Consider the following 144,179-nt stretch of genomic DNA (forward strand, 5'->3'; position numbering starts at 1 on the left):
TGGGTGTCTTCTTAGAGTGGAGTTGTGTAAGTTCTTTGTATATTTTGGAGATTAAACCTTTGTCTGAGGTATCATTGGCAAATATGTTTTCCCATACAGTTGGTTGTCTTGCTAATTTAATACTGTTTTCTTTAGCCATGCAGAAGCTTTTTATTTTGATGAGATCCCATTTGTTTATTCTTTCCTTTATATTCCTTGCTCTAGGGGACATATCAGTAAAAAAGTTGCTGCATGAAATATCTGAGATTTTCTTGCCAATGTTCTCCTCTAGGACTTTAATGGTGTCACAGCTTATATTTAAGTTTTTCATCCATCTTGAATTAATTTTGGTGTATGGTGTAAGTTAGTGCTTAAGTTTCATTTTTTTGCACGTAGCTGTCCAGTTCTCCCAGCACCATTTGTTGAAGAGGCTATCTTTACTCCATTTTATGTTACTGCCCCCTTTGTCAAAAATTAATTGACCGTAGAGAGTTGGGTTGATTTCTGGGCTCTCTGTTCTGTTCCATTGGTCCATGTGCTTGTTTTTATGCCAGTACCAGGCTGTTTTGATTACAGTGGCTTTGTAATACAGTTTGATATCAGGTATTGTGATCCCTCCTACTTTGTTCTTCTTTCTCAAAAGAGCAGCTGCTATTCGGGTTGTTTATGGTTCCATATAAATTTTTGAAGTGTTTGTTTTATGTCTGTGAAATATGCCATTGGTACTTTAATAGGTATTGCATTGAATGTGTATATTGCTTTGGGTAGTATGGACATTTTGATGGTGTTAATTCTTCCAATCCATGAACAAGGTATATGTTTCCATTTGTGTCTTCCCTGATTTCTTTCCTCAGGGCTGTGTAGTTTTCTACATACATGCCTTTTACCTCCTTAGTTAGGTTTATTCCCAGAAATTTATTTTTCTTTTTGCTATATCGAATGGGATTTTTTTCTTGATTCCTGCTTCTGCTGATTCACTGTTGGTATACAAAAATGCCTTTGATTTCTGGATCTTGACTTTGTAGCCAGCTGTTTTGCCAAATTCATTAATTAGTTCGAGCAGTTTTGGGGTAGAGTCTATAGGATTTTCCATGTACACTATCATGTCATCTGCAAACAGTGACAGTTTTGTTTCCTCCTTTCCTATTTGGATGCCTTTTATTTCCTTTTCTTGCCTAATCACTGTGGCTAAAACTTCCAATACTATATTGAATAGAAGTGGTGAAAGTGGACATCCTTGTCTTGTTCCTGATCTTAGTGGAAAAACTTTTAGTTTTTTCCCATTGAGTATGATATTGGCTGTAGGTCTCTCATATATAGCCTTTATTATATTGAGGAATGCTCCCTGTATTCCCACTTTGCTGAGTGTTTTTGTCATAAATGGGTGTTGTACCTTATCAAAAGCTTTTTCCGTGTCTATTGATATGATCATGTGGTTTTGTCTTTGCTTTTGTTTATGTGATGTATTACATTTACTGATTTGTGAATATTGAACCGTCTTGCATACCTGGGATGAATCCCACTTGGTCTTGGTGTATGATCTTTTTGATACATTGTTGGATGCGATTTGCCAATATTTTGTTGAGGATTTTAGCATCTATGTTCATCAGTGATATTGGCCTGAAGTTTTCTTTCTTTGTTGTGTCTCTATCTGGTTTTGGAATTAAGATGATGCTGGCTTCATAAAAAGAATTTGGGAGTTTTCCATCCTTCTGGATTGTTTGGAATAGTCTGTGGAAAATGGGGGTTAGCTCTTCCTTAAATGCTTTATAGAATTCTCCTGTGAAACCATCTGATCCAGGGCTTTTGTGTAATGGGAGTTTTTTGATTACTGCTTCAATTTCTTTTGCTGTTATTGGTGTATTTAGATTTTCTGCTTCTTTTTCACTGAGTTTTGGAAGATTGTATTTTTCTAGAAATGTGTCCATTTCCCCTAGGTTTTCAAATTTCTCGGCATACAGTTCTTCATAGTAATTTCTTAAAATCCCTTCTATTTCTGTGGTATCAGTTGTAATCTCTCTTTCATTTCTGATTGTGTTTATTTGTGTCCTCTCTCTTCTTTTCTTGATGAGCTATGGGTCTCCTTTTGACCAGCAAAGCAATGTACTGTATGAGGTATCTCTTGGCTTTTTTGTATTGTCCTATAGTGAAAAAAAGACATTTGTCCTGCATTCTCACCTTTTTCACATCAAGTCTGACGTAGAATAAATCACAGAAATGAGTAGGTTTAGACCATAATTAGTATCTTCTACAAGGTCCAAAAATATACTCTAACAAAGATGATTTAGATTTAATCTGACCAAAATTATCTTTGTAGATTGAATAATTTCATATTTTATTGTCAGAGCTTGTGTATAACCTTGAAGTAAGTATTCCATGGTATTTACCTCTCATTTCTTGAGCACTATTTGCTAGTCAATGGGCTAGACTGTGGGGAAAGCAAACAGAAGTCTCAAACACAAATCTTACTTTCCAAAAGTTTGTTCTAATGGAAATAGAAAGATGTTTGTACTATGATATGTTATAATATTATGACATGTCCTCTGATGAGGGTATGTCCAAATTGTTTTTAAAGCATGTAGCACAAAGTGATTATTCTCTGTGTTTGAAGACCAGGAGGGCTTCCCAGTAGTGGTGACAATTTAATAAAATGTGAAATATGAACATAAGTTCACCATTTGTAGAAGTGAGGTGGGGTAGCATGTGAGAAAGCATATGCAAAGTTGTGAAACAATAAGTCATGATTGGTGAATGAAAACTACTCTGCATGATGATGGCATATATTAAGAAACAAAAGACAAAAGAGTTTGAGTGACTTTTAAACATTATTGATGATTTGAAACTGGATTCTTTAGAGAATTTGAAACCTTTGGAAGTTTTAAGTAGAATTTTTACATTTAATTTTTAGAGAGATAAATTGTGGAGCAATGTAAAACAAGTATTATTCATTGCAAACTCTTAAATAAATGACATTAAATGGCTTCATGGAAAAAAATAAAGGCTACATATTTTCATAGACATGTTCAAATACTATCATGACCATTATCACCTTTAGTTTCCAACCTTTAGAAGAATATTTTATCTCTTTTGTAAAATGGTAACAATATATCTAACTTGCATGATTGCTGGACAAAATTCTCACAGCATCAAGTACATGGTATGTGTTCAATAAATATTTTACTACCAATTGTTTTTATTCAAAGGATTGTTGTGACAATAAAGAATAATTGATACTTTTTAAGTTCCTAGCAAAAACCCTGGCATATATGAAGCACATTGTTTCATTTACCTTTCTTTTTTTTTTAATTGAACTAAGTGGTTTTTTGAAGGTTATTTTCATAAGAAAAGGCAAAAATTAAGAAGTTACTTTGAAGATGCCATAAGAAAATCTTGGGAATTAAGCAGTGTGATTTTTTTAAATAGTGACAATAATTAAGTTATATGCATCAACATAAAAATAATAGTGTTCAATAAAACATTGATATATATATATATATATATATATATATAACTACAATGTATATTGATTTCAGGGGGAGAGAAACGCTCATATAATGTCATCACATATAAATGTCACCACAGAAAGCTGCACATGATGTGTACAAAACAAGTTAGAAAACAACATCTGTAGGCTGATCACATTTTAGAAAAAAGTATGCCATTGTATAAATAGAATACTATTTAAGATATACGCCAAACTGTTAAGGTCATTTCTGTGATGATGTGTTACTTTCAATTTTACTTTATATTGTTATATTGTCTGCATTCTTTGCATTTTTTCACAAGCATGTATTACATTTTTATTATAAATACAAACTTGGTTATTCAGACACACCCCTGAACAAGCTATTTATTCATTCTACACTAAGATAGCACACCAAAGACAGCATAAAGAACAAAACACCAATCCTTTTAAACCAGGACTCAGCTCACAAAAACATGAAGGGGAATGGCCGCTTTACCATAATGAAGATAAAGCTGATGTTGAGGGAAGCCAGGGGCGGTGATTGGAGAGACTTGCAGAGGTTTGCCTCCACTCATCTGTGGTGGCTACCAGCACGGCTGTCGTGCCCACGCAGCAGAGGCGATCTGTGAGGTTACAATTAAGTAAATAAAGATAAATCTTCCTCTTGATTTGATATAGAATTAGAAGCAAAGGGGGTCAGGGACCAAAGTGATAAATAGCACAAATAATAGTGACTTCAGCACATGGTACCTACAGCCACACTGGATGTGTTTTCAGAGATTCTAGCTAGAGGTAAGAAAGTGTGTGCCATTTTCAAATGGTAAGCTGAAGATATAATATTATGAAATGGACTAATATAGAGTCAAAAAGATTCTTATTCTGAGTTACACAAAAATGTTGGTAATGTTAAGGGGAAATGCTATTTTTCATGTCGATGGGAACTCATATTTTCTCTTTTAAACACTTTATGAACATTTTGCATTTGTGCACATTATGTTTTATACTTAAATCATCCCAAGGCTGAGGGGAGACATTTGGAAAATTACAAACTAAAATTACCTGCTAATCATATATATCATGTTTAATCTCTTTTTACCTCAATTGAATCTTGTCTAAGATCAACCCTAACACATTCTACCTGCCAAATCCTGCAGCCCCTATTGTTGCCTGTATCAAATATGGGTATGTGCTTACACTACAGAGTAATACAATTTAGTAAAGAGTGGCAAGAATAATTTAAATCACCTTAGTGCATCGTCTTATGGATATAAATGTGACTGTTTCGGTTTTGTGCAAAGAGAGGAGAGCGAGACCTCACAAGCACAAGTGTCTTTCGTGTAACATCAGCGATGTAACATTTTAATAGTAGTAAAATATCTCTGAGTTGGTACTATATATTATATCATTCTAAAGCTGAATATTTAAGTTTCTTCAGTATATAAATATTATAAAATTCTTATGATAAATGCATTTGCATGCTTTTTTATCTCTGTATATATAACTGTTTCTTTAGGTTTGATGATTAAGCCTTCTGGGCCCTGCTCTCAAGAATCAACAGTAATTTGTATAATAAGTAGGTCCCTGACACTGGTCACCCTGGCCTAAACTTGAGTTGCCTGTGAGTGCAGGTCAACTCTAAATCTACACCTCTTCATTGGAAGTGCCTGCCTATCTGAATATATTGTTGGTTTCATACATGGCATCACCATTTGTTGTCTCATACCAAAGAATCTTTTATTTTCAGTTTTATTTGAAGTATAATTTAAAAATAAAATTGTGATAGAGCCTTATGCCTTATTGTGTTCTATTACTCACTGACCTTCATGGAGGGGTCTCAGTGTATCTTACTTGCAGCCCAGGGGTGCCTAGTGAAAACAGTCACTAGAGGCTAGGTTATGGTGATAACATGGATATCCTAGCAGTTTGCAAGATAACAGCTCTATTTCTTTCTCCCCACTTATTCACTGTTAGAGGAGAGGGTATGAAAAAGGCTGTCTTCACAACTAAACAGACCTGTGTTCAAATTTTATCTCCTCTTGGAAGCCAGAGCAGGAGACATGTGTCCCTGTTGTACTATGTGAAGAAACCAGAACACAGGAGGCCAGAAAACAACCTAACTAGTCCAGTGCCACTTGGGTTTTCATGTTCTTGATGGACTTCAATTCATACAAGTTGATTTTGAAGGCAATTTGTCAATATGTGTGAAGAGCTTCAGAAATAATCATCTCAATAATCCAGTGACACTTTTTTCTAGGGCTTCAAGTAAGTAGAGGGTTTGACCTGTTTAACTGGTTAGTCTGTTTCAATAAAATAGCTGGAGCCATTTTTAAAAATTTTATTTAGTTATTTTTCAAGTACAGTTTTTTGTCTATTTTTCCCATCCCAGCCTCCCCCTGGAGCCATTTTTTTTAATTTTAAATAATATCATTTAAATTTTGTTATATGAACTGCTCAAGATTTATTTAGGGGGCCTGGAGAACTCTTAAAGCAACAGACAATTATTGTGGTAGGATATGTTATTATTCACGAATGTCCCCTCCCACTCCCTGGGGAAGGATTGCACTGTGCATCACATAGACTCTGGCTTAGCCACATGGCACACTGTCTGCCATGGGCAGCAGCTCTAAGTCCCTTCTGCAGTGATGGCTGGTTGTGGTCTAGACTGAGGCATTTCCATCCAGCCCAGTAAGCAAAGAGTCCTACTTGAAGAATAAGCACAAACTCCTAATCATGGACTGGAAAGTTCTGCCTATGTGATCTGGCTCCTGTCTACCTCTAAACTTCATCTTCCCCCACTCTCCAGCCTCTCCTCCAGACACTCAGGCCTGCCCATTGCTCTCGTTCTTCCAGCAAACGCCACTTCATGTCCTTTACTCCCCCTTCCCTGCCCAAGGGGCACAGCTTTTCCTTCCACATATTTCCTGTCTCCACCCAAATATGATCTTCTTGAAGAGAGAGGTCTTCCCTGACTGTAGATGTAATACTTTAGGCTCTCGTGATTTATTACCCTACTCTCTTTCCACTTCTAAAACCATTGTTTTTATATTTTTAAGATATGAAATTTGCTTACCTGTTTACTGCCTGTATCACTCTCAGTGTGTCCTCAATTCTTAGAAAAGTACCTGGCAGAGAATGTCTGTTCAATAAATATTTGCCAGTTAAATTAACTTAAAAATGTTGTAACTTAGAAGAGGGCTGAGTTTCACATTATTAAATAGGTGGTTTGTTTTCTTGCTGTAAAGAATTTCCATAATTATCAATAAGCAAATATTTTATAAATATCAATATTAATAAATATCAATAAGCAAAAAGAAAATAAATTAATTCCTTAAAATATATACTTAAACACCAGGAAGGCAGAACATACAAATACAACAATAACACTAGTATTTATGTTAAAATATATATTTTAATTATTTCATCCTGATATTGTAAAGGAATGAGAATAAAGTGTATGTTATGGTCCAGCAAGATGAAAATCTGTGGTAAAGAGCACAGATTGGATGCAATCACATAAGAGCTATTATGTCTAGTTTCTAATGTTTTGTTAACTTGAATGTAAAATGAAACATGCAGATTATTATACAGATTAAGTTAGAAGTCTATATTTATTTCTTAATATTTTGTCTGTCATAAAGGAGGCACTCAAATATTAGCTGTTTTAAATTGCCTTTAATAATTATGCTTTAAATTTTAGGTATATAACACATCATTATTTGGAAGTAGATTACCCAGTTAATCATAAATATTTTCCAAATGAAATGTCTATTTAGTAGTGAAAAAGTAAGCATTACATTAGATACGTATTTTAAGAATTTGGTCATTAAAAATAAAACTTTTTTGTCGTTGGTACTATACATAGAATGTGGAAGACAAGCATGAAATTAGAACCCCAGTGTAAATTGAGAAGTCCAATGCCTTCTGGAGTCTCTCAAGAGTTTACTGAGCTTTTTTGGTTCATCTTTCCTTAATCTTCCAATATTGTTATAGTTGTAAATCCTGCCAATTTGAGTATCAGTTTTTTTTATTTATAAACACTTCCACCATTGTGATACTAATAATTTAACTGTTTAGATTTACATTTCTTTTATCTTCCCTTTTCTTTGTTCAATTTTTCCGAGTTCCTAATCTTTTAAATCCTCTCCCTTCTCCCTCCTTACATTGCCAAGGATGACACTATTAGTAGATTCGGAGTGGTCTGTGAATTTATTATCAAGAGAATAATGTAAGTTTTCAAATGTGAAGAACCCCAGCAATTTTTAGAGATGAAATTATAAAGGTTTCTTTTGCTAGCGCAAGATTAGTAAATGTTTTATCGTCATAAGTTTTTAATTATACTTGAAGATGATCTAATAACAATAGATAATGCTTATTCACTGCTCTCTATTTGCCAGGCTCTGTTTTATCTCATTTTAATCATCAATATGATGTTACATAGGGAGGTTCTGTCACTACGTTTATTTTAGAGAAAAGGACGTATTCAAATAAGTTGTAATAAAAACACACCGAGGGGAATATTTTCGGTATTAATTTTGTTTGATCCATTTGTTCTAGTTTGTCTGATGAACACTTAATTATTTCCAGAAAATAGGAAAAGGAGAGCAACTCATTTAAACAAAAAATGCTGCCATCATCCGGGCAGGATATGAGCAAGAAGCTATTCAGAGGTCAAACTGCTTGCCAAGCAGGCCTTGCCCAAAGAGGCATCACCTAAAGGAGTCTGGTGTCCTCACCTTCAAATAAAAATGGCTCAGATATAAGTTGCTTGCAATGCTAAGTACTGGGGACTTGAAGGTTAGTGGGTAAGGGGCTAATTTAGCAAGGAAGGTTTCTTTATCTTTTATGGGGAAGGGTGATATAGCTATTGGTGAAGAAAAACAATAGGCTTGTGAGATAGAAATAGTAAGAACCACAAAGAAACACATAGTGGTAAATATTCAAAGAGGCCCTGAAGGGGTTAATGGCTGGGAATTTATTCTAAAGCAAAAAAAAAGTAGTAATACTCCTTCTCTCGATTGTACATTCAAGGGTGTTTTATGAAAGAGGAAAACATCTACAAAGGAAATTATAATCTGTTATATAAGGCCACTGCAGTCCCAGAAAAAGAAACTTGATTATTTGTGTTTATTTTTTGCATTATACTATTTGGAATCATAGACTCTAACATCTGCAAAGACCTGCTATTAATTGCATCAATTTACAGAGAAGAAAAGAGAAGCGAAAAGTGTAATGACTTACCCAAGGTTACACAGCTAGAGATAAAGCCAGTCCTAGGAACAAAACCTCCTCCTTCTTAAATTAAAAGCCTTGGTTGCATTATTATCTTCAAACTGAGATCACAAACATAAAGTACGTAATACCTAAATTTAGTCAAAACCTCAAAAGAGCTGCAGTGTTTTAAAAGAATTAAAACAAAAAACTTAAAACACTATTCAAGCAAAAGTGAGGTCCAGTGTACTTCACAGTGTAAAGGGATGTGGACAATTGGCAAAACTGTGACTGTAAGTAAAAATCTAGCAAACTCCGTCATAAAGATTGAGCCAAGGTGGATGTCATTTGGCTTCTTTCCCTAGTTCAGTTTGTGATCTGACCCCATCCTGGACTGGGAAGAAGTCTTCCCAGTCAGAAGGACAATCTAGGAGATTAAAATTTTGGCAGAAGTGGAACTGAAATGTGGAAGAAGCAAGAGCACAGCTAATAAGTAGTACCATAAACCAGAATGGTGAGTGCAGGGCTGTCCCTCTCACCTCTAGGGAAATGAACCTGCCAGGGCTAACCAATTCAGAAATTTGCAAGAGTTCCTGATCTGGACAGGCAATTTCAGTTTTTTAAAGCAGCTTTAGCAGATTGGCTTTGCTGGCAGATTAAAATTGCTTTTAATTCTTCAGATATGCAACCTGGGAGCAGATGAGTTTGAAACTCTAGCTCTGTGTTTCTGAAATGCAAGTTTACACATTGGGATTACAGGCTTATTAAATGGTACTTGTAATTCCCAAAATTATGTGTCAGTCACCTTAATTGAGCAGCCTGAATCTTCATATTCTATTTCTGTGCACCTTAGATTATTATAGCATTCTAAGGACGTCCGCATAGCTGAAAATATAACAAAAGCCCACGTTAGTCCAGTGAACCTATCTGGAAATTGTGCAATCTCTCTCCTTCATGTAATTGTCCTGATAGTGGAAGGGGTAGGGTTGGCAAACATGGTCTCCTGATCAATTAACGTTTTATCACATCAACAAAGAGATACCATTGTAGCTGCCTGGAAGACCAGGGACTTGTTTTTGTTTTATTGTTTATTAATGTTTATTTTTCCTTTGTTGCTTGCCTTGATAACTTTGTTAAGTTATTCCGTCTTCTTGAAATGGTTTTGCCTACCACTTCCACTGGTTTCCAAATTCTACTTAAGTTTTGAGTTTGACCGTAGGTGGAGCCTCCATTTCGGTCTTTATCCCAAACAGCTGGGTCCCTCTTTCCTGTTCAGTCCTGCTGGCCCTGCAGTCTAGAAGGACAACACCACTCTGGACCTCTTCCATCTGTTTTCAGATGGATATCCTTAAAGAACTTAACTTTCCCTGTGGCAACAGGATCTTGACAATGCAATGAACTGAGCCTACCCCTTAGAACTTGAAAAACTGTCATATGTAAAACCCCTGGGACATGGTTCACACTGTTGGTCCCTCTTCCTTGCTGCTTCAGCTTCCACATCAATTGTTACCTACTGTGCTCCCAACCGCAGGGGAGCAGGTGTTTACCATTGAACACAGATTCTGATATTTTTGCTTTCGTTTCCATGATGTGGAACTTAGAAGACTTTGCATACAAATGCCTCTTATAACCTTGAGTTTATTTTATTTTTTGTATTTTATTTAATCTTTATTGTATTTTTTCCCATTGCCCTTTAGTCCTCTCTACCTCCAGCCCCCCAGCAGTCTCACCAGCAGTGGTTTGGATCACTCTAATTTCTACTCAAATTAAGTACTTAACAGCACCATGTGATATTAAGAGAATCTATACTTTCACGGTTTTGTTGTTGCTCTTTGCAAGGTTAAGTATTTGGATAGTAAATCTTTTATTTATCAATATAAAAGACAATCCCATAGGTGTGGGTTTATCTGTTAAGATCAGATTCAGTTACAATTAACAGAAAAGCTCAAAATAATAATTTCATTTTTCTTTTCTATAAAGCAACCTGGTGGTAGAAGTCCAGAGTTGGCATGGTAAATTCAGGAAATCATCAGGGACTTTGTCTTCTGTTGTATTGCTGCATTATTCTCAGCACTCAGCTTAATTTATATTCAAAATGACTGCTTATAGGGTAAATGGAGGCTGTTTAGCTTACTCACCCAAGTGTCTGGGCAAGTAAGGGAAGCAGTTTCCTGTAGCCTTGGAGGGGTCTGGTAAGTACTGTTCTCATAGCCTTGAGACTGGGTCGGATAAACTGTTCCCACAGCCTCGAGTGGGCCACATGAGTAGTATGATGCTCTGCTGACTTTGTCTGTGTTCCAGTACTGAAGCAGGTAGGGAGTCCCTGCTAGGTGCCATGACATGTGCCACACAAGGGGACAGGTGACATACAGTGTACCATGCAGAGACATGCAGAGGCATCTCACTAGAGAAATGAGCAGCTTGCAGCGTGCGTGGCTCACCCACCCATGAATAAAAGCATGTCAAGCACCTCCACGGCTCGGCACATTTTCTTCCATCTCCCCAAATCTAGAGTGGGTCTTCCAGGCCTTGACCAGTTGCAACACACTGCTCAAAGCTGCATCAACAAGTTCACGTTCCAGGCAGCAGGAGAGGGGAAGAGAGGAAGAATAGGCACCCACACTCTAAGAACACTCCCCAGAAGTTCCTGGGCCATAACTAGTCAATCCTAACTGAAAGAGTAGCTAGGCTATAAGCCATCTTAGCCTCTATGTGTCCAGCTAAATACTGGGGATTCTCTTCCTGAGGGATAAGTGGAGAACGGATTTGGATGAACACTAACAACTTCTGTAATAGAGGGGATTTACTTTTATAAAGAAAACTTTTAAACCTCCTTTTTTTCTTCTTCCCAACTACAGTACTCTTCAGCAGGGATTTGTTTCAAGATCCCCTAAAACTGCAATAGGAGAGAACCCCTTATATACAGTACTGTTTTTTCCCTAAACATGCATACCTATGATAAAGTTTAATGCCTTTTTCATTTTAACTAAGCACTTGTCAATGCCCTGTGGCTGCGACTTCTGCAGGCCACACATGCTTCTGTGGCCATTGAGGTGTGACAAGAAAACTAGCACAGATTTCTTTTTTCTCCTTCACAATTTTACAGACAGAATTCCATTCTTACCATAAATCTTACCAAACTAAATACAACATCTTTTCTTTCCTTATCAAATCAAGAGATTTCACTTTTTCTCTTGAAGGGAGAACTTTACAGTTTCTCTGTAGCATATCTTAATTACCAGCATCACTACACCTGTGTTTGAAGCCATTATTAAGTAAAATAAGCGTCACTGAATAGTAGCACTTACAACACCACGACAGTCGGTCTAATAATCGAGACGGCTCCTCAGTGACTAATTCGTCGGTGAGCACACAGGACAGACGTACTGGAGGAAAGGGTGAGTCACGTCCTGGGTGGGATGGAGCAGGATGGGGCGAGATTCCATCATGCTATTCAGAACAGTTCAAAGTTTAAAACTTATAAATCATTGATTTCTGGAATTTTCGCTGAACATTTTCAGACCTCCGTTGACTGTGGGTAGCTGAAACCACAGAAAGTGAAACTGCGAATGAAGAGGATTACTGTATTCAGATTGGCTCATACTTTTTCAGAGAATACCTAGCATACAGCTCTCTCTTATGTAGTAGGCTGAGATGGGAAGTAACAAGATAATATTGTTACAATACTTAGAGGAAGTACTGATATACTTTTTAGTATCTTATTTAAATGACAGGTTCGTGCTGCATAAAGGAACATTTAGGTATTTGTAAGGAGTTCAAATAAGTGTATCCAAAATCTAGAGTAAGAATGGGAATATTCGCCAATGAAATTCTCCTATATTTATTTTCCATAGTTTTCATCTGATTATGGTCCTGAAATTTTACTTTTTAATACACAGTGGGGCAAAAGTAGGTCTACAGTTGTTCATGTGGAAATAATAACTAATAAATAACAATACAAGAATAAAATCTGTGTTTCCTCACAACTGTAAACCTACTTTTGCCTCACATTGTACAAATGATTGTTACTGAGAAAAAATAGAAGATAATAAATAACGCTTTAGATCTTTTTGCTGACTTCTGGGGGCACTGAAACATCTACGGAAGACATTTTCCAAATTCCTTCAGGGTTTTTTCTTCTTCTTTCCTATTTTTTAAAATTTTATAATCTTTGTCTTTTTTCCCTTTGGTTCTCTCATGAACTTTCCATCACTGAAAATTTCAGATAATGGGATATTGTGAAGGTTAGTATGATGTAAAAAAAAATACATGCTATTTTGTACTTTTTTCTTTTAGCTTTAGATAGTAAATAGTATCACCTTTACATTTTGGTGTTATAATTTGGCTTTTATATTAATAATATGCTTTGAGAGGTCAAGCAGATGGTATACATATGTCAAGAAAAATATGACTCAGCTCCTCCTAAATGTCCAAACTTTATTCAAATTGAGTATAAAGGAATAATTCATGTAAAAAAGAAAATTGATCTGGAAAAATTTGCCAAATGAAAAGGTTGCTGGGAGATGTTTTTGTAGAGAAGAAAAGTTACTATACGTTATAAAAAAAAAAAAAGAATCGCTAACTATGTTGTACTACTACCTCCCATTCAGAAAATCAATATGCAAGTCAAATTTTCCAGGACTGCATTTAGCAAAACTCTCATGCTAAATGTACAAATATCGCCTCCATAATTTTAAGTCCAGTAAATTAAAAAAATATGCCATATTATACTCCCTCATAGAGTTTCAAAATATATGTGAACATCCAAGGTCTTTGACAAGTCTTCCTTCAGCAAAGTGACCTGTGTAATGCATCTCAGCACTTCTAAAACTTATTCAAGCCCCCCCCCCATATTTTGTTCTCAGCACAACTTTAAAGAATCCATCAGAATTCTGTTCTACAAGAGACGAGTTTGGGTAAAGCTTTCCTAAGTCATTAAAGAAATATTTCCTATTTTAAGAAATATCCATAGTATTCTTTGAGTTTTCTTCTTCATTTATATATTGTGTAGCATTCAGAATTATGATGTTCTGCCTGGTACCCAAACCATCTAACTCAAATATCAAGCTTATTTTTCCCCAAATTCTTGTTCTCATAACCAGAAGGACTTGAGAATCTTCTCTCCTAATGGCTCTGAACAACCAAAGAAAGGTATTAAATCACAAGTGCAATTTCTTGTCTCTACCTTAAAGATCTTTAGTCACTTTTCATATCAAATGAAAATTTGACTAAATCAAATTTAGTCACAATTTCATATCAAACTTCAAGTTACTAAATTATTCATTATTTTTCTTTTATAGGATATGAAGTCTTTGTTTTTTAAAGTATAGTCATATATTCTAAAATATCACTGCATTTGCCCTGGCTGGTGTGACTCAGTGGATTGAGTGCCAGCCTATCAACCAAAGGATTGCAGGTTCAATTCCCACTCAGGGCACATGCTTGGGTTGCGAGCCAGGTCCCCAACAGGGAGCATGGGAGGGGCACAACCACACATTGATGTTTTTCTCCCTCTCTCCCTCACTTTTCCCTGAAAATAAATAAATACAATCTAAAAAAAGAAGAAACTACTGGATAGTGTCTTTATAAAGTTTTAAAAACACATGAAAAATAATAATTTGAAAATCTATCTGCCTTTTCTCCACTTCATTTCACTGTAACAAGTTGACTTCTCTCAGTTAAGAAAAGTCATCAAATGAAAACCTTTTGCTAATTGAGTAACAACATTGTGAAACTCCTCAATGCACAGCAGATGACATACTTTCACATAAGTAGTGAGTGGACTATTGTTGACTCAGAATTTTTTGCAATAATTGATATGAGTTTTTCCCCTCACTGTTATGACATCAATAGTTCACTCGAGACACACAGGAAATGTTCACCAACATAATCAAAATCATATTAGCACACAGTAAACACTTGTATCCATTAACAAACTAAAATTTTTTAATTTGTTATTTTAATAATAAATTTTCCATTTTTATTTTTAATAACCATATTTATAAATATAAATGTATAATCTCTTTAAGTCAATACTTTCTTTTCTAGCATGATTTAGTGCATGAAATACAATAAACCACTCAAAATAGTCCCACTTACTTCAAATCTAAATAATACAATTAAACACAAAACTTTTGTTGTTTTTCAAGTATATTTTATCAATTATGCTATTATAGTTTTCCCAAATTTTTCTCCCCTTTTTGCTCCTTCTGCCTCGTACCCCCCAACCCTCCAGCATTCCCCTTCCCTTAGTTCATGTAGATGGGTTGTACATATAAGTTCTTCGCTTCTCTGTTGTACATATAAGTTTTTAACATCTCCCTGTCTATTTTATGCCTACCACTTATGCTTCTTATTCCCAATACCTTCCCCTCTGTTCTTCCCCTCCCCTTCCTCACTGAAGATCCTCCATGTGATTTCCATTTCCCTAGTTCTGTTCCTGCTCTAGTTGTTTGCTTAGTTTTTGTTTTTGTTTATTAGGTTCAGTTGTTGACCGTTGTAAGTTTGTTGTTGTTTTACTGTCCATAGTTTTTGATCTTCTATTTCTTAGATAAGTTGCTTTAACATTTCATGTAATAATGGCTTGAAGATAATGAGCTCCTTTAACATGACCTTATCTGGAAAGCACTTTATCTGCCCTTCCATTCTGAATGAAAGCTTTGCTGGATAGAGTAATCTTGGATGTAGGTCCTTGCCTTTCATGACTTGGAATACTTCTTTCCAGCCTCTTCTTGCCTGTAAGGTTTCTTTGAAGAAATCAGCTGATAGTCTTATGGGCACTCCTTTGTAGGTAACCCTCTCCTTTCCTCTTGCTGGTTTTAAGATTCTCTCTTTTCTTTAATCTTGGGCAACTTGATGATGATGTGCCTTGTTGAGTTCCTCCTTGGGTCCAACTTCTTTGGGACTCTCTGGGCTTCCTGGACTTCCTGAAAGTCTATTTCCTTTGCCAGATTGGGGAAGTTTTCCTTTATTTGTTCAAATAAGTTTTCAACTTCTTGTTATTGTTCTTCTCCTTCTGGCACTCCTATATTCAGATATTAGAGTGTTTAAAGTTGTCTCAGAGGTTCCTAAGCTTCTCCTCACTTTTTTGAATTCTTTTTTCTTCATTCTGTTCTGGTTGCATGTTTATTTCTTCCTTTTGTTTCATATTGTTGATTTGAGTCCCAGTTTCCTTACCTTCACTCTTGGTTTCCTGTATATTTTGCTTTATTTCACTTTGGGTAGCCTTCATTTCTTCCTTCATTTTGTGACGAAGCTCAATCAGTTCTGTGAACATCCTGATTACCAGTGTTTTGAAGTCTGCATCAGATAGGTTGTCTATCTCCTTGTTGCTTAGCTCTTTTTCTAGGATTTTGATCTGTTCTATCATTTGGGCCCTATGTCTTTGTCTCTGCACCCCTGTTTCATTGTAAGGGGCAGGGCCTTAAGGTATTCACCAGGGTGGGTCAACCCCCTTTGCTATCTTTGGGGGAGGGATCAGACAGGGAGCAGTGCCACTCCCATGCTCTGCTCTAGCCCATGCACTTTCCAATAAACTCTCCCGTGAGGCTGGGAGTTTCCCCTGCCATGGCAACCCCACCCTTGCTCCAGTATTTTAGAGCTAGCTTTGAGTATTTAGTGTCCTGCTCAGCCAGCCCTGCCTTACCCACAAGGTCCTCTGCCTTGCCACATGTCCTCTCTGCTTGGCTGCCTGTCTCCCATCTCTGCCTCTCCTACCAACCTGGGTGACTATTTCTGTAACTCCTTGGTTGTTAAGGAGTTCCATGCAGTTCAATTTTCTGGCACCTCTGGTTGTTTGTTTTAAATTGGTTGTTATCCTTCTTTTGGTTTTTTTGAGGAAGCAAAGTGTTTCTACCTATGCCTCCATCTTGGCCAGAACCTCCTCCCCAAACTCTGAAATTCTTGAACTTCAGTAAGTTGTGTAATTTCCACAAAAATTACAAATCTCTGGGTTACACTAATGAACCTTCAAAAAAGATGGTAGATTGTTGAATAATTACAAAATACATAAGTTATCATTGTATGAAGCACTGTGCAAAATAAAGAATATATAAGTATTAAAGGCAGACACTGCTGATGTCTCCAAGAACCTCAAACAGGATAGAGGTAGACTGAGAAAGAAATACAAAGCAAAAGAAAACAAAATTGATCTCGTGTAGTCACAGACAGATAATTATCACAAGGGAACAGCAAATCCAGCAGTAGGCAGAGGAAGGGATGATTTGTAGATAAGGATGTTGAAATTGGATTCACAGGGGAAACCACATGGCATTTGGAGGTTTTGAGGAGTTAACAAAAAGCTTGATGTTCACAGGGACTGTTTGAATGCAAGCATGACATTTAGATGTAAAGCAATGCTCCAAACCAAAATAAAAGTGATGAATGTCAAGGAGTATTTGGAAGAGATGAAGTCCAAAGTCAGTTGGGAGTTAGATAATATGTTAGATTGATAGCTTTTGTTTTGTTTGATGTTGTTCACTTTTTAAAGGCACATGTAAACTATAATTTCACACTTCTTTTGAATTACGTAAAGTGAAAGTGTCTTTTTTGTTCAGGTGTGATTTAGACAATAAGATATTCTTCGTAGTTCTGTAAACTTTGCACAATTACTACAAATATTATTTTTATCTTAAATGTACTTTTAAATTTCAGCTTTCCTAAACAACATATGCAATGGAGATATTTGTAAATGTAAGGTAAAAGAAAAAAATAGACTGTTAGAACAAGACTTCTAATCCAAATTTTACACAAAATTTGGTGAAATTATGTAGATTGTATAGACTAAGTTTGGCACCCATATAGGAAAATAATGACAGAATAACAATGAAAATCCTGGAGTAAAACACTGAGAAAATGCAAACCAAGGTAATAATATTCAGGATACTGACAAATGGTGACTAATTAAAGCATTATAACTTGTAGGCATAAATAAATAAGCTATATTAAGAAACTAACAAAAATATTGCCCCAGTTTTATTCATCAGATCCCAGATATTTACACTGTTCTCTCTCTTCACTGAAAACCCTGTTCAAACATTTTCTTTTAAAGACGATTTCTTGGACTATTGTATTTAAAATAGCAGAATATAGGTTTAGAATGGAATGTAGTTCTCAGAAAAAAAGAGAAAAGGTAAAATTCAGAAAAACCTAAATTTTGTATGTATTTTGAAATATGAGTATGTGTATTTGAAATACTTTAATACTAAATACTAACACCAGAAATTAATAAGTGTGTATATTCTTCTTGAATTAAAATCATTCAGAAGATCAGATATTTTATCATAGACACTAGAATTAGATACATTAACCATCACTCGAGATAAATATTTATGCCAGAAAAGTTACAGCAATCCTTTTGGGAAAGAGGCAGTGTTGTATAACTTGATAGTATAACTTAATGAACTGTGTTGCAGAGCCCTTTTTGGTTTGACCAATTGATAATTAGTTCTTTCAATCTTGCTCCCTATTGGAGTTAAATGAGCCCACTTGGTTCATATTTGAGTTTAATGCATATTTTGAACATACACTTTAAATTAATTAATTGAACTATTTATAATTACCTTTGTAATATATAGTGATACAGTGAAGAAATTTAGGTGATCATTCATGACAATATTTTGTATAAATTAGCAAATTACATCATAATGTCATCTAGCAAATATGAATGACTAAATAATTATATTTCACAGTGGGAAAAATTGAAGTGCAAAGAGATTAATGGTTAACTAAAGACCACTGGATATCACCATGGATAGCTATTAAAATAAAATAACAACTTTTGTCTTTGTTCTAAAAATAGGTTATATAGCCTTTCTTGCAACAAATTATGTTATTTCTGTCAATAAAATCACTGCTGTTGTTTTCTGCATTAAGCCCTAGAGCAGATTCAGATACGTCCATGTATATAATTTTAATAAAGAAGAAGAACATTTTGGTAAAATATTTTATTAATAATAATAATATGATCATGGCTATAAAAATAATAACTTTATTAACTACATTAACTTCATATACATGTCATAACCACAGTGTTCCCTTGTTGGGTAAGCATCCTGCTATACTACTGAGTAGGCAGCTTATCAATTTCCCATCACACACAACACAAACAGTCATAACATCCACAGTATTCTATTTTCAGTTTTCTACAGACAGAAACTTTCTGTGCAAATGGAAATGAATCTACTTAAAATTACACTGTCAAGATTTATAAGTGCCAGATAATTGAAACTTTTTTGATTAGTAAATTCTTAGTTCAGAATTTAGTTGGACATTGAAAGATAATTTATTTTTGGACTTACTTGTGAAAAGTAATTTATTCACACAAAGACTATGTCTTTTTTTTGCAAATTAATTTTATTTTTCAAATGAGTTTGTGTATAAATATGGGATGTAAATAATTGTTTTTAAGTTGTCAATTTTTAAAACTCAGTTAAGTGAATTTTCAGTTTTTCAGTATGAAAGTTTATTAAAATTATTTACATCATGATCTCTATATTACAAAACTAGTATTTCCTTTAAAAAATGTTTCAAAATAACAAGCAAATCGCCTGAAAGGAATTTTTCACTTCTTGACAGTGTTATTTTTCAAGAGAGTGTTGTGGCTATAACATTCACTTTGTACAGTACCATTGGTACCAACAGGAAATATTCACAGGAATAAGTGGAATAGAATTCTGCTATTACATACCATTATTATTATTTTTCTTGCCTTCCAGTGTCTCACATTTCCCATAGTTTGAAACACTTAGATAGCAAGCAAGAGCCTGTTAATACTAGTGATTGATTCAATATAAACCATTTTACTGAGGACCTGCCCACAGCAAATAGGTAAAAGTCATTACATATTTTACAATACAAATAAAGAAGTATACAAAAGGATTATCATCCCTTCTGCACAGCAGAGGAGTTATGGCAAATATTTTAATTTTACATTACTATTCCTGGTAGACATAAGAAAATGTCCATAATTAATATAACATGTAACCATTATTCCAAAACAAAAATAGCATTGAAAACTTCTAATTTAAGACTGTTTTGTCCATGACTGAAAATAAAATGGAGTTTTGGATAAATTGGATATTCCATTTTTTGTAGTTTATCAACAAAAGAATGCCCAGGCAATAGTATCATTCACCAGAAGAAAAGACGTGATTATACCATACCCTGTACTACCACCTAAAATAATAATGATGTCATTCATCTTGCCTTCATTATCAGTTCTACCCATCTTCCTCTATTACAAAGGAAAATTCCCTAACAAAGAACTACTTTGTGCACCATGTCTGGTGGTTTATTGGTGGTGGTGTTTTTACCCCTTAATAAAATCCCTAGCCTTAATAAGGATCATTTAAGAGAAACCAGTTGGAGGAGTGGGAATACTCGATTTGAGTCATTTAAATAATTATTTTTAAAGAGATTTCATACAGGAAGATTTTGTAAGAATTCAGAACCTATCCTATTACTCCTTATCTCACTTTTTGACAAATACATGATCTTTAGCTAATTACAACAAATAAAGCAATGTGATCGTTTCATTATTATCATACAGAATACAAAATTTGAATAATATTTCCCATCTCTATAGAGTGAAGTAAGATAAAAATGAAGGTATCTTGATGAACTACCTCATCAGCAGATTCAACTCTACTTCTTAAAGAGTAAATGAATGCAGAGTTTAGACACCATTTTCTTTCTTTCCTTTTACATTTTTTTTTACTTGAGTAAAGTTTTATTAGGCTAAAATACTTTCAAGTAAAAAAAGTATTCTAATTTTTTCTTTAATATATACTTTAATACATAATTTGAGAAAGGGCTATTTGCAAATCTTTGGAGACACAGAAATTTTCCTTTGAAATAATTTTTAAAAATTAAAGAGGGTTAGCTAAAAGCCAATCACAACAAGTCTTACGAGTTAATTTAAATATATTTTAAACACTAAAATACTTTTAAACTTCAATTACAATAGTTGTCTCAAAACTTTAAAAATACTTTAGGAAAATAAATTTTTTAATGTTTTGCATTAAAACAGTGGCCTTAAATTGGGAGGAAAGAAATGATACTAAAACACATATTACTTTCTTCCCTTTAAGAATTAGAAAATACATAAAAGAACTAGGAAGATCAATATATGTATTGAATAATGACCTAGATTAGGTGTTATTTAACTCTGTGGGTCAAAGTCATTTAACTCTGAACACACCTTAAATGCCCACCAGTAGAGGTCATCTACAGATTATATACTAGGTAGAGTTAGTCATTTCTATCTTATACCTTTCCTTAAAATTTCTACCAGTCTTTAGAAATTTCTACTTTTTTCCCTTAAGAAAAAACTACAATTATACACTCCCAGAATATTTAAGGGTTACATTAGCTACACCACAATTCGAACTCTAGTGCATGCACATCTGCACCTGGGCATGTGTGTATGGATACATGTTCTTACAACAAGTGTGTGTATCAGTAATACAGGATACACAGTAAGGAGAAACGAATGAAATAATGTATGGCATATAAAAGGTAATATAATTTAATATTGAGTTACAATTTAGACAAACAAGGTGTAAATTGTTCTTGTGAGGTTAAAATAATGTTGAACTTATGGTTTATTCATTATTAAGAAACTAACATTGGAAAGCAGCATAGAGAGATTAATTGATTTTTCCATTAAATCTTTTATCATCCAACGATTATACTTTTGCATTTTTTTATTCCATTCAAGTATCTTCAGGAGATATGTTACTACACTTGCATGTACCTTAATTCACTTCAACATTTACAAAATAACACTGACATACAAAACAACAGAAACACCCATAAATATTAATGAGTATCTTAACAAACATGACACTCAAGTAGTTGTCTTAGGACTGTTTTAAGTGACATTTTAATTCCATGTTCTCTGAATCTTCATTTGAAAAGGAGTTGTACTGATGGGAGCTCCAGACACAGTTACATCAGCTACAACTGTGGTACCTTATACGTTAATATAATTTTATGTATCCATTTTGCATAATATGCTACTCGGATGAAAATTCCAGGACGATTTGCAATGGCACACCCACGACCGGGAACAATGACACCAAGGACCATTCTCATTTTATGCTGCTCACAGACAAGTGGGCCACCATAATCCCCCTAGGAAGAAGAAGACAGTAACAATAACAACAAAGTATTATATTTGAAAATAAAAGTGAATAGTTCATTAACATTTTCTATATATATTTATATCTCGAAGGTACATATAAACAAAAAAGAGAATAACTGTGACTAATAAAATTGATATCTAGACCTAGTTGGTGTAGCTCAGTGGATTGAGCATGGGCCTGTGAGCCAAAGAGTCGCTGGTTTGAATCCCCAGTTAGAACACATGCTTGGGTTGAAACTCAAGTTGTGCCCCCAGTGGGGGAGGGGTGTGAGAGGCAACCACACATTGATGTTTCTCTCCCTTTTTCTCCTTCCCTTCCCCCTCTCTTTAAAAAATAAACAAAATATTTTTTAAAATACGTAGTTGAAAAAAATGATCGTATTCACTCTTTAGAAACTGCTTGTTGAGGTATAAAAAAAGAAGTATTTTTGTACTTATTGTTGGTATTAGTAGTTAATACAGTTATATTTACTTTTTATACCTCTGTTGTAGAAGACAGCCCATGATTTTATGGCATTTTTTGTGCAGTAATCCTATTACATCATCAGATATGCATATAGATGATAGGTGGATGAATAGATTGTTTTGTGTGTACATTTTTATAAACATATACACAGTTGTTCATATGACAAATAACACAATAATTAACAGATAATACAAGAATAAACTGTTTTGTGTCCTCACAATTGTACACCTACCCTATAGACACACATATTGTTGTATAAAATCATTAATGTGTTACATAGTTTTTGTGCACCATGTGGCCTCCTCAGATTGTGGTGACTGTTCTGGGTATTCTGGTAGCAAAGAAGAGTGTTTGGGATGATCTGAATTCCCCTGCTCCAAGAGTGATGTGATAAAATAGAAAAGTAAACTACTGCAAATTTAGTTCTATAACACAGGTGGAGAGAGGAGAGCTACCAACAGCCTATGATGGGGAAAATCAAGGCAGGGTTCAGCAGAACATAAAACAGTAAGGAAAAATAATGTGTTCTAGAGACTACTTAAATTATCCAGCATGAATTGATAAATTTGATATTTGAATAAAAGCACCAGTAATTACTGATATAATCTCTTCAGAGCAATTCACTTTGGGAAACTTTTTCTAAGTGTGGTGCTACTGCTATTATATAAACATTTAGGAGATTTATTTTTCAAGAGTTTAGATTTCAGTGGTATAAGTGATTTTACTGCCTGTTTCAAAAATAACTGATGCAAAAAAAAACATTCTGGAAGATAACTGCATTTTTGTGAAGTGGTAGAATCAACTTCAAGTCAAGTCTTGTCCATATGAATAAAAATAACAACTATGTGATAATGTGATAAATACTTCAATGCTAAAGTTAGGAATCTAAGACTGTATAGATAATAAACCAGACTCAGGCTATTCCTGAAGAGTAGTTGGCAAAGCATTTTTAGTAATGGCACTAAGGCTGGAATAAGTGCGTAGCTTCCTAAATGGTCACAAACACTGGGTATAGCTCAAGCTTCATGCTTACAGGGCTCTCAAGGGAAGGAAGAGGGAAGGAAAGGAGGGGAAAAGTGAGAGAAGGAAGAAAGAAAATTACTTTTAGCGGATTTTCACTTTTTATAATGAATATGGTACTACTGACTTACTGAAAACACCAACAAATTTTAAAATGGTTATAAATATGCAATCTGTTTCTAACCACATCATTTTAAGCAGTTCTAAGAATGCTTTAAATTAGTAAATGTTTTATTTTCAGGAATAAATCTCAGAGCAATATATATAACACATCATTTCTAATATATTAATGCTCCATGCTTAGGATATTTCCTACATGTCAAAAGACATTTTACTATTATTGAACCCATTCTATGCGTTACTACACATAATAGCCTACAATTCCACAGTTCCCAGGCTTGAGAAGCATGTTTCTTACATTCAAAATTCATCTAAAATAACAGTTTAACAGCTTGTCTATGTAAAACTGGGTTAGGAACATGGCCAAGCTGGGAGAACATTGCCTAACAAATTCCACTGTCCAAGCTCTTAAAGTCACGGACTTTGACCTTTTGAGTTTTTAAAATAGACTTTGTTAAAACACATAGATAGGCACACACACACAGCAGCTTAACAAAAAGCCCATTTTAAAGTTTAAAACTAGGAAGGTACTTCTTAATATTATCAATATAGTTCATTTAGGAATAATCTGAAAGGATCAGGAAAATTTAGAAAAAGATTAGAACAACTAAAGCTGTTATATCAAACTCCTATAAGATAGTTCTCATTAGAACAACATCCTTTAACTCTTGCTCTATTATTTTGCAGAGGTTTTGGGTGTTTTTTTTGAGACAAATGTCATCATAGTTTACTGCTAATGAAACATGGATTGTCTCAGTGTTTAGTTAAAAGAAATGTAGGAGGGTAATACAGGGTTATCTTTCCCAATTCCTCACTCTTGGAACATGTTGGCATACAATGGTTTTTACTTGAGAAAAATAAGACAAAAACTGAACATGAAAAACTCTGCTGTTCTTCACATATGCCCTTTTTACCTCACATGGTCCTGTTGCAATATTTTCAACTCCAGCACATATTTCGGATTCATTCAGAGTCACTTTCCCTTGATGGTATTGGCTGCATTTCTCATTCCCCATAATATAGAGATGTGCCACTCGTAGTAGACCATCAGAGTTGATCACTGAAATAGTGCAAAAACGTACCGTTAATGAGCTCAGGGTAAGTTGAAAAAAATAAAATAAATAAATACTATTTTATTTAATATCATGAATAAGATTTTTGCCTTATCTTTTTAAAAGTTGCTTACATCCAGTGTAGCCCCAGCCATAAACACTGCAAGTGGTTTTTTCAGGAATTGTGCATCCATAATTAGGTAAATCAATTGTACTAACAAAATCATCCAGGACAGCAGGTCTAGAAAGAGAAAATATAACAGTAGTACTCTTGATTGGATTCAATGCAAAATTAACATACTGAAATGTAGTGTTAATATTTAATGTGACATTTTGAGAGAAGAAAGTCATGTTTCTTAAAGAAGAAAAAGGGAATGTTTAACATATAATGTAGAAATCTGCAGTAAGTGACAGAAAATGAGTTATTTGCTAATATATAAGAATAAATGGGCACTGCTATTTTTATTTTTAAATCAATATTTTACCTGTTAAAATGAAAAATGATCAATTGCTGGACTTCCAGACAAGATGGAGGTGGCAACTGTAAAGCAAGGTGTCCACAAGGTGGCTGGCTGACTGGGCGGCAGCCTCACATTCATGCATAGATAAACCAGGCAAAACTGGGGAGCGAGACAGACCACCCAACCCAGGGTCCCAGTGCCAAGAAATAAAGCCTCGAAACACCAATTGAAAACACCTCTGGGGGTTGAGGTGCCAGGAGAGACTCCCAGCCTCAGAGGAGAGTTCACTGGAGAAACTCACAGGGTCTTAGAACATATACAAACCCACCTACACAGGAATCAGCACCGGAAGGGCCCAGTTTGCTTGGGGTAAGTGGTGGAAGGGGCAGAAATCCTAGAGAGAGCAGAGCAAGCGCCACTGTTTCCTCTCTGACCCCGCCCACACATACAGCATCACAACCCAGCAACTGGGTTGCCTTGCCCAGTGAACACCTAAAGCTCCACTCCTCAGATGTAACAGGCACAACAAGATAAAAAGAAACATCCCAAATGGAAGAACAGATCAAAGCTCCACAGAAAATACATCTAAGTGACAAAAAGATAGCCAGCCTATCAGATGCACAGTTTAAAGTACTGGTGATAAGGATGCTTACAGAATTTGTTGAATTTGGTCACAAATTAGATGAAAAAATGTAGGCTATGCTAAGTGAAATGAAGGGAATTGCACAGGGAACCAATAGTGATGGGAAGAAAACTGGGACTGAAATCAATGGAGTGGACCAGAAAGAAGAAAGAACAGAACAGAGAAGAATGAAGAAACAAGAATTTAAAAAAAATGAGGAAATGCTTAGGAACCTCCAGGACATCTTTAAATGTTCCAACATTGACTTGCAGGGGTACCAGAAGGGGAAGTAGAAGAGCAACAAGTGGAAAAATTACTTGAATAAATAATAAAGGAGAACTTCCCCAATCTGGCAAAGGAAATAGACTTCCAGGAAGTTCAGGAAGCTCAGAGAGTCCCAAAGAAGCTGAACCCAAGGAGGAACACACCAAGGCACATCAGAATTACATTACCCAAGATTAAAACAAAGGAGAGAATCCTAGAAGCAGCAAGAGATAAGGAGAAAGTTACCTACAAAGGAGTTCCCATGAGACTGTCAGCGGATTTCTCAAAAGAGACCTTACAGGCAAGAAGGGGCTGGAAAGAAGTATTCCAAGTCATGATATCCAAAGACCTACATTGAAGATTGCTCTATCCAGCAAAACTTTCATTTAGAATGGAAGGACAGATAAAGTGCTCTCAGATAAGGTCAAGTTAAAGGAATTCCTCATCACCCAGCCCTTATTATATGAAAGGTTGAAGGGACTTATCTAAGAAAAAGAAGATAAAAAACATGTATAGTAAAATGACAGCAAACTCATAATCATTAACAACCACACATAAAATAAAAACAAACTAAGCAAACAACTGGAACAAGAACAGAACCACAGAAATGGAGATCACATGGAGGGATAGCAAGCAACAGGGGAGTGGGAGGAGGAGAGAGAGGGAGAAGGTACAGAGAATAAGTTCATAGAAGGTAGGTAGAAAATAGACGGGGGGAGGGAGGGCAAGAACAGCATGGGAAATGTAGAAGCTAAAGAACTTAAGGCACAGGGACATGAACTAAAGGGGGGGAATGTGAGTGGGAGGGGGTGTGCAGGGTGGAGGGGAATGAAGGAGAGAACGGGACAACTGTAATAGCACAATCAATAAAATATATTAAAAAATAATAATTGCTCACTAAGCTTTGATTTTAGAGTAGGTGGGTCAGATTGTTGGCCCAATTTCATTTATTCACTTATGAAAATACAAAATAGTTCTTTGTGTATGTGCATATATATGATAAGTATACACACATGTGTATGTGTATATAATTACATGTATATTTCTGTGTATATATGTATATGTGCATACATATACACACATGGTGTACTCCTCTATGTGTATATGCCTGTATATATATGTATATGCATGCATGTATGTTTACATACATATATAAAAACACGACACATGTTTTTATAATAAATCTATATGAAGGAAAAGAAATAGCCATTGTTGAAAGAGCTTCAACAATTGCAGTCTAGGTTAAAGATACAAAGCCTTCTACAGGAACTAACCTAGCAAGCTTCAGTAACACCAGATCTGATCCTTCAGGCCCATACACCACCTGGGAAACATTTAGAACCTGTTTGTGTTTCTCATCTCCTCTTCCATGGACATCATGAATTCCAAGCCAAACTTCATAGTCTTTCAAGTCTTTGTTTCTAAGTAGAAAAACCAAAACATAAAACATAATTTTAAACTGTGTAATATTATTCATATATATTGTTATTTTAGCTTCTAAGGGCAGAAAATCACCTAAATTTAAATTTTGATTCTGTGTATAATAAAGAGCAAGACTTTTGTTGTGCAAAATTCTGAAAGCTACAAGCACGTATAAGCTGGAGGAACCCCAAAATTGCTGAAAATCTAAAGGGCTGTTAGGAAAAAATTTGATTATGTTTGCTAGGGAGAAAATTTTTTTCAGGCAAAGCATATTACATGAATTATAATTTTACTACAGAGTTTCCTTTTTATGTCAGCTGTGTATATGTTTCATTTCTTAATGAGGGTTGACGATTTGTACTAACAAAGACAGAGTGACCTTGAGGAGGATCAGGAAGTTAGCTTACAAATGCTGCCTTTGTATCTTTTCCTTGGCTAATTTTCATTGAAAATTATTCCCAGGATGATTCTAAGCCTGGCTCTACATAAGAAAGTAGAAGTGTAATTGAGAGAAAGTTTTCAATAATTAAAAATAAATAACTTCTATCTAGAAATATAGAGTGCAAGAGGTTGGAGTAAAATTACTGACATATTTCCAGCAAACTTTTCCCCTGGGTGAATAGAAATAGTACTCAGTTAGTAAATATCCATTAAGTCAAAGAAAGTTTTGTTAGCTAAATCTATAAAAAATTAGTTTGTTCACCCCATGCTGGTGAATCAGTTAAATAAATACACATACTAAACTTAAAAGCTAAGTGGAAGCCATACATATTTTCAAATACTCAAAACAAATAATTGGTTTCAGAAACACTTTACCGAGAAGGGAAACACTGTCTTGCAGTAAGAATCCAACTTTCCTTTATCAATGATCCTCCGCAGATATGTTTATTTCTATGAGAAAGAAGGAAGAGAAACAAGTAACATCTGTGCAGGAAGGTTGGCTGCCAATTAATGCAAAACCTATAGCCACATTTGTTCAGAAAAATGCATTTCAGAGAATAATGTTGAAATTAACTCTACTAGAACAAAATGAGTAATCCTTTATCAGAAAGATATTTGGTGATTGTAGCATTAGCATTTTCTTCATCATGGGGTTACCTTCTATGAAACCAACCTTGTTTTTATGGAAAGAACCCAATCACTACATACCAAGATCCATTCTTTGTAAGAGAAAGTCTGTGCTACAAATATGATAATTAGAATGAACAAAAATATGAACAACAAAAACAGTGTAAACCTATTCAGTGTTCAATTATGAAAAATGTAAATTTGAGTTTTTATTTAAATTCATGTGGTAGTAGCAATATATAAAATTTGTACACTGTTTTCTTGTTTCATTGCCCTTATTTAGTTCTGGTATACTAACTAAAATATAACTGAGTACATTTGTTGGTTCAGCTTAAGGCCAGCAATATATTATTACATTTATAAAATTAAATAGACAGTTTTTCAAGGCATACTATCTATTAAATTATAAGATATTTGTGGAACATAATAGACACTAGTACACTTATTTGGTGATATCAAAACTCTGTAACTCCATTATTTTTGGCAGAGAATAAAAAATGACGACTTTTCACAATTTACATTTCCAAAGTGTACAGATGTTCAGCGCTTGAGAGAGTAATAGAAAAAGATTCCCAGACTAAGACCATGGTTATTTATGGCCTATACCACACAGGAAGATAAGAGTGTATGTCGTTTTAATTTCTATTCTTCTCAGTATGTGTTTTGGAATAATAACTAAACAGCTGTTGTTACTAAAAACTTGGATTTAAAAGAAAAATATTTTTTCCTAAACGTTTATAGTACACTGATCTAATGAAAAGCAGTGTCACCTGCTTCTCCACTGAAACTTCCAAAGGAGTATCCTTGTAGTCCATTGGTCTAAATTCAGAAGTGCATACTTGTTCTTGGGGGGAGTTATGAAATTTTCAAAGAATCACTAATCAATTTAAGGATATGGATTCTTGAAACATTTTTATAATAAATAGAATGAGACACTCCCCCCAAATTTTACAGCCTTCATTAGATCTTCATATTGCACAATTAGCTTTAATATTCTGATGAGTGTCAAAATTCTATTTAAGTACTACATAGCTAGGACAGCTACACTATAATTATCAACATACATATTTATAAAAACACGATCATTTACTCCTCGAAAGAAAGACATATGAAAAGAGAACTTTAGGCCACCTTCTCTATGGTATATATCAAAGGACTCTGTTTCCTAAGAACTGTCTTATTCATAAACAAACTTCAGTTTCAAGTTGTCTCGATCTACTTCAATATCACTATCATTCAACTACAGTAAGAGATATGCTTTCTTCCTGTAGTCTAGGAGGCTATACTTAAAGGAACACAGAAGGTTTCCCAAAGAGGAGATGACTGAGTTGGTAATTGGAGGATGAGAAGGATTCGCTAAGTCTAACAGATGGAGGAAGAAAGCTATAACATGCAGTGGGAAGAATAGCATGAAATGAAACTTGGAAGGGAAACATAAGGTGTCTTGAAAACAAGGGAAAATGTGGTTAGAATTCAGCTGTATTTTGGGGTTTGTTGCATGATGAGGTTCCAGTAGAGACACACATCGACAAAAATATTTTAACATTCTTATTACCATATGGTATAATATATGTAGTATGTAGAAAGTTTTTTTAAAAGTTTTTTATAAACTTAAGTTTTTAAGTTTTTTAAGGTCAGCTTTTAAGTTAGCTCTCATTTTCAATATTAAACTCTTACAACAGAATTACTAAGATTAATTTTGTTACAACAGTATACTTTGTAAAGTGATTTTACATAAAACAATCCATTCATTCTTAAGTCACTGAGAAACAGATATGCCAAGAGTTTTTTATCTACACTAAGTATTATAACAGCCAGAACTATTCCACCATCACTATTGTTTGTTAATATTTTTCTTAATGGTAAAATGTTGTAGAATTTAAAATATTGCCATTCTCATTGGCATGACAATAGAAATATTAAACAAATAAAGTTTCTGATATAATTATGCACAGGCATGTTAAAAATAAAGTCAAAATATCTTATATTGGGAAATTAATAACATACGAATTATAACTAGTTTGGCAATATCAAGGTATCAGTAAGTTCTCTGTGTAGTTGTCTTTTGCTTAATCAGAACTGAAGTGCCACTTGTAATTACAGATAATGTCAACACATATGGGACCTTTGTGAACATGTACAGGTACTGTCTCTGGGGGCACAAATTGCAAAATCTAGGGCTGCTTGGCACACAGAATGTCATCCATCTCCTCTCGTGCCCCCCTCATGTGGTGCCCATTTGGATGACACAACCTGTATGCCCACATCTGGCCATACCGCTGGGAGTATACCTTTTGCAAATAAGCCAAACACATATGATTTGTGTCTATTAATAATTACCTGTGTTTCAAACTAACCATCCATCCTACATTTGTTCGTGTTGGAATTCCATTTACAACTCGCAATTGTTTTGTTTTGGCACAAGATATTACAGGATCTAAAAAGAGGACCAAACATAACATTTTGACAAAACATTTTTAAATACTCTGCCTCTTAGCTTCTTAAATGCCATGGTAACTAGACAAATGTAACTATTGTAATTGGGTCAGAAGAACATTTTGGGGGAAAATATTATGACTCAAGTGCCAAATCAGGCCCAAAATGTTTGTTTTTCTCATCTTAGTTACACTAGTAGCACAGAAAAACTGATGACCTCAAGGTTGACAGCATGGCCATGACAGTGACAGAGGCCTTCCTCACCCAGCACTAAGTCCAAGTTCTTCGGGCCTTTTAGTAATTGCATTTTCCTCACTAACCTCAACATAAATGAAACAATGTCATTTATAGTGGCTATTTCTAAATGTCAATGGAAATCAATGGCTTGAGTGAAGCAAAAATTAAAAAGTATATATTGGGTTTATTACTTGAAATTGTACAGTGAGAATGCACAGCCATTTTGAAACAGATTACCAGCATTCTATTTATTATTATTACAATCACTTTCTAGTCATTATTTCTGAATGACATAATTGAGAATTCTTTAAAGTACATGTTTTCCTGCCCCTCTTCTGTTTTCTCTGCCTAATCCTTTCCAGCGCTGTCCACAGTCTAAAACTGATCTTCAGCCTGGGACAAAACAGGTGGCCTGCCTCTTAATCAAAACACAAGTGACTTCCTTCAGCTCAAAAGATATGCAAAAATTGAAAACCAGCAATTGTCAAGCAGATTTTCTTAAATAAGAATTACCCAAACCTCTCAGTCTGTGTCCTCTTTCGCCTAGTTGAGCAGGCAAAGAGCTTTAGATAGAGTGGGACAGAGACAGTACCCAAGTTTCCAGCTTCCTGGTTTCATCCCTTCTGAGTTTTGCATCTCTATTTAATTTAAAAGGACAGTAAAGGTCCCTATGTACATTTTGCCCAGAACTAAAAGCAATATAAATGCTTGTTTAAAATAAACATAATATCTTAGAGAACTGAATTTAGATATTTACTATGCAGTTACCTTTGTAACCCCATTACATATGCACATCAAAAATTAAGCGAAAATAGATTAACTTATATTTTTATGATGGAAGTTGATATACTGATAAGATATTTTACGTGAATAAGATAAGGACATCATTTCTGACACACAGAGACTCAAATATACCAAATTATTACTTACGGTCTAAATTGACTATTGTAGGTGTGGTATCTCCTTCACCTGTAAAAATAAGTACATACATATATACATAATTCATACATACATATTTCTCTTATACAGAACCAATGCTATATATTGAAATTGAAATATCCATGAACTGGATAATTTACTAAAATTATTTATTAATTATATTTTACTGATTATGCTATTACAGTTATCCCAATTTTTCTCCTTTTGTCCCCTCTACCCAGCACCCCCCCACTCCCTCAGGCAATCCCCACACCATTGTTCATGTACATGGGTCATGCACAGAAGTTCTTTGGCTACTCCATTTGCCATACTGTATTGTATATCCCCAGGGCTATTCTGTAACTACCAATTTGTACTTCTTAATCCCCTTACCTGTTCACCCATTCTCCCACACTCTCTTCCCATCTGACAACCATCAACACCTTCTCTGTATCCATGATTGTATCTCTGTTCTTCTTGTTTGCTTAGTTTGTTTTTTAGATTTAATTGTTGATAGATATGTGTTTATTGCCATTTTTGTTTATATTTTAGATCTTCTTTTCCTTAAATAAGTCCCTTTAACATTTCATATAATAATGGTTTGATGATGATGGACTTGTTTAGTTTTTTTCTTGTCTTGGAAGCTCTTTATCTGTCCTTTGATTCTAAATGATAGCTTTGCTGGGTAGAGCATGTCGACTACAGGTCCCTGCTTTTCCTGACTTTGAATATTTCTTGCCAGTCTTTCCTAGCCTACAAAGTTTCTTTTGAGAAATTAGCTGATAGTCTCATGGGAACTCCTCTGTAAGTAACTGTTTTCCTCTTGTTGGTTTTAAGATTCTCTCTTTGTCTTTAACCTTTGGTATTTTATTTATGATGTGTCTGTTTGGGACTCTCTGTGCTTCCTGGACTTGCGTGTCTATTTCCTTCACCAAATCAGGTCAAGTTTTCTTTCATTATTTTTTCAAATAAATTTCTAATTTCTCACTCTTTCTCTACTCCTTGTGACAGGCATCCCTATGAAAATGAATGTTGGTGCACTTGAAGTTGTCCAAACAACAACTTTACTGAAATTCTAGACATTCTATTCAAAGATAAAATGCAGTTGTTTTCTTTTGAGGACGTATGTGTCATTTTACTGGAATATTGAAGGTATGTGCCTGCTAGTAGTGCATGATGTGAGAAAAGCCTATTTTATAACAGGGAAGGCGCCCTACTGGCATCAAGAAGCTGCCTCATTCTAAACACTGTACAAAAAACATTTTATTGAGTAGCACTAATGCTTATCATCGCTTGCTTGGGACATTCATATAGCTAAACTGTTTTTACTGTAATTTGGCCCATTTATATTTATTTTGAAAATTATATATTAAAAAATATGGTTGAGGATAATTGAAACTTTGCATGCTTCAGAAAAATTTAAGAATTCTAGTAGATAACAACATCATCATCAGTGGACAAAAAGGGATAACAGAATATAATTTTGTTTTGTTAGAATATTTCAAAGATTTGTTTTTCCAGATGTCAGTAAAAATGTGGAAAGAAGAGAATACTAGAAACTGGAAATTAATTCTAACGAAAACTTCATAGCTTACTTCTTTTTCATAACCTCCCTCCTGGGGCTTAACTGCTACAAAGAAAAAAGGCTTAGAAGGTGCCAGGATTTGAGAATACTTATGCAGTAATGAATGAGGCACAAGACATTTCCTGTAGTTTAATGTCATACTGTTCAGAATTGATGGCATAGAGTTTAGTCAGGCACTGTTTGGACCCAGCTGGCTGTTAATCTCTGGAAATACCCTGAACTCAAATAAACTGTCAACAAAGGAATAATGGCTTCTGGATTTCTTTTTAATACATGCAAATTTGATTGCTATTTGTCAAGAATCTCAAGAAAATTAATACATGCTAAAGAGTTTTTACTTAAGTTCATTTACCAGATCTAAGTATTTTAAATGAATAAGGGGAAAGCAAACATATAAATTTCATAATTTTCCTTTCCCTTTAGTTATCTTGGGGGAGGGTTTTATCTTAGAGTAGGCTGAGGACAAGGTTTTAGTTTATAGTAAAAATAAGGACTGAGGCTGACTGTGGGTCATTAAAAAATCAAGGATATTGGTTTTTCCACTCAAGTCAATTACTTAAAAATTATAAAATATTAGATATGTATTTCTTAAGTTGCCTTGAAAAGAAAGACTAAAATTGTTATGAAATTTCCTATTTCTAAGCATCAAGTTAATAAGTAAATATAGTATTTAGTTTATTACTGAACCTTACTAAAATATTTAAACTTAAAAAATTTATAGACGTAGTAAATTATGGGTTTTAATCATTAATAATTATTCATTAATATATTATTGATGCTAGCATTATTAATTAATAATTGAGAATATATATATATATACATACATCATTTCCTCCATGCCAATATTTCTCACACTTTAGAATAAGCTGAAATACCACCTAAGGTCAGGCTTCCAGAGATTCTAGATTGAAGCCTAGATTATTAATTTTTAAAAGCATTGCAGGTACTTCTGTTGCATACTTTGAGCAAAATTTTGAAAAACTGCTCCCTAGGTCTTTTCCATTTTATCATCACATACTATTTTTTATTTCCCTCTTTTACTTCTTTCCCACTATCTCTACCACAGTACACAAATATAAAAAAAAAATATGACACAAGTCTGACTTTGTACTGATTCAACTTACACTTGAAGAACAGAAATGTGATGATAAAAGTTGTATCTGCAGAAGAGTAGGAAGAGTGCACAAATGCATGTTTATGTGGTCTCAGGATCAAGTATATACTGGTGCTAAAAACAAATCTTTCAATAATTCTTAATTTTTTTACTCAAGTTCAATACTTTATGAATACCACCTATTTCTCTAGGTATGTCTCTAGACACCTATGTCTCTATCCTCATTATATATTTTAATATTAACACATATTTATTAAATGATTATATTTATAGTTTTTTTACACAAATGTCTCCTTTTTTACACTGAAAACTATTTAAAAGTAAGAAATATTGTTTATGTTGTTGTGTCCTGAGTATGGTACATAAGGCCTTGCACACAATAGTAACTCAATTTTAAATTGTTAATAAATGAGTAAATGAATAAAAATTAGGATGTAAGTAACTTGCTCAAGGCACTGATAGTGACAGAGCTGGAATTCTTACCCAAGAAGTCAGAGTTAAAGTTCTTAACCACGACACATTCAGTTGGTAAAACCAAAGATTTTTTCTAAGTTATATTGAATCTGTATGTGTATAGACAAATGTATTAACATTTCTAGTTTTTTCAAATCTTACATCCTTAAAATATATGTTAAATATTATTTTTCAGTTTTTTAAAAGTCATAAAAACCTCTACATGTTTTTAATATTACAAATATATAGTGTGAAAATGATTTATATAATCTCTTCAGTTAAATAAACAAGACCTCAAATGTTCTAAAGATAAATTTTATTAGCCTTTCACCAGTGGTAAAACATAAATAAATCCTGGCTGTAAATATTAGTTCAAAAAATGACAGTGTAAAAATATTTTTAAAAAAGTAATGTGCAAAATACATTGAAATAAAAATGCGATACCTGCAATAGCATTTAATCAAATATTAGCAACACCGTGAATCTTTCAATAGCACATTACAACTTTTAGTTTTAAAATGTTAGTTGAAAATATGTTTTCAAAGCTTTAAATTATTAGGGTCCTGGGTCAGTTAGGTTTATAATCTAAAGTTCCCAGAGATCCTACAAGGGCATCCTATGTCCTATAATTAAGCTAATGTGACTTTTACAATTCTGTAGGGGAAGCATTCACACCTGTTTTAACAGCCAGATCTTTGACTATTTTTTTCATCTTCCTAGATCATTGGATAGTCTACTAGCCTGATTAACACAGAAACTTCAAAAAAAAGTTTCATGAGGTAAAACTAACATTTAGAAAGAATAATTCTCTAACTATTTTTAAAATATCATGTGCCAAAGTAGTAGGTTTGTTTGCTTGTTTGTTTTAGTGTTAAAACTTGAAAGATATCTTCTGTAGAACATTTTCAGAACGTATGCAAACCCTAATATGGGAAAAATAGAACACCAAGGAAACACTAACCAATTTGAAAGGCAATGATTATACCTGATGAAATAAAATGTAATAATATCATAGTATTTATTTGCAAATATAAAATATGTTTTATTGTTATAAAGAATTTTTTATTAAAAATAAATTAGTAAGATCCAAGTTTTAATTATAGATATATTTGATTAACATTATATTCGTTGAGCCATTTTATGCTAAAATTTCATGTAACATGACTAATGTTCTCACTTAAGGTTAAAAATTACATTTTTAATTGTACATTTATTATGGAAAAAACAAAATTGTGTTTATATTTCATGTTTTAAAGCAAACATCATTTCTTCAATCTAATGTCTTACAGCAAGTGCTTTTGCTGTTATTTTAAAGGCTCTTATCACTGGCTTGTCTCACAAGAAATACGATCTTAAAACAGACTCTTCCTAAACTTATAAAAACATGTCCTTTTTAAATAAGAAGGTAGTTTAACAGTGTTTAAAGATGTTTGCCATAAACACGGAGCTGTGAGATAATGTAGTATAGTACAATGGCCTGTTGCTACTATATTGTTTTAAAATAAGGCTTTTCCACTCAATGACAGGTTGAGGATATATTTCTATCTCAATACATCTTACTCTCCATCAGTGGTTCTCAGTGGGGGTACCCTGCCCCTCTCCGAGGGAACATCAGAGATGTTTGGAAGACAATGTCTGGAAATGTTTTTGATTGTCATGGCTTCAGGGATTAATGGGACTATTGACATCTAGTGGACTGAGGCTGAGGACACTACTAAGCATCTCATTATGCATAAAACAGCCTCCCACAAGGTTTACCCAGCGCAAAGTGCTGCTGTTATCAAGGCTGAAAACCCAAGCCCTCACAAATACTGGCCATTAACAGTCATTTTCTAATTTGCCAACCTGATAGGTGGAAATTATATATTATGCTTTTATAATTTAATTTTCCTTATGATTAAGTTTTAACGTCTTTGTTTATTCATTATATTTATTCTCAAGGATTCATCCTCTTCGTCTTTCTGCTATCTCATCTTCTTTATTGCTATATAGAGGCTCTTTCCTATGAAGTGCATCAGGCATGTATGTTTTGCATACATCTTACTTTACCCATTAATACTCTTAACAACTGTCCTTGGCTCACAGAAGTGGATAGAATGCTCGAGGCTTCTCAGCCTTGGGCTAAAGAACTAAGAAGAAGACAGAAGCACCACCATCTCAGGTCTGCTGAGGAGATGGTGAGTAGGTTGGGGTGTTTGCTGAGAGCTGTGCTATGCTGAGCAGCTGAACAGGTGGTACTGGTGATGGTGATGGGGAGGTCTTTCTAGGGCAGTTATACTAGAACCAAGGCCAATTATTGCTTCTGGATTACAAATGAGAATCTTCTGAGAAAGGAAAGTCTTTAAAAGGTCAGGAGAATGTCTTCTTGTCTAGATGACAGATGAATACACTTGTATGAGAGAGAGAGAGAGAGTGTGTGTGTGTGTGTGTGTGTGTGTGTGTGTTGCTGTCTGGAGTACATTCTCATTTGTTGATCAGACGCAGGCCTCCCATGTTAGTTTCACATCTCATTAAGGTATCAGTTTAAAGAAGAAGCAGCATATTTAAAACATTTAACCTGAAAAAGATCATTAAATGTACTTACAACGAGAAATAGGGCAATAATCCCAGGGAATGAGAGGATTCCCCGTGTAACACCAGGGACCGTGGGCATCATCGTCAGGATTCCGGCAGTAATTCTTATTCAGCTTACTAGCATCTGGTTCCCAGAAGATATGCCTGCACAAACAAACTCTGAACATCACAAGATGCTCATTTTGTCCAAGAAAAACAAAATGTCACCAAGAAGACATAATCCTAGTACACAACTTTCATTCTAGTTACAGCACAAGCTTCAACTGGTATGAATTTTGGTTATTTCGTTTGAGATTTATTTTGTTATTCTTACAACTTGGAAGCATGTTCTCTAACTCAGGAATACAGAATAGGGTTGTATAATTAGCATAGATAAAGCAATGAAAGTTTTTGTGACTTTACTTCTCTTTAATAATTACAGTAGCAAATTAATGCCACACCTGTGCACAGAAATGGAGAAACACTGCCAGAAAATGAGCAGATGACAAAGAAAATCAACAAACATATGAAGCGTCACTACCAAAATCACCACGCCAAAGTATAAGAAGAAACATAGAAAAATGAATAACAATGTGCTGATGAAATAGTTAAATTCTAAAAATATCACTGGTCATAGAGTTATAAAACATGACTGTTTTGACAGATAACTGAGTAACATTTTGGCCTTTCATATTTTACATCTTTACTAAATTTATTACAAAGGAAAAGCAAAATTATTGTATATTATTTTATAAGACCACACCTGCGCATATAACATCAATATTTATATTTACTCGAATAACATTAATTATTCGAGGTCAAATTCCAAGTGGCCGTCCTAACCAAGTCATAAAAACTATGCATCTAACTTGATTCGTTTTGGATTATTAATCATTACCCTGTTAGAATGTAATTTATATGTCATTTTAAAAAATTGGGAAGAGCTGGGGCGTGGAGATTCAGATTATCTTTTCAAACTCAGGTTCATCTTCTGGGGCAGTAACATCAGCAAGCACATACAATATTTACTACATACTGGATTCTGGGATTTACGTATATAACTTAAATGGTACTATGCAACTTAACCAGCCATCAATTTCCTACAAATTATTTGCAAGTGATTTATATATATATATCCAAAAGTAAACCTAAACACAATGAATTAATAGTTATCACCACTGCAATACCTAAATGTGCATGTCACATATTTCCAGTGGTATGCTGTCAAATGTTTCAAAACTGACAGTCTGAGGTGTGTCTAAGGAGAGTCTTTACATGTTGTCCCTGCTGGTTTCTGTGGAGTAAATACTTGTACCATAATAATGTCAACCTCCTGATGAGACCTTAGTGAAGGCAGAGCTGGTGCAACTGTCTCTCACAAGTCTGTCCATAAGAAGCAGATCCACCCCACTGTATTTCTAAAAATGATTTTAACAATAGCAATGCTGAAATCAGCATTTAATTTTAATCATCCAATTCTTGATTAAAATTCTTTAATGAATCTTTGAATGCTTGGGATAAAATCCAAACTTGTGAACACAGCTTACAGGCCTCTTTATGGTCTTGCCAGAGAATTCCTTGTCTGTGGACAGTGGCCAAATTACGTTGTTTCAACCCTACCAGAATTATTTCTGATTTTCAAACATTCGGTCTTTAGTCTTTTGCACAAGCTATTCATTCTGTCTGAGGGATTCTTCTTCTTATATTCCCTTTTACCAGTCCCTATTTATCACCTATGTCTCAGCTTGTGTCCCTTCCTCCAGGAAGTCTTCCTGACCATCAGAGGCTTTGATGGCTCTTCCTTGCATTCCCACAGCATAAAATATGCTATTTTCACAATTTTTATACTATGGTATTGGCATTTGCTGTTTTTCAGGCATCACATACTAGAATGTGAAATGTGTGAGGGCAGAATTCTGCTTCCACCTCAAGTCCTACAGCTGCTGTGTTCAATAGAGCTGCCTCTGAGTACACGTGGTGACTAAGAAACTGGTATGTGCCCAGTCCAACCTGAACAGTGCTGTAATTGTAAATAGACACAGGATTTTGAAACTTTGACATAAAAATGTAAAAGACCTCATTCATAATTTTATGTTGAATGCATGTTAAAATAAAAAAGTTTAGATATAATTGTTAATAAAAACAAACTTACCTGTTTATTTTTACTTCATTACATGTAGCTATTATAAAACTTAAAAGCACATGCGCAGCTTAGAGATGTGAATTGCATATTTACATTAGACAGCACTACTTTAAAATGATCACTACTTGTATAGTAAATTATCCACTAGTGAGTACATTTTGGAAGAGAATAAAGGCCGTAAAGTTAAAGCGGGACTGGAGGCAAAATGACTCAATTTCTCTGAGTTCTAAATTTCTTATTCCCATATACAGACATATCTTCTACAAAGGATTAGAATGGCCAGGAACAATGACAACTCATACAGAGCAACCAGGTACTTGATTGAACGACACTGAACTTTTACCTTTTATTCTAGTACTTATATTTGAGATAGTTGTTAAAAGTTGATTTTATGTCACAACTATGTCTTATACTTAGTATGTAATTTTAAACACACTAGCACTATTGCTTGGGTTAAACTGCAGATAACTGATTTTTCTGAGACTATGTCCAATGTCAAAATATCAACTTCTATAAAATATATAAATTTCTTCCAATTCTGTATATATTCCTTGAATTACAGAAAATTTTATATGTCAAAGCAAGGCTAACACAAGGAAAATGGTCTAAGCTTTGAGTAATCAGTTGAATATTAAGGGATGTATTTACATGAAAATGATAATGAACTGAGTTTTGTGAATATTAACAATTAATTATGAGAACATAATAATAAAATGTACCCCATGAAACATGAGATTCATCACTTAATTATATATTATCTTATCTAGTTATATAACAATTTTCTCAATATGACCATATACTCCTTAAAAATGGAGTTAAAACATATGCTCACTCTTGGTTAATGTTCTCTACGGCACCTATCAGAGCAGAACAGACAGTAAGTGCCAAATGAATATAGGCTGGCTTGAATTTCTTATTTAAAAGTTTGCTACATGCACAGTCAATCTAATGTTTTTGTTAGCTTATGATCATATATATATGAAATATATGAAAAGAAATACCAAAGGACTTACCTGAGTACACCTATTTACTACGATCATTACATAATATCTATTGACAGAAAGAAACTGACATACCGGTGCAAATCCTCCATGTTCTTCTCCCACATAGAACATGTTAGTCCGGATCGTGTCTTAGATAAGTTGCCCATATAATTTTTGCCATTCCCACGATAACAATCTAAACATAAATATATTAAAAAAGATTGTAAAACCAGGGTGTATAGTACAAAACATTTTTTACAAAAATGTAAATTCATAAAAATCAACATAAAATTAAATCACTCTAAAATCTGTACAAATTAAATTACTTTATTTTCAACCAAATTTCTTTTGCATTTAAAATGAGATCTTTATAAATTACAAAGATCTTTATAAAGTATGTCATAAATTACATGCTTTTTAAAAATCAACAAAATTTAAATAGGTGGCTTTTAAGGACACTTAAAATGAAAAATTTTAGAATGACATATATATTTCCCAACATTTTCTTCTGAAAAATTTCACTCCACAGAAAATGACATAATGAATACTCATATACTCATCACATATGTTATGCTTTGATTTTAACTTTCATGAAATTGATATTTGAGTCTCCCAAGTCAACCGTTTTGCAAATGTGCTTTAATTTCATCTTTTTACTTTTTCATGAATAAAATCAAGTTAAAGACAGGAATATTGCATAAGTGATATTTTGTCCTTTTCAGAGCTTTATGTATGTCACATGATGTCAGTTTTTTTTATTGGTGGTGGTGAGTTCGGTTACTTGGTTAAGTGGTATAAAGGAAAAACTTCTCTTTTTATACAACAACAAAAATTGTTGGGGCCTTTAAACTGAGTAAATATCGATTGCCAAACAATAGTTACAAAATGGCTTGGGCATACTTAGTTTAATTTTGCATGGATCAGTACTATGCTGGTTTTAAACTGGTTATTTTTTCCATTTGTTAGTTGTCATTCTTCTTATGAATGAGTTTTTTCTTCCTCCCTTACTTCTTCCATTTAGGTGTTATTATTAGCACTAGACAAACCATACCCTTCACCTGCTCCTTTTCAGGGAGCTGACATGCTCCATGCTGGGCAGACGGTGCAGAGCTGCGGGGAGGAGGGGGTGCACCTCTGTGGGTGGGATGAGGAGCCTGGGGGCTTGGCTGATAACAGCATCTCAACTGCAACTGTCCAGCTCAGAGGCAGTGGGAACCCTGCTGGCCACCACAGTGCAGGGTGGCACCTCCCCCAGTGAGAGCAGTGGTTGGGCCGGGCTGCAGTGGAGTGTTAGCCTCGTGCCACCACAGCCACTCTGGCCCCAAGACCCCAGGGCAGGGAAGCTAGGCAGCCCAAGACTGGTGGGGTGAGGGGAAGGTTCTTACACTGAGCCTGTTGAAAGCTAGAAATATGAGTGCACAGGGCCCAAGCACCCACTGGAAAGCTGGAATGATGAATGGATGGGAATCCAGCAGGCTAAGGGACAAAGGGATGAATGGATAGGATCTCCTCCCCACCAGTATGCCAAAAGCTAGAAAGGTAATTGGATAAAGGGACAAGCTCTTGCCCCAGTCCTTCTGGTACCAGATTAAGAGTGGGGCTACAGGAAGGCAGGTATATGTACCCCAGAATTCAGAATGGTGGCAGGGGAGGCAGCCTGACAGTCTTGCCTGGGGAAAGAAGGTATTGGTTGGGAGGTGGACTCACCCAAAACACAGAAGGTTTAGGAAGTTAATTGGTCTTTCTGAGAAAGTATCTGGCCTGTCCCACACCCAAAATGGATATAGCCTCAGGGGAACGAAGAATCTCTCTTGCTCCTTGTTGGCTACTTGGGACAGTGCACTGGCCTATCCTCTCCGTGGGCCAGTGACCTAGCAGTCACATGGCCATGGCAGCACTGGCTCTACACACAGTCTCCAGAAGGAGGCCTGAAGCCAGTCAGCAGCTGGGAACAAGCTAAGCTACCTGGTTGACCGCTTACCTTGCTACCTTGGGCTCTGAAGGATCATTCTTTAAAATAGAGAAACTCTGGGCACTGCCTTTTGTTCTGGTCTTGATGAGGACAGCTGGATTTTGAGGAGATGGGCGAGCCTCAGGTCAGGGAGTCTGCCATTCTCCAAAATGGCTCAGCATCCAGATAAACCTTTTTCCTTTTGCATCAGCACCCACCTCGCAAGGTTGGCTTTTGTGGTGACAGGCAGCTGAAACCTGGGTTTTTTGTGTGTCAGTTTTGGTTCAGTAACATTGCTATTACCAGTTAGTAGTACTAGTGGCAGGGTAGTGGTGGTACTAATGCTAGTCGCAGATGGAATTCATTAATTCTCTTTTTATTCACTGAGATATGTAATCTACTCCTCTTGTTCATTTTGATGCTCAAATTTTTCCAAAATTAGGCAATGGAAACCACTTTAAACTGGCTCCTAGGTCTTTCATCATATCCCAATGTTTCTTTACATTTTTATTAAATTTACTGGGACGCATTGGTTCATAGGATCACACAGGTTTCAAGTGTACACTTCTGTGATACAAGATCTTTATATTGCACTGTGTGCCCCCCACCCAAGTCAAACCAAGTGTTTTATTTTTTACTTTTCTTTCAATTGAGCAATTGGTGTTTATTAAACATTGGTATGTGTTCATACTTTTAATTTTTTAAATCATAAAAAAATCAAGTTGTAAATATGTTTCACTACCACATTTCAGAAGAAATACTATTCTATATTTTGAAATAATACCTCATAGTTTAAAAAGTACTATTCTGAAACAGTCCTAAGTTTTGTATGAATAAGAACTGTGAATTTTACTATTAAGTTTTGTAAACCATACTAGATTATCATTGGTTTTAATTCTGCTCTATAATTATAATAAATAAAAGATACAAATCTTAATAAAATTTATCAATCAATAATTTAATAATTTGATCAGGAATCAGTTAACATACTGAAAATGTAGACATGTATATAGGTAACATACTCACATATAAACATACTATGAATATAGAAGTTATTTGTGTATATTCTACATATGTATTATAATGTCTATTTTAGTAGTAGTAAGACCCTTTATTTATGAATAAAAGATTGCCAAATATATATTTTAGTCTCACTTAATTTTAAATTAACAATATAAGTGAAAATTACTGCATATTAGCTCATGCAGAGTTTTATCATAGCTTTTGCAATCTCATGTTTTATTGTGTTTGTTATCTGTTCTTCTAAGAGCATGTTATAATCACTTGGTTTGGTATTTTAAAAAAAGACTTGTTGATCTATTATTAATATCAAATTTATAAATTAGCCTAGGCATAATTTATGTATTTATGACATTGGGTTCTTATATTAAGGGCAAGGGATGTTTTCCTACATGTTAAAGTATACTTTAGTAGCTTTCAGGAGTGCCTTAAAATTTTTATTACATATATTTTGTACAGTTCTAAATATATTCCTAAGTTTCCATCAATTTTGTTGCTAGTATAAATGTAGTTTTCTACTGAATTAGATCATTAAGCCACATGGATATCAATATAATGCAATTGAGATCTGTATATCAATTGTATATCTCACTACCTTAGTAATTTTTTTAATTATTTAAATTTAGTTTTCCAGGTATATTATTTTTATATAATTTGCCTAAACAGAGATCTTTTGCTTTTTATTCAATCAATATGCTTTCTTATCTAATTGTATAGTATCTCCAATATAGTGTCACAGAAAAATACAATAACATATTTACAATGCTAAATAGTAAAGGAGATAGCAGACATTCTTTTTTTATTTTATTTTTTAACCTTATTAAGAGTGCCTTAATGTTTCCCCACTAATTAAGTGGTGGCTTCTGTATTGGACTGTTTACTCAAATTTTACTTAGGATCTACATGTTAATATTAAAAAATGATGATGAAACCATATCTGTGATATCTTTATTATGTTTAAGCATCAGTATTTTAGTTCCATTATAGAAATAATATGGAAGTTTTACTGTATTTGTAAGCTACAGGGCAAATCATGCAGCACTGAGATGATCTCATCTGTGAATTTACCTAGGCATGGTCTATTTTTGCTGAAGTAGTTCAGTAATAAATTTTCATATTTTTCTACAGGAATAAGTCTATATAAAGTTTTTTCTCTACCAGGAGCAATTCAAATAACTTGAATTTCCCTAGCAAATTACCCACTTTATTTTTATTTTCAAAGTTTTTTTTTACATGAGTTTGTATAAAACAATCACTTATGTTTTCTAATTTTCCTGTGTTAATGGTTATCTCCTTTGATAATTGTATTTTGTAATTATGCAATATGACACATATATTATATATTATGTAATATATAACACATATCTTACATATTTTAAATAATTATATTTTATTATTAAAATATATAATCATGTAATATAGTGCATATATTACATATTTGAAATAATATGTCATCTATAACTATGTAATATATAATACATATATTATACATTTGAAGTAATTGTATTTTATAATTTAAAAAATAAATATACTTTATATATTTATTTCTTGAGACAGTTGGTGGTATTTATTTTATTAATTTTATTAATTTTTTTCAAAGAACCACCATTTATTCCTTAGTTCCCCTTTGCTTTATTTGCCCTTTCTGTCTTTTTTATAATGCTTTTGGTTTACTTTTCTCCCCAGTTCTCCTTTTTAAAGATTTTATCTATTTCTCTTCAGAGAGTGGTGAAATCAGCTGTCTCTCACACACCTCACAACTCAAAGCATATGCCCGGACTGGGAATCCAACCGGCAACATTGTGGTTCGAAGTCTGGCCCTCAATCCACTGAGCCAACCAGGCCTCTTCCTAAGTCTTTGAGCTGAACATTTCACTGACTTTTCTTCATTATTCATGACATTGATATAAATACTTAAAGCTGTGAATTTGTTCTGTTTACTATAAGTGTACCTCATATAATATAATACATTGTGTGTCATCAGCATTTTTAAAGGAATTCTGCAACTTCAGCTTTTATTTTTTAAGTTATTTAATAGGCAATTAGAAGAGTATTTGTACCTATGCTAATTGATTTGAGAAAAAGTTTGTAACTCATCAATCAGTGTGTGTTATATTTTCTCTTACACAAAGAGGATGTGAGCAACATCCTTTTGTTTGTGTGTGTGTGTGTCCACGTGCATGCATACATATATCTCCTATATAATAATGCACACCATTAGCTTGGCAATATCACAAAATAGCATAACAGTGTTAAAATATTACAGCTGTATGTTGAATTGGCTAACTGTGCCTCTTAGGTAAGATTTCTGCATTTTTAAATTGCCCCATAGAGCCTGCACTTTATTGCAATGTATGAGGCACATTATTAAAGAAAATTAAGCCCTGGCTGGTGTAGCTCAGTGGATTGAGCGCGGGCCTGGGAACAAAGCAACCGCGGTTCGATTCCCAGTTAGGGCACATGCCTGGGTTGCAGGCCAGTTCTCTCCCTCTCTCCTTCCTTTCCCCTCTAAAAATAAATAAATAAAATCTTTAAAAAAAAAAAGAAGAAAATTAATGTAACATATTGTTAAAGTATTAATAAAAGACAAGAAAGATGAAGTAATAGAAAGATCATCTTAAGTAGAGTTATACTCAGTCCCAGCTGTGCTAATTTAAGTACTTAAGCAAGCTATTTAAATTTCATAAAACTAATTTCTTCATCTATTATTGTGTGCACTTAACGGATAAGCAGTAACATCTACTTAACTTCTAAAATCCAAAACACTCATTTTATATTACTTGGTCCTTTAGTAAATAATATACATGTACTGTACATAAAAGTATCTCAATCTATGCCAGAATCTTATAAAGCAATTGTTCTCATTTGCCTCTATTATCATAAATCAGCAGTAACAGTTTAAATGAACAGGATAGGAACAAAACATCCAATTGGTAATAAAACTCCCTTAATCATTGGTTTTAACTGCCTTTCCAAATTATCTTTAAAATCTGCCAAAGAACAAAAAATTGACTGAAAAGGGACTCATCCTTCTTTCTCTAGAACTCTTTTCAGAGTTACTCATGAAAAATGTCACTAAGAAAGAAGTAAAAAAATAGATGAGTATGAATAAGGCAATCAATCTATGAAGTGAAGCTTTAAATTTGACTTGGATTTTTTAGGATGACTTAGGACTGACCATGACCATCATAATTAAATTTATGTGAACAAACATTATTATTTGAAAATTATAAGTCAATTTATTGTATACCAATAAATGCCCAGAGCCCAGTATTATTATTAATCTTTGACAAGTGATTTCTTTTTTAAACCTATTTTGATCTGTCTTTTCTCTACTACTGGTCCCTGAAAGAGTTGTCTTCAATGGCATCTGTGTTTCCAACTACAACGGCGATCTATCTGAAACCCGGCCACAACATAACATCTCTACTGCTAACTCCCAGGTCCACATCACTCTCATCTTGTGCCTAAGTTACTAGAAAACTCCCTCAATTGATTCCCTTGTTTTGGCTCTTGTCAGAAGTTCTGGCTGTTTTCCATAAAGCAGCCAGAATCATCCAGTTAAAATTTAAGTCAGACAGGTCATTTAATTTCTCTTCTTAGAACCCTACAACAGAGTTTCTTTTTTTTCCCAGAATATAAATGTAAATCCTTCCAATTCCTACAAGGCCTATGCAGTTTTAGCCTGATTGCTCTGAAGCCTCATCTCCTGCTACTATCTTGCTCATTCTGTAACAGCCAAAACGATGTGCTGTTTCTCTCCTTTAAAGTTGTCAAGCTCTCTTCCACCTTGTGCCATTTTCAACTTGCAGACTTTCTCTACCTAAAATGCTCTTTATAAATAAATGCACACGGCACATGCTGCTCCCTCACTTCTTTCAGGGACCCTTTTTAAATGTTCCTTAATATGTACTATCTTTCCGAACAAAACACAAAGTAGCAAAATGCCTCTCTTCTAACTGGGGCACTTTCCTCTCTAGCATTTATTAATTTACTATCCCCGCCTCTTCTTTCTTCGTCTTTTCTGTTTACTAGAAATCTGTTCCATGACATCAGAGAACGTTGTTTTGTTTCCTGGTTTATCTCCAGTGCCTAGAACTGCATCTGGCACTGGTAAGCATGCAGATAAATAAATAAGTGCTGAGCAAATAAATATAAAAAAGAAACCCAAGTTCAGATTTGTCGACTTTATTTGCTCTTCAGCAACTGCACTACAAGGAGAAGTCGGTCTTCTGCCGTAAAATGTGAACTCCCTTTGGACATTCCCCCCAAATTTAACCATGCCCACATTGCAAAATGTCAACTGTTACCTTGTCTACTTGACACATCACATTTTGGAATTTGGGAGCAGTAGCCAACTCGGATGTTTGGATCAGTGGTAAAACACCAGGGTGACTCAGCCCCATCTGGATTTCGGCAATAATTTTGTCTTAGGTCCCTATTGAGAAAAAAAGCACATTAATGTAAATTGCCCAATTCTTACCCAGATGGGATCAGCTCTATTACATCTCTAGAACCCCAGAAGGTGTGCCTGTGTATAGCTACAGTTCTAAGTTTTAGTTTTAGGATAATTTTAAGGATTTAGAATTCAGTATATACAACTAACACTACCTCCATTACTAAAATAATGTTGTTGTTTTTTTCTTTCACACTATTCCTTCATGAGAGAGAAAACTAGTACCACTTCATTGCTCACACTTATTCTCAAGAACTGGACTCTCAACAGTTTCAAGTTTTAAAAATTGACCTGTCATTTATTGCATTTTATAGCTCATATATAATGTACAAACAACATGTATCATTCTGCAGAAGAAAGGCTGTTATTAATAGTCTCATTAACTACTCTCATTTAAAATCAAAGTTTCATCTATTTAAACATTTCCCACAAAAATCATGTAGGTATTTCTTCTTGGATTCTATTTCCTTGATTTATTTAATTTGCCATATCTATGTATTTATTTAACCTCAAAGTAGTTATTTCTTGATTTAGAGAAGTTACCAAAATCTTTATATTTTTCATAAAATGAAGGCATAATAGAAACCTAACTATAGAGCTGCCTATATAGTGTGTGTACATCCTTTATTTTACCAGTGGTTTATTAAGTATTAAGAGTTCTCAATAAGGAAAAAGTCTATACAAATATTTCCAGTATATAAAAGGATTTTAATGTGAACCTTAATATAAGGTTAATTTTAAATAAAATACTGAATTTATTATTTTCTTTGCTAGAAAATGCTCTCTAATTGGAAGCAAGCTTATACTTTTTCTTAGATCTGTGGCTAATAATTTCATAAAAATTAATATTCAATCTATTAGAGATCATATTATTTATATATACTTAGATCCAATTAGAAATACTATAATTTTGTTAACACCCAAATTGACCATTAGAAACTGAGAATTTTTTTTAAAGAAAGAAGCTTGGGTTTTGTTATAAAATCAAAAAATGACAGTTTATCTAGTTAAAAATAGGTCCTGACACAAATTTTGTTGTTTAAGGTTGTAAGAACAGTGACTGCCAATAATTAAGGCCACAACATAGCAAGTTCAAAGTTATAACCCATATTCAAACTCTTAGCCTTCTTATAAAATGATGAAATTAACTGGAAAGATAAAGAAAATCTTTTATTCCTTTCAAACTGCTTTATGCTTATGTTTCAAAAATTTATATCAGTACAAAATATGTGCATGTACATTTACATAAAGTTTACACAAATTTGTAAGTTTAGATAAAGAGTAGCTTAGTTAAATTATTTTATATTCTTATTTTAAGGCAAGATAATTAAACAGAGATCTAAGACTAACAAAATCTTGGGTTAGGTCCACTTTCAAAATCCATCTAGAAGCACCTCATTAATCTAGATTAAGCAAAACTGAGAGTCCAGGTATGCCCAAATATTATCCCTAAAATCCTTCCCTTCACTATATGAAAGAACTGTTTATAATTGCTAAAACAAATAAATCATTGTATAATTTATGTAGATTCATCGCAGGCACTGTAGTTGAGTTACAGTTTAAAAAACTGTCATTTGTAAGGAGTCAGTATTGACGCAAAGTGTCTAATACAGAGACAACTGATTAGCACACTGTTCTCTTCTAGATCACAAATATTAAATGCATCAATATCCTGGGGAAAACACTGAGTCAGATTTTATCCATGTTATAACACAACTGACTTTCTTCTTTTTGGTTTGTAAGTTTGGTTATCTTGACCAAACAACTAAATTAAGGAAGGACGGCTTAAATTCTGGTAACAAATAACTAAACTTTGGATAATTTTTGTGAAATGTATGAATTAAATTTTTATAATTATTTTCCTTTTCTTACAGTTGAAGCTCATTGGGTATTTACACATACAAGACCTCATCCTTCAGCATTTCCAGTCATTAGAAGTTAACAATGTGTGAATGGCACTTCCACTCTCCTTTGTCTCTCTTAACCAACCTTCATATTCTTTGCTTTCCCTATTGGTGTTTATTCCCAAGATGTGAAATACACAGTTCAGAAATACTGTACTGCTGTGAAGAAAATGGTGGGAGATAAACCCAGAATGACAACTATAAATTTGTTTTTATAAAATAATGAAAATCTCATAACAGATGAATATTTACTATCTAAGTAAATACATTAAATTAACTTTAAAAAACCCATAAAATATCTCCCCTCTCTAGTGGATGGGCCAACTAGTGCTCATAATTCTCCATCTTGAAATGTTAAGCTCTGTTATTAAAATCCAATTACATAAAGCCAATATATGTTATTTATAGGTGCTATTTCAGCAAAACCACTATGAATGACACGTGTGTTATAAATTTTAAAAGCAATCAGTTTATGTTTCCCATAACAAGGTGGACAATTTAAAAACACATGGCACTGTGGCTGGGTCTGTCCAACAAAAGTCAACTGGTGAAAAAAAGCAGCCACGGAGAAGGCACATGTGACTACATAACCGATATTCAAAGGAAGTTTCTTTGGCTGGATTCACTGAGACAATTGCTTTACCACCTCATTTTTTTAAAGCAAATGTAGTAACAAAAGAAAAATATTCATTTAAATATTAAAAATAATTTTGTTTCAAGGCTGAAAATGCATAAGTTTACCATGTCAGCTGAAATCAAGGTTTTCCTCTCCTTGCAGGAGAAAAAATATGTAATCCCTCCTAAATTTGATATAAAAATTTAAAAAGGAAGCCCTGGCTGGCGTAGCTCAGTGGATTGAACCCAGGCCTGTGCAACCAGAGGAGTGCGGTTGGATTCCCAGTCAGGGCACATGCCTGGGTTGCAGGCCACCAGTTCCCAGGAAGGGACGCACAAGAGGCAACCATATATTTCTCCCCCTCTCTCTTTCCCTAACCCTCTAAAGATAAATAAATACAATCCTTTTAAAAAATTTAAAAAGGTTTATTAAATAGACCTGCAAGAGCAAAGCTGGTATAAGAAACCTGTGTATGTGCTTCCCAAAGCAAGGTATATCAATCATCTGATTTGGAATCACCTAGAGTCACCTAGAGGCTTATTAAAATGTGTATTTGAAGTCCAAATATCAAAATCTCTGAGTGGATTAATATGCCTTTTAACTCCTGATAATTCCTAGGCACACTAAAGTTTAAGGATCAGAAATTAGTAAAAAATAACCACCCTGCCTCATTTCCCCAGGGCTTACTGGAAATTTACAATATTTGCCTAATTTACTCACTTGCACTTGAAATTCTCAGGAGTTATATCATGTTGGTGAGGATACTGGGAATCCCATCGCTGACATGGAATTCCATTCCAAATGGTATTGACGGTGCCCCGGTAACCTTCTCCTTGACCTTGAATGCATTCAGTTGTTTCCATATGGACGTCCGTGTCATTCATAGTACTATGATCTATTGGTAAAAAGAAATATGAACTACATAAAATCTTTCAACCTGTCATTTTCTCCTGGGTGTTCATTTGCATTTGTATTATCAGGGTTTTTGTCACATAAGTTTTTATAGTAATCAAGTAGTATAAAAAATTATATTTTTCATTATTACTACCACACTCAACCTAAAACATTTGTCCTTTGGGTTTTACTTTGGAAACTGAAAAACTTCCATGAGTAATATAGTAACCACGCAGGAAAATTAAAAAACACTATGCTCTGTTTGGCCATTGAAAAATTAAGAAAAGGAAAATTAATGTTGGTCTAGAGAACAGAGTTATACAAAATTTAATTGATCATTATTGCTATCTCCCTTCTAATTTTCCTTTCAAACACCAAATTAGGTTGTTCTTGAAATGTTCTTTAAAGGAATTTCCTTTCATATGTAACTTATATAGGCCATAAAACTTAACTCACTATAACTTATATAGGCTAAATATATCATATTTCTAAAATAACTATAAAATTACTACTAAAATTAACTTGCTTAAATACATATAAAGTTTATAATGGTATTAACCATGGTTTTTTCTCTAATATTATAAATATATTCTAAGCCAATATGCCTTTTTTCCTTTTTAATCAACTTGTTGGCATTATAAAAGCAAATTTCTTGTTCCTAGGCAATATTACTTCTTGCTCTTTTCTTAGTCCAACTGCAATTCTTACCATACTTTGTAAAGATCATGAAAATTTCCGTTCCAAAGTAAAAAAAAAAATTAAAATTTTACCACGAGTTGGACATTCTTTTTGTCTTTAATGTTTCTCACTTAAACAGAATAAAACTCAAAATGTTCTGGAACAACAAAAATTCATATGACTTCTCAAAACATACATAAAAACGTTTATGGTTCATAAGAGTAAAGTCAGTGTAAACTCTTCAGTTACCTTTACAATTTCAATGTCTAGTCAAGATACTGGTGGATAAAACTCAAGTTGATACCCTACAAGACAGTTTAAACTTTGAATAAATGTCTTTGATTCATCCAATCTGGAACTAGATGTATCATTTTTCCAAAGGAGAGGTCAAAATTAGACATGACTTCAGAGGCTGGAGATGTCTATAAAAGTGTCCTTATTTAATAATGTAAATCCTTTTAAATGGCTCTTTAATTTTTTAAATTTATATCTTTCTCACAAATAATTACTACCTTATATTGCCAAATGCTTCACTTTATTAAATTCCACGGAAATTACATAGAGCCTAAGTTTGGAGTTATTCTAGAAGCTTTGTGAAAAAAAGAAGAGAGTTCTTTAATGACAATTCCAACCACTGGAATATGTTGTATACGCACAGTTCTACAAATTGCCCTTTTTTTGTATGTACCTGCTTTAAAAAAATAATAATGTGGCTCAGAATTATCCTAAATTAAAAGGAAATTCTAATGATTCAGATGGAGATAAGACTGACCCAGGAAGTGGTCTTTGAGAATTGATAAGATAGATAGATTAGATAGATAGATATAAAATACATATTGATCCAGAATAACAAAAATTAGACTTGGAAAAATGACTTATATAGAAGAAGTTGGTTCTAATTAACCAAGTCCTATATCAATTTAATATTACCTATTAAATTTCTTTCAAGAAATGGAAGATAAGATGTATCTCATAGGTCCTGAGAAACTGTATATATGTCATTAAAACAAATGCCACAAAGCTACTACATTTCTGGTGATTTGAGACTCCTGTTAAGTTATTCAAGGAGATTGTGAGTGGATGTCTTTAAAAGGTGGTAACTCTAAAACAGATAAAACCTCAAGCTTGTGCTGATGTATTTCATATCTAGAACTATGAGGTAAAAGACAAAAAGAAAAAATCCCAGGAATCCATCAATTCATTAGCTTAATATTTTAAGGTGAAAAGTACTGGTTCCTTCACTTCTTGGTCCCAAGATCCTTGGGCAGCAAACTTGTGACCTTGGTCAGGACTCAGAATCCTGACAATGGAAGAAAGGTCAGAGTTAGCGCCACCACTAAAGGTGAACACACTTGCTTTAACCTTTTCACAGACCCATTGCCTGCCTCTCTTGGGTACTGTACTCTCTTACTTTTCTACTTATTTGTGTGTATGTTGTTTTATTTGTATTACTGACCCATTTTTTTCAAGGCTGAAACTATAGCTCTTTATTTTCACATGGACAGTTTAAAGGAAGTCATCACTAGCTTTTGTTTAGTTTTAAAAAAACCCAACCTACCCTCACACATATATACAACACAAAGAAAAACCTTGGGCTTAATGGAAACCCACCTGTCACTAGGAGCCTGGTTGGAGCATGTTTAGTTTTAGAAGAAAAACACAGTGCAGAATTTTTTAGAAAACAGCTTATAAAGAAGTTTGGGGAGCAAGTTTTAAAAGCTAGTTTGGGGGACCTAGTTCGCAGGTGCAATTATTTCTCTGGCACTGTGAACATGCAACTGAAAAGCACAGTCTTGTCGCCAATCAGGGCCACCTTTAACTAGATGTGGGCCCCACACATCACACGCAGACCTAGAATGAGGCTCAGCCCATCAGAGGTTAACAGGCTCTTCCACTCCTTGGACAATGTTATGATTTCCTAGATAGCAACCTAAATGGTGAAAAAAAGGAATGTGATATTCAGAGATGATAAGGGATTTGGCTGTTACTTGATACAATTTCTAAAGGTGGAAGCAGGTTCAGAGGGCTGTTTCCTCTACTGTGTGAAGGTTAGCCTCTTATTTTAAAACTATCCCTACCTACCTGAGGGTGAGAGAGCAAAATGTTATGCCTACGATGTTAACACAAGATTAACTATGAGGTGTCACTTCTAGGGAGAAATTGCATTCTCAAAGTAATTTTTCATTAGCATCTTTTATAATGTGATATTATTATATCATAGAAATGACCTATAATCATTAAAATTTGAAACAATACATAGAGCTTTAAACACACAATTTTACTTACACTCACCTTTATGAAATGGAGATAATTAACAAACAAATTATCAAACAAATATTAGGAAATTAATACCAGGAAAATTTAAAGAGTTAATAATCACACAATCATCAGAGAATATTAAGAGGAATGTTAAAATGTAAAAGCTAGTGGAAGATAAATCTTTTCCTAAATTCAGGGCAAAGTTTTCAAATTTTAGAATATAAATTTATGAAAAATATGTGTCACAAAACCCAAAGTCAAAAATAATGCTACTTATATAAGAATAATGAGGAAAATATTTCACTGCTGATTAATCCACTAAAATTTCAATGTTGATTTCAGAGACCTATATATTATTGATTTTAACTTTGCATCTCAACTGCAGAGGTCCCCGATAAGATTTATTAAGGAATATTTCACTTTTAAAAGTAGCAATCATAGAATCATTATTTGAACAATTACATTGAAAACTTTTTTCCTAAAATTTTATCAGTATATTTTAAAACTTTTGATAAAATCTTATCTCAAGGACTCACTGAATACTTACTAAAAGACAGAGTAAGTTAAAATGGTTAAATAAAACCCCCAATTTTGGATTTGGTTTAAATAACTTGGATTATTTAACAAATTCTATTTTGGAGATAAAAACTAAAACCTTTTGAAATTACAAATTACAGAATACAAAGAATTATGTGCATTAATAGAATATGGTACAGAATAAATATAACTTTTCTGTAGGTCTTGCTATATATCTGTGTCTCCCCCAAATTTATATGTTGAAATCTTAATCTCTAATGTGATGGAATTAGGAGGTGGGGCTTGATAGTCGATTAGGTTACATGTACAGAACCTTCATGAATGGGATTAGTGCCCCTATAAGAGACACTGCAGAGTTCCCCAGCTTCTTCCACCCTATGAGGACACAGCAAGAAGATGGTCATCTGTGAATCAGTTACCAAATCTGCCAGTGGCATCTTGACTTTGGACTTCCCAGACTCTGGAACTATGAGAAATGCCTTGTTTATAACCCCCTAGTCTACTCTGTTATAGCAGTTTGACCTAAAACGAGCCTCAATTAAAATATTAAAAAATCTAAATAATATTATTATTTCTGTCTTTTAATAAGCATCAATACTTTCAAATATATAACCTCAAACAACTTGATAGTTTTACTTATTCTTGTGTTCTAATTCAGTGGAAATATTACTTCTGATTTTAACTACAAATTGGCAGTTTCTAGATAGTATTTTACTTTGAAAAGTACCTTCTAAAGTTACAGGGTAAAGCAGAAGTATCACTTTCTTGAGTGTAGTTGGTAGGGTAACAATATGGGTGTAATAATAGTTTTAACTTGAACATTTCACCTAAAATCTCGTATGGTGTGCTTGAGTGTGATATTGTTATGTTAAAGAATTACACGCTTATGATTTTGTAATAGAAGAGTCTGTATTAAAGGGGTGTTTTTTTGTGCCAGACCCTCTATCCCATTTGAGATTCAGCTCCTAGAAGTAACCCCATAAACAAGACTGCCTAATTCTGGTAGCAAGCAATGTATGAGAATAAATAACAAAGGCAAGATCTATATATGTAAGTACAAGATAACTAAATAGTTTTCCTCAATACGTAAGAGGTATTATATGACTCATGCAGCTGCTCAATAAATATGATTTGATGAGGACCATGATGAATGATTTGTCCATAGACCATTTAACTGTCATATAGATGTTTGATCTTAGCTGTCTACATACATACATACATACTATTCAAACAAAATAAATTATTCCTGAACTGTAATAAAATAGACCTCTGCAGCTGTCCTACTATATAAATATTAAAACTTGGTACAAAAACAAAACAAATGTTTTATGCCAATTAATTTGGAAAGGGCCACTAACTGTTGGGAAAGCTATTCCTTCAGATTTTATGCTTTAACACGGTACCTAAATTAAGGGACAGATTTGAAGAGTCTCTGGTAGTCAACTAAAGTGCTAAATGAGCACAGAAATATCCCCACATATCAGCTGAAGCAGATACAGTCTAACTGAAGCAACATGTTTTTAGAATACTACATGCCTGCATGCGCAAATATTTTTGCAGGTTATGTCTACAAAGCTCACACTGAAAATACTGGGAACTGTTCTGAGAGTTCCTGACAAATAAAACATTTGCCAAGGGTGTCAGTAGTCATCACCCTCTGGAGCAGATGCAAAGATATTTATATGATCCTCAGTGGCCCATGAGAGAAAGAATGTTTTTCTTTGATGATTGACATAGTTTTCTGTTTGAAAATGCTTTAAGGAAAACATTTGCTACTGAAATTTATATTGTCCTGTTAGAATACAATCAAATGCAATGGGTGCCTCTGGAAACATTACTTCCCCTTTGCTGGTGTGGGTGTGCTATGATCTAGTGGGGAACTTCAGGGTTTAAGAAGACTCTTTGAGAGAATGAACATTAACTGTGATTTAATTCTTGGAACAACTATCTGACCCCCTGAAAAAAAGAGACTGGTAGAACAAGATGACTACTAAATCTGATCCCTTTTCCCGGTGAAAGGCTAGCCCAACCTATGAAAAGAGACAACAATGGAGGTCAATGAACAGCAACTGGAGAATTCGAATGCACATGCTCATTACAAAGAGCCACGCCTATGGCTCTGTAACATTTACACGGCAGATATAAATCCCCATAGTTGCATTTTATTACTGTTAGTTTGCCTATAGAGAAAAACAAGCTGCATCACAGGCCCTTTGACAAATACCTGCTTATTCCTTCCATCCAACCCACTTCTCATTCCTAGCTATTGAAGAGCAACTGAAAAGTCGGGTTTACTTTGTGACGGTCCCTGGAGACTGAGATCAGTGTGCAAAGCTGTTCTCCTGTCAGCAGACTTGTACTCTTTGGGGCCACAAAAGACAGGATCAGGCTCAACGTAAATTTAAAGAGCTTCTTGTTTTAAAATTGACGTGGGAAAGTAGTATAAAGATCTCCAAAGTGCAAACCTCAAATTGCTTGCACGTTTGCTTTCCATGTGAACCTACAATCCCTGTCTGAAACTTTCCCCTGGACTTTATCCAAAAGCCTTTTCTGGTATAAAATGCTCAAGAGACAAGACTTTCATGGAAGGTCTTCAATTCTATAGTTTTACTCTTTAGTAGATGCCTTGGAAAAAACTTCCAAGTTTAAGATCTTTCCCTTGAGAAAGGGTATTGATAGCATTGTTTTTCCTGACTCAGGCTACAGTAAGAAGATTTGGTTTCTATGCATCTCTCTAGCCTTGGAAGGATTAGTAAAATTCAGAGAAATAACCAACTTCCTTTAAGCAAGAGAGTAATTTCAGTATGTTTGTATGTAATTTTAGGAATTTTTTTCTCAATATACAAACACAATGGATTTTAAAAGATAGACATTCTCTTAAAATGACACCAATGTTCATTGGTTACTGTGAGGAAGGGTTCCCTTTATTAGTTACCGGAGGCAGCATACCTGGATCAGTCTCTTCAGGCTGCTATAACAACACACCACAGGCTATGTAGCTTAAACAACAGATATGTACTTACAATTCTGGAGGCTGGGAAGTCCAAGATCAAGGTGCCAGCAATTTGCTTCCTGGACTGTACATGGCTACCTTGTCACTGTGTCCTTAAATGGTGGAGTGAGAGGGTGAGAGTGATCTCTCTTCTATTTATAAGGTCACTAATACTCATTTAATCTCATTTAACCTCAATTATATACTGAAAGCTCAATCTCCAAATACATACTCAATAGGGGTGAAGGCTTCAATGTATGATTTTTTTCTGTGAGGGAGGGACACATCCAGTCCATAACCATCCTTTTAATAGAAATCCTATGTATCAAGGATCCACCTAGGTCAGAATTCTGAAATGAGTTTTTCAACAGGTATCAAAGTTTCGGTTATGAAAGATGAGTAAGTTCCAGAGATCTATTGGACAATATAGTACCTACAGTTAACAATACTGTATTGTATGCTAAAATTAAGATGCTAGATCTAAATTTAAGTGTTCTTACCATGATAAATACATAAACAAATGGCAGGAGGGTGGCAGAATAAAATTTTTGGAGGTAATGAATATGTTTATTACCTTAATTGTGAATGGTTTCATAGTTATGTAATATGTTCAAATCCATCCAATTGTAACATTGACTATGTGAAGTTTTTAATATCAACTACACCTCAATAAAGTTGTTAAAAATTAATATGTATCTAGACATATATCTAGACATTTAAAAATAAAAGGAAAATAAACATGAAAGGAAAAAAAGGTAAATCATTGAAAGTCTTGTTTATTGGTTGGTGAAGGAAAGACCATCAAGATAACCAGCAACAAAGGAACAAAAATTAGGCCAGGGAAGCATGAAACCTGAGGGTGAATTGACTTGTGGATGGGAAAAAGGTGTGAAGCAAATCTTCATGGCAGATAATGTCTGGCAAAAACTGTTTTCATATAAAAATCAAAAGGCACAGAAGAAATTCCACAAAACACAGAAAGATACAAAAAGAAAATGAAGACTATGGCTACGTAGGAAAGTCACATCCATTCATTCAACACATTTGTGGAAACTCTGTTATGTGCAAGACCATGTGCTAAGCACTATGGCATAGAAAAAGAGACATGGATCTTGCCCTGTTGAAGCTTGCAAATTTTGACAGATCTATTAATCAAATAATTTCAAAAATATGTGTAAAGATAGGAGCCTAAGAAGTACATGGAAAGAAAGGCCTATGGTGCTATAAATACATAACAAAGAATTGAACCAAATCAGGGATACTGAATGAAGAAATGATGACTGATTTGAACTCTGAATTCAAGAAGGAAGAGAAAAATTTATAAGACAGAGGAGGTAGCAAGGGTAAAGCACCTACAAAGACAATGTGTAAAACAATAAGGTATATGGAGGAAACTATTCCGATGGTGCATAAAGCATGGAAAAATGTGGTAGTATATGAGGTTAGAGATATAGGTGTAGGAATAAAAGATGGTTTTATTTCATCTTTGTCCTGAGATCAAAAGAAATCACCGTTTTTAACTGGTGAATGTGTATGTTGTATGCTAGGAATGGAGAATGATATACTCAAATTTTAAAAAATATACTCTTTGTGGTGTAGAGAAGAAACTGGAAGGGTAAACTAATGAATAAGGGTACAGATCCACACAGAAGTGGATACTCAAAGAGTATCCACTCAAATACTCAAGATGAGTATTCGAATACTCAAGATGAAAAATACTCAACATGAAAAATAATGCTCTCATGGATAACAGACAGTGATGAAATGTAATGGTCAGATTTGAGCAGTACATAGAAGATAAAATTGAGAGGTCTTGATAAATTAAATGTGAAGAATGAAGGAAATGGCATGTCTAGGACTATTCTAGATTTGGGCATTTAAACTGTGTCAGTGGTGGTACAATCATACAAAAGGGAGCTTAAAAAGCATATTAGCCACCCTACAGCATAAATAAATAAAATCAGAGATAAAGATAAGTGATAGAAAAAAAACCTCTACTAGGTGAGTTGGTGGTGGTGAGAGGTGAGGAGGAGCTAACAGGTATATCCTAATTAGTGTAGTCTAATTAGGATATCAACCTTACATGCCTGACATGTAGCAAAAAAAAATGTTCACAGACACCTGGGGTCCTGAAAATTCTCTCCGGGATCCAGGAGACTGAAACTATCTTCATAACAATGCTATGACATCATTTGTCCTTACAAGTGAAATTTCCAGATGCACTTGGTATATGATATACCAAACTACTGAATGCAGAAGCAAATGTGAGGCACTCAATTATCTTCTTCTGATTAAGTTTACATTAAAGAAACTTGAAAAACATCTGAATTTGAAAAAAATTTGTAACAATGCCAATGTTTTCCTTATTTTTCTGAAAAGTTTTTTATTTAAAATAGGTTATATTTAATATTCAATGAGCTTATTTTTAGTAAATTAATAAAATTAAAATTGTTCACTTTAATTTCCAACACAATAAATATTCATATAACCCATGTTGGCAATTTAAAGTTCTCAATAATGTTGAATATTTTAAAGATATTGTCAGCCCAATAAGTTTGTGAACAACTGATTTAAATCATCAGTGAGAGTTTATGAGGGACAATAACCACAATGGTTTTTTAAGTGCCAGAAAACTGTTAAAGTTCTGTTCAGAAAAACACAATCAGTCCCAACAAATAGTATTATTTCTTCCTGAAAATCAGTGAACAAACTGTGTTTCAGAATATAAAGTTATTATAAAGGAAAACCCTAAGAAAATCAACACTTCATCTAGGCACTTTATAGGACCTCCGATCTTATGTGTTGGCAAGGTCTTACAATTCCAAACACTTGGAAGTCTGTTAAAAGTCATATAGCCAGAATCTACGTGGGCTGCTGCCTCTGGGCAGAAAGCCCCTTTTGAGGAATGTGGTGTGAAGGAAGACTGAGAAGGCCTGTCCTGGAACTCCCTGGCACACATTGGTCAGGTACAGGCAACATCCATCCTTCACTTTCAGTGATACACTGATTGTAATATTAAGAGGCTGGGAACAATGCGACAAGAACAAATTTGTGGTTCATTCAGCTTTTTAATAAAGTCACTGAGAGCAATATTCAAAACCTTGGCTCAAAAAGGTGTGAATATCCTAATGTGAGGTAATGTCAGCTTTCACTTCACTAGTTCGTGCTAAAGCTCTAAAACTTCAGTTTTATCATAGGCCTTGGTCACTTTTGTGCACTGCTATATTCTCACAATCTAAAAAAGCATGTGGTATATAAGATCTACTCAGTAAATATTTATTAAATAAATCCTATCGAAAGGGGACAAACAACCGTCTTGTGTTCTCTTTGTGCTACCTGGGATTGCTTTTACTCTCAGTAGTACTTATGACTTTGCATGACCTTCAGACGTGACTGAACTTAGAGGTGCTACGAGTACACACATCAATCACCTGCATTTTAATATAAGGAGTATTAAATGCATTATCTTTCTCCTCAAATTTATAACTCCCTCAAATATGGATCATCTACCCAATAATATAGGAAGTATTTTAAACTTTTCTCTTTCCCTATCTTATTTCCCACTACATCCAATTTGTCATTATGCTGGACACTCTCCCTCTTTAGTATTATTCACATCCTTCTTCACCCTGTTATTCTCACAGCTGACTGCCTCAGCTCACATTCACTTCATGTCTTACTGGCCTATTAAAATCAGATCTTATCAGAGCCACCAGCCTCCTTCCTCAGCCCTCTCCACGCCAATTACATGGAGTGTGCAGGATAATTCTGCCAGATCAGTGCTCTTCGGATGGTGTTGGTTTTTTGTTTTTGGTTTTTCTTCTGTTACTAAAAATATTTTGAAAAATTATTCATATTCCCCCCTATGGTTTAAGTTGACTGCTGCACTTTTATACATTTAAATAGTTGAAAAAATTTGATTTCCAGCATAATTATTGACATTTTTAAACAAAAAAGTTATCTTTAATGGATTTAATAAACTGTAAATACCACAGTGATTTGATACCTACTGTTTCTGATTAAAAATGAACAGTATCAAGTTTTTTTCTCCTTGAATCATTTTTTCCATTCCACTTTACCCAAAGAATGCTATTCTAATGTAATGTATTTTACTTTGTGTTGGAGAGCCTTTTATTCCTTGCCCCATCATACTTTTCCAAAGTATTTTTATATATCGAAAAAATTTTAATTTCTTGGGACCACAAAATTCTAAGAGATAAATACACACATTTACTAAACACACACACACAAAAACACATGTGTGTATGTATGTGTGTGTGTGTGTGTGTATATATATATATATATATTCTGGATAGTTATATAATTATTACTAGTACATAAATCAAAAGCAGCAGGCATAGTATTTTCAAAGGTATATTTGTTTAGTGTCTATTTTGTTTTGTGACTATTTATAGATAGAAAACACCTTTCTGTATGTGTTAAATAAATGGTGGCAAATCTAATACAGATATACATTGAAATGAGTTTAAAATTTTACCTTCAACTTTAGAGAAGATAAGTGACATAATCAACTCTACTTCTTTTTTCCCAAACATATTGAAAATTCAGAATATATTCAAGCAATTGGGGCAGGGAGAGAGCCAGAAAGTTCACCCAAGAATCAAAAAAAGCTCCACATCGCTAATGATCAGAGAGATGCCAATTGAAGCCACAATGAGATATCACCTCATACCTGCCAGAATAGCTATCACCAATAAATCAACAAATGAGTTCTGACAAGGATGCAGAAAAAAGGGGACCTCAGTGCACTGTTGGTGGAATGCAGACTGGTGCAGCCACTGTGGAAAACAGCATGAAGTTTCCTCAGAAAATTAAAAACGGAACTGCCTTTTGAAACAGTGATATCACTTCTGAGACTATATCCTAAGACTTCCAAAAGACTAAGCAGAAAGAATATATGCACCTCTATGTTCACAACAGCATTATTTACAATCCAAGGTCTGGAAACAGCCCAAGTGCCCATGTAGATGAACTGATGAAAATGCTGTGATTTTACACAATGGAATTCTACACAACCATAAAAATGAAAAAAACTGTTACCCTTTGCAACAGCATGGATGGACCTGGAGAATACCATGGTAAGTGAAATAAGCCAGTCAGAGAAAGACAAATATCATATGGTCTCACTTACATGTGGAATCTAATGAACGAACTTAACTGACTAACAAAATAAAACCAGAGGCATGGACACATGGAAAAGACTGATAGATTGCAGAGGGGAAGGAGGGATGTCTCCTTGATGTTTCACTCCAAATCTCTTTGGAGGAGATTAGCCACAGAACACATACATATAGATATGCAAAGTCCGTGGGCGCAGGCAACAGTGTGGTGAAGACCTGTGTGGGGGAGGGGATGGGGATGGGAGTTTGGTGTGGTGGGAAAAAGGGCTAGAAAATGGGAGATATCTGTAATGTCAACAATACAAAAATTAAAAATAAAATAAAATTTAAAAATAATACATTTAAAAAGTAATAATATTCTGTTACAACCAGCGCACGTAAATACGCGTGTGGTACACAGAATGAAATCAGGGCTCCTAAGCTTCGTACCCACTGGTGTACACTCTGTACGACTCCCTCCCCTTGAATGTGGGTGTGAACATTATGGGAGAGCCGCTCCTGCGATGAGTTTATTAGCTTCTATTAGCTTCAAAAGAGTGAAGAGGATTTACAGATGTAATTAAACTACCTAATCAGTTGGCTTTAAGTTAATTGAAGGAACGCTACCCTAGGTAGGCCTTTCCTAATTAAGCAAGGTCTTTAAAAGAGGGTGTAGGAGTCAGAGGCTAAAAGTACCAGAAAGCTATCCTGTTGGCTTTGAAGAGGTAAACTGACTTACTGCGGAGAGGGTCATATGGTAGGAAATAACAGGTATTGTCCAGGAACTGAGGACATCAGCACTACAACCACAAGAAACCGAACTCTGCCAATGCCCATTGAACTGGGAATGGAAGCCTATGTCTTGGATGAGATGGTAGTGCTGGCAGCATCTGGATCATGGCCTTGTGAGATCTTAAGCAGGGAACCCACCTGAGTCATACCTGGACTGCTGACCAACAGAAATTGTGAGAAAATAAACATGTATTGTTTTTAAGCCACTATTTGTTTTGTAATTTGTTATATAGCAGTAGAAAAATACCACCACATAATTGAAGCTATCACCAAATTTCTTGATTTTGCATCATTATATTTCAAAGTGAAAATATTTCAAAGGATATTCATGAAACATTATCTATTATATGTTCCAGAATTCCAAAATGTCAACTTTTATTCATTTTTAATTTTTTAATTTTTTTACTTTATTTTAAAAAATATTTAATTTATTTATTTTTAGAGAGGGGAAGGGAAGGAGAAAGAGTGGGAGAGAAACATCAATGTGTGGTTGCCTCTCATGTGTCCCCTACTAGGGACCTGGCTTGCAACCCAGGCATGTGCCCTGACTGGGAATCAAACCGGCGACCCTTTGTTTCACAGGCCCGTGCTCAATCCACTGAGCTACACCAGCCAGGGCTCTTTATTTTTATTATTAACACAGATGTCCCCACTTCCCCTTCCCTCATTTGCCCATCTCCACCCAGGTCCTGCCTTCCTTCCCTCTGAACATCAAACGTATGGGCTCTCTATGTAATTTTATAAACTAAAAGCTACCCTGTAATGAATTATTTCTAAAATATTTCCAAAGCTCAAAAGATTACTTTAGCCCTGGCTGGTGTAGCTCAGTGAATTGAGCACAGACCTGCGAACCAAAGCATGGCCGGTTTGATTCCCAGTTGGGGTACATGCCTGGGTTTCAGGCCAGGTCCCCAGTAGGGGGTGTGCTAGAGGCAATCACACATTGATGTTTCACTCTCTCTCTCTTCCTCCCTTCCCCATCTTTCTAAAATAAATAAATAAAACTAAAAAAGATTATTTTAATGTTAACCCTGTATGTCTGATATACGAGTTCTACCACTTTCTTAGAATTAACATTCTATAAACACCACCCTCTGTTCAGCAAATACATGAGAACAACTGCATGCTACTTACATGATTGGTTAACTCTTCCTTGGACAGAAAAATTTTTTTAAATCTATCTAATAGTTAGGAAGTGTTATACTTATCCAATTTCCTTCTTCTCCCAATGTCTTTTAAATATAACCAAAGATTGGTTGGAAAATGAACAGAAGACAATACTTGGATGTTTTTGCCCTGTTTGTTAGTGGAAAGGTGAATGTGCAGATGAGTGTGCGTGTGTGTGTACACTGGTCTTATTCCAGAGAAGACTTTTAGAAGTACCTAAAACACACACGCACACACATAAAGGAAGGAAAACTGTTGTTACCTAAATGGTCTAGGGTAATGGAAAGAGTAACAAGATTTTAAAAGTCAACAAGTAGAACTAATTTAATCTACAGTGAGAAACATTGTCACAGGAGTCATCTTTATTTTAAATGACCAAACAGATGATTAATTTTCCTTGGAACACTGTGTTAACACAAGGAGTCTTCCGGATTCTGCAATTATTTCACATAAGCCAGACATATCCCTTCCTAGGACTTTGAGTCATCCCCATCCTCCTGTTCCAGGGAAATACACAAATACTTGTGCATATCCTCATAATTGCGGTTATCATTCTGAGTGCTGGTAGGTGATACACACACACACACACACACACACACACACACACAATCAAGCCAATTTGTAACATTATTATAACTTACTAAATGTATGCAATTCTTAAAGCATTTTGGGATTCAGTTGAAAAAATATGACCTGTACTCAGAGAAGTAAAAGCATGTAAACATCTAATTATTCAGCAGTATTATTTCTTTTTCACTTCCATTTTTAAAATAAAAATAAAAGAAATAAAAGCATGTATATACCTAATTATTATTCAGTAATATTATTTCAAAAAAGTAAATATGTGAGTTAACTACAGAGAAAGGACCGACCAGAGAGACTTAAAAGGATACCACAAAACAAGTAAAAAAAGAAACTTCTTTTTATCAGAAATTTAGGAGAGTGGTAAAGAACAGTATATATTGTACAAAAGAATTGTGGGATTGCTAAAAGAGGTTGAAATAGAATATGGGTTGTGTACAGGGACAGGTGAGGATCAGCTACTAGAGATTAAAGACGTCTGGGAGAATCTTCCAGTGGACTGATTATTCGTCACTGCAGCTGCTGTCACTGAGCAGAAGAGGTTCACAGTGAGCTGACAGCACATGTTATATCTGAGGAGGAAAAGGAGGGAAAGGACGCAGGATTGGAAGGTAAGAATCTAAGGACCTAACTTTTACAGCCTATGATATTGCACATAATCCCTGATCTTTTTCTCTTTATGTGAATTTTTCTTTTTTTTCTTGATAACATGAGAATGTTTAGACCTTCCAAAGAGTATAAATGTTTTGTGTATGTGTGTACACTTGCATATTTATCTCTTTCAAAATAATGGCTTGGGTAGGATTATATAACACATTTTAAAAATATTAAAACCTACACACATTAAAGCATCAAGTAAAATAGTTGTTAACCTGTCTCACTAATAATCACCTGCTTAGATCCAATCTGCGAGACGAAAAGGAAGCAATAAATTTGACTCTAACTTACCGCACATTTTAATTGCACAGTACTCCCAAGGGGTGTCAGGGTCAAGAGTATAGCACCATGGCCTCGGCTTGCCATCGGGGTTGCGGCAATAATTATCATCAAAGCCCTTGTCGGGATATCTGCAAACCACACCAACAAAAGTGTCACGTAAATCTGCCTGGAAACACCACCCAGTCCTCAGATCAGAAAATAACTTCTGATTTAGCTTGGATGGTGCTAGCTGGGGAAAACATAAGTTCTCTATACATTGCCTTACAAGGACTACTAATCATTGACTATCGAAGCTATTAACTTACATGTTCAACCAAGTATAGAGCACCATCGCCTTTGCTAGTAAGTTAAGTCCACTTGGTTCCTCTCTACCAGTTGAGGTCCCAAATGAATCCACTTTTTATAAAGCCCCATTAAGGATAGATTACATAAATGAGATGCTCATAAAAAAAACAGTTCCTCTTCTATGTCAGGCTTAGAGTTTAAACTGAAAGGTAGGTTTCAATAGCTGTTACTAATGATAGCTCAATTCTGGAACAAGGGCCTTTCTAGGTCATGCCCTCACCTCCACCAGAGAAAGAGACAGATTCCATCACACCCCTTTCCTGACACCCTCCTCCCTTTAAGTTAACTGGGACCTTCATTGGTGACTCGATTTTAATTGCTACCATCTCCCTTCTGCTCTCACTTGAAAGACTAGAGATGTACTTAAAAACAAAGCAGAGTTTTAGTTTCATTTAGACTAACAATAAACAAAAACATAGAGAAAAAAAGCACCTTTCAGCAATTCCTAAACAAAGACAGTGTTAGAGCCTCCTCTGTAATTATCTACATTTTTATTCTTTATAATAAAAATGAGAATTTTTTTCAACTAAAATATTTCATGTGAAATGAATGGGCCAAAATAGATATTTTTAAAAACTATTTAAATTCCAAACATACTCCTGAGGAGAAAGTACACTTGGTTACCTGACTTCTCCAGGTGGGCAATTGCAAAATACACCAGGGTAAAGCAGCCGAAGAAAAACTGTTTGCCCTACCTTCCATTCCCTCTCTGTGGGCGTGACCCCTGTCATGCACATGAGCCCACTGTACCTCACTCACTGAAGACCCAGCTCTAGAAGGAGTTCAGCTTATATTTAGCAGTAACACCTCTTCCCACAGCTCAGGCTTGTCAAAGTGGTCACTATTAGATGGGCCTCTTTTTTCTGCTATAGAAGGGAAAGAGGAAGCTTCTGTTATTGCTTTTCTTCCACACTCTACTGATGTTCCTCAGGCCCATCCTGATTTCTGGAAATCTTAATCTGGTCTGCCCAGACCAACTGAAGGTGTACCAGTTCTCATGCACCTCATTGCAAGTCCCTTTGTCTGAGACTTTCCAGAATACCCCGTATAAAAAGAACGTTTCAGTTTGTTATGGAGCAAAAAAGTTGCCCCCCAAATTACTGATAGCGTGATTTGGGTTTATCTTACCTTTCTGGCACAAATTTGTGCCGATGCGGCGTCTGATGATCCCAGCGCTGACAAGTCTTGCCTGATTCTGTATGATCCATGGGACCTCGGTAACTTTCCCCATTGCAGGTCATGCATTCAACTAATAAAATTAAAGTATGGCATGTTAATTGCCTGTGACAGAAAAGTCAAGAGCACCACTGTTCTGTTTAAAGAGCAGTAAATCACCTGTTTAGCAAAGATATTTTTAGAAAATTTTACATACAATTTTAACTTTAAATTAGGGCTTACCATCGATAAAGAATGACATGAAATACTGTTTACAGAAGTTTTCACATAGCTTCAATGGAACTTTTGTACTTAGTGTCATACAGATTGACCATAGGGCCAGGACACTACCTTTCTGACTTTTCAGTAACTGTCCAAAAGGTGCTTAGGAACTGGAAATATCAAATAGGGCCTTGGGGCTTTTCCCTCAGTTGGTCTAAAATACAAGGGATGGTGGTATCTGTACTGTCAGTACAATAATGTTCCTCTCTCAACTTACCCTGTAATCTCATACACAGAAAAGAAGTATACATCTTATTTCTAGAGCTAATGCCAAAATCAGGGCAAGATCAATTGGAGAGACCAGCTTTGAATAGAAATCTTGTACTATTCAAAGAACAAGAATATTTTCAATGAAATCGCAGCTCCTTTCTGTTAGTGAACATCCATGTTGAATCACAGGGCAGGCTTTATTCTTACCTAGATTAGGATGGAAGTTGACCTGATATTGAACTCCTTGTTCTCACTGTTTTTTAAATGTATAAGCTGACCTAGTTATGCTGGATCTTACTGATGATTCTGTATGGTTAATTAATAGTTCTCTTCTGGCTGGCCTCTTATGTCATACAGAAAACTCTGAATCACATCACTAGCTGGAAAAGATACTTCTCAGGTGGACAGGTTGATTGGTAGCACAGCAGGCACCTTGCAGAATAAATCATTGCTTGGCCTTCCTACGGATCAGGCAAGCTTCCCCAAACACATCATTTGTATCTCGTGATTACTGATCATCTAACTGTAGCCAAAAGGGAGTGAAGATATCAATGTTTAGTTTTATCTACCAAGATCTAGCCTAATGAACATTTATAATAATTTGGGATATAATATCAGAATAATCACTTTTGAACCTTTGATTTTTATAATCTAATAGGACATTAACTATTCACTTTCCAAAATGTGGAACTGTTTGGCTTGATCGAGCTCCTTTTTATATAGTTTAATCTTTGCCCTGAGACAAAGGACCAGTTCGGCTCTTCTCATTTGGTCCTGAGATTCCCCAGACTACAGTCAATAAGCACCTGAACTGTAAATAGGAGGGGTCCAAGAGCATTTTTGATAAAGGTTCTCTGTTTGGCCAAGGTCATTTCTGCATTGAATGCTCAACATGGGTTGTGCTTTATCACATTTCAGCTTTCCATTTGAATGAGGTAAGGTTTATTTAGTCCCCTTTTTTCAAGGTTTGATATCTTCACAGAAAATGATGTGATATTTGTCATTGTTGTTTGCTTCTTTGTAATGAAATGAATACAACTGAATGAAAAATTGAGTGAAAAAGTAGAATAAGATACTGCAGTCACACATAAAGGATAAGTATTTACACATGCAATTTCAAACCTTGTGTAGTGTTCAAGTAATTACAATATACCTATTTTTGTCTTCTTCAGCAAATGCAGTTCATAAGAGAATATACTTTTATATGAGAGTGAATAAAATTATTTTCAGGAAGTTATACTATGGGGATTATTATAAAACATTTTTCTGGACTTTAGGATGTTTAATTTCCTTATGACCACTTTCTAAAATGAGTGTGGTAGACCACTGCCTCGAACTTGAACATGGACACAATGTCACTCTGAGATCTTGTTGAAGGGCGAGCTCTCCCAAAGTGTATTGGGGTGGGGATGCTCCCTGCAAACGCTGATGTTTCTGGTCCATGGATCTCATGTCCTGTAGCAGGTTTGCAGATAACTTTTTTCTATTCTAAGTGTTTAGCAGAAATGGCTTTTCAGAAGAGAACAGATTGTACTTGTTCCTTGAAGGACAGATAAGAGTTGGCTAAGCTATAAAGGGGCAAAATGGAATAGAAACATGAATTAGTATGTTTATAGTAAAGAGATAATTATGGATGCAATTTTGACTTAGGGAGATTTTTTAAATAATAAAAGCTAATAAGAATAGCCCTGGCTGGTGTAGCTCAGTGGATTGAGTGCGGGCCTGTGAAACAAAGGGTTGCAGGTTCGATTCCCAGTCAGGGCACATGCCTGGGTTGCAGGCCAGGTACCCAGTAGGAGACACATGAGAGGCAACCACACATTGATGTTTCTCTCCCACTCTTTCTCCTTCCCTTCCCCTCTCTGTAAAAATAAATAAATAAATAATATTTTTAAAGTTAATAAGAATAATGTTAGCTGGGAACTGACTGTGGGAATGGGGGGTAGGCTAGGAGGGCAAAGGGAAAAAACTTGGGACAACTCTAACAACATAAACAATAAAACAGTTAAAAGGAAAAAACAACCCAATAATAACATTCGATTTGGGTAGTCAATGAATGTTGTTCTTGGGGTAAAAATTAAATGTATTCTGTGATTGAAGTGAGATGCTAAATATATTGTTACATATTCCTTTTTTTAAATTTTTTTTATTGATTATGGTGTTACAGTTGTTCTATTCCCCCCTTCATATTCTTTGATTATTCAGTACTTTGAATATATAATAAATTACTTGATCTTTGCAGGGAGAAAAGACTCGCAAAATTTTTAAAGCACTTACCTAAAACAGAAAATGTCAAACTTGGACTTGGAACACAGGTCTCCTGACCTACAGTTCAGTGTTCTTTCCATTCTCCCTAATTGCCTTTGTGTCCTCCATATCTTAATGCAGTCCTTACACATTCCAACAGGTCATATTTTAAGATAAACCAACAGCAAAAATTTTAGAAGGTTAACCCCCCTGACTTTTTCAACACTGTCCCGGTTACCCTTTACCCTCTTGCTCACAACAGTAGTTTGCCCACCTGTTGGATTTTCACCTATCAGAGGGTTGGGAAAGGGGGCCATGGGAAAGCAAGCAGATTGGTCATCTTTTCCCAGGCTAAAAGTTTGTTGTTTTACCGCTGCATCAAACCACCAAGTCAATCATAAAAATTACCTCAAGAAAGCCAAAGTTAAGGTTCATAGTCACGTTTCACACTTCCTGAGTTCTAAGACTCCTTTTAGTTTTTGCAGCTTAAAGTTAAGTAGTAGAAGTGGACACCAATTCACCTACTCAAGGAACCAGGAGAAAGCACAGCCTATGCTGAAGGAGGAGGAGGGCTGCACCTCCTGCTGTGCTTTCTCTTGGCTCTGTCTCTGACAGCCAGTGTATTAGTTAACCTTTCTAGCAAGTTTTTCCCTTTAAAACAAAAGACAAAAATGTAAAATACGTTCCAGATCAAATGAACACAAACTAAATATTTCCTTTCATAAGTAGAAAATCTTTTCTAAATAAAAATTTGCCCTAAATCGTGTAGAAAACTATAAAAACTACACAAAATTGTATCATAAGTATGATTAACTCCACATCTTTCTCATCATATTAACCAACGAAGTCAAAAATACTATGTTCCATTTTTCTCAATCATAACAAAACAGGTGATCTGAGTTTACAGACTAAAATGGATATTTTGAAAGTATCTTTCAGATAAGTACTTCAAGAAAAACTGAATTTTTAAAATATGGAAAGTCTCACAAATCCACATTTATAAATAATAGTTTTATTTACATTGTTGTTTTCAAACATCTTTCTCCACAGAAGTACGTACGTATTAACACAAAGTTATAGCATTATTTTTGAGATTGTAAGCATAAGACACTAAAAATGAATGACTATGACTTAAAATATATTTACTTGAATATTTGACAATCATTAAAACAACATCTGTTCCAACTGACTGGTGGTGGCTTTACTTTAAATCCCAAGCAACTATTAAAACTAGGCACTAGATTTTCATACCTCAGTTTTCTACAATCTTTGAATCAAACATGAAGGGTCCTTTCTTTATATAATTATGTGAGATTTTTAAAGTATTTTTTCTATGGGAAATATATTAATATATTTCAAAGGTTTAAATTATAAAAAATAATATTAATCATTGGAATACTAATATATATATATGTATCTTCTATGAACCAAACTTACACACAAATTACAGGTGATTCTTTAGTTAAGAGTTTGTTACAAGTATTTCAAAAAATATATACTGTCTTTTTAAAAGAACAGTTTAAAGCTTAAGCTCAGGTATTTTTTCATGCTTAATTTTAAATATACAAAATGATTTGATCATTACTACCCCATCCATAATGATGCAGCCTTTGGTAACTGCCATTTAATAAATTTATACTCATAGATAAAAGTAGCTCATGTATTAAATTACTTAAGAATTCTGAGTTTTGGGGTCCCCCCTCATATTTGTATTTTCATAGGAATTTATATCATGTATACATTATTTTGTGTATCTTTATTCCTTATTTTATTTAAAAGTTCTGTTTTTATTAATGTATTAACAGTGCTTCTTATTTTAGATCCTCTTTATTAAAATCCTGCTAAAAGAGTGTTCACTATACAATGAACTTAAACATCGCAGTTCAGTTCATACTCCCTGAAATACGTTGAGCCTACAGGGCAGGTGTTGGTTCACTTCTCTCACAGGAGGGTTATTCTACTACTCTGAGATCTCTGATTGTTTCCAGAAAAGGCATATCTGTAACCTTCGGGGCCATGGTAACCAACAATATCATGTACCATTATACTAATGAGGAATACTCTTTTCAAGGAAGATTCAATGACCTCAAATGATTAAAGGATATTAGAGATGCATAGCCTAATGACATAAGAATAACTAGAAACTGGACTTTTACAGTTACTTCTTTTCTAGCACATTCATTCTACATGGCCTATTGCTTCAGATCTATACCAGTGTATTTTGATGGATGTTCTTCTTATAAATCAAGGGTGGAAAAATCACATTCTTATGCTACTAAGCAAGTAACATATATGCTAAACTATTTATAGTTTGACCAAGTTACTTTCCCCAGCAAGCACTTTTTCAGGTCAAACAAAACCAACAAAACCCTTGCAATGACGTTCAACCGCAGAAAACTGTGATAATGAAGAGTTTCTGAAAAGTAGGTTATTTTCTTCCACGTGTAAATTTAAGATAAAGATTAATGACAGACTTATTCATACAAAACAGACTTGTTCATAATGTTATCACAGATCAGTTTATTATTTTTAAAAGAAAAGAAAACAATGAAGAAGTTATAGTGAACAGAATATGATACGGAATGAATGAAAAATAAGAATTTACAAACAGATGGAACTGCCTCTAGCACATGAAGTTAAGAATTTTAAATTAACTGACAACAGAAAACAAATTCACTTTCTCTATGACAATTAACTAACAATGCTCTTTTTATGTAATAATATCAACCTAATACCAAATTGATACTTATGGAGGAATTATTTTTTAAGAAATTGGTTAATAACAAATTGGTAAGATATCTTTCTATAAAAATTGGACAGCATTTCAGCAGACCCTCACCTCCAAGTACTTCAAAATCCTACTAAATTTCTATCAGCATTTAATCCATGTTTCATTTGGATTTTCAAATTTTAGTGTCTGACAGAACTAAAAAGCCAGCTTTTGGTAGTCAGATAACTAAGAAAAATAAAAACACATGCAGTGCTAAATGGTTACTCTTCTTTCTTGTCAGTCATTCATTTTTACACTGCAAAAGTAAGGACAGTGCCCTCTTGTGCTGTGGGAGGAGGTAAAAACATAGGTATGGATTTAGGGTGCCTGCCTTTAAGACAGCTTTGATCTCTTCAGGTACTATTCTCAATGGCGTTTCAGTCTATGTATTAGATTTCGTTCTAGTCACTTTTGCACCAAAATGCACACAGGCATATTAAATTCCAGTGACCTGCTCCCATATTCTCTTCTGGGACAATAAACCCTTGCCACAGCAATTCAGAGTAAGACTGACAAAATTTCCGTGGAAGCAGAAGCTGGATGAATAGAGTATTACCTTTACTCATAAAGAGTAAGTTTCATGTAGCTCCTCTTAGCTGATGTGTAGGAACAGATTCAGAGGTACGTGAGCTCCAGATAGTGAATGAAAAAGCCCAAACTTCTACTGCCCCTGGGAGGATGTCTCAGGCTGTATTAAAATTCACAAACTGGTAACTCGCTCCATTATTCTACATTAATCTTGTGGTAATTCAGTTTTAAAACTTTGTATATAAAATGCTCAAATAATTCTCTATAGTTGGATTGGAATGAACAACATATTCATTGTGATTTGATTCATTTCGCTTAACCCTTCAGGGGAGCTGCAGTTCTACACAAAGGAGGAGCAGAGAGCCCCACAGGGCATTCAGGTTCATTTACCTTCTGAACACTGAGGAATGTCACAGACTTCGTAGCGTACCTCTGGATTGCTTGTGAAACACCACGGTCCCCCTTCTTCCCCTCGAGGATTTCGACAGTAGTTTTCCTGTAGGTCTTTACCCCGATAGCTCGAAGGCAAAAAGCTAGTTTTAAAATGATAATCATTACAGTATAAGCACATGCAACTTTACTTTGGGCCTATTAATTTTACTATTTAGTAATTTTACTAATTACTGGGTATGATTTTCCTTAAGCAGAGAAACCTTTAGTCGAATTCAGATCCCCATACATAGGGAGTACAAAAAATTCAGGTTTACAGTTGTGAGTACACAAAACACATTTGTTCTTGTATTATTATTTATTAATTACTGCATTATTTTCCATGTGAAGAACTGTAAACCTACTTTTGCCCCATCTAGTATATTGACTGGAATTGTCATTTCTATCTATTCTTAAAATCCTTAATTTTTATAAGTATTTACCTAACTTAATTGACATATTCAAAATCATTTAGCATGATCTATCTCTGGATTTGCAGAAAACCAAACATTCAAGAACCCAATTAACATTTTTTGAGCCACAATTTCAAAGCCTCGTTCAAAGACAGCAAGTGATTGAGCAAGGCTACTAAGGAGAGAACTGAAGAAACACCACAACTGACCTTGAAATCTCACAATTACACTGCTTATCCCACATAATTACCTGTTTGTTTTTTGCTTTTATTATGAAGAATTGCCCTCCTATTTCCTGCACAACTGAGAAACAGATTGATGAAGTTACACAAACAAAAGGTCTGTACTCAAATGAAACCTGGACTCAAATTTCACCTCTCTCGCTTACTGGAGACCCAGCAGGTAATTTAGTCTCTCTTGGCCCGTTAGCTTACCTTAACAACGAATAGAACCCTAACTTACAACATCTTACACCTTATGTGGTTGTTCTGAGAAGTTCTAAGAGATGACAGGGTAATTGGCAATAAATGCTACATATTATTAGGCACACTCCACTTAGTAGTCTTTGCTCTGTGGAAGTAAAGAACATGATCGCTATTCTTCAAAAACTTTACTTATTTTCACTGCGATTGAGACTCAGTGCTTCCAGGTTTAGTTCATAATAGTTGGCCATTGAGTGCAGAGACCACAATGTACTCCCTTCATTTAAAATCTCTAATGTCCTAGACATAGGTTTGTTAGCAGCACAAAGTATTTCAACACAATATCAGAAATAAAAAACTTTTTTTATTCTTTGTACTGCTTGTGGCATTGACCTCAATGATGCTGCACTTGTCTGCTAGATGGCACACACCAAAAAAAAATCATAAAGAAAGACTATACATCTGTAGGTAACACTAGTAAACACTGTTTTGAAAACCTGGTACCATTTTCAACATTAAGTTCTATTTTTGCTATGAAGCTTTTTTCCCACTTCTACTGATTTCTAAGTTCTAAATAGTACTTAAAGTCCAAGGATGTTAGTCTCTTATTAACTCATTCAAATGTGTTCCTTTCGCATAGAAACTCCTAATGAAAAAATATCATCATTTCATTTTACTATGTTTTGACCCAAAGTGAATGCGGACATACATCAGGTACTAAGCAACATTTTGCAATAAAACTGCAAATTTCATCATGAAGTACACCATAGTCAAGTCCTCAGAATGTATAAATTACTGGTCAAAGGAAAGAGTTTAGTCTAAGAGACTTACTACTAACCAAACATTTTCAAGGAAGCTATTAAATATGATTAACATTATTAAACTCCAAAATATCTTTAGATAAAAAGTTTATAGCCTTACTATACTGGCATTCTAAATATGGAAGAACAAAAAATTAGACATTAGTCCACATGACTAACACAATTAGAATACAATAAAGGTCATAACAATTTTACAGTTTCCTAACAATTTTAATTTTCAAAGTTAAAAGAAGCTATCTTTTATCTTAGTTTTAGCCCTATTTTGCCATTGCTTAAAATTTATTTTCTTTCATTTTTGTCAGTTCTCCAACTTTTCATAGTAGATTTATAATGAAATACTCATCATTTTGATAGGACCAAAGCTGATATTATGTTTATTCATAAAGTAATATATTAATCAAATTTACTTTAGAAAATACTTTTATAACTCTCTTATGGAAAAGCTCAGTATAATAGAGTATTAAGAATAAGCTATTATTCATCAAAAAACCTATATTGCTACCATATAAATATATATACAATTCAATTAGTATATGACACCAGTCCTTAGACAATTTATTTACTTTTTGGGTCTTCAACTTCTAGATTTATAAGATGAATAGAGTGAATTGGATTACTAGGAGGTCCTTTATTTTGTATCATTTTACATATTAACTTTACTTAAGAAACTAAATACACCCTAGCCAGGTAGGTCTGTTGTTTAGAACATTGTCCCAATATGCCAAGGTTGGGGGTCCAATCCCCAGTTGGGGCATGTACAAGAATCAACAAATGAATGCATAGATAAGCAGAACAACAAATGTATGTCTCTCTCTCTTAAATCAATAAATAAAAATTAAAAAAGAAACATGGCTTTAGCACATGTTAATGAACACAAGTATCAACAGTTAGGAAGATTTTTGTTCTGTGCACACATGCACAAATAAATATATACACACATATATATTTCCAGTGGATTCAATAAGCTGAAAAGAAGCTGTGAAAATGTAGTGAATGAATCAGTAAATGGCTTAGTAGGAAAAATAAAAGTAGGAAGGAAGAGAAACAAGTGGAAATCAAACCTAACTATGACCGAAAGATGAATAAAATTTCCCCACTGGAATTAACAAAATAAGAAATGAGAAGGTGTGCTCCTTTCCACAATTCTGTTCAATGCACATCAAATTCCCCTTTAAGGCATGCAAGGTAAAGAGCATTCTGGGTTATCTCTTCATTCTTTGTTTGTTTTTTTTATCCAAATAAACTTGCTTTTGTTTTTGCTTTGTGGGGTTAGAATGTTTTTCTTTAGCATCCCATGCTTGACCGAGAAGTGAAGCCTAGCCCCATTCTTTTCACTTATTGGTGTTCATTCAACAGATGTTTATGAAAACCTGTTACACTGCATCCATGTGCCAGTCAATGGGCTCTGTAGTAAACTGTTACTACATACAGATTATTTTTGGTTCTTTGCCCTTGTTAGCAGGGCTTTAAGAAAGAGAAGAAAGGAATATTTAAAATGGAGTTATATGTAAAGGTACTTTGAAACACAAATTAGATCTTCTGGGTGCTAGTCACCTTTTCTTTACTTTTAGTAGGAGCTGTGTTCATAGGAAACTTGATCTATTCCATCATCTGCTTTATTAATAAATGCAGGGTGGCCAATGAAGGACAGAGATGTAGATATCAGGTCACCTGATTTTCTAGTTAAGCTTCTATACTAATTCCATCATCTATCATCATCTTCCCATTAAGCCACTTATAAAATATTTCAATTTGGGGAGTCAACAGTAAATCATTCCTCTAGACAGAAACATACATATTTCTCTTTCCATTTCCCATGAAGTTAACCTTTAGTTAACACTTAACTTAAAAGTGTTAAGCTATCATGCAGACATTCCAATAATCTGCTACGTGATGCTAATGAAGTGTTGGTCCCATTGCATTTTAAGTGTTTTTAATTAATGTACAAGATCTTCTCAGCCCTAACTCAAGGAAGTGCTTGTTGGAAAAACAGCTGATTGGACTGGAAAGCCCATTCCCAGGGAGATCTATTTCATATGTATTCCTCTAGCAGAGAATCACAATCATAGAGAATTTGGGTTGAAATAAGACCTCTACTGGGTCAGTCCAGAGCAATCTCCTCAACCAGGGCAAGACTGATTTCAAATGCTGTTCCTTCGTTCATGAAAAGCATAGATTTATCTATTTAAATAAAATGGTTTCCTCACTATCCTGGGACTGACACTATTCACATACTTGTAAGAGGACAAAACCAATGACCAGTATACTGCCTGTTTTTGTAATATGGAAAATACTATGTTGCAGAAATATTTGTATATACTTAAAAGTAAATAATTTGGAAAAATGCATTGTTTTACATTATTGCAACACAGTAAAGCTGATCAGTTTGAACAATTTCTAGTTGGTGTTAATTAGGCCAAGATCCCAGTTTTGATCCCAATGTAGAACAACAAACTTTTTTTTGTTGTATGTGGTCCAATTAACTCCTCTATGTTTACAGAAGTACAATCATCTTGCATAACTATGCCCTCCAAAAATTAATGAAATGGAATGAAAAGTGGATTCATCAAAGCGAAATTATCCTGACTATTGCAACACCAAGTCACAGCATGTGTCCTACTGGCCTGCTAAGTGCATCCTGCCAGGGGCTGTAAAAAGCAAAGGTTACAAAGTGACACTTGCTGGACTCGGATGCTAGCCACACCACTTACTAGCTGTGAATGACTCTGAAAAGTTACCAAGGCTCTTTGAGCTTCAGATTCACTATATGTAAAACAGAGTTAATAAAACCACTGTGTGGTTCTTCAGAGGATTAAATGAGATAAACTGGGTATACTGCTCGGAATGGCAGTGGCACATGATAAACTAAATCTTCTAATGCATTTAATAACCAGGGAGAGCTATTCTGAATTTAAATCTTGAAAACTCACTAAATTTAGTTCTCTAGTGGTTAGTAGATAGTTACCTATGCTTCTCCATTAGGATTAAAACTTTCAGACTAATGAGCTTCTGGAAACTAGGTTTACTCATCTTTAAATAGCATTCATCTGTTATAATGAACACAATTCTTAAGTGTAGACATTTAATTCCTGAGGAATGAAAAGTTTTTCCAGTCACTGGGCAATAGGTGGATGGGAAAGCTGGTCAGCCTGAGGCAGGAATTTTTAGCAGAGGTTCTCAGTTTTGACTGTACTTCGCAATCATCTGGGGAGCATTTAAAAAAATGCTGGCACATGGGTTCTTTCTCCAAGAGATTCTGGTTTAACTGGTCTATGTTGACACCCTGTATGGTAGATTCATTAAGGGCTCCTAGCAGGTGATTTTAAGAGAACCACCAAGTTAAAGAATATTTGGCTCCTAGATAAGGTCAGAATGTTGTCCATCCCTAATTTATAGTCAACCTCTTCACTTCAGCTACACAGTGATGAACTTTCTCAAAGGCCAAAGTAGAGATAAATATTTTTTTAAAATTACATTGTCATTATTTTTCACAAACATCAAGATCTATAAATTAAGGATTTTTTATTTTTTTAATTTATTGATTTGAGAGAGAGAAAAAGGAAAGAAGAGAGACAAAAACATTGATTTGTTTTTTCCACTTATTTATGCATTCCTTGGTTGATTCTCATATGTGTCCTCATTGAGGATAGAACCTATGACCTTGTCATCCTGGGGCAATGTTCTAACAGCTGAGCTAACCAGCCAAGGCTCAACATTGAGGTTTTGATGTAAGATAATGTTAGGCCACATCTTCATAATTTATTAATCTTTGGCTAAATATCGGTCATGAATTCACATAATCTTTGGTTTAATGTAATTCGGCAAAGTTGGCTGAGTTATTACAGCATTGCAGGATTAGCCTGAGGAGGTAACAGGTTTATCCTCTCTTTTTCATGGTGTTCTTACCTGTGTTCATGGGGGATCATGGAATTCCAGGGCTGACATTTGATGCCACTCTTAGTGATAGACACTGTTCCCTTGTAGCTACGTCCTTTACCAATGATGCAGTTTCTAATATAGTCTATTAGAAGAAAGCAGAGAAAAATGCGATGAATGAACTATGCTGCATCTATTTAAAAGAAAAAGAAAATCCCATTCATATCTTTAAGCAATTAATGCTTGAAAACTATCTCAAATCACATTGAAATATGTTGCCTAAAATTTCTACTAATATTTTCAAAATAATTCATTTCAGAATAATTCAAAACAAAACAAAAAGAATACTGAGAAGTTTCATTTCGTGGGCATATATGTGGGTTACTGCACAGATTATTCTATGTATTCACACAGTCTTTATACTTAATTGGCCAGGCAAATTAATTTTTTTATTTAATCTTTATTGTATTTTCTTCCATTACCATTTAGTCTCTTTATATGGCCAGACCAATTTAAAGAAGCAGAATGATTTGCCAAATGATGCAGACCATGTTAAGAAAATATTAAAAGTGAAAATCAAGTGATTTATGAGACCTACAATAAATTCAGAAAGTTACTTTAAGATAATAAAAATAAGTAATTTGCCTTAATCTCAGTAAAATTGTGTGTGTTTCTATATATGTGTGCATGTGTGTGTGAGAGAGATTTACATTATTTTGATTTTTTCATATTTTTGCTAACACTTCAATTGTTAAATTATAGGGCAATCAAACTGAAAGATGCTGTATATTCCTATCAAACATATTCCATTGGTAGCAACCTAGAAGACTGAAGATGGTCTCACACTAGATGATGAGCAATGTTTAGGATTTGTAGAATTATTGGGGTGTATAAAGATCATCTTATTTTGTACCACAAATTAATCTTAATTTAATTTAGATATATACCATGTTATAAGAAACTATGTTTATATTACCAAGTACCCAAATTAATAAGACAATATGATTTAAGAAAACATTAAAATTAAAATAAATACTACTATAAATACAACCCATGATTATTTTTCTGTTGAGATTCATTTTGTTAAATTCACATTTATTTAACATTCTTCAATTATTTATTGATATAATTCTGCTTTTGAACAAAGTAAACAGCTTTTGAATATAATATCAGAATACCAAAATAGACAACAAGTAATTTGGTCTCAACTTTTTTTAAAGAACATAATAATTAGAAATAGATTCAATTCATTTTTCAATATCTACACAATTTTTACGATCAGCAATATCACTATAACTTAGTTATTGAAAGTTGTTAAAATTTAAAATACTGTAGGAAGCCCAGAATTTGCTGTAATGTAAGATGTCTTAAGGTGACAGCTTAATGGTGGCATTTTCTAAAATAACATGGAGAATACCAATTCTAAAGAGGCTCCTACAAATAAACGGAGAAGGGGTAATCTAATTATAGAAAGTTTGGGAAATGATCTCTTTAATCAAAAATATCACACTGGAGATCATCAACGTGCTCATGTCATCTGTCTTAATGGATAAATTAGCTGCATACCAGATGTAGCAGATAAGAGAAACATCAGGGGGAAGGAACACTGTGGCAGGAAACCACATATACTTTATACTTTATTTCACTATGAATATTTAGGGAGAGGCCAGTTACCTTTGTTTTCATAGAGGTCAAATTCATGGCCAAACTCTTTTTTCACTCCACTGGACATGCTATTGAAGGGGAACCACAGGCATCGTTTTCTTGCTTTATCAAAAACAAAGGCCCTGAAAAAAATATCTGAATGAAAAGAAGGAATACTACTATTTATACAGTTTTTAAAGAATGGACACATGGTTTAACCAAGGAGGGCAATATAAATGTCTTTCTGAAGAAAAATGATAAATGCAAACATGTCTTACCCAAGAATAGTGAATAAAGTACTTGAAAATTTTTTCTGTATTTTAAATGTTACCATTTTTTTTACAATACACAAAATGATATTAGAATTTTGGACTATTTTCCTTCCATTAAGAAATTATATTAAAATGTCTCACTATTGTACTTACAATGCCACCATGTACAAGTAGTACACAGATTTTCTAAAATATAGACTTTTTCCCAGTCCATATATTTTTAGGAACAAATAATCTTCTAATATGAGATATTTCAATTTAGTCATTTATTTCTTAGTCTTGACAACTTTTAAATAATATTAAACAAGGGGAAATAAGGTTTATAAAACAAGTATTAAAAATACATAAAATTTTTATTTTAGAAAATATTTTACCTATTATTGTATGTTTTATTTACTATTTTGTATTCTATATCCATAACTTCAAAACATTATAATCATAAACTCTGTGCTTTGATATACACATAGATATTTCACAATGCCTACCTATAAAAACACTTTACAGCTGGAAGAGTAATTAAGAGTAAATCGTAAAAATATTTTTATGACTGTGGCAGAATGCCTTGATAAGAAAAAAATTGGGTACTAATAGACTTGAATTTTGATCTGGTAGACCGTAAGCTTGTGCAATACATGTTAAATTCCCGATTTCCCTAATGTAGGGTGTCAGGGAGAGGGTGTTAAATGACCTTGAAAACATAGGAATTAGGTAAAATTACATATATAAATAAAACTAAACAAACATCTAAGAATAAATGTTAAAGTTATAGACTCAATAACTTGTCACATAGCTGCACATTAAAATAAAAAATGTACCACACACATGTAAACTACTTTTCCATATGACTTTGACATGAGATCACCTTGCAGGAGCCCCAACAGGAACACGCAAGATTTGCTCTGTGAAAACCAATGTGACTACATTGGAAAGTTGGGGACAAGGTTTTCAGTCTGATTTTATTCACTTTTTTCTCTACTATTCTCTCAGGAAAGTGTTTCCTTATATCATTACACCTCCATTTGGACTGGATCTAAGCTGTCAAATTTTGTGAATTGCAACTTCTTTTAAGTTTGACTTTATACATCTTTATCTTAGCCTTATTTTAATTATCATCTTCACTTCAAGAATTTATTTAGTCTAGTTTTCTAGTTGTTCATGGCTAGAGAGGCGAGCCTCCCATGTTTTTCTCTTGAGCCAATTAATGAATAGCAATTTTCTGAAGAACTTGGAATTCTGGTCATTTTTCCTACCCAGTAAAGAAAAATTTCCATCTCCATAAAATCAATATTGTTGATCCCTCCTCAAGAGAAAAACAGTATTTGAGAATATTCCATTCCGTGACCGCTCAATCATACATACTTTCACACAGCTTCGTTAGTGTTTTCCAAATATTTTCCTTATTTACCATTGTTTTCCAATGATTCTAATCCATGGAACAAGTTAGCAAAAAGATCCTTTAATCCATTAAGAATCAAGTATCAGAGTATCACATTATGTCTATCTAATTCTGAATAACTAACATATTTAGTGATTCCAAACACACATGTATAATATACGCATAATGTGATAGATGAACAAGAATGATGACACCATTTCCAGACAGAAGAATGGTTGTTATGGATAATAAGGTTAATAATACCCAGTTACTAATACCCACATTATTACCAATATTATTACATGTGGTCTTCTGTACAGGTTGCCATAAATTTGGAGACTAAATTTAACACAACCAGGATATGGTGTGAAAATTTTCACATAAGTTATGTGAAAATATGAAACCTCATATATATACATGGGATATGTAAAGATTTCCTAATCATATCACATGTGTTCTCCAAGGAAGCGAACACATTTTAGTTTTCCTAAATAAAACAAAGGAAAGCATTTTATGTTTTGTTTTGTTTTTAATAGGTATTAGTCTGATTAATGTGACAAGCAAAAGACAGCAATTCTTTCTTTACTTCTGGATCCAAGAGATTGTATTTCAGTTTCAGAGTTAAAAACCAACAGTGGGATGTGGTTCTCTGATCCCCTGTGCACAGCCCTTCCAAACCCAGGAGGAAAATGCAGTACCTCCAACCTCCTCCGCTGCCAGAACATCATCTCCAGAGATGTTGAGTGAGAGTGATTTTTTTCCAATTTACTTTTCACTATCTCAAGGTTTTATCAGAAAGGGAAAGAAACAGAATCTAGATAGGCATATCCTTGCAAAGTCAATCCCCCCTCTCCCTGACAAGAAATATCCTCCTGAAAGTAGCAGTTTGACTATAAAAATACTTCCACAGGAGCTGAAAATGAATAGGAAAGAGATAGTCTTTCCTCCCTCCAAATCTGTTGAAGATCTCCTCTGACCATGTCCTTTCTCCTCAGGCCTATAATAGTCGTTTCTCTGAGAAAGGCAAGATGAGATGAAGACCACTTGCCATGACTTTACTAAACCTGTGTTCACATTATGGGTCATGACCCGAATGTAGTACAGTAGAATTTAAAATTCACAGGGTGTCATGTCAATCCTATAAAATATGGGATGAAACAGGGAATGAAAGGGTAGAACATTAAGTGAGGAGAGAAATGTTTATGGAGAAGAACTAAGAGATGCAGTTTCCTCAGGCACTGAGGCAGACTATTCCGATGAAATTGTCACCTCCATTGCCCCAAACTTTAGATTCCATCCTCTGGGATCACTGGCATAGTAGTAAAGAATTCTTCCCTGTGAGGTCACACAGGGACTGTCACAAGATGAGAAAACTCACTGAGTCCCCTCATGCCTCTTTGAATTACCCCATCACATTTCACCTAAAACATCATCATCACTAAGCCTCGCCTTTTTTTAAAAGCCTCTGCTGCTGACACCAATCTCTCTTGTTTTTTATCCAGTTCTCTCAACACCTTTTATTTAAATCCCCAAAGACAATGACATAAGTTATAGTAAATTTTGGCTCTTGCCCAACTTCTGAAAATTCCTTTACTCCTCTTGTATGAAAAAAAATGTTTACTCTGAATAGAATATTTTTAAATGATAGACAGATAAAAGTCAATCTAATTAAATTTTAGCTCCTGAGACAGCCAAGATAGAGGTGTAAGTAGAAATGTTTCACTTCCTCTCACAACCAAAAGGATATCAACCAATTTAAAAGCAAAAAACAACCAGAACTGCCAGAAAATCAAACTGCATGGAAGTCTGACAACCAAGGAGTTAAAGAAGAAACATCCATCCAGACCAGTAGGAGGGGAGTAGATAAACAACTGGGGCAGAGAGAACATGTGGCAAAGTGGAGGACTGAGTGGGAAAGGTGGCTGGCGGACAGGACTTCCTACATTCGTGTGAGGATAAGCCAGGAGGATCACCTGGGGAGCAAGAAAACCTGTGCAACCCAGGGTTCCAGTGCAGCAAACTAAAGCTTCAAAACTTCTAGTTGTAAAAATCTGTGGGGGTTGTGGCAATTGGAGAAACTACCAGCCTTACAGGAAAGTCCACTGGAAAGACCCATGGGGTCCTAGAACATACGCAAGCCCACTCACCCAGGAATCAACACCTGCTTGAAAGGACACAGATTGAAAGGATACAATCTGCTTGTCAGAAGCAAGGAAAGTGGGGCGAGAGACAAGCAAATGAGGAAGCAACACTGTCCCCTCTTTGACCCCTGCCCCACATACAGTGCCACAACGCAGTGAAGTAGCTTGCCCCACCCTGGTGAATACCTAAGGCACTGCCCCTTACAATATAACAGGTGCACCGAGACAAAGAAATATGGCCCAAATGAAAAAAAGAACGGATCCAAACTCCAGAAAAAGAGCTAGGCAACAAGGAGATAGACAACCTATCTGATGCAGAGTTCAAAACACTGGTAATCAGGATGTTCACAGAAACGATTGAGTTCATTTGCAAAATGAAGGAAGAAATGAAAGATATATAAAGTGAAATACAGGAAAATATACAGGGAACCAATAGTGATGGGAAGGAAACTGGGACTCAAATCAATGATGTAGAACAAAAGGAAGAAATAAACCTTCAACTAGAACAGAATGAAAAAAAAACAAGAATTTTTAAAAAATGAGGACAGGCTTGGGAAACTCTGAGACAACTGTAAACACTCTAACATCTAAATATAGGGGTGCCAGAAAAAGAAGAACAACAGCAAGAAATCGAAAACTTCTTTGAAAAAATGATGAAGGAAAAAAATCTCCAATTTGGTGAAGGAATGAGACACACAAGTCCAGGACATTCAGAGAGTCCCAAAGAAGTTAGATCAAAGAAACACACCAAGACGCATCATAATTAAGTTACCAAAAATTAAAGATAGAGAGAGAATCTTAAAAGCAGCAAGAGGAAAGAAGACAGTTACCTACAAAGGTGTTCTCATAAGACTGTCAGCTGATTTCTCAAAAGAAATCTTGCAGGCAAGAAGGGGCTGGAAAGAAGTATTCCAAGTCATGAAAGGCAAGGACCTACATCCAAGATTACTCCATCCAACAAAGCTATCATTTAGAATGGAAGGACAGATAAAGTGTTTCCCAGATAAGGAAAAGTTAGAGGAGTTCATCATCAACAAGTCTTTATTATATAAATGTTAAAGGGACTTATCTAAGAAAAAGAAAATAAAAAACTATGAACAGTAAAATGACAACAAACTCACAACTATCAACAACTGAACTAAAAAAAAACCCTAAACAAACAACTAAAACAGAAACAGAATGAGAGAAATGGAGATCACAAGGAGGGTTATCAGTGGAGAGGCAGTAGGGGAAGAATGGGGGAAAGGTACAGAGAATAAGAAGCATAATTGGTAGGCACAAAATAGATGGGGAGGTTAGGAATATTATGGGAAATGGAGAAGCCAAAGAACTAGTATGTACGACCAGTGGACATGAACTAAGAGGGGGGATGCTGGAGGGTGATGTGGTACAAGGTGGAAGAGGATAAAGGGGACATAAAATTGAGACAACTGTAATAGCACAATCAATAAAATATACTTTAAGATAAATTTTAGTTCCTAAAGTTCGATTATTTATAAGATGATAAAGCATAAATTATATAATCAAAGCTACTATATTCTAAAAGATTCAGTTTATATGCAATTCCTTATTCAAATTTCCATCATCTGAAAGCTAAGTCTTCTGTTGTAATGTGTTCAAAACGAAAGCCAAGCTTTTAATTTTAAGGGCAGATTACACTGAATTAAAAAAAGTCATGATGATAATAAGTACATGGTATATTTGGAAAATCATCCTAAAAACAAAATGAAGAAACTTACTTGCAAGTAAAGGGAAGTCCTCTATTCCTAATACATCTATTGGCACATTGGTCTGCAGTGTTCATTTTTTTTGTTTTAATCTTCAGTAATGGGTCTTCTTTAAACAAAGTAGTCTTTGCTGACTTTTTGAATTCGTGAAGTGTGTTTCTTCTTTTCTTCTGCCCTTCTATTAATAATAAAACAAACATGGAGAATAAACTTTTAAGGCTCATGTGAAAAAAAAGTCCTTAAGGATCATCTACGAGATGATGATTTTATCTGAAAACATACTAGACCTCCAGGGATGGAGTGGTGGGGAATGGTATCATCAGTTAGTTAAGAGCAAGAGAGGAATATTCTAACCAGTAGAGAATAAATAACTGGTTATGTAGAATCACTCATCCACATTCTTTCAAATGAAGGATGTTTTTAAAAATTAGGACAGAGTACACACTAAATAAATAATTAATGTGATGGTCTCCAAACAGTATGAAAGCGAGGGCCCAGGAATATCATAATATGCTCTGTAATTTGGTGTTTCCTTCTATAATCGGTCCCTGTTTGTAATAGTATTAATTAGATAAGTTGATTCAAAGACAGGTGAGAAACTTCTCACTAAAAAATGGTGCAGTCGACAAATTCTTCAGACTTGCTCTTTAAAGTATCTCATACCATTCATATTTTAGCCTTTCTCATTTCCTACGTAATGTTTTCTGTGCTTTGGGGCACTATTTCTTAATATCACTGAACTATTTGTCTTGAAATCAACCCAAATGCTGTAAATCAAATGTTTGTAAAACTTCATCCTTTAATGTAGCAATATCATTTTCTTCCTTAAAGTACTCTACAAGGCCCCTAGATAGCAGGACGCCTCCTTGTTAAAAACCTGAAAACAAACTAAAACACCCTAAAAGATGCAATCTATTTAATAACATTAGAGTATCAAGAACTTGCTTCATTATTCTCATTTTGCCTGAAGTTATCTGGTTTCTAACAACGATCCCCATCTTTACCATGAAGATGAAAATGTCTATGAGACAGCAGCCACAGTATAAGGATAGACACGACAGTGCCCCTCCTCTGCCTGGCCATCCTTTGACTACCCTGTAACAAAGGCAGTGATAATATACTCATTTTTAAGACGTAGAAATCAAGGCACAGGGAAAAATTGACCACTTAGAAGATCTGATTTGAAACACAGCCACTTGGCTTCAGAACCTTCAATCTTAAACACTTACGATGCCATCTTTTCTGGAAGAATTTTTAAGAAGGGATGTGAAATTAAGGCTTATAAATACTTCCTGAAGATTTAGTTTAGGGCTATCAGTAGAGAAGAAACTTGGCCATGAGAACAGGAAATGCATTCTTGGCTTTTATATGTGGTGAAGTGTGTCAAGAAAACAGGGTGAAAATTTGGAAATTTGGCTGGCAGAGTGAGGGACCAAGAATGGCATTATACTCTTAAGTTTGCCAGCAACCACTGGCTTCAGCTGGTTTATTAAATGGACAGATGCTACTTATTAATGTCTCTCCTAACCTGAACTTCACAATAAATGAGAAAAAAACATGAATTCCTCTAAATTTCTTGTTCTCTATAAAACTCCAGAACACAAGGCCCAAAAGACTGGCACTAATTTCTATTGTAATGCTTTCATTTTTAACTTTTCTTTGCCCTACAAGATTGAATGGCTATGGGGCAACAGATACAATTTAAAAGACACTTTAACACAGGAATTCAATCAACCAAATAATCTATCAACATGTTATTTACTGTGTACCAAATGTCTTGCATAATGTTGGCAGAGAGATGATACAATTCTGGTATTCTCACTGACTTGCCAAATGACTTTGTTTAATTACCTGAAATGCTAATTTGCCAGTTACTCAATCTAAAAAATACAAGGTATATTATATCTGAATTAAAAGGAGCTTTTTAAACTATAATCATTAAGTAAGCACTTGGAAACCAATATGGATAAATAATGTTATTAATATGCAATGTTTTAAGTTTGTTTTTGAAATATTATTCTTTAGTCTAGCATTAGAGTGATACCTATTCTCCCAAGCAAAAATGTGGTAAAATTATTTTCAAATTTTGGTTTCCACCACAGGACCATGTTAATGGGAGATGCATTTCTTCATTAACAATTTCTCCTTCTTTTGACCTTAGTGCACTATTTCTCAAGTGCTATAAAATGTTTCACAGCACAATGATCATCTCATTTCCTGTATAAATAGGAATATTTCTTAGAAACAAATATAGCTAATAGATACAGATCACGTATTTTTTAAAAAGCCTATACACCAAAATGAAAGAATTAGATGTGTGTGTATATACATATTTATTTCTCAAATAAATTATGTTAACTAAAAATACTGGATTAATTGACCTCATGTATAAGGTATTTATTATGCACATCAAGGTGCCAGAGAAATTTTAAAAGTCTAAGATTAACATTAAGTCCAAATATGAATTTTACTAATTATCAAATAAAACAGAAACCCCGGTCAATGCCCTGGTCTCTTTTCTTAATGCCATGCAATATGAAGGCAAGCACTGAAGACTGCTAAGAGAAAGAGAGACTCTGTGGGTTTGCTGGTGGGGTTCGGTTCTGCAGCTCCTCCTCAGCTGTCCTCCTGAAATGTGTTAATATGTGACCTCATAAAAACTGTCCATCACTACCTTTCACCTAATGATAAAAATACATTCTATGAAGCAAATAAATCTATGATTTCCCTTTACTAGATAATAAATAGGAGTGAAAAACTTGTCTGGGGGCTACAAAGCTAATCAGAGGCAATAGGAAACAGATACTAGGATTACCTTTTCACTATTTATTTCTCATGACTTTAAGCTTTCCCTTAAACTTCAGTCATTTCTAGTGGGTCAGTAACTAATTACTAAAAAATGTGAAGTTCAAGCTACTTGTACATCATGTAACACACACATTTATGAAATTAATTCCTTCTTCAATGAAAGAAAAATTCAAAACAGAAGTCATTCAAAACAGCATCCAAAAATAAAATTTGCTTGCAGAAAAAACTTTCAACTTTCTCTTCCATATGTATTAACAACTGATGCTTGTTTTACTGAAAACAGTTAAAAACTTCATTTGGAAAGAAACTCAAAAATATCGTTGGATCAGATTTTGCCCTGCTATTTTTTTATGCATGACTGTTTGTTGAAGTTTATAAACAAAATATTGAAATGAAATCAAGGGGTGAGAGATCACTCCAACTTTGTCATGTTTTCCTATACTTTAAATTGCAAGTCCTTTTTCCTCTTCTCCTTGTATGGGAAAACATTCTGGAAGCTATATTTCCTGAAGAACTCGAAGTCCCTGTTTTAGAACTGAAATCATTAGGGTGGTAGTGAAAACCTACAGAGAGTAGGGTCAAATGTATCAAGGTGCTTGAAGAAAGACACATTTCTCCCTCTGGTCCCTGGGCCTCGCACTCATTTCTCTCAGTACCTCATATATTTTCTTCTCTGTATGGACTAACCATTGACTTCAAAGGAAAACCATGCAAGGAAAGGATTTGCAGGGTGTAGAAAGAAGCAGGAATCTGGCTCCACGTATTCTGAGAAACCTACCCACATGATTAGTGATTAACAGCTTCAAGTGACAAGATGTTAAGATGAAAGTACACAAATAATTAATGGAAGGGAATGGTTGTGACTGGAGATTTTAAACTTCTCAGAGACAAGGATCATAAATACTGGTCCAGATTTCCATGGCTATAATCGAGGACTTGTACTTCACAATCATCTCCCCTTCTTTAGAGAAAAAGAACAATATCACAAATAAAGACGTCAAGAAGACAGAGATATGTCAGACTTAAATCAAATGTTGCTATTTGAGAAGCAGCATAATGACTTCTACCGAAGACACTGACAAAATGAAGCCATGTTCAGTCGGAGATCAGGAGCCTCCCTAAATATTTCCCTCCTATTTCATTCCCCTTCCTTGTCCAGTACTTCACTGCTGTAGAAACCTCCTGGTCTCTTCCTTCACTGCCAGTTTCTGCCAACCACTCTCCTTCCACTCACAGCAACTTCCATCAAGTACCTTGTCAACTCAGGAAAGTTTGTCAGCTGCCCATGATGTTCAGAATAGTTTAATATTATACTCACCACTTACGTATGCTATCATGTCTTACTTCTCTAATCACAAGTCCTATTACACACCTCAGGTGCTCCATACACTAGCCCCGCATCAGTTACCTGTCCTTTGTTGTGCTCTCTCACCTGTACACATTTGGTCAGTTTGTGTTCCCCTGACTTAGGCACTCACTGCACTGTACAACTATTCATCTTTTCATACTTAGCTGGGGGACCCTATTCACCCTAAACCTGGCTTGATCCTCTAACCTAAAAATGAACTCCCTCTCAATCACGTATAATAGTATTTCTAAAACAAAGATATTCTTACAGTTCTTATAGCAAAATGGATTTTTTAAAGGGCAGTTTCAACTAACTTCACAGCTAGTGGCTTTAGTATAAATTGTTTGTTTGTTTTTGTTTTTTTAATCCTATATATTTCATTCACATAGATTTGTGTCACAATCTCAGTCCTATCCCTTAAACTAAGATAATAAGATAATTAAGGTCATTAATATCAGTTTCCTCATGTTAGATGAGTCCAACAATGCCAATCTTACTAGAATTAAATAAGTGTTATTTTTAGGGCTTGGTCCACACAGCTGCTCAATAATATAGGTTTCTATGTCATTTGTTCATCTTTATAACCTGCACAGTAGGTGCTCATTTAATGCTTCAGTTGTTACAAGGGATTGGATATCTGTTTCCAGTGTAGGTAGGAGCAGATGGAGGGTAATTCTCTGTAGACCAACTTCTATAAAAATGGCTTGGGTCCAGAGTATTAAATATTTCTTAAGGAACTTTTAAATGAAATATGTGCATAATACATTCTGCTCATAACTGTCACCTCATTATAGTATTCAATTCTTTTTCTAACATTGCATTAATTAACAATATGTACAACATAAAGGTATAAGATAAAAAGAATAACGGAAGAAAGTGACAACAACAAAAAATTCTAAATGTTTAACATTAGGTGGTATATAAAAAAGAACAAGCACTCTTTGTATGTTCTAAGAGAACTATCCATGGTTTCCATTTTGAAAACTGTTATTTAAAAAACTATCACACTTGCCACCCAACAAAAGCAGACCCTCTTTTGATGACAAATTTTAGCATTATACACTTCAGGAATTATTCACAGCATATCTGTAATTCCCAATTGGCCTCTCCTTGCCTGCCAGCACGCTCTTGTGCTGCATTTTCCCTCCACTCAGGAAGCACAGTCATTTCAACATTAGCCAAAGTGAAATATAATTACAAATGTATATCTCCTGCCAAAACTTCATAATGCGTGCCAAAAATAAATAGACATTGTCTATGGTTGATCTACTGTTTGGGTTTTCCCCACTGGGTTGCCCTTGCCTGCAGTAAGCACAGAGGATTTCAGATACCTGTAGTCTACTTCAAACCATCACCATTTTAATCTTTAAAAATGAAAGACCTCCAAATATAAGCCACGACTCCAGTTTATGCTCAAACTCCCCTCGACCGGCGATGTCTTGGAAGAACCTACTCTAACATGACACACCTCAAACACGTGAACCTGGGGACTGCACTCACTTCTCTTTCACCTCTTTGGAAACCTGACCTACATGTTTTCAAACTGACCCTTCCCACACAGCGCTGATTTCCAAAAGGGCCACTTCACAAAATAGAAGAAAGCCAGGTGGACTGGATGATTTCTTATCACTTAGCAAATCCTTGATGTTTCTTTCCAACCTTTGTATTACATCAGAAACTAGTCCAGAGGTCTGATGAATTTCATACTTAACTTATCTCAAAAGATACAGCCAGTTCTCTGTTTCAGATGACAACAAGGCCCCGTCTGCCACCTGGGTTTTTGTTCCAGCCTTTTATTCCCCTGTGCCCATCCGTGATGCTCACTGCCTTCTCCCCTTGGCATCCCAGCCACTACAATGATAACACAACCAAAAGCAGATGTTTCCTCCTGCCCTGATTACAACAGAAAACTTCCCAAAGTGGCAAATGAAATCTCTCAACTTTCACGCGATCTGCACTCCCAGGCAACTTCTTCCCAACCTGTAAATTCAGGGGAGAAAACGAGTCACTGGAAGGCGTTCTGCAGCCTTAATCAAAGTCCCATAATTTTTGCCTTCCTTGCCCTGCAGTTCCAAAGGGCAGGGCATCCATGCCCAGGCAGAAGGAGATCTTAGAAGGCAGGCTTTCTCTTTCATTTTCATAACATGCAGATAGTCAGAGTTTAACCTGCTTTCTCCCAACGTAAACCTGCATAAAGCCAGAATTTAGCTCTGAATGTTGACCAAGTGATGTGGGGGTAGTGGATTGTCATGGAAAATTATTTTCTGGAAGAAAATGATTCCCTGCTGTCCTGACCATCACTCTCCCCTCTTCAGACCAGACCTCCTGTACAGCCTGAAACTTGTCCCAACCAGCCAAGATCCAGCCAGTGTTAGTTAGCACTTCATTCCTATCCCACAGTCCACAACTATTAGGCTAAGTGAGAAGGGGCTGGGTCAGTAGGGGGTGGGGGTGGGGGAGACACACCGAGGGGATGCTAATTATCATTTTAACTGCTTTGCAAATAGAAATAGCTCCAAAGAAAGGACAATGGGAAATTTTAAACTCCCTTACCTCACACTGAGCTGAGACTAAGGCTAAAGAGAGAGTGTTAGGCAAAGGAGAGGTTAGTAAGGCAGAGTTAAAATAATAATAATAATAATAATAATAATAGAACTAACCTGTATAGGGGATGGCGATGGGCAGCAGGAGGAGATGGAGGAGGGAATGCTGTAGCAGCAGGACTGGCAAAAGTTTGGTCACCCACATGGTGCTGCTGGCCGCCCGCGGACCCCACCGGAGGCGATGCCTGGGTAAAGGAATCCTGCTTCGACTCAGTGCCTAAGAGAGCCCAGTCGGCTCTGAGCAGCTTTTTATTGCGATGAGCTAAATTTGTTGTGTGATTAACTGGAAAGATCTAGGTCTGAACTCCCTCTTACGGTAAGAAACTGTTTAACAACAGCCCTTTACTCTCTTCCACCCTCCTCCTTTCCTCACTACCCCTCCAAACAGCACCAAACAGATCCCAGCTCCCCGCCCCCCTCCACCCCCCAAACTCTGCTTAGGAAAGAAACTTACAAAGAAAAGGTCACCTGGCCTGAGGCCAGCTTCAATTTGGAAGCTCTAGCTCCAGATCCCAGTGGCTCCTATCCGAGTGGGGAAGGGAGGAGCAAGGCTCAGCCCAATAGCTAAACCAAGTCACAGACAGAGGACCAATTCGCTAAATTTAAACAAAAAAATACATGTGTTTACATATCTATTTGGGAAAAGAGGAAGGGGAAGCAGCATAAGAAGAAAACGAAAAGCTGCTTTTCTGTCAAATGTGCCTTAGCTTCTGATCTGTCTAGTTTCACTGCTGGAGTAGTCTCAGAATTCAAAACACTGACACAGGTTCCCTAGGGTGTGAAACACGGGGTGGGAGGGGAGGCCGCGGGAGGTAGAGCTCAGGCAGGTCCATCCTAACTGGAGAGACGTTAGATAATAAAAGGGTGTGGTGTGTATGGTAAACATAAACAAACAGGGAAAATAAAAGCACCCACAATGTCAGGTGGGTAAGACGCCCCTGTCCAAAGGGCTCAGCGCAGGCAGTTATGTTTCCGAAGCTGTGCTAAGCTCCTCCAGGCACTACAAACGCGCCCAGACTGCACAAAAGAAACTTGTCTGATCAGGGGTCTGATAAAGTCTGGTCAAGTTCTCAAAATGTGTAAGAGACTGGGATTGTCCACCAACTATCCGGTCAGGTAAATGTGGCATGGACTACGTGTCCTTGTACACACATATGCACAGACACAAATTATGTCTGCTTCATGTGCATACCTTCAAAGACTAACTTTCTCTGAAAATCTTTCAGACTGTTTCAACACATGGGTAATGAATGGACCACTCTTCTTCATCTCCCTTCCCTGCATTCACCCACCCAGCCTCCCAAAAGCCAAGTGGAGGGATGAAGAGCTTTGTGAGGCAGGGCAGGATAAAGGGGAGAGAGACGTGGCTCATCTGTAGAATCTTTGTGAAATCATTGCCCGGACTCCACATTTCATTGAGAGGATTTGCCTTTGCACTGCTCTAATTATTATTTTCAGCAAGCACTTGCTTTATTTTTAATGGTTTTGGGGGGATAGTTGCCAAGTGTGTCTTTGAGATGACTGCAAGCGGGAACCAGCATCTCTGTGAACAGAGGAAGGGAAGGTGGGCATATTCGATAATGACTCCGGAGCACAGTGCCTCTGTGCAGAAGGGCTGCTGAGAAAATCCACAGAGCAGCCCTTCCTCAGTGTCCGGCTCTCACTCCTCATCCTCCAGCTCCACCAATCCTCACCTGCACAAAAAAACCCAGGGTTACGCGATGGCTAGAGAAGCTGGGGATTAAGTTAAATACTTTGAGGAATCCTCTTTGTAGCACCTTTCTTTCGTTAACACTTCTCTTTGATCATTTTCTGTTTATAGAAACAAAACCAGCGAAACTTAAAAACCATTTGTCACCTTCTCAGTGGTGTTCCAAGTACCCATTTTACTTTCCTTTGACTTTCTATCACCGTTTTTGGAAAATCTCCATTTTAGTGTATCACACAAATGTGATCCTGCATTGTCCTGCGGCATCTCTTGGGATTTATAAGGATTCAAACTCCTTTTATAGGAGCTAGATATTTCTGTAAGTAAACTCTCGTAGATAAACAATGAAGGAGACCAGATTTTGTGTGCTCTCTGTCTCTCTCTCTTCTGTCTGTCTGTCTGTCTGTGTGTCTCTCTCTCTCTGTCTCACACACACACACACACACACACACACACAACAGAGAGAGCATATCAGGGCTGTAAACATAATTCCAGTTACCACTACAGGCTTGAGGAAAAATCTATCCTAGATAGAAGATTATTTAATGTCTCACATTTCCACTATTTTTATTGTCACATTAAATATAATAAATACTTAAACCTGTTCAGCATTATATATTTACATTTCTCTCTTTATAGGTTACTGGGTTTCTCTGTTTTGGAATGCTAACTAGTATGCATTGAGCTTTGAGTGTATGCTAAACACTGGGCCGGGTACTCTTTAAAAGATTGTCTGTGTAGTCCTTAAAATAAACCTGTGTTAAGGGAGTTGTTATAATTTTCATTTACTATAAGTTTCATGTATATTTCCATGTATAGTTTAAAGGAATTTATTTCTATCCTTAAATGACTTGCTCAAGATCCCAAAGGAGTAAAGATTCAGGTCTGAGATTTAAACAGAGCTGGCCACTGCCCATAAGAGGTGGCAGATTTCTGTAAGCCCCATGACAGGAACCATGTGTCTTATCCTAAGACAGGACGTACAGAAGATGCTCAGTAATAATTTATGAAATAAACCCATACACAAATAACTTAAAATCTCTCAAAACTCTAATGGAATATATAAATAAAATAAACTACTAATCATGCTGTTATTTTACATTGTCTTGATAACATTCTCTTTGTTTTGTCGAAATTATAAAAATGATTTCCCCATCTTCTACTATTACTCTTATAATCCTTAGGTGTTAGTTAAACTGTTTGTATAAATCCCCAAAAATGTGCCTGGAAATGTTTTGTAAAACAAAATCTTGCAAGAAGAATCCTTTAAATATTAGAATTTGTGTAATTAGTTAAATACTTACCTCTATATATTTTTTTAAATCTGTCATAAGATTGTGATCTCCATTATCCCATGGAAACAAGGTGGATTGAATTGGAAATGTACATAATTATACCTTTTCAAAAGGCTGCACTGGGTTGAAAAACAAACAACTGTCTTCAAATCCTTCGGGTTTCTCAAGCTCAGGTGATTTTTGCATCTATTTGCACTGGAAGAAAGACGATGTGACTTTGGGTCCTGCCGACCACTGACAAGTTCTGTGCTCTTGGACTAGTCATTCCATTCACTAAGTCACTGGCACTTGTGTGATGCCATTCTGTCTGCTGCTACTACTTCTGGTCTCAATTCTTATTGAGACAGTTACTCGATCTCCCTATACCTCAGTTACCTACCACTGAAATAGGACTCTGTACCAGGTACTGAGCTAAACATGTCCAATGAATTATCTCGCTTACCAAACGCACCCGCTCAAAAAAGATTTTATATATTATATATGTATATGAGTTATGTATTATTACTGTCACTGACTTATAGATAAGGAAACTGAGATGTAGAGATAATAAGCAACTTGCTTTAGGTTAAGATATAGCTCTCCAGGTACCAAGTCACTGTTGATCAAATACCATGCCCCGTGATGGAGAAGCCAGATTGAGAGATTGTCAACATTCCTCTCAGCTTTAAAATTTGATTATTCTACTTACTGAATTTTTAGTGGTCCATCATACTTTTATGCAATTCTGACTTTCCACATCCAAGAAAGAAGCACCTGTGTAATCTCAATATTGCTTATGTTCCCCATGCAACCATATCATCTCATTCTAATTAATTCACTTTCAACATGGCAATTTTTCATCTATAGGCCTCACCACCGAATAATTTGTGTGGACTACTTTTAATGTAGAAAATATTGCAAAATTCACTACAATTCAGGTCATTGCCTTTAGACAACAAAGCTTTATTTAGAGAATGTACAAAAAAAGGTTGGTCAGCAATTCATTTGCTGTGATTTACATGAAAAATGGTATCATCCGAATGTATGTGTCTCCCCAAAATTCAAACATTGAGTCCTATTCCCTGAAGATGGTGGTATTAGGAGGTGGCGGTGTTGAGAGGTGCTTAGGTCATGAGTTTGGAGTCCTCTTGAATGGAATTGGTGTCTCCATTCTAAAGAGGCTCTCGAGAGCTCCAGAGTCTCTCCACCAAGTGAAGACACAGCAAGGAGGCACCACCCGTGAACCAGAACACAGGCCCTCACTAGACACGGATTCTGCTGGCATCCTGATTTTGAATTTCCAGCCTCTGGAAGTGTAAGGAATAAATATCTGTTTTTCCTAAGCTACACTGTGGGATTTTGTTGTAGCAAGCCAAACAGACTAAAGAGACTAGTGTCTATGACAGGAACTCCTAATGAGGAAGAAATATGTGTTTCAGGGATGTAAAATGGTTATTGGGCAATTGCTCTTCAGAAAACAAAATATAAATGTGTGTCTAATGTTCCACCCTGAGTAATGGTTCAACTATAACTTTGGAAAGATAGAGCATATTTTTAAAATATATGAAGCAGAATCAGGAAACAACAAGACAAGCAGGCATAATGACATATTTGTTTGAAAATATTTTGAAGAGTGGGTACAATGGCCACACAAAAACCTAGACCTCTGTGTTGTCATTGTGGCAGCCACAAACCATGTATAGCTATGCAAATTTAAACGTAAGTGACAAAAACAAACTTTCAAAGTTGCACTACCTACATTTCAAATACTTAGTAGTCTAGTGTGTGTAGCTAATGGCTCCCATCATGGAAAAAACATAGTGGAAATATTGAATGTGTTCATCATTGTCCAAGTACTTTTAGATGATGTTGATGTAGTCTTAAGTGATCAGAATAAATGTCATCTAAATGTGAGTATGCGCTCAACCAGAGGGGCAGACCAATAAAGATGTAAAAAAAAAAAAAAAAAAGAGTATACTAAGGAAAATGTGTATGTTGGTGACATTAAGTTTGAAATGCCCTCACTTTTTATTAGCATTTTATGTAATTTGAACAAGGATAACAGGACTCAATTACTTTGTCTTGAATATAAAGTGTGTGCCTGACAACTTATTATTTGGAGGATATGTCAGGCACACACTACAGACACAAACACAGAGACACTGGTCACGAGAAAAACTTTTTAAAATTGGTGTTTTTAACAAACACCTGTCTACTAAGGAATGTGATGCAATCCATACATTCAACTTATGTGTAGGGTTTCTGGGAATGTGGCAAATCTATCATGGTTTTTAGAAAATGACCTAATTGAAAACAACTGACATCTTTAGATGTACTGTAAAAAAAAAACATTAAATGAATTTAACAATGATTAACCATGAAAAAGACTCTAATGTTTACTCAGTCACATCATAGACTCAACCGCTTACCCATGACTTTTGCCACACTCTGGGGAAATCTGTTGCAGAACTTGTGGTGAGACCACAAGGCAACATCCAGGAAAATGACAGAGACAGTTGAAGGAGATCATCACGTGGCAGGAGTTGTCAAGTGCGTAAAAAAGCAGCGTATGACTCTAGAAATATGCTTCATATACTAAAGCAGATATGCTCGTTTTTCTCAGTGCGGTTCGCTGATGTTGATAAAATTTTAGCATGGCGCCTGCATATTAAAATAAATCCTAAACACAAAGCAAAAGGACAGTCATGACTGGAGCTGCTCCTGCCTTTGGTGAGTGCAGAGAAGATAGGAGTTGAGAACGCCAGGAAATCTGAGCTAAAACTAAACCCTGTGATGCTGCATTTTCAGTTTTCCTTTCTGAGCCACAAGGGGCCACTCTCTGAGTCCGGGGGGCCTGGTTAACTAACACTCATCACCTTGCGTTGAGAGGCCAGCTTTTATGTCTTTCCAGGTGTTGGCTGCTTTGTTAAATCTGGAGGGCCCCAAACTTATAAAGCCTAAGCATTCCACACCTGGTATGCTGGACATGGGGATATTAGTGAAATGCATAAATTTGGGAAATGAATTTTCTGAATTTAGAAACATGATGATGAAAATCATTCCTGTAAGAAAATTGAAATACAACAACAACATACTTTTCAGAGCAACTGTTTAATCCATTTATTTTGCATCTTAAGAGCTACATAATAAAAAGGAGGTTTCTCTTTTATTATATGTACATGTTGCATGTTTATTGTGGTCTTGGGGATATCTGAGGGCAACTCCATTTACCAGATGGCACTCAATACCAGGAATTACATTTCAAACTGGAGAGAAAGGCTTCACCTGGTGGAGCAGGGCTTTCTGTGAATGTGACAGTGTGTGGGGAAGTGTTTCTTTATAATATACTATAGAGTGCACACAGCTCATCTGGTTTACTGACCCTACTTAAAAAGCGATTTAACTAATGTTATGATATCATAGTCCCATATGACATAATAGCCTTGGTAATTTTTATATGACTAAATTTATATCTAGTTTGTTCATAATAAAGCAGTGTGGTTTAAATTTTTAAAGAAACTTATACTTAAATTCCTAATCCATGAGCCTGGGACTTCTCATTCTAAATGTGGAGTCACTGGCAGACCTCTGCTCTCGTGTTTGGGAGTGTGTGCACTCACTGGTCTCTGGGAGACTTTTTAGAGCTAAGGGACTCTTGAATCCATTGGAAACATAGCTTTTTCTCTAGCCATGTAGCACTGAATATGAGGAGACAAATCCATGATTCCTGAAACTATTAATTATCTAATTGTGCTATACTTACATGCTTTTATAACTCATAAAAATGTTAGGGGGAAATAGCAAAATTATGAAAAATTGCTGAACTTAAAAGACAGATGAAGTCTGTGGCTCAGTGTTTTCATCTAATTCTAAATAGAGAAAAATAATCCTGAAATGAACCAAATGTTCTCACCCTGCAAGCCTAAAACAGAATATACCTCGTATATTGAATAGGTGATGACATTGAGCAGAACACCCACGTGGAGAACACCAGATTACTGCTATCTTAAAGTTTCTTTCTCCCCTGATAAAAGAAAAATGTTCATAGAGTTTTCTGAATCTCTTTTTCATGGTTGGTTTATTTATTTTTTTTAATTTTTACTTTTATAATTAAGAGAGGTTACAACTTTTTCTCTTTTAAAAGTAAGTAAAATGTTTTCTTTAACTACATCTCTCAGTCCCCCAAATAATAGATTTGTCATGGCATTTATGTTTAAAGGTTTACTAATATTTTTTTCAGGGTTTTTTTCCTGTCTTCTTAAAAACAAGTTCTTAATTCTCTAACGTACTATACCATGTTATTGTTATTTAGCATCAGTCCCAGAGTTACTTAGAAGAAAACATCGTGTCTTGCATACTATTTAATTCAGGATTTCTATGCAATATATAGGTCTAATGCCTCATGATTTAATATATGCAAAGAGATAGTGCAAAGTTAAAACCAGCTGGTTCAAGCCCTAATTATTCACTTACTGAGAAAGCCTAAACAAATTAATTCACTTTACTCTTCTGCACAATGATAATAAGAGCTATATAAAAGGGTTGCAACAGTTTATAATTATATATTTGATCATTGTTAATTATAGTAACAATTGGAGAATAGTAATACAAAGCTGGGAAATATTTAGGAAGGCTATACAATTTTAATAATAATTTTTGTTGCTATTGAAACATTTAAGGTAACTCTTTTGGCCAGTTAATATCTCAAACAGAAAATACCTAAATTAAAATGCAGAGTGAAGCCTTGTTCTTAGCATAATGACATCAGGAAACACCCTAGTGTTTAACAATTATTTAATCAGAAATGCCTGTTAATATTTTCTGGTAAATTTAAGTGACACTAGGTGGGAATTTCAGTTCTTTATATGCATAAATGCACTAACTAATCAAGGGGAGAAGAAGCAGCTCTAGAATTCCATATTTTAAAATATTGCTAGTGAAAAATTATATATAAGTAAAATAATGTGATTTTTTAATATGTAAAAAGTTTTGTCATGCTCAACTTTGCATTGGCACCTTGCCTAAATAAATGTCATTAAAATAATTTTCTCGATGTTACTTAAGGGAATTATAGCATCCAGAAATTAACAGTATTTGTGTTTTCTTCCATTAAACCAGTAAAGAAGGGGTTAAATATCAACACATTTTATTCAAAAGATTCTTATTGACTGGATTTCTCCATGCGAAAATATTAACTGTTTTTTCCTATTTCCAAACAATACAAGCTAACCATTTATTTTACACTGAATATGACTGAACAGTATTGTCCACTAGAGCCCTGGCTGGCATAGCTCCGTGGATTGAGAGCAGGCTGTGAACCAAAGGGTTACAGTGTTCAATTCCCAGTCAGGACACATGCCTGGCTTGCAGGCCAGGTCCCCCAGTGGGAGCCACATGAGAGGCAGCCACACATTGATGTTTCTCTCCTTCTCTCTCTCCCTCCCTTCCACCATCTAGGAATAAGTAAGTAAAATCTTTAAAAAATATATTGTCCACTAGAGTTTATAACAGTGTCTGGAATATCTTAGTGATATCAAAAATGATCTATCAAAAATGATTTAAATTCTGAATGGGTTTTATTAATTTTCACCTAATATATCCAAAATGTTTGATGTTTGTCTTCAAACAGCATGGCAAAGAGAGTAATAGATTCACCATTTAATTTTATGCACAAACATACCTGTATGCACACACATACAAATGCATAAGTAAAGTCCGTTCCTCAATCCACCACAAACTACTCTGAGAAATGCCAGTTTACCATTTATTAGACTATCAGATTTTTAAGTAACCCAAAGTTTGTCAATGTACAAGAGAAAAAATTGAAACTGAAAGCAAATTTGTACTTTTCTAGGACTTTCAAAGACCCTTTATTTTCAGATACACATCTTCAGACCTTAATTTAAAACAAAATCCAAGATCCACATCCATTGACACTCTATTAAGATTCATTTCAGCCCTAATAAGTATATGATTTGCTTTATCGTGACTAATGTGCATTGACAATAGCATTTATTTTCAGTAATTATGAAAACTTTGAATAAAATATTTATCAGCATATATTTATAATACATTCTGGATTGATATCTTTAAATCTTTTGACTTGAAATCCTTCACTTTGAGCAATTAGATATTGCTATAGCCGTAGCCCAGGCCTGTAAAAGGATTTGTCTCCAGGAAAACGTTAACTGCTTTTTCATACTTCCAAATAATTGTACAAGCAGTGTCTGTTTCCAAAAAAAAACCTTTCCTTATATCTTTAATATATTGTTTTATACATCTTGATTTAAAATATTTATGGAGCACCCAGCTAGGTGCTAAAGATACCACAGTGACTAAATATCGTGGTAGAAAAAAATGGCTCCCAAAATGTCCGCGTCCTAATCCCTCTATCCAAGGTAATGTAACCTTACACAGCAAAAGAGGCTGTGCATTCGTGATTAAGATTAAGGACCCTGAGATCAAAGATTACCCCGGGTTATGAAGGTGGACCCTATCTCCTCACAGGAGTCCTTTAAATCAGAGAACCTTTCCCAGCTGTGTTCAGGGAGCCATGATGAGTGAAGAAGGGTCAGAGTGATGCAAATAGCTGATGAATGAAGGGGACCACAAAGAAAGGAAAGGGGGCAGCCTCTTGAGGCTGCAAAGGCAAGGAAACAGATGCTCCCCTTGGAGCGTCCCAAAGGAGCACTGCCATGCCATCGTTTTGATTTTTATTCCAAATCAGACCAATGTCGGACATCTGACCTACACTAACAAAGATAGTATGTGTTGTTTTAAGACATCAAGTTTGTAGTAATTGGTTACAACAGCAAAACAGAGAACAAAACAAAACCCCAAAACACATATATATCCATAAAACCTCCCTGAGTAGTCGCTAAACTCTTTAAAGGGAGAAGCCAAACCTTACATTTCCCTTATATCTTTCCATATCACCTATCTTTATGCTTTTCACTTAGTAAGTGTTGAAGAAATCTTGACTGACTGATATAATTTGAACTTTTTTAAAAAACTATCAGTACTGATTAGGGTGTGATGACGATCTTAACCTCACAGTGGTTTCTGCCTTGCTCTGTGCAGTGATGCATTAACTGCTCTGAGGAAAACATTCTGCAGCGGGTTGTTTACTCAAGTAATCAGCAGAAAGCAGGAAAATTACACTTACCAGTGCAGGAAGATTAGCAAACAACAGTGCTGTTTTGAAAGACAGAGATCTGTATCTTTGAAAGGGGAAGTTGCAAAACTGTCTTTTTCTTTATCTATTCAGATTCCTAAGGAAAAAAAGCTTTTATAACCAGTTGGTATTATCCTTGTTGGACGCTCCTTTCTTTGTCTGGCACTCTTCCAGGCCAAGTTTATCTGATACCCTAGGCTTCCAGAACCCTCGTCTGGGATGTAAATCCAAAGATCCTAAGCAAAATGTAACTGAAAACTTGATGTAACAGTGCAAAAAAAAAGCCAAATAATTTATTTAAAAAGAGCAGAAAAAGAGTTATAAAAATTACACAAAGTCTATCAAACACAGATGGTTTTTGCTAAAAATCCTGGCCACATCCTTTAGGACGTGTGGGGGTGTAAAGTGGGTAATTGAAAGTATTTTTATCCCTTGCCCCACTGTATTGGCCCACTTACTTTTTTTGGATGACTGTTGTATTTACACATCTTATTACAAACATAAATCATGTGCTAAAACCTACTCCAATTCTTGCACCTGCTAGAAAATGACATTAATAACCTTTGAGTGCCCAAAGTATTAATAAATATGAAGTCATACAGTGATATGGAAGACATGATCCCCAACCAAAGGAATTATCTTTTACCAGATGCCTAACAGTGATAACCTGGGAGAGCCATCCAACATGCTTTAAGTTATTACATTTAATTTTGTGTCTTCATTCTTTTTATTACTTTTCTCGTGATCTTTAAACTGTTAAGTAAGTAGAACTGGGTTGATTATCTTCCTTTCATCCATAGTTTTCCTAGGTTTTTGTCATTATGATGGCTAGTCAATAATATTTATTCATTTCCAGCATTGCATCATCATCTTCACTCTTATTTTCTAATTTAAAAATAACTACAAGTACTGTTTTCATTAACCTAAGAAACATGCAGGAGGCATCATCACCTGGTTATCTCCCTTACTTATTTTGCAGTAAATAATTTAAGTAGTTTAACCCCAAGTCATAAATAATTGTTTACTGGAGCACTACTCTAAGCACTTTTATATTTTAAACTTTTGAAATACTTCCTGAAATCCTCATGACAAACGTATGGATAGGTACTATTATTACCCCTACTTCACAGATACTGAGTTTTACTACAGACAGCTAGTATATGACGAATCTAAGATTGGAACCCAAGCATTCTGCTTCTGCAGCCTATGTTGTAACCTCTAACTAAAGGGAAAAAAAGGTGAAAACAAAATAAATACTTCAGAGCAATGTAAGGACAAAGGATAAAGATTTGACTCTAACCGACACTTTAACTAAACATGGAAAATGGGGAGAAATTTGTCCATTAATAACATAAGTGATTTCTCCATCTGGTAGGTGGCTGTGTGAAATACTCATTTCTCTATTAGTCATTACTCAGGACTGCCCAGCACCCTGTGTACATCTATATAACTTTCCATTTTTTCTGAACCCTCTCAGTGGTTAAAACTTTCTTAGATATGGAAGTAAAACATTGATTCTAAAATCTTAATCACTACACCTGACACCTTCAACTAGTATCATTCATCCTTTTATTTCTTCAATGACAAGAAATCCACCATTATTTTTGGTACTTTTTTCTAATGTTGATATTTGTATTATGTACTGTGAAAAAATTTTCATATTGATTTCACAAATCTGTCACCTGACAACTTTAATGTTTTTCTGATTTTTGCCTTCCAGAACCAAAGAAACACTACTCTGTCTCAAATATTACATAAATATGTGTATTGCTTCTTCAAGTGATGTATCTCATTTCATTCCTTTTAACCATTACCATTATCAGCGTTTATGTTCAAATGCCCTGTTAAGTTCTCCAGAGGAAAAACACCAGAAACATGGTCCAATCCACATAAACTAGAACTCAGATTATCTTTATTCATGAATTAAAAATTAAAGAGATGTCAATTGGATTCAATTCATTAACCTACCATCTATTGGCAAGTTATTATAATCCAAAACTGGAAAATAAGTTTATATAACACTATACCATTTCATCCTCATAATAACCCCCCGTGTGGGGAATGTGAGCAAAGCACACTAGTTCTATCCAGATGCAAGTTCTCTTTCTCCACATCTTTTTCACCGCGACCTCTCAGTGCCCACTCAGTACCACTTCTCCGAGTAGCCTTGTGAAACTTCTCATACAGACTTCGTAGATATTTAGGAACAATAAAATATAAAATGTACATAAATGTATTTTATAGCAGTATTAAAACAATGTAGTAAAACTATTCCCATGTAGTAAATCCTCATAAATGCAGTAATTTTAAAGTGTTATTCTCCCATGTAATTCACTCTTTAACTCGGGCTTATCAGGTTATGTCAGCTCATATATTTGTATAAGATTTGATTATGTAATGTTTACAGATAAACATTTGGTCATAGAATTTTTTTTCAAAATCGAAATTCACCATAATTACCAAAATACATATCATCAAGAAAAAAAAACTGGAGCATAAAAATAAAAACAACTATAAAAAGTATTCATAAATTATACAGAGAAGCCTTTCAAATACTTACCCACATTCCATTTTCTTCAACTGGGATAAAATTTAATTATTATACCATTAGGATCAAGAATGACTGTCCAATAATGTGTTTTAAATTAACTAAGTGACACCTAACACTCTTTTCACATCTACTCCAGGAACCCCCTGATCTTCATAGTTCATGAAAATATAAACAGACTTGTCAGACCTTTCTAAATTTATTAAGGTTTGGCAGAATGCCTGCAAGGAAAAAAATCATATTTCAGAAGAAAGTTTAAAATGAGTAAGAAAAATAACCTCTTGAAAGTCAGGCAGCAGAGCAAAGCAGGTTGCCACTAACCAGTGAAATAATGAGTTCTTTTAGTGTTTGCCTATCGTATACTTACCATTTTTTTTTCCTTTGGGGCGAAAAAAGTTCTAAAACAGATTCACTGCAGCCTGAGTTCTGTTTATTCTGGAATATGCAATCCAAATCTTACTGAAGTAAATGTGTCATGAACGTGAGGAAGAAAGACGAAGATACCAGTGTTAACTAAACGATTCTCTCAAATACCCAGATGACTTAAAATTGTTTTCACCTGGATCTTGAATTTGTATAGTTCTTGGCATATCACTCCTGTGTTATAATGGCTTACCTGAGTTTAAGCATAGAACATTAGGCTGATTATTTCAACACAAACAATGAAACAATGGGTAAAAAGTCTTTTACAATAATTAAATAAATACAATGCATTTTATATCACCATTCTTCAATTCCTCATTAAGCAATTAAGAAAGTATTAATGCAAAATGGATGTATGTACATATGTACATAAACGGTCTTGTATTTAAAATGTATGCATAAAAATTACAAGTGGAAATTCACAAGTATTCATTAAAATAATTGATAGTTTAATGTTGTTATTCTTAAAAGAGTCACCTCTGCAAAACTGTTTTCACATTAATTTATAAAAATTTTTATAATTATTTGTTAAGGATTTCTGAAAGTGTAACATTTTTCAAAGACAAATCCAGTTTTAAACTTAATGTCTTTATACATATACTGGACTTAATAAAAACTATTTTTCCAATGGCACACAAAATTACGTAATGGCTTGCAGTGTGCTACATTTACTGTGTTCATGGTTAATCTAATCCCCCGCTACCGTGGTTAAATATATGCATGGGATCTAGTCTTATAAAAAAGGGATATCAATTTTGCTGATGGATCTATAATTTAAACTGATGATAGAAAGAAAAATGGCTTTGGGAAAAAACTGTTAAATACTTTATTTTACTTTAATTCTTGAAATAAAAACAAAGAGAAGCCAACTTTTTTACCTTCTATTGAATATATCATCAAAGACATTCAAGATAAAGTAGTCAAAGCTCAAACAAATTTGGAGACTAAACTATTAAGTACATAATCACCCCATGAGTTACAGATTGAGTGTAAGTTTCACAAAAATAAGATTTCAATGGTAATAATTAAAATGTAATTTAAATTTTCTGCCAGGATAAATGTTGTTTTCATTCCTGCTAATCTTTTCCAGCTATTGTACTACCACCAGTGGTATATCTCCAAATAGGGCCACAGTTTCAGAATAAAATGATAACATAGCAGGCTAAATATTGTGTCCTGATGTTAGAGAAGGATAATTTCATTTAAGTGGTCACATGAACCACATATTATTATACATTTTTACTGTTGTTATTAGATATTTATTATGCTATATAAATATCATATAACACAATGTTCAAATGTATTGAAAACACCACCATAGAAACATTTCAGGAATGTTTGAGGCAGAAAGTGAAAAAACTGTGAAGTTTTAGCTCCTTATTTATTTTTGAATAGGACAAAAAGAATAAAAATAGAGTTCATAAATTATCATCTAAATAGCCCTACACATTTTTTAATCTTTGAAATTAGTTATAAATTACAAGTTAATTTTTATTCTATACTGTAAATGTTCAGCACAAGGCACTTTTTTATTTGGTGTCTATGATATTATGTTATCATACTTTTACTATGTGACTTTATTTTCCTTTTTAATTGCATCAGTTTTGTCTTCTGACATTATATCTTTGGCTGCTCCCCAGAATTTAGTCCTTCATCTTCTTCTTATGCCTAAATACTTTTCCTCAGAAAACTGCTTTATTAGCATGGCTTAGCTCCTTAATGACAAGTTATAGCTTCACTAAATTTGGAATCTTCAGTATTAACTCAGAGACCCACATATATTTTACTTTAATTATTTACACTCATTCCTTTTTTATTTCACCACTGTTTTTTTTCTTTAAAAATTTATTATGCGCCTACTTTCTGCCAACAGTAGCTTTAGGCTCTGAAGATACACTGGTAAACGAGATAGGCAAATACTTCTGGTCACCTGGCAATGATATTTTAGTTCACAAAGACGCAAACACATAAATAAATAACGACTGAGATTATTTCAGGCAATGGTAAGTGACGGGAAGGACATGAAACACGGGGACATACTGGAGTGAGGGGGCAGCCTGGGCTGGGAAGTTTAGACTGGACCAGGGCAGACTAAGTGGGAGAGGCGACAAGAGAGGTAAAATATCAAAAGTCCTTTTTTTAAAAATGACGCCCTTGCTTTTCAAGACTTTAGTAAAAAATAAGGGGAAAATACAACACAAAGAGAACTTAATCGGTATTAATAGTGTCAAGTACCATATTTTTCGGACTACAAGACACACTTTCCCCCAAAATCTGGGGTAATTTCAGGGGGTGCATCTTATAGTCCAAATGTAGCTTACCTGGCTTGCTGTGGGGGGGCCGGCAATGGAGTGGGGTCACAGGTTATTAAATATTTTACCACTTTTTTTGCTTCAAAAATTTTTTCCTACTCTAAAATTTAGGTGCGTCTTATGGTCCTAAAAATATGATAATCTTCCTCACCCCCTTTGTTTATGGAGCTAAAAAATAATAAAGCTATAGGAAAGTATTTTACTGATGATATAAAATATTTGGTCAATTTTTTCCCCTTCTATTCCTGTAGTAGACCGCTCTGCCTAGTTTTAGGAATTGTATCTCTACCCCTTGTGGCTAAGGGCAAGAGACGACCTTTGGAATGTAAGCCGCAGGAGACAAAGCCTGTCTCTGGTAGCAAATGCTGCCTTAGTTCCTCTCCCTACCCCCAGAGCTTGGTCAGAAGTCAATGACAGGTAAGACCCCTCACAGCGGGGGGGGGCAACCTAAGCCAGACTCGATCACCTGGGAGGCCTTCATGGAAGGACTGGGGTGGGGTTGCAACAAAGAGCAATGGACTCTCACCCCTCCGGCTTTGACATAGCCCATGTCCCCATGTCCTCTGGGAGAAGTGCTTCCTGGCTCTAATCCCCTTAAACCTGAATACTTCATGGGGAGAGGTGCAGCTCCTTGCCTTGCTAGAGCGTGTCCTGGAGGAAAACCTGGCATCACAAAGACTTGCTGATAAACCTGTGAAATCTGCTCTGCTAAGAGAGCTTTCATTCATATCATAAGGGTCCGAGAGGAAATGAGTATGTCTCCCAAAGTTTCTGCAGCTCTCTTCCAGACAGACACTGACTCAGACCTCTTTGTAATGTTATCTACTGTTAGATCTTTATGACCCAATATTCCTGTGTATTACAGCCCAATAAAAGGCCATGGAAGAGGGCGCTCGGGGCCTTTTTCTCCTCGGAGAAACTGGCCCCTGCTGGCTTTTGTCTCCCCTGAGAAACTAGCCACAGCCCACTCCTCCATCCCCAAACAGATCCAGCATGTCTCAGCCATATTTATTCATTCACGCGTGTCCATGGCACCGGGGGAACCTCGCGAAGTAGTTGCCCCCACATATTCCCAGTGTCAGTATCTGATCCAAACCCTCACATCTTGAATTTTTCTCTAATCTTTGGATGATAAAATGAAAAAATTCAGAATTCGGCTGCCTTTTGCCTTCTAACATTAAGCAAATTGAAATTGGGACGTCAGAACATCAAGCCTGGAAATTCTGTCTAGAATAAGTAACAGGAGACAGAAACTGTCAATGAGAACAGTTTGGGCAGTTTGTCACAGGGTGTAGGCTGGGAGGAACCAGGGCCCTCCAAAAGGGGGATTTGTAATGGGGTCTAGAACTTGGAGTGTCCGAGAATACAGGATATACCCACATAAGTCCGGCTCAGGTATGGGACACACAGAGCAGGGCTACTGAGAGTTATTTTGCATATCAATAACAGCAGGATAGTCTTCATATCTATATGCAAAAATGTTTATTTTGCATATCAACAGCAGGCTACCTAGGGAGATGGGTGTGATTTTGACCCCTGATGCAGCTGGGAGGCAGGTCCTGCTGATAACAGCGCTTGAGTGAGAGCTTAGAGATGGTTTGCTCCACGCCACCGGGCCACAGATGCCTGGATTAAGTATGGCAGCCCAGGAAAGCAGAAACTGTGGGATGCTGGCAGGTGTAGCCAATTGTGGGAGGAATTGGAAATGGGGTTATCATGGAGGTTCCAGGCTTTAATTTAAAGTAGAGGTAGACCACCATGTGGGATGGAGACTACAGGGAACAATGCAGGACTAAGAGAGGCAATGCAGGACTAGATGAAGGGATGTTACAGAGCAGAGGTCCAAGGGGGGCAATATTTGGTCCACCCAGGGATGCCAAAAACTGTTACAGAACAGATACATCAGGGCCCGGACTCCAGAGGATGGTGTACTAATACCGCCGTCTGGACCACCTACTGGGCCTGATCGTCTATCGCCAATTGGAAAGACATCTCTCAATGCCAGAGATTTTTGAAAAGGAAACTAAATGTTTATTTAATACTATACAGACCTAACATCTTTATTAAAATATCAAAGTCCTTTAGGATATGCACCTACTCACACAGCACTCCCTTCTCCTCCTGTCCTAACTCTGGGTACCATAAATCAGGAAAAGAGCACACGTCCATTTTCCAGGTTGCTGATACTATCGGCTGTGTTGCCGTCCAGGCAGCATCTCCAATTAATCCAAAGTCCTGCGGCACCTTCTCACAGTCCACTGGCAAGAGTTCTTTGTATCTATTTTTCCAGGCAAAGTCTCTCTTGTTTCCCAGGCCATGCAGCCAAAGGGAGCACCCCAAGGCCGAGTGGGCCTCTTCTACCAAAACTGCAGGGGTCCGCACTCCACCAAAACCTCGTGGCTTTCTTCTTCACCTGGCTGCAGGGGCCCCATTCTGGCAAAGCCGCATGGTTTGGTCTCCTTCACCTGGCCAAGATGGGGTCCTCACTCTGCTAAAACCGCATGGCTCCCCCTCAATGGCTGCCATGTCTGGGTTTAAATCCCCATGCCATTTTCCCTCTGTACCCCTATTTCCGACTCCTCCCATGATCAGTTACACCTGCCAGCATTCCTGTATTATTGCAAGTTTACTGGGCTGCCATCGTGAGTCTGGGCAGGTATCGCTCCATGTCCTGGAACCAATCTTTTCCAAGCTCCCACGCAGGCGCTGTAACTTGGGGGACCTGCCCCAGTTACATCTTGGGAGGAAGTGACTTTATTCCCCTGGCTCCAAGCCTGGCTGTAGACATTTAACATATCCAAGTGACCCACCAAAGGCTATAGATATGTTAAATGACCATGCCATGGATTAGCTGCAAGGCTGTGGCTGTACAAAACAGCCCTGCATGTTCCTGCTCCATGCGTCCCTGCTCCCGACTCACACCTGTGGGGGGAAGCAGTGAGGACATCTTATATGTCTCTCCAATATTCATATACACCTTGAGTTCTGGACCCCATTCCAAATCCCTTTTTGCCCCCCCTTGGTTGCACCGTGTATCAGGGACAATGGAAGACCTTGCTAGAAGGAAAGGGGTGAAAGGACTCTCATTAGGGGACCATGCGGAGGTGCCACATGGTATTGAATTAAGAACTAGAGATCTAGGTGTCACAGCTGATTGTGCTGGGGACTTTGGTTGACCTGCCAAGCCAGCACAGATTACTGGGAGGAACCAGAGGCCTAATGGAGCTATGGAATTTTTTTTTCTGAGACACGGTACACCTGAGACTGGCCTGACTGGGCAAAGGGGAGGCAGGACCATGTGTGTATTTGTGGCTGTTTTACATGGACTTTGGGATTTTAATGGTGACACTCCACCATTGCTCTAAACCTGTATATCTTTTAATTAAATATTTTGTTTAATTTTTACCAAACTGGCATTGAGAGCTACAATTCCTACCTGGCAGCAGGCGAGACGAGCCCAGAACAGAAAGATCACAGGAGAGGGGGCTTGTTTTGGTGACAGTACCTGCGCTCCCCCAACAAATTCACTCTGTAACAAGTTCCAGTATCATTTGATTCTTACTCCACCATAAATAGTTCCTTGGGAATGGGTGTCTGAGCCTTGTGAAAGACAGAAGGGGATTCTAATCACCCTATTAGGATTCCTTTCCCCTGTGATCTGGAAGCCAAGGCCAAGTCTCATTCACTTCAGTATCACCAGTACTTAGCACAGTTTGTAGAACATGGGAGGTGTTAATAAATGTATATATTTATTTTCACATGAAGCTGATACAGTCTTCAGTGAATTTTTAAATAAGAAGAGTGTTTTATATTACTGAATATTAAATTACCAAGACTTCATCACATTGCTCATGACTGAGCTTCTCAGGGTGCTCAGGATTATATGGAACAGCCTGTGACTCCAGGCACCATGTTGTTTGAATGAATGGTTATTCCAGTAAGAGCACCATCACTGAGCCAATGGAGAAGGGAGTCCACACTTAGTCCTGTAAACCCCACGCCACCCATGATCAGGATCCTGGAAGCTTCTTCTGCAGACTTTGCCAACACAGTGACTGTAATATTATAGAACAGGTCATAGCCTTCAAAGATCAAGAAAGAATCTCTTTTTGAAGCTATTATTCCCTACACTGGGAGGTCCAGAATAGAGTCTTTTGCTGTGGTCGCTTTATTTGCTTTTAGTTTTGTTTCCTTTTTGCTTTTTCTTTTTTTAAAACCAAGTTCAAGGCCAGAGAAGTGTATCACCCATAATGTAACCCTAGAACTTCATGCCAGAGGAATTTCTGACAAAATGAATGGTTTCAAATGTAACAGCCTGCTACCAAGTTCCCAGTTTGTGATCTCCCTGGAATCTGCGCTCTCAGATTAACCCTCTGCCAAAAAGGCCCTCTTTCTGATGCCTAAGCCATTTCTACTGCCTGCTCCAATCATCTGGACCCTCCACGCTGAGTAAGCTAATTTGTACAAATAGATGTGTGGTCATACTTAAAAGTAATTTTGTTCTATTCTTTCCAAATATATATATTTCTTTAAATGTTAGGAAAAGTAGCAAAGCCTGTTTAAAAACCCAAATTCAAAACACGGCATGCGGAACACAGGAAGTTTTACTGAGTAATTGAAGTGATTACATGCAAAACACTTTCCCATAATCAAGGAGTTTCAAAGGAGGGCAGAGGGTGATTGACAGTGTTGGCCACCCTTGAAACTACATCCTGATTGGAGGAAATAATTACAAGCAGGGGAAAAGAGACCCAGTGCTCTATATTTCTTTATTGTCAGATCTATTCTGGGAGAAGAAAAACCGTAGTAGAAAATAGACTTTCAAAAGTTTAGAAATCCTGTTCTTGGGAAACAAGAAAGCCAGAGTTCCTGCTGTACCTACAACAAAGTTTCCTCTTTGTTTCTCATATTCATTTACTGAACATCTACTATGCCCCTGGTTGTGAAAAAGATCAAAGCATAAGATGCCATGAAAGCCTTTCATGTGAACTGCAAACATATAAAAAGATAGAAGCTGTCTTGGATATTAACTCTTTAAGAAAAGTAATAGGGCAAAGTAGCAAGCTTTGGCACCAGAAGAAGCTTTCTGTCTGTCTGCCAGGATGTGTATCTGTACACACATATGTGAAGACAGAGGCAGAGCAATTTCCAGGGAATCAGACAAAGGATCCCTTGACTGGCAGAGTTGTAGAAGGCCAGGAGAGCATTGGAAATCCACTGGGCTAGAAGAAGCACTCATGAATTTCTGTCTGCTGCTGGTGCTCTGGCTCTTCAGAAATCTTTGAAAAGTTTTCTCCTGCTTTCCTTGAACTTGGTCTTCCACTCCAATGCTCCTATCGCCAATTCTTGATCTTTTTCTTTTAAATAAGCAAAAGCTTGACCACCTTGCTTAAAGATTCCAAGATTCACATTCATCTTTTGATTTTCCCTAGTTGCTTATAGCACCTACTAAAATACAGTACTTATTTATATACTTTTTCTGTATTACTTAGTCAATGTATGAGTTTCTCAAAGTCCTAAGAAGCTCATGAAGTAATCATCTACATCTGTGAGAATACTTCTCGCTGGTGCCCAGTCTTGAGTCAGCTCTAGAAGCCTTAATCCTGGCTTTACTACTCATTTGCCACGGCCTGTAAGTAAACTACTTACTATCTCTACAAAATGATGATATTACTCATATTTAACTTTTATGGTTGTTTTAAGTGTTAAAAATAACATAGTATGTTTAGTTCAGTGCCTGGTACGTATTAAGTAGTCAACACATTTCAGGTAGTATTATTATTATCAGCATTATATTTACTTCCTCAGAAAGTTTTAGTAAATGGAACTCTGTTGATCAATAATTAGTATAGGTCTACATTCAACATTTTTTCCCATGGGGAAAAATAGAAACTTTTTAGAATGTCACCCATTCACAAGAATGCATTGCCAAAGCCAAATGAGAGGGAACTAGAAAATCCTGAATGGAACTGGCTAAGCAGAAAGTCTATTAGACTAAGCAACAAGCCGGGTGATGTAGGGGGATAGGGCACTAAGAAGAAAGCATTCGCTTTGAAATCCCTGTCACCTGTGGTCAAGTTGGACGAACAGAAAGTGATGTGGCCCAGCTGCCTTCCTTGACGCTGTTTCTTCCATGTTGCAAGCAGATTCTTACTACTTAATCTTGCCTGTAGGTATTCTGTTCCATCTTATGATTAATCATTCTCTAAGTCTTTAGTGGATTTTGTAAATTAATTATAGGTGGCAGAATTTAATTGCTCTAGGAACTAATGCAGAACTTCAATATTTTAAAGACACAAATTACCAACTAGTTCAGTGTAAGGACTGGACCACCCACCAGTTCTCCTGTGTTTTATCACTGTAACAAAGCAATGAACCAGGAAATGCCGAGCAAAATTTTAGGTTCTACAAAGCAGCAAACATTGTGACAATTTATGAAATAAAATATTCCACAAATTGTAGAGACAATAAAGCACCTTAAAAGGATTTCTTCTTTTAATCCTAAGTATATTTTTAAATCTCGTAAATTTGTCTAATTTGGTTGGCATTCTCTCAGCAATCTTTTTTTTTCTTTTTTGGCTTTAACACAAATTTACTATCTTATAATTATTTTTTAATTTTAATATATTTTATTGATTATGCTATTTCAGTTATGTGATTTTTTTCTCCCCTTTATTCCCCTCTGCCCTGTACCCCACTCCCACTATCATTCCCCCACCTTGGTTCATGTCCATGGGTCGTACTTATAACTTCTTTGGCTTCTCTATCTCCCATAATATTCTTAACCTCACCCTGACTATTTTGTACCTACCATTTATGCTTCTTATTCTCTATACCTTTTATTCCATTTGCTCCCTGCTTCACCACTGATAACCTTCCGTGTGATCTCTATTTCTGTGAATCTGTTCCTGTTCTAGTTGTTTGCTTAGTTTGTTTTCATTTTTTCTAGATTTAGTTGTTGATAGTTGTGAGTCTCTCAGCAATCTTTTTTTTAAGATTTTACTTATTTATTTTTAGACATAGGGGAGGGAGAGAGAGGGGAAGAGACACATCAATGTGTGGTTGCCTCTCCTGTGCCTCTCACTGGGGACCTGGCCTGCAACGCAGGCATGTGTCCTGACTGGGAATCAAACCAGTGATCCTTTGATTTGCAGGACAGCACTCAACCACTGAGCCGCACCAGCCAGGTCTCAGCAATCTTGATAACTAAAATATGTTGGTCATTGGTCCAACACCATTCTACATTTAAAAAAAAAGTTTCTTTATAAAGAACTGAAAATTTTTTTTCATCCCATTTGTGACATATAGGAAAAAAAGCAAAACACTAAACCATTAAAAAATAACAAACTATTTAAGAAATACAAATTGTATAACACACTGTAGACATTTGTGATCACAAGAGTAAGTAAATTTCTCTAGCTCATTATATGGTGGGTATTACTGAGGACATAATAGAAGAGAGACTATTTTTGATTCCTCAGTTATTCTTCGCAGTCTTAGAAGCCAAAGAATTATTAATAGGATTCAACTACTCATTTAACATACATTCAGGTGGTAGAAAAGTAGGTTGATACTTGTTTGTATGGACAATAATCCAATAATTAATAAATAATAATACTAGAATTAACTCTGTTTTGTATACTCACAGCTGCAAACCTACTTCTTCCCCGTTTGTATATTGAACTTCTTGTATGACCTTAAATAGTTACAATCCTCTGGAATGCAAAAAGTGCATGTGTAATAAAAGATTTGCATGTATACGGGGTCCAGCAAACATAACGTTGCTTTTTATTATAAAATATTTTTACAAAATTATAAGCATGTAATTCTGTAACATAATAATATCACACTCCATCTAGCACACCATATGATATGTGTGAAATGTTCAAATTAAAACTATAAATTATTACACCCATATTATTACCCTATGTACCACATTCAAGCAGGTGTTACTTCTGCTGGACCCTGTATAAAACATATGCATATATGTATCATATCCATCTACATTAGCCAGAAATTGCAGAGCTCTTTTTATGTGCCAGAGTTACTCAAATAGCTTTACCCATGTAGTGATTTAACAACCTGGTGAAATATGGATTATCTCCCATTGTATAGATTGGTAACCTGAGACATAGAACTGTTAAATGAGTCTCCTAAAATCACACAGTCATTAAGTGGCTATAAACCTAGATAATCTGCATTTAAAGAAAATAAATGAAAAGAAGAATTTTAATCACAATGTAGCTTTTAATTATGAAGAACAATAGAACACTGCATTTGTTTTTGTGAATATCTTAGTAATTTTTTATCTCAGTTTGAACATTAGGCATTTATAATCAAGAGAAACATTTTAATCACTCCTAAAAACCAGTTACTCTCTAGTCCTTAAATCACTCTTGTATTAGTAATATATTTTTTAAAATCTTGATCACAATACTTGGCTTTTATAGGTTTTAGTCATGATTGTCATTTTAAAAATATTCACAATTCTCCAAAGAAGGAAATTTTGATACGAGTCTTCACCTCAGATTTGGAAATTTTTGTGGTGCTTTTTTATTACACCAAATAACTTCCTGGGCAGCAGGGTAAGTGTGATTTAATCTATTTAACACACTAGAAAACTATACATAAAGGTCAAAAGACTTTCCACATCTCATTACAATGGGCCAAGATGAGACTGAAAGCCAAATCTCTCAATCCTACCCCCAGAGATTTTTCAGCCACTTCATGCTACGGTGGCTCATATCATCAAAACAGCTCATAAAATAATGCTGGGTTTAAATGTTAGTAGATGATGTTGTAGTTACGCCCAAGATGTGCCCTTCCCATCCGCCCATCCACTACGTGACTTCACTTTGGATACTCAGCACCTGCGACTCTTCTTCTGATGTTGGCAGCAAGGGCTTGGGAATTTTTGTCCCTTTGGAATGGTCTGGAAGCAATTCTGAGGGTACCGGAACTCCATTGCCTTGGGGGTCAACCCTGGGACACAACGTAAATTTCAGAGTGCCCCTGCAACATCAAGCTGAAGCCACCCTCACTAGGGTTTACCTAAGATCACTGCTCTGTTTGAGTTATTCCCCCTCCCTGTCCTGCTTATTTCTTCCAGTACTGCTTTCCCCTAGGACGCCTCCCTCATAGACCACTCAGACCTGTGTCTGTCTCAAAGCCTGCCTCTGTGGAACTTAATCTAAGACAAAGGGTATTTGTTTATTAATGTTATTATTATCACAATAATTCAGTTCCATGGACCACAAAGCTCTTACGTCACCTTCCTACTTCCTCCTGAGATCTAGGTTTTGGATGGCAACTCCCAAACACTACCTATGTGGTTATTTTCAAAGTCCTCCTAAAGTCTGAAAGAGAATACACTGTCTTCTCACGCCCTCGCTGCCTTTCTTCTCGCTTCTGTTAGTGGAAATTTCTTAAGGAAGAGATATCAATCATTTTAACTTTCTCTTCTTTTTTTACCTTTTTATTTTAAATCAATCCCCAATACCTACCTACTAACTTATTTTTTCAAATAGTTTTCACCAAAACAGCATAGTACTGGCATGAAAAATAGACACATAGATCAGTGGAACAGAACAGAGACCTCAGAAATAAACCCACATTTTTTTAAAAAAATATTTTATTTATTTATTTTTTCGAGAGAGGGGAAGGGAAGGAGAAAGAGTGGGAGAGAAACATCAATGTGTGGTTGCCTCTCATGTGTTCCCTGCTGGGAACTGACCTGCAACCCAGCCATGTGCCCTGACTGGGAATCGAACCGCGATACTCTGGTTCGCAAGCCCGCACTCAATCCACTGAGCTACGCCAGCCAGGGCTTAAACCCACATTTTTATAGTCAATTAATATTCATCAGAGGAAGCAAACACATACAATGAACTAAAGATAGTTTATGCAGTAAACGATGTTGAGAAAATTGGACGTATAATGAAACTACATAAATTGGGTAGAAAAATGAAAGTGGATCACCTTTTTACACCACACACAGGAATAAACTCAAAATGAATGAAAGACTTAAATATTATACCTGAAAACATAAAAATTATAGAAGAAAATACAGGCAGCAAAATCTTGAACATTGCTTGTAGAACTGTTCTATCAGATATATCTCCTCAGGCAAGGGAAACAAAAGAAAAAATAAATGAGACTACATCAAACTTAAAAAAAATTTGCAGAACAAAAGAAAGCAACAACAAAACAAAAAGAACCCACAGAATGGGAGAACATATTAACCAGTATAACTGATAGATAAGGTGTTAATATGCAAAATTTTTGAAGTATTTACAAAACTCAACACCAAAATAACCAAAAACCCAATTAAAAATTGGCAAAGGACCTGAATAGACACTTCTTCAAAGAGGACATACAGACGGCCAACAGATATATGAAAATATTCTTAAAGTCACTAATTATCAGAGAAATGCAAATTAAATCCAAAATGAATTATCACCTCACACCTGGCAGAATAGCCATCATCAATAAACCAACAAACAACAACTGCTGGTGAGGATGTGGAGAAAGGGGAACCCTTTTGCACTGTTGGTGGGAATGCAGACTTGTGCAGCTACTGTGGAAAGCAGTATGGAGATGCCTCAGAAAATTAAAAATGGAACTGCCTTTTGACCTAGTGATCCCACTTCTGGAAATATATCCAAAGAAAGCTAAAGCACTAGTTGCATAGAGTGTAAGCACCTCTATGTTCATTGCAGCATTATTTACAATCACCAAGATACAGAAGCAATCTAAGTGTCCATCAGTAGGTGAATGGATAAAACAACTACAGGACATTTACACAATGGAGTACTACTCGGCTATAAAAAAAAAAAACAAATGAAAGAAAGAAAACCGTACCCTTTGTGATGGCATGAATGGATCTGGAGAATATTATGCTAAGTAAAATAAGCCAGTCAGAGAAGGACAAATACTATATGATTTCATTCATAAGTGGAATATAATGAACAAACTGAACTAACAAGCAAAATAGAGACAGATGTATAGAGAGTAGGATGACAGCTAAGTTGGGGTATGTTAGGGGTGGAGGGGTTGATCAAAAAGGAAAGAAGATTTGGACAACAGTGTGGTGATTGTGCGGGGAGGGGGCATAAGAGAACTAAACGGTAATGGAAAAAATACAATAAAAATTTAATAAAAATAAAACAACAAAACCAAATAGTTTTCACTACTTTTCTTTTTATTACTCCTTCCACATTCACATCAATTCTTTCTTGTACTACTCTGGTAATATTTTACAGTTTTCAATAGTCTCCATTACCTATCCCCAAATTTATCCCATTCTAGGAAAATCTTAAAATATGACCATGTTATCTATTTGCCTGGGGAACTGATGACTTTCTAGGACCTGGGATACAAGTTTCTTCTTAACCCAACTTGATTCAAAATCTGCAGTCTCATTCATTTTATTTTATTATTTTTTAACATTTTTTACTCTGGTTCAAATACAGTTTTCTGCCTTTTCCCTTCACCCCTTCCGACCACCCCAGCCCTCCCCACTTCTTTTGCCTCTTTCTACCCCCTCTCGTTATTGTTCATGTGTCCTTTATAATTGTTCCTGTAAACCATTCACCCTTTTCACCATTATCCCCTCCCCTTTCCCCTCTGGTAACTGTCAGCCTGTTCTCAATTTCAATGTTTTTGGTTATATTTTGCTTGCTTGTTTGTTTTGTTGATTAGGTTCCTGTTAAAGGTGAGATCATATAGTATTTGTCTTTCACCGCCTGGCTTATTTTACTTAACATGATGCTCTCCATTTTCATCCATCCTGTCACAAAGGGTAGAAGCTCCTTTCTTTCTGCTGCGTAGCATTCTATTGTGTAAATGCATTATTCACTGATGGGCACTTAGGTTGCTTCCAGAACTTGGCTATTGTAAATTGTGGTGCTGTGAACATTGGGGTACATAGGTTCTTTTGGATTGATGTTTCATGCAGTCTCATCTTATGGCAGTTTGGTCCACTCAGTGCAATGCCAAAGGCAGTCAGAACTGCTGACCTGCTTTATATTTTTTACTTTTCATGTCGGTGTCCATGGACTGTCCCTTCTGCCTGGAATGTGCTTTTCCCAGGCTTTCTGTCTCCTGCTCATGCTTTATCATCCTGTTCTATTACTCAACATCTCCCCTGAATTATCTCTAATATTTATCTCTTATTATTATCTTCCCTGAACTCCTTTTGTCATCACTAGACCAAAGGAGTTCTTCCCTCCTCCTTTGTACAATGAGCTGGTTAGCATATTGGTCATGTGGTTTTATCTACAGTGTGTCTGTCTCTCACTTCGGGTTCCAGGCTCCTTGAGGATAAGGACTTCATTAATCAGTGATCTATTTTAGTTCGAGGCACATATAAGATAAACAAAATATAAATGTTGGAAAACAAATGGTAAATACTCTGTGAATAAAGAAAAGCATGATGGTTAATTAGTATATGAAAAAAAGAGTCAAGAACAAACAATAAGGTAAGTGTAGTCTATCCAATAAATGAAGTTCAGAAAATTGGACAGATACAAGCAAAAAAAAATGAAACTCGATCACCTTACACCATGCACAAGAATAATCTAAAAATGGATTAAAGACTTAAATGTAAGACCTGAAACCAAAAACTCCTATAAGAAAGCATAGGCAGTAAAATCTTGACATATCTTTTAGAAATTTTCCCCCCAAATTATTTCTTCAGGCAAGAGAAATGAAAGAAAACATAAACAAATGGGACTACATCAAACTAAAATGTTTGCCCAGCAAATGAAATCATTTGTGAAATGAAAAGAAAACCTATTGAATGAGAGAAAATGTTCACTGATGATCCATCCAATAAGGGGTTAGTATCCAAAATTCATAAAGAACTTATAAAACTTGACACCAAAAAACCAAATTATTCAATTAAAAAGTAGGCAGAGAACCTGAATAGATACTTCTCCAAAGAGGACACAGACATATGAAAACATGCTTAACATCACTAATCAACAGAGAAATGCAAAATAAAACCCAATGAAATATCACCTCATACCTGTCAGAAGGGCCATCATCAATAAATCAATAAACAATAAGTGCTGCCAAAGATGCAGAGAAAAGGAAACCCTCATCCACTGTTAGTGGGAATGCAGATTAGTGCAGCCACTGTGGAAAACAATATGGAGATTCCTAAAATAATTAAAAATGAAATTGCCTTATAACCCAGCAATTCTACTCTAGGTATATATCCAAAGAAACCCAAAACACAGATTTTAAAGAATATATGTAAAACTATATTTATTGCAGCATTATTTAAAATAGCCAAGATAGGAAAGCAACCCAAGTGTCCATCAATAGATGAATATAGTAAAAAATAATGGTACGTATATACACAATGGAATATTACTCAGCCATAAAAAGGAATGAAATCTTACCATTTGCAACCAGATGGATGGACCTAAAAGATATTATGCTAAGTGAAATAAGTCAGACAGAGAAAGACAAATACCATATGATTTCATTTAAATACATGATCTAAAGAGCAAAATAAACTAACTAACAAAATAGAAACTGCCTCATAAATACAGAGATCAGATTGGAGGTTACCAGAGAGGAGGAATTGGGGGGGTGGGTAAAAAAGGGGAAAGGATTGAGAACTACAAATTGGTAGTCACAAAATACTCACAGGGATGTAAAGTATAGCAAAAGAAATAGAGTCTATAATATTGTAATAATCATGTATGGTTTCAGGAGGGTACTTGAAATATTGGGGGGACCGCTATGTAAATTATATGATTGTCTAACCATTATGATGTGTGCCTGAAACTAATAATACAAAATAATATTAAATGTAAACTATAATTGAAAAATAAAGTAAAGGAATAAATACCATATAATAGCAAAAAAATAAATAAAATAAAGTATATATTTTAAAAGTGTTCTACTAATTCTGAGACCCATACTTGTAGAATTCTGCAAAGTTACTTTCTTGAATTCAGACGTGGTCCCCCCATATCCCAATTCCAGGAAGCCCATTAATAATATCTCTAATATGTATGGTTCACCTGCAGTCGGCTTGCATACAACATGGAGTTTTATTTCTTTCCCCACAAATGAGGAAAATTATATCTCTCCCACACAGCATATGTGAAAGAAAAAATAAAAACCACCTCAGTAATCACCAGTGCAGATGTTACTGTTGGCACTAAGGACCATTTCCAGGAGAGAAGATTTGTAATCATATTAGAAAAAACGTATTCTGTTTTGGGAAAGCTCCAAGTCCACATTTCAGTAAACAGTGCTCAGCTCATCTTAAAAAATCTTTCATAAAGAAACACATTAACTTCTGGCCAAGACGGAGGTGTAGGTAGACACACTGTGCCTCTTCACACAATCAAAATTAAGGACAACAAAAATTTAGAAACAAAAAAGCACCCAGAACTGACAGAAAATTGAACTGTATGGAAGTCCAACAACCATTCATCCAGACCTGTGAGAGGGGCGAAGTTGGTGGCCAGCAGAGAAGGGTTGCAGCAGGAAAAAGTGGTGGCTGGCTGACACAGCAGACAGGTGGTGGCCAGCAGACCCTGGACGTGGGGTGGCAATGAGCAGACCCAGTGAGGCGTGCAAGGTGGCTGGATGACTGCAGTCATGCATTTGTGTGCAGATAAACCAGGCGAAAATGGGCAACAAGACAGACCACACACCCCAGGGCCCCAGTGACAGGAAATAAAGCCTAAAGCCACTGACTGAAAAAAACTTTCCTGGGTTGAGGTGCCAGGAGAGACTTCCAGCCTCACAGGAGAGTTTATTAGAGAGACCCACAGGATCCTGAAAGGTACACGAGCCCACCCACCCAGGAACCAGCACCAGAAGGGCTCAGTTTGCTCCTGGGAAGTAGCAGAAGGAACTAAAATCACAGAGAGAGCAGAGCAAGCACCAATGTTCCCTCTCTGACCGCGCCCCAACATACAGTGTCACAACCCAGCAACTGGGTTGCCCCACCCTGGTGAACACCTAAGGCTCCATCCCTCAGTACTGACCAGGTGCAACAAGACCCCCAACACCAAAAAAATGGCCCAAACAGGAAGAACAGATCAAAGCCCCAGAGCCAATACATCTAAGCAATGAAGAGATAGCCAACCTATCAGATGCACAGTTCAAAGCACTGGTGATCAGGATGCTCACAGAATTGGTTGATTTTGGTTGCAAATTAGATGAAAAAAAGAAGGCTACACTAAGTAAAATGAAGCAAAATGCCCAGGAAACCAATAGTGATGGAAAGAAAACTGGGACTGAAATCAATGGAGTGAATCAGAAGGAAGAAAGAAACAATAAAACAGAAAAGAATGAAGAAACAAGAATTTTTAAAAAATAAGGAGAGGCTTAGGAACCTCCAGGACATCTTTAAATGTTCCAAGCTCTGAATTATACCAGAAGGGGAAGCGGAACAGCCACCAGTGGAAAACTTATTTGAACAAATAATAAAAGAGAACTTCCCCAATCTGGCAAAGGCAATAGACTTCCAGGAAATCCAGGAAGCTCAGAGATTCTCAAAGAAGGTGGACCCAAGGAGGAACACACCAAGGCACTTCATAATTATATTAGCCAAGATTAAAATAAAGGAGAGAATCCTAGAAGTAGCAAGAGATAAGGGGACAGTCACCTACAAAGGAGTTCCCATCAGACTGTCAGCTGATTTCTCATAAGAGACCTTATAGGCAAGAAAGGGTTGAAAAGAAGTATTCCAAGTCATGAAAGGCAAGGACCTACATCCAATATTGCTCTATCCAGCAAAGGTTTCATTTAGAATGGAAGAGCAGATAAAGTGCTTTTCAGATAAGGTCAAGTTAAAGGAGTTCATTGCCAAGTCCTTATTATATGAAATGTTAAAGTGACTTATCTAAGAAAAAGAAGATAAAAAATATGAATAGTAAAAAGACAGCAAATTCACAGTTATTAATAACCACACCTAAAACAGAAGCAAACTAAGCAAACAACTAGAACAGGAATAGAACCACAGAAATGGAGATCACATGGAGGGTTAACTGTGGGAAGGGAGGAGGGGGAGGAGGAGGGGGGAAAAGGTACAGAGAATAAGTAGCATAGATGGTAGGTAGAAAATAGGAGGAGGGCAAGAATAGTATGGGAAATGTACCAGCTAAAGAACTTGTGACACATGGACATGAACTAAAGGGGGGGAATGTTGGTGGGAGGGGGTGTGCAGGGTGGAGGGGAATGAAGGGGGGAAATGGGACAACTGTAATATCATAATCAATTAAATATATTTAAAAAAAATAAAAAATAAAGAATCAAAAAAGAAACATTAAACATTGTAGATTTTGTGTTCTAACATGCATTTATTTCTAAAAGCATGCTATTATTTCCCTCTAAATATTCTCTGGCTTCATGTAATTCTTTGATTCCATGCAAGATAGAGATTGATGTACAAATTGCTGTATAAATATGAATTATGTATGTATACATATGTATATCCTTTGCTAAATTGAAATACATAACTTTTAAAATTTCCAGATTTAAATGCTAGCATATTTAGCCATGCCTCTAAGATTCTTTTTGTAACCCCTAGTTCTGTTTAGATATACATATTGACAGATATTGAAAGATATACATGTTGACAGAAAGGTAGATACTTTAAATAAAACTCCTTGATTGATCTTGATCTCCCTAAGTAAGATCTTAAACAATTTTATGTCTTTGTTACATAAAAATGCAAAACTTTTCAGGTGAATTGTATAATACATATTGTTCGGTGAAGTTCACAAGATGGTACAAATAATAAAATAATGTTTATTTAAACTATCCCCAACATCAATGTTAATGTAGATTAGAAAACATTCAAGGGTCAACAGGAATTATATTTACCTTAAAACAGAGTGTGTATTTATCTTTATGGTTGGGAAAAATAAGTGGTAATTAGTTACCTCATTATGTTACAACCCTGTAGAAAAGGAGAATGACTAATTAGACAGTAACTAAAAATAACCTTTGTGCAGAATTTTAAATCCATTGACCCAGTGTTGGCTACAAAATCTCCATCAGCACCAAAACATGGAATCAAAATGTAAATAAAGATCAAAGGCTTTGCACAGCTGGTGACGGTGGCCACTCAGTTCACACCGGACCTCACTGAGCAGTCGGTAAAGTCAGGTTTAATCTCTGTGCTGAGTGAGTGTCAGTGTCACCCTGAAAACAGCGGGTGGTTGGAGATAGGGAATAAAAACGGAGGAGGACAAGCAAACAGAATAAAAACAAAGACACTGAAATAGAGAACAAGTGGGCAGTGACCAGAGGGGAGAGGGAAGGGAATTTAAGGGGAAAAATGGGGAGGGATTTTGAGGAACAAGTATGAAAGACACAGGGATGAGGACTGGGGGGGGGGGGAATGGGAGGGAGGTGGGGAGACAGGGCGGGGGGGGGGGCTTGGATGGGAGAAATAGACAAAAAATGTACTTGAAAAATAATTTTAAAAAAATAACTAAATAAAATGAAAAAAAATGGAGGAAGGATTATAAAGAAGACAAGCTGAAAATAACAGCAAAATCTCTACAAAACCTTCTCATGTGGAGAAGACAAGTAATGAGTGTTTTAAAATTTCTTACCTTTAATAAGCAGATTCATTTTGCAGACAAGTATTGTAAACTGTTTCTTGAATTAGTAAATACTTTGATTTTTGAACAAAACCACAGGATATGAGCAAGTAACTGTAAATAAGATTTGATAAAATGCACACTATGAATTTTTCCCTTTAAATCAGACAAGCAAATTTCAAGTCACCTGCTCTGGATCAAATGTGAATTATGTCTTACTTATATGAGGTTGTTTTACTCACAAAGTGATAATTCAGAGAACTGTTTCAAAGAACTCGGGGATAAATATGAATTATATTCTTCCAGAATGTGATTATTGCAAACAGCAACAAGTGGTGGATCTCACAATGTGAGAAATTGACCATTCCCCTCTTTGCTTTATTATGCCTTTTAAAGTCTGTCCATAATACATCTGGTGTTTGTTCTCCTAGACTGAAAATAACTAGTAGACCACCAGTAATTTAAATTGTACCCTGTTCCAAGGATATTTGACATGTGGTCCCTTCGGACAAACTAATGCAAAAAACTGGCTCTAACCCTGGAAATAAGGTTACTATAGACCCACAGAAGGTTGTAATTAACTAATATCAAGAAAGTTAACCTGCAAATTTTTCTCTCAAATACATGCTAATCTCATTTGTAAACTATTTTATGCAGTTACAGAGAATGAAATAATAAGGGTTATAATGTTGAATTTTAAATTTGATTTCTTTTCACCGAAAAGAAAAAGTAGAAGGAAATGTCACATAAAGTTAATAGTTACCAGTCTACCAAAGAACACACACAGTGAATTTATTTAATGCCTTCAGCTAATCGATGACACAGAGAGATTTTCCTTCTGAAGACCATATCTCTTTTATTTCTAAACATGCTTTAAAGAAATAAAGAAAAAAGCTTGTATTTTAAGGTCTTCATCATTCTCCATCATTGTGATTTCCTAGTGCAATGCAGGGGGGAGGGTGGGGGAAGAACAGACTCTCATTACAATATTAGAGCATGAAGTGTTAGAAAGTATGTAAGTTAACCACCGCAACTCATAGACTAGGAAATTAAAACCTAGATCAGTGAAGCGACTATCAGCAGCGTTCACAGTCAATAGCTGGCAAACAAGAAGGAGAAATCTGTTTTCCTGACTCAAGGCCAGAACGCTTTTTTACAATACCACAGTGTCTCTCATAAAATATTCTCCGTGCATCTCTGTAATTGATAAAATGTGGGCATACTTAACTGGAATGGAAAATAGAAGCATGTAACACTTGGTGACAAATATAAATGAATTTTTGTATAAAAAGTTCCATTTTAGAATTTTTCTCTTAATGAAAAGGAACAAAGAGAGTGACTCTCTTACTAAAGAAAGCAATCTATTAATTAGCCATGCCTACAAGGATCAGCAGACATCAACGGATGTTTTCTTTCTCACCTCTCCTGTTTTAGAGAATAAGTTACGGAACTACAGGCCAAATAACAGGCAGAATCAATAAAATTTGAACCTGAAAGTATATTAACTTATATGCCAATAAAATAGATTCACCTATCAAACAGTAGAGATAAATACATAATCGTCCCCAGAATAAAGAATATGTTGATGATCCTAGTCATTCCCATTTGCCCTCAAGTCCTGCGGCACCTCTCTGCACCCAGAGGCTGTTGTCTCTCTCACACCTTCCGGTTCTCTTTTCTCTTGGGTCAGCATCTGAGAAAATGTGGATCACATTTATTTCCTTCATATAAATAAATATTAAGTATTGCACCATAACTCATAACACCATTGAATCCTAAAGCTGTAAATACTGCTGCATGAAAATTGTTTTGAATTTTTTCTAGACATGTTAAAAATAAATTGAACAACAACTTGGCATGAAAAATGTGAACAATTCAGCTGAAGTGTAGAGCTTTAACATGGGGAGGAAAATAAGCAGTTAAGGACTTAGAACGATATCACTAACAATAAAGTTAATAATCCTTATAAATAAACTCAGCAGTATCTATACTTTCTGATTATGAGATTTTGACATACTGTTGGAAAACTTTAACTCCTGGAGATTTGATTTTGAAAAAGTATCAAAAATCAAGAAAGATAAAATATGCATAAAAACAATATTCAGCATCTCCTCCATCTATGACAAATTAATTTCCAACCTAGGTCTAGGCTACTTTTAGTTTTGAGACAGAGTTACCTTAAGGAAATATATTACCGTTTATTTTGCATTTCCTGTCAACGTCTGGAGAGGCCTTCTAGCAGGTGAAGTGATAAAGTAGCTCTGAAACCATAGAGATTATTGGTGTGACTCGTTTCTGCAATTGCTTGAAGCACACTTTCCTCATCTGAAAAATATGGAAACTAATAAATGTCTTGCACAGTTGTGTTGAGTTTCATAAATGAAATGCCTGTTGCAGAAGAGGAGTTTAATAAATGATAGCTAGTATTATTAATGTTATCGGACGACACAGGCTCGGGAAAGCGCAGGAGAAACTTCAGACAGAAGAAAAGAATTAGAAACACCACAATTTTGCTGGGCTTGGCTCTATTAAACATCATCTTGGCAAGAACAAATCATTTGTATAATGCAGCATTTTTTATGCAGGTGCAAATGTATGATTTATGCACTTATAACTGATCTGGCTTTACACACGGTTGACTATGTAAAATGGGGCTTTTTATTCCAGGGGATTTGAGATCATGGTATCTGTGTATAAAAAAGAAGATGGAATTGTTGAGAACTCATAGCAATAAGAATTGTGGAAATAAGGATGTCAAGTAAAGCTTGAAATATTTGAAAAGAAATTTTTTTAAATGCCACAATACCCAGGCCCATGGTCATGTTTTACTTTTTAAAAAATAATGCTGGTATCAAATACACTGTAATCAACAGTCCAAGAAATGATATTCTTCAAGTAATTACAGGAGTGGAAAGAAGTTTAAAATTGAAATCATAGTCAGTGCGCTATCACATAAAGGTCTCTATGTGGGGAAAGTTCAGTTACTTGCTGTCTGTTGGGACCACAGGTAAAACACTGGGCTTTAATTTTATTAACAATAATCTAAGTCAGTGTGTCACTTTTTTAAATTATTTTATTTATACTTAATTTTTATTAAGACATAAAATCCTTCAAAAGATTCCTATATTGAAGACAGATGAACAACTAACCATCTTCCCTGATGGAAGGTGAGATGTCACCCTAGCATTCTTTAGCTCCCAGACTGGCATACATGCCTTTGTTCCAAATGTCTTAGAACACCAAGGGGCCCAACTTGAAAAAATCTTTTTGGCGGTCTCTTGGTAATAAAAATGTTTGGTTTAATAATTCATTTAGAACAAGTGCTACACTTTTTCAAAAAAGAATAATTACCCTCTCCCACTTATTCATAAAAATAACATTTTCACACGAATTATCTACAGTTCTCCAGAAAAGATAGGATGTTATAAAATACATAACAGTAGGTTTGGAACAACAAAATTTGGTTTGGTTCCGTTTGCTCCTTTACAACCTCAGTGACCTTGGGCAAGTCTAACTTCTCTGAGTCTCAAGGTTCTTAAACATCTAATGTATACCAGTATCTCTACTTACTCAAAGGATTGTTGTGAGATTCCAATAAGATAAATATATAAGTGTTTTTTTTTCAGTTAAATGTGTATTTCTTTTCAATTGAATTTATTGGGGTGAAACTGGTTCACCAAAGCATACAGGTTTAGTGTACAACTCACTCTACACACTGCATCATGCATCTATCACCCCAAGCAAAGTCCCCTTCTGTCTCCATTTCCCCACTGCTTTGACCTGCTCCATTAGTCCCCACCCCATTTTCTTCTGGCCAACATCACACTATTGTTGGTGCCTATGTGTTATATACATCTGTGGGTTTTTTGTTTTGTTTTTTTTGCCAATCCCTTCACCTTCTTTCATCCAGTGTCCACTTCCTTCTACCCTCTGGTAGCTGTCAGTCTGCTCCACTTATCCATACCTCTGCTTTTATTCTGTTCATCTGTTCATTTTGCTCATTTCAAGGATGATGATTAGATCCCACATATAAGCCAGATCATAGGATGTTTGTCTTTCTCTGACTGGATTTCTTCACTTAGCATAATAATCTTCAGATTCAGCCATGCTGTCATAAAAGGAGCTGTGTAGTATTCCATCGGGTAAATGTACCATAGCTTTTATATCCACTCATCTACTGATGGGCACTTGGGCTGTTTCCAGATCTTGACTATGGTAAATAACTGCAGTGAACATAGGCGTGTATCTATTCTTTTGAATTAATGGTTTGTGATTCTCGTGATATGTTCCCAGGATTGCGATCTCTGGGTCAAAAGACAGTTACATTTTTAATTTTTTGAGGAAACTCCATACTGTTTTCCACAGTGGCTGAGCTCCCACATATAATGTACAAGGGTTCTTTTTTTCTCATTCTTGCCAGCACTTGTTTGTTAATTTATTGATAATAGCCATTCTGGCAGCTGTGCAGTGATATCTCATTGTGATTTTAATTTGCATCTGTCTAATGATTAGTGATGTTGAGCATTTTTTCATGTGTCTATTGTCCATCTGTATGTCCTTTTCAGAGAAGTGGCTATTCAGGTCTTGTACATTTTTAAACTTGGATTGTTTGTCTTTCTGGTGTTGAGTGGTATAAGTTCTTTATATATTTTTGAAATTAATGACTTATCAGATGTGTCATTGGTAAATATGTTCTCCTAAACAGTAGGTTCTTTTTTCATTATGTTGGTGGTTTCTTTTGTCGTGCAAAACCCTTTTAGTTTGTGCAAAAGCTTTTTTGTAGTCCAACTCATTTATATTTTTCTTTGTTTCCCTTGCCCTAGAAGGCATGTCAGCAAAAATATTGCTATTAGAGTTATCTGAGATTTTACTGCCTGTGTTTTCTTCTAGGATTTTAATGGTTTCATTATTTATATTTAAGTCTTTTATCCATTTTAAGTTTATTTCTGTGTGTGGTGTGAATTGGTGGCCTAGTTTCATTTTGTCGGGTTTTTTTTTTTTTTTGCATGCATGTGTCCAATTCTCATAATGCTATTTATTGAAGGGACTGTCTTTACTCCACTGTATCCTTTTGCCTCTTTTGCCCAATATTAATTGACCACAAAAACATGAATTTATTTCTGGGATGTTTGTTCTGTTCCATTAATCTATATACCTGTTCTTATAATAGTACAAGGCTGTTTTGATTACAATGGCATTGTAGTATAGTTTGATGTCAGGTATTATGAGCCCTCCAACTTTGTTCTTTCTCAAGATTGCTGAGGTGATTTGGAATCTTTTTGGAATACTTGTTCTAGATTTATGAAATATGTAGTTGAATTGGAATTGCACTGAATGTATAGCTTGCTTTGGGTAGTATGAACAATTTAATAATGTTAATTCTTCCAATCCATGAAGACAGTATGTACTTCCACTTATCTGTATCTTCTTCAGTTCCTTTTTTCAATGTCCTATAATTTTCCAAGTACAGGTAATTTACCACATCAGTTAAATTTATTCCTAGATATCTTATTTTTTTGTTGTTCTTATAATAATAAATGGGAATGTTTTCTTAATTCTTCTCTCTGATAGTTCATTATTGGTATATGAAAATGTCACTGGCTCCGGAATTTTATATTCTGCTACATTACTGAATTCATTTACTATTTCTAGTATTTTTAGGTGGAGTCTTGGAGGTTTTTTTATGTATAATATTGTGTTATCTGTAAATAATGACAGTTTTACTTCCTCCTTTCAAATTTGAATGTCATTTATTTCTTCTTGTTTGATTGCTGTGGCTAGGACTTCCAGCATTTTGTTCAATAAGAATGGTGAAAGTGAGCATCCCTGTCTCGTTCCTGGTCTTAGGGAAATGCTTTTGGTTTTTGCCAATGGAGTATGATGTTGGCAGTAGATTTGTCATTTACGGCCTTTATTTTGTTGAGGTATAATCCCTTAATTCCCACTTTGCTAAGAGAGTTTTTATCATAAATGGGTGCTGAATTGTATAGAATGTTTTTTCTGCATCTATTGATATGATCATGTGATTTTTATCTTTCATTTTATTTATGTGATATATCACATCTATTGATTTGCAAATATTGTACCACGTTTACTTCCCCCAAATTGAATCCCAGTTGATTGTGCTGTATGCTATTTTTAATGGATTGATGGATCTTGTTCACTATTATTTCACTGAAGATTTTTGCATCTAAATTCATCAGAGATATGGCCTACATTTTTTTGTGCCTGTATCTGTTTTTGAAATTACAATGATGCTGGCCTCATAAAAGGATTAGAAGTCTTTTCTCCTCTTGTATTTTTTAAAATAGTTTGAGAAGGATAGGTGTTCATTCTTCCTTGAATGTTTGGTAAAATTTGCCTGCAAAACCATCACGTCTAGGACTTCTGTTTTCTTGGAGTTTTTGATTACTATGTCAATGTTATTTGTAGCAACTGGTCTATTCAGGTTTTCTGATTCTTCCTAATTCACTTTTGAGAGATTGTATGTTTCTAGGAATCTGTATATTTCACTCAGGTTGTACAACTTTTTTGGCATATACTTATTCAAAGTATTTTCTTAAAAGCTTTTGTATTTATATGATGTCAGTTGTTACTTCTCTTTTTTCATTTCTGACTTTATTTGGATCCTCTCTCTTTTTTTTTTCTTAATGAGTCTTGTTAGGAGTTTTTCAATCCTGTTTATCTTTTCAAAGAACCAACCTTTGGTTCCATTAATATTTGTGTTGATTTTTTGCTCTCTATGTCACTTACGTCCTCTCTCATCTTTAGTACTTTTTTTCATTATACTTACTCTGGGCTTTGTTTGCTTGTTTTTTTAATGTTCTGTTGGATGTATGGGTAGATTGTTTATTTGAGATATTTCCTGCTTCTTTTTAAAGTATATTTTATTGATTATGCTATTACAGTTTTTTCCAATTTCTCCCCCTTTATTCCTCCTCTGTCCTGCTCCCCCAACCCTCCAGTATTGCCCACCTAGTTCATGTCCATGAGTTGTACATGTAAGTTCTTTGAGTCCTCTGTTTCCTATACCATTTTTAACCTCTCCCCATCTATTTTATGTCTACTGATTATGCTTCTTTTTCCTTGTACCTCCTTCCCATTTCTCCCTTCCCCCCACACCAAAATCTTTCCATGTGATGTCTATTTATCTGATTCTGTTCCTGTTCTACTTATTTGATTTGTTTTTGTTTTTCTTGTCTTTCTTTTTTTTTTAAATATTTTATTTATTTATCTTTAGAGGGGAAGGGAAGGAGAGAGGGAGAGAAATATTAATGTATGGTTGCCTCTGGTGCGCCCCTTGCCGGGAACTGACCTGCAACCCAGGCATGTGCCCTGACTGGGAATTGAACTGTGATCCTTTGATTTGCAGGCCCACTCTCAATCCACTGAGCTACACCAGCCAGGACTTGTTTGTCTTTCTTTTAGGTTCATTTGTTGATAGTTGTGAGTTTGTTGTCATTTTACTGGTCATGGCTTTGATCTTCTTTTCCTTAGATAAGTCCCTTTAACATTTCATATAATAAGGGCTTGGTGATGATGAACTCCTTGAATTTGATCTTCTCTGAGAAGTACTTTATCTGTCCTTCCATTCTAAATGAAAGCTTTGCTGGTGCTTGATATGATTTCAATCTTCTTAAATTTGATAAGTTTTATTTTGTATCCTAATGTATGGTCTATCTTTGAGAATGTTCCATGCGCACTTGAGAAAAATATATATTCAGTTGCTTTGGGATGAAATGTTATAAAAATATCAATTAATCTGTCTATCCTAATGTGTAATTTAAGGTCACTATTGCTTTGTGGATCTTTTGTCTGGGAAGTCTATTTATTGATGGCATAGTAGTGTTAAAATTTCCTATTATGAGTATATTGCTGTTGGTCCCTTACTTAATGTTCACTTAGATTTTCTTTATGTTTTTAAGTGCTCTTATGTTGGGTGCATATATCTTTACAAGAGTTTACTCATATTGTTGAATCAACCCCTTTAGTATCTCTTGAGTAGTGACCTTCTTTGTCTCTCGTTATGGCCTTTGTTTTAAAGTCTATTTGTCAGATATCAGTATTGCTGCTCTAGATTTTCTTCATTTGCATTTGCATAGAATATTTTTTCTGTCCATTCACTATTAGTCTGTGTCTATCTTTTGTTCTGATATGAGTCTCTTGTATACAGCATGTATGTGAGTCCTGTTTTCTTATCCATTCAGCTACCCTATTCTTTTGCATGGAACATTTAATAATACATTTACATTTATGGTTATTATTGATCGGTACTTATTTACTGCCTTTTTTCTTTATGCCTATGCTTCTCTCTATTTCTTTCTCTCTCTGCTTTTCTTAAAGCAGTCCCTTTGATATTTCCTGAAATACTGGTTTTGTGGTAATAAACTCCTTCAATTTTTTTTTGGTCTAGGTATCATTTTATTTTGCCTTCAGTTTTAAATGATAGTCTTGCTGGAGAGTCTTGGTTGCAGGGCTTTGTTTTTCATCACTTAGAATATTTCATGCCAATTCTTCTGGCCTTATGTATTTCTGTTGAGAAATCAGTTGTGTCAAGCTTAGGAGAACTACCTTGTAGGTAATTAACTGTTTCTCTCTTCCTGCCTTGATGATTCTCCCATTGTTTTTAACCTTTGCCATTTTCATTATGATGTGTCTTGCTGTGGGCCCATTTTGGATCATCTTGACTGGGACTCTTTGTACTTCCTGAACTTATGTGACTTTTTCCATCACGAGGTTAAGGAGGGTTTCAGCTATTATTGCTTTACAGGTTCTCTATCTCTTGGTCACTCTCTTCTTCTTCTGGTGCCCATATAAGTCAGATTTTGTTATGCCTGCTATTGTCCCAGAGATCCCTTAGACTTTCTTCATTTAAAAAAATTCTCTTTTCTTTTTGATGGTCTGCTTGAGGGCTTACTGTTATCTTGTTCTCTAAATTGCTGACTAGATCCTCTGCTTTATATAACCTGCTGTTGATTCCTTCTGGTGTGTTCTTCATTTCAGATATTGTTTTATTTATTTCTGACTGGTTCTTTTTCATGGTTTTATGTTCCCTTTGATGTTTACTATCTCTTTGTTTACATTCTCACTAAAATCATCTATTCTTCCTTTAAGGTCCTTGAGCATCTTTATAGTCATTGTTTAAACTCTGAATCTGCTGTTTTTGTTGCTTCCATTTCATTTAATCATTGTTCTGAGGATTTCTCTGGTTCTTCCACTTGGAGCACATTTCTTTGTCTGCCCATGTTGTCTCTGTGTATTAAGTAGAGCTTCTATAATTTCCAAGCTTGTTTTGATGGCATTATGATGAAAGTGTCTTGTTGAACTCAGTGGCACAGTATTCTAGATCACTTGAGCTTTGTGCTCCAGGGATGTTCCTTGTGGGTTATGTGCATCCTCTTGTTGTAGTTGAGTCTTAAATGCTATTAGCCCTTTTGTACATGAGGCTAACCCTTCAGGCTGGCTGACTATAAGGGTAAAACTAAATCACTATGTATGAGGTACTGTGCAGGGGCTGTGACCCATGGCAGAGTTCCTAGCAAGGTCTGGTGCCTGCTGGAATCCCCATTTAGGTGTGTTGTTAGTTGTGTCAAGCTCTGGTGTGGTCTGAAGCCCACCACTGGTTTTGTTCGTTCTTGGGTACACTTGGGTGGGGTTCAAGTACAGGTCAATGTTAGACATTGTATGCAACCTGCCTTGGGGTTACTTGTCTGGAGCAATTACGTTGTTCATTGTGGATGCATTACTGGAAGTGGGTATATGTGGAAGGGGCTAATCTGTATTTAAGGGTTGGCTTAGAGCTAAAGGAAGATCTGTAAGAGGATCAATGCTCTGTGAGGTCCACCTCCACCTGGGAGCTACTCTGCCTCTCTTTGAGGTTGCCTGACCTTCCTCCACAGCCTTCCAAATACTGTAGAGTGGTTTTTGGAGGGGAAGATGGCGTCAGAGTAAGAGGGAGCGGATTCTAGCTCCCGCACTCGTGGGTGAAAATCCTGGCAGATCTATAGAAAAGCAGCGCACTAATCCATCAGTTATCCAGCATTTGTGAAATTGAAAGAACAGAGACTCTGTTGGACGCTGAAACACCAGAAAGCGGCAGGTCAGTGGGGCTTTGGGGACCAGAGTAAAGACAAAGCAGCGGCGGGGGCTGGCGCCCCAGGCCAGGTGGCCCGGGTGCTGCATCTACAGCCGGGGTCCAGAACCATCGGTCTGAGACCAACACCAGAGAGGTCTACCACAGGAGCTTGGGCACCCAGCGGCTCCAGTGGCCACCAGCGTGGGCCAGCAGCTCCCCTGCATCCTGTATAAGCAAAACTGGATAACACCAGGCAGAGACCCGTCTGCTTGCCGGCTTGCATTTTTGGGGAGGGGTACAAAGACACAGGGCCCGGTTCAACTGCAGACTCTGTGATTGCAAGCCTGGGAGGAATCCAGAGACGCATTAGCCTCACGGGTTTGGTTGGGGACTGAGCAGGAATGAGAGACAGGATGTCCTGAAAGTTTTGTTTTGTTTTGTTTTATTGAAAGTGGACTGAGGTGTTCTCCTGCCAAGGCAGATTGGCTTGTTTCCTATCCGGCCTTGCAGCGAGCCAGGGGGAAAGTGGAGGCTTTTGGGGACTAGCCACACGAATGGGAAGCGCCCTGCCGGTTACTCCGGGTCCCAGAAGGTCTGTTGGAAGCGGAGGCCTCTGAGCCAACACCAGGGGACTGGGAAGCCCGCTGCCGGTTATGCCAGTCCCAGAAGGACGAGCTCGCGAGCACAGAGAGTTCAGAGAGGCGCCGCAGGACAAAGACGCTCCCCGATGGTTTCCTGCTTGCACCCACAGCCGGACTCTGGCGCGCACTGGGGCAGGGATCTTTGAGCCGGGGCTACTGGTCCTAGAAGCTCCAGACGCTTTCCCCGCGCGAGCGGGGGCGCAGAGAACTCTAGGCTGACGCCACTAGGGTCGGGAAGTGCTGGGGCCGGTGCGGACCCGGGAAGTGCCCGGGGCCGGCGCGGACCGGGGAAGCGCTGGTTGCACAGTCCCGGACAGCCTGGGAGTGTGCCCGGCAAGTGCGCAGGCACCCACACCCCAATCCGGTAGCCTGGCTAGTGCGCGCCGCGGGTGCACAGGCGCCCACACCCCAAGCTGGTAGCCCGGCTAGTGCGCGCACTTGCGCCGGCATCCCAGCACACAGGGAGAACCTGCTACAACGAGAAAAACCAGTCTGGACAGTTTGAAACCAACAAGGGAAAGGTTTCTCTGTTGTTGTTGTTACTGTTTATTTGTTTTTTTTTTTTTTTTTTTTTTGCCAGAGGTTGGCCAGGGGACCCAGACAAACACAGGAACAGAAGGGATACACACCACGCAGCGTGCCATGACGAGCACACAGAGTTTTTAGGTCTGCGCCCAGTCCTCAGATCGGCTCCCGGCTTCCAGTCTCCCCCCCTCAGACTATCTGGAAGCCCGGGACACTGAGGGGTCCTGGGAAAAGAGCTGAGACCCTCAACCCCCTCCCTTTCTGGCCAAGCAAGGTGGGGGGCCAGGAGAGACTTGTTTGATAGAGTTTACAGAGAGGGTGCGGAGGACAAAGGGCCCCAACCAAAGACTCTGTGGTTGCCAGCCCAGGAGAACTCAGAGGTGCAGCCTGGGGCTCTGAATCCCATAGACTCGGCAGCCTGCTCTGCTTCACACCCAGCTTGGCAGCGAGCCCAGGATTGGGCAGAGGGTCTGGGGCTTCCCAACTGAACGGGGGCAGGCCTGTGCTCAATCCCGAGGGAACCAGGCAACTAGGCCGGTGCAGGTGCCTGCAAACACAGCAAACCAGACTATGGCAGTAACCCCTGGGAGGGGAGCGCTGCGAGAAAGTCCTAGCTCCCCATTGTAGGGAGCTGGGGGAGAGGCGCCAAGTGTCTGGATCCTGAGAGGGGCTGGCTGAAAAAAATCACAACAATCGACCCTCAGCCAACTGCAACCAGAAAAACCGGTTCGGCTAGTTTGAAGCCAACAAGAGACACTCCTTTTTCTGAGGTTGTTTTTGAGAGATTATTTTGGTGCGTTTTTTGTTTTTTTTTTACTTTATTTTATTTTTATTCTTTCTTTTTTTTTTAGTTACCTTTCTCCCCTCTCCATTCCGTTTCTTTATCTTTTTGCTTTTTTAAAGTAATCTGTTATTTCTTTTAAACTTTATTACTGTTTCATCTTTCCATACTTTTGTCCTCTTTTCCCGGATTTCCTGTTTTATTTCTTTTTCTTTTCTTTCTAAACTTATTGCTCTTTATTCCATTCCCCTACCATTTTTTTCTTTCTTCCTTTTATTTCTTTCCTTATCATTTCTTTTACCCACAAGAGTCACAATCAACTTGAAAATATAAAAAGACCAGAGCTGAACCCACAGAAGAGGCCTCCCAATAGTAGAGTCAGAGAGACAAATTGCACATTGTTGTAAGAGAGAAGCCACAAGTTGCTGCATATTTGAGTAGGTGGAAGCAGAGAACAACAGGATAACCAAAAGAGGCTGCACCATTGAAATTCACAGGCATTCCACCACAAAAGTTCATACCATAAACCCAGGGTGTCAAAACAGATTAATCTAAGAAGCTGAGGCTAACAAGAAGAGTCTCACAAACAATGGGAAGACAAAGAAACAATCCCCAAATGAAAGGAAAGGAGGAATCCTCAGAAAGAATGTTAGATGAAACAGAGGCAAGTCAACTATCAGATACTGAATTCAAAGCACTGGTGATCAGAAAGTTCAAAGAGCTCACAATCAGCTACCAGAAACTACAGGGAAGTTACAATGATCTCACTGTGAACTATATCAACATGAAAAAGGAAATGGAAATTATTAGCAAGGGCCAAGAGGAAATGAAGAATACAATTTCTGAATTAAAAAACACAGTGGAAAGCATTAAAAATAGGGTGGATGAAACAGAAGATCGGATTAGTGAATTGGAGGACAAAGTAGAAAGCATCTCACAGAAAGAACAGGAAAGGGAAAAGAGGCTCAGAAAGAATGAAGAGAGATTAAGAGAAATGCAAGACAATATGAAACGTAATAATATCCGAATAATAGGAATACCAGAAGGAGAAGAAGAAGACCAAGGGATAGAAAACATATTTGAAAGAGTAAAGAGAGAAAATTTCCCTAATTTGACAAAAGAAAAAGTCACACAAATCCAGGAATCTCACAGAGTCCCATTCAAGAGGAACCCAAAGAGGCCCACTTCAAGACACATCATCATTAAAATGGCAAACTTCCAAGACAAAGAGAGAATCTTAAAGGCAGCAAGGGAGAAAAAAAGAAATAACATACAAGGGCATCCCAATAAGGTTAGCCACTGACTTCTCAATGGAAACACTCCAAGCAAGAAGAGATTGGCAAGAAATATTCCAAGTAATGAGAAACAGAGGCCTACAACCAAGGCTACTTTACCCAGCAAGGCTCTCAATCAAGATAGAAGGCCAAATAAAGAGCTTCCAAGACAAAAGAAGTCTAAAAGAATTTGCTGCCACCAAGCCAGCTCTACAAGAAATACTAAAAGGTCTGCTCTAAGGAAAGGAAGGAAAAGAGACAGACAGAGAGGAACACAGGTACAAAAATGGCAATGAATAAGTACCTATCAATAATAACCTTAAATGTAAATGGACTAAATGCTCCAATCAAAAGACACAGAATAGCGTCATGGATAAGAAAGTATGACCCACACATATGCTGCCTACACGAGACCCACCTCAGGACAAAAGACCATCACAGACTAAAAATCAAAGGCTGGAAACAAATTTTCCAAGCAAATGGACAAGAAAAAAAAGCTGGGGTAGCAATTCTCATATCAGACAAAATAGACTTCAAAAAAAGAGCCATAAAGAGTGACCCAGAAGGTCACTTCATAATACTCAAGGGAAGAATCCACCAAGAAGACATTAACATCATAAATATATATGCACCCAACATAGGAGCACCAAAATATATAAGGAAAATCTTAGAGGAATTCAAGAAAGATATAGACAGCAACACAATTATAGTGGGGGATTTTAACACCCCACTATCAAAAATGGACAGATCTTCCAAACAAAATATCAACAAAGACATTGCGGCATTAAACAACACCCTTGATGAAATGGACCTAACTGATATATACAGAGCTCTTCACCCCAAAGAAGCTAAATACACATTCTTTTCAAATGCACATGGGACATTCTCAAAGATAGATCACATGATAGGGCACAAAACAAGCCTCAACAAATTCAAGAATATTGAAATCATACCAAGCATTTTCTCTGACCATAAGGGACTGAAACTGGAAACCAACCCCAAAGGAAAAAACCCAAAACACCCAAAATCATGGAGACTGAACGGTATGCTATTAAACAATGAATGGGTCAAGAATGAAATTAGGGAAGAAATCAAAACGTTTCTGGAAACAAATGAAAATGATCTCACAACAACCCAAAACTTATGGGATACAGCCAAGGCAGTCCTGAGAGGGAAGTTTATAGCAATACAGGCCTACCTAAAGAAAACAGAAACATTTCAAACAAATGAACTTACTCTACGCCTGCAAGAACTCGAGGAACAACAACAAAAACAGCCCAAAGCAAGTAGAAGGAAGGAAATAACTAAGATCAGAGCAGAACTAAATGACATAGAGACTAAAAGTACAATTCTAAAGATCAATGAATCCAGGAGTTGGTTCTTTGAAAAAATAAACAAAATAGACAAGCCTTTAAGTAGGCTCATCAAGAAAAGAAGGGAACGGACACAAATAAACACAATCAGAAATGAAAGAGGAGAGATTACAACTGATACCACAGAAATAGAGAGGATTGTAAGAAATTACTATGAAGAACTGTATGCCAAGAAATTTGAGAACCTAGGGGAAATGGACACATTTCTAGAAAAATATAATCTCCCAAAACTCAATGAAAAAGAAGTAGAACACCTGAATAGACCAATAACAGCAAAAGAAATTGAAGCAGTAATCAAAAAACTTCCATCACACAAAAGCCCTGGACCAGATGGATTCAAAGGAGAATTCTACAAAGCATTTAAGGAAGAGCTAACCCCCATTCTTCACAGACTATTCCAAAAAATACAAAAGGATGGAAAACTCCCTAACTCCTTTTATGAAGCCAGCATCATCCTAATTCCAAAACCAGATAGAGATACAACAAAGAAAGAAAACTTCAGGCCAATATCGCTGATGAATATAGATGCTAAAATCCTCAACAAAATATTAGCAAATCGCATCCAACAATATATCCAAAAGATTATACACCCTGACCAAGTGGGATTCATCCCAGGGATGCAAGGATGGTTCAACATTTGCAAAACAGTAAATGTAATTCATCACATAAACAAAAGCAAAGACAAAAACCACATGATCATATCAATAGATGCAGAAAAAGCTTTCGATAAGGTACAACACCCATTTATGATAAAAACACTCAGCAAAATGGGAATAGAGGGAACATTCCTCAATATAATAAAGGCCATTTATGAGAAACCTACAGCCAATATCATACTCAATGGACAAAAACTAAAAGCTTTTCCACTAAGATCAGGAACAAGACAAGGATGTCCACTTTCACCACTCCTATTCAATATAGTATTAGAAGTTTTGGCCACAGCGATCAGGCAGGAAAAGGAAATAAAAGGCATCCAAATAGGAAAGGAGGAAACAAAATTGTCACTGTTTGCAGATGACATGATAGTGTACATGGAAAATCCTATAGACTCTACCCAAAAACTGCTCAAACTAATTAATGAATTTGGCAAAACAGCAGGATACAAAGTCAATATCCAGAAATCAAAGGCATTTTTGTATACAAACAATGAATCAGCAGAAGCAGAAATCAAGGAAAAAATCCCATTCTATATAGCAAAAAGAAAAATAAAATATCTGGGAATAAACCTAACCAAAGAGGTAAAAGACCTGTATGCAGAAAACTACACAGCACTGAAGAAAGAAATCAAGGAAGACACAAACAAATGGAAACATATACCGTGTTCATGGATTGGAAGAATTAACATCATCAAAATGTCCATACTACCCAAAGCAATATACAGATTCAATGCAATACCTATTAAAGTACCAATGGCATATTTCACAGACATAGAACAAACACTTCAAAAATTTATATGGAATCATAAACGAGCCCGAATAGCAGCTGCTCTTTTGAGAAAGAAGAACAAAGTAGGAGGGATCACAATACCTGATATCAAACTGTATTACAAGGCCACCGTAATCAAAACAGCCTGGTACTGGCATAAAAACAGGCACATAGACCAATGGAACAGAACAGAGAGCCCAGAAATCAACCCAACCCTCTACAGTCAATTAATATTCGACAAAGGGGGCAGTAACATAAAATGGAGTAAAGATAGCCTCTTCAGCAAATGGTGTTGGGAGAACTGGACAGCTACGTGCAAAAAAATGAAACTTGAGCACCAACTTACACCATACACCAAAATAAATTCAAGGTGGATAAAAGACTTAAATATAAGCCATGACACCATTAAAATCCTAGAGGAGAACATTGGCAAGAAAATCTCAGATATTCCACGCAGCAACATTTTTACGGATATGTGCCCTAGAGCAAGGAATATAAAGGAAAGAATAAACAAATGGGATCTCATCAAAATAAAAAGCTTCTGCATGGCTAAAGAAAACAGTATTAAATTAAAAAGACAACCAACTGTATGGGAAAACATATTTGCCAATGATACCTCAGACAAAGGTTTAATCTCCAAAATATACAAAGAACTTACACGACTCCACTCTAGGAAGACATCGAACCCAATTAAAAAATGGGAAAAGGACTTGAACAGACACTTCTCTAAAGAGGACATACAGAATATCCAGAGACACATGAAGAGATGCTCAATATCGTTAGCTATCAGAGAGATGCAAATTAAAACCACAATGAGATACCACTTTACACCAGTCAGGATGGCTATAATAGACAAAGCAACAAACAACAAATGTTGGAGAGGTTGTGGGGAAAAGGGGACCTTAGTTCACTGTTGGTGGGATTGTAGACTGGTACAACCATTATGGAAAACAGTATGGAATTTTCTCAGAAAAATAAAAATGGACCTGCCTTTTGACCCAGCAATTCCACTGCTAGGATTATACCC

The 144,179-nt window shown here is 35.8% G+C and overlaps 1 protein-coding gene across 2 annotated transcripts; it reads right to left on the reverse strand.

Moving 5' to 3' along the window:
• Positions 1 to 18,465: 18,465 nt before the first annotated feature.
• Positions 18,466 to 94,374, reverse strand: HGF (hepatocyte growth factor). 2 transcript variants are annotated; one of them, XM_037139539.2, is made up of 18 exons: positions 94,095 to 94,374; positions 87,291 to 87,456; positions 81,794 to 81,906; positions 80,150 to 80,264; positions 74,549 to 74,676; positions 68,095 to 68,215; positions 66,631 to 66,749; positions 51,382 to 51,556; positions 47,996 to 48,123; positions 40,808 to 40,910; positions 37,620 to 37,753; positions 31,896 to 31,934; positions 30,633 to 30,729; positions 28,041 to 28,115; positions 27,077 to 27,223; positions 24,590 to 24,696; positions 24,318 to 24,463; positions 18,466 to 21,787 (listed from the first exon to the last, which is right to left on the reverse strand). In XM_037139539.2, the coding sequence occupies exons 1-18, from the start codon at positions 94,180 to 94,182 to the stop codon at positions 21,611 to 21,613; spliced, it is 2,178 nt and encodes a 725-aa protein (XP_036995434.1). In that variant the 5' UTR covers positions 94,183 to 94,374; the 3' UTR covers positions 18,466 to 21,610. The 2 variants fall into 2 exon arrangements, with proteins under 2 accessions (XP_036995434.1, XP_036995433.1); XM_037139538.2 differs by having other exon boundaries at positions 74,549 to 74,691; positions 94,095 to 94,373.
• Positions 94,375 to 144,179: the final 49,805 nt, after the last annotated feature.

Source organism: Artibeus jamaicensis, unplaced genomic scaffold (assembly GCF_021234435.1).
Source record: "Artibeus jamaicensis isolate MK-2021 breed Jamaican fruit bat unplaced genomic scaffold, CSHL_Jam_final contig_787, whole genome shotgun sequence".
Taxonomy (NCBI): domain Eukaryota; kingdom Metazoa; phylum Chordata; class Mammalia; order Chiroptera; family Phyllostomidae; genus Artibeus; species Artibeus jamaicensis.

What these genes read in the sequence shown, in the direction of transcription:
- HGF (XM_037139538.2), bottom strand. Translation starts at nt 94,182, where the DNA reads ATGTGGGTGACCAAACTTTTGCCAGTCCTGCTGCTACAGCATTCCCTC. An exon ending in TGACCTCTATGAAAACAAAG is followed by an intron (nt 80,265 to 81,793) that starts GTAACTGGCCTC and finishes TTCTTCTAATAG; the next exon opens with ACTATATTAGAAACTGCATC. An exon ending in AACATGGAGGATTTGCACCG is followed by an intron (nt 37,754 to 40,807) that starts GTATGTCAGTTT and finishes TTGTTTGTGCAG; the next exon opens with GCATATCTTCTGGGAACCAG.